The sequence below is a fragment of the Dipodomys merriami genome, unplaced genomic scaffold (genome assembly GCF_024711535.1).
Source record: "Dipodomys merriami isolate MVZ:Mamm:240054 unplaced genomic scaffold, mDipMer1.0.p SCAF_12, whole genome shotgun sequence".
Taxonomy (NCBI): Eukaryota; Metazoa; Chordata; class Mammalia; order Rodentia; family Heteromyidae; genus Dipodomys; species Dipodomys merriami.
In genome coordinates, this window is record NW_027202493.1 from 17,797,180 (window position 1) to 17,919,075 (window position 121,896).

The 121,896-nt window shown below is 35.5% G+C and overlaps 2 protein-coding genes and 1 non-coding gene across 5 annotated transcripts; 1 reads left to right on the forward strand and 2 right to left on the reverse strand.

Moving 5' to 3' along the window:
* Positions 1-3,223: 3,223 nt before the first annotated feature.
* Positions 3,224-9,790, reverse strand: Fgf20 (fibroblast growth factor 20). Its single transcript, XM_070015960.1, has 3 exons — positions 9,500-9,790; positions 4,627-4,730; positions 3,224-3,587 (listed from the first exon to the last, which is right to left on the reverse strand). Exons 1-3 carry the CDS (start codon positions 9,783-9,785, stop codon positions 3,342-3,344), a joined length of 636 nt encoding a protein of 211 aa, XP_069872061.1. The 5' UTR covers positions 9,786-9,790; the 3' UTR covers positions 3,224-3,341.
* A 19,481-nt stretch (positions 9,791-29,271) lies between these two features.
* Positions 29,272-107,912, forward strand: Micu3 (mitochondrial calcium uptake family member 3). Of its 3 annotated transcripts, XM_070016295.1 has the most exons (15): positions 29,272-29,670; positions 52,405-52,558; positions 59,607-59,638; positions 64,185-64,263; positions 69,081-69,128; positions 73,952-74,034; positions 75,827-75,898; positions 79,605-79,643; positions 86,122-86,217; positions 92,091-92,191; positions 92,711-92,882; positions 101,229-101,337; positions 104,096-104,253; positions 105,521-105,589; positions 107,153-107,912. In XM_070016295.1, the coding sequence occupies exons 1-14, from the start codon at positions 29,284-29,286 to the stop codon at positions 105,587-105,589; spliced, it is 1,599 nt and encodes a 532-aa protein (XP_069872396.1). In that variant the 5' UTR covers positions 29,272-29,283; the 3' UTR covers positions 107,153-107,912. The 3 variants fall into 3 exon arrangements, with proteins under 3 accessions (XP_069872396.1, XP_069872397.1, XP_069872398.1); XM_070016296.1 differs by lacking the exon at positions 79,605-79,643; XM_070016297.1 differs by lacking the exon at positions 69,081-69,128.
* LOC138823460 (U6 spliceosomal RNA) lies at positions 90,231-90,337 on the reverse strand. Its single transcript, XR_011370817.1, has one exon. It is a non-coding gene; the product is annotated as a U6 spliceosomal RNA (small nuclear RNA).
* Positions 107,913-121,896: the final 13,984 nt, after the last annotated feature.

The window sequence follows — 121,896 nt, forward strand, 5'->3', positions numbered from 1 at the left end:
TCATTAAGTATAATTCCTACAACACAATTGCTTTCAGTCTATGCACCGGTGAAAAGATAAAGGCAAGTCTCATAGCCACAGCACTCCCCAATAGTAGCACAGAGCTACCAACATTTCTATTCAAAAAGAAGGAAAGCAAATGGAAAACACCAAAGAGAATTTTGTCCATAGTAATCCTGTGATGTAGCCACAATGCTATTAGAATTCATTGTTGAAGTTTCAACACTGAGGCTCTTTCTTCAAGTCTCTGTCTATCATACTTTCCTTAGTCTGGGCTTCAAGTTTGACCATGATTCCCCTTTAAGTCAACACAGATAGACTTATAGCTTTAAATATACATGGTTCTCAATCTCTGTATCTTAAGAGAGATCTCTTTATTATTTTTGAGTTGCATCCAGACTAGAAATGAAGATTTTGCTTGACATACTTGAATCACATATCAATCGTTAAATACTAAGAGTAAAATAGCATACATGATAGCCATGTACTTATTGGTAGAAATTGGATTAGGGCTTGGACTAAGTGCCTGGTTGCTGTCTCTGAGCCCTTTTGTTCAAAGCTAGTGTTGTACCACTTTGACCCATAGCTCTACTTCTGGTTTTCTGATGGTTAATTGGAAATAAGAGTCTCACAGACTTTCCTGCCCAGGCAGGCTTTGAGCCATGATTCTCAGCCTCATCTGTAGCTAGGATTACAGGCATAAGCTATCAGGGCCCAGCCATGATCATCCTTAAATAAGAATAAAGTGTTAAAACTTACTGTCTATCCACTAAAATGCTTATTGGCATAATACAAAAAATGTTATGGTATGATGCAGAGATTTTCAGATTTGAGTCCAAGAAACCAAAGTCCTATTTATATGAACTGATATTCTAATTTCTTTCCCCTCCATTCCAACTTACAAGTCGTTACTGAGTTTTAATCACATTCTGCTATGTCCAGAGTTAATCTCTCCATTTTCACCAGCCCAATAGAAAGAGCAGTCAGACCAGCTCTACCTTAGTGTTGAAATTTCAACAATGAATTCTAATAGCATTGTGGCTACACCACAGGATTACTATGGACAAAATACTGTTTTGTGTTTTCCATTTGTTTTCCTTCTTTTTGAATAGAAATGTTGGTAGCTTTGTGCTACTACTGGGGGGGTGCTGTGATACGAAACTTGCCTTTATCTTTTCACAGGTCCATAGACTGAAAGCAATTGTGTTGTAGGAATTGTACTTAATGCAAGAAATTACTTTGAAAAAACAAAACTCCTACCTACACATCAAGGTACTGTTTAAATTAAACTTTAAATATTTCATGGATACCAACACAGGGCATTTACAACTTGGGCACTGGGATAAGGAAGCAACCTCTTTCTATACACAAGACACAGTAGCACGGTATTGAAGAGGACCAGCAGAGGTGAATTAAAGCAACCATAAGTCTCATGACTAGAAGAGAGACCCTTCTCTCAGCTACACTGGAAGAAAGTTAAATTATCATCAGAAACCACCATATGCTTAATAACAGTAAAGTGATGTGTGCCCCCAGTAAAAATATGAATATTTCTCCCGCCAGAGCTTTTAGTTTTATTATTCCCAAATTTTTGTAGCAAGTCCCCAAAGACTACTCATTTGGTATTATTGTCAAGACTCTGATGCCAAGGTAAGAAAAATTAGTTTCCTCCCTTTAGAAAGCTATCTAAAAAAATCTTTATTTGAGAGTAAAGATATTACATATTTTGTGTAGGCACTAACAACACCAAGATTAAGTTGTTTAGGGAAAAGTCCATCTGGTAATTACCTGACTAGCAGTATCTTTGAAGGCATCAATGAGATATAATCAAAATGTCTGAAAGTTTCTTAAAGGGAGAACTGATATTCATTGTTTATAATATCACACACTTTTCACTTTGGTTTGTTCCTTCTCTCCTTCAGAGTCTATCAGAAATGTCATCTCTTCATGAATGCCTTCTCTAAATCATCTTATCTATTATTCTTTTCTTCTAGGTCTAAAACTTGGTTTCCTGATATAACACATCATAGTTCAAAGTATTATAAATGCTAGTTTACTCAAGTACTGTTTCTCCAATCAGACAGTAAGCTCTGTGAAGCAGGATCCACCCCTGACTTAACCATCACATTCCCCCGGGTGCCTCACAGAGTGTCTGGTGTCTAGTAGCCTTTAGTGAATAGTTGGTAAATAAATGGAAAGGATACTAGCCACAGGTAGATGGGGCCTTACCACTGTTAATGGAGGTGCCACAAAGATTAATGCCACTACCACACAGATCTTGGCTACAATAAATCAAGAAAATAAGTAACTGTAAGTTGACTACAATGTTTAATAGTTTCAACATTAAAATTTCTCTAAATATCAAACTCTCTAGGGTGCTTAGAACATTGTCATTTTTTAAAATCCTATAAATAAAACTCACACCTGAAAAGCAATGATATCAAAACATAAAATAAAATTATTTAATTCCCTTTTGAACAGGTCTTGAATGCAATACAAATCAATGGAAGTATTTCTTCTGAGCCCAAAGGAACCAATGTCACATTTAAAAGGCAACTGATTGCATAAAAGTATATTATACATTATACTGTATTCTTTTAAAAGTGAGTTCCAGATCTTATTCTGTAGTTGATGTTCTAATGATGCTTTCTTTATAGCACAATATTTCACAACAAAGTCATGATACACTATAAGACATTTTGTGGTCTTTACTCTTTGTATTGTCTTCATATACCAGTAAAAAATAAACTCTTTAATAAATAAATATATAATAAATATTTGTAAATGGAAAATGTATAAATAGGTTCATTGTGTAAAAAAAGGAGGTCTATATTGGTATGGCATATTTTATACTCCATAGTCACTTGAGGGGTTTTTGTTTGTTCATTTTGTTTGTTTTAGCTATAATGCCACCACCTGAAAATTTCTACAGTCTTCAGAACTTAAGAGGCAATAATTATGACCAATTATGTCAATTAATTTCTTCACCATTGAAGTATCTATTTTTAAGGAAATTTTCAAAGTAAACATCACAAGAGAGGCAGAAGCACCAGCAGCAAACTAGATGATGTTCCCATTATCCACGGTGAACTGATTTTCTGCTTCAATCTACTGGTAAGGACTGAGCCAAGGTACCTAAGGAAACTTAATCCACCTGTAGATCTTCATCTACTTCAAGTCTATTTCTTTTTGTCTGTATTTTTTTTTCAAAATTTGGTTCTCCCAGCGAAAAACAAACTCTAATAGTCTGACTGTCTTCTCCAGTTGTTATTTAACCATGGGAACTGTTAGAGAAAAGAATGGATGTGATTTCATTCTTCAAACAGAGCCATTTTCATGCTTCAAGTGTACATCAGTAGGTCTTTGTACAATTCTGGAACTCTTTCTGGATCTACTGGTCTTGGTAAGAAATGAGTAAATTTTTGATGTCTTTTGGACCTGGCACCATCTCTTGCAGTCCCGTCTTTGTTGAGTGCCACAAAATACCTGCGGCCAGTGTCTCCGTGTTTATATATATTGGACGAATAAGTGTTATACCAGTTCTCTTCAAATTGCTCCCTGAAGATGCATTCAGCAGTCAGTGTCTCCTGCAAAAGAAAGAAAACCGTTAACTTTTTTTCTTTCTCTTCATTTGGGTCATATATTGCTTGGAGTTTTTTCCTCAGGTGACTGTATCTGACGGTTGAGTTCAAAGAACTTTAAAATAATGTTAATTCTCAATTTCATTTTCTTCCTTCCTTCCCTCTTTCTCTCTTCCTTTCTTCCTTTCTCTCAGCTTTACATTCTTTTTCAGATTGAGTCATATGCTTTTTGCTGGGCCAGCCTCAAACCACGTTCCTCCTAGCCACTTCCAAGTAGTTACCATTACAAGCATGTCACACCCAACCAATTTCATTTTAAAATGCTTAACAAAAATTGTGAATTTTTACTTATAGCACGTTATCACCCTTGTGCTACTATCACCACCGAGCAGGTCTCAAATCTTTCTTGTCCACTGTAGTTACCAAACTTATACATAGCAGGATATCTTACGATAGCTAAGATCTTGCTAATTGGAGGTCATACCTCCAAATCTAATATATCTTCTTTCTATGAATTTATTACTGGTGGTATGTTCCCCACAATTAGCTTCCAACTGATTGTGTTACTATTGAAGTATATGTAGCAAAATCCCAATCATTCCTTGTCTTTTTAAGATGGACTGTATGTTGTCCTAAAGGATAGACCACAGTTTCTTATTTAATCCCACACGTGTATGAAGACTGTCTACATAGGTTTTCAATCTTTCTCTTACAATCCTTTACAACTACATTATTTGTGTCTTTGTCTAAACTGACTCCCATTGTTCTCTGTCACTGGTGGAAATGACCAAACTCTGAAGGCAACTGAAAAGATTTGGGATAAAGAATAGGATTGAGTAGAAAGGCTGATTAAGGATTTAAAAAGTATAACTGAATTGTTCTACTGTTGCCTAGGTACATGGAAATTGGCTAGGATAGAGACTTCTAATGTTTATGGATTTTATAAACTGCTTCAGGAACATATTATTGGGGAACATTTTAATTACAAAATGAGTAACAATTATTTCAAGAATTATAATAGTCATTTAAAAACACTAATACATACTGAGCCATAGAGTTCTCCTTTGTCATTCATTCCCAGGTAAAGACCACTGTCCACGCCTCTGATACTGACCAGTCCCACTGCCACACTGATGAATTCCAGAATTCCTGAATTTATAAAGAAAACAATGATTTGTATTGATTAGTGTACATATATCTAAAGCAAATGATAAGACTGATGCATGTTGACATTCAACAAATAGAAGCTATTATTATTATCATAAGTAAGTGTATAATAGAGGTATTCGTGGCCCTCCTGTTTCTACTGGTTTTAATTGCAGCCATTTTCAATTAACTGGGGGTGGGGGAGGTTGCTGCTATTGATGTTCCTTTTTCTGGAACAGCATAACTTACAGGAGAATGAAAGTATATTTTTTGTAATAAAAAAGGTTTTATACCTTCTTATATTCTTTTCATAGAGTCTTAAAAACAATCTCTTAAGTCTGTTATTATCGTAAAGCTGTTATTATCATCCTCATGTGGAATATAGAGAAACTGAGGATCAAGGATGTTTATTGATCTTGTAATTGGTAAAACTAACATTTGAACCAAGTTACTTTTTCTGAACCCTCATCCAGTGTTTTTGTACTCCAGATCACTGTTTCATTGGGATAGTACAGTAGTTTCAAGACTAACAACTACAAAATATGTTGTTTCTGTCACATGATTTTTTAACAAATTGTATCTTTTGAAAAGTAAAAGGACATCATATTTCATTATATCTGATAGCCACATACCAAAAGCTCAATAGGAAAATGGACTTTGTTATCAATAATTTTCTAGTTACTATAATTCATCAATGGATGACTCATTTCAAAAACATTCCACTTGACACGGTAATACACCACACTTCAAAAAAGTACAATGTACTGCCTCACTCTACATTATCCTGTTTTTCTACACACACTAACCTTTGGACTAATGCTTTTGTCTTCTTCTTCCCCTTAGGCAGGTAAGAATGTATCACCATACTTTTTATGCTTGGTTCTGCTTCTTCAATAGCTTTGTATTTTACCCCACCTTAAGCTCTACAAACAGTATAAATGTGTACCATTTAGCCTGACTCTTGCTCTTAAGTCATTTCTTGATTTATTGTACCAGTTCCTGTTTGGACACGTGATACTCCCAAAGCCAAGAGAAAGTACAGAATCTGACTATTTGCTGATATGGAGGGCTCTATTCTACCCAGAGCTTAATTCACTCTTTGGCAGAAACATAGATTCTTAGCAAGACAAATGAGCTCTTTCAACCTATTAGGAGATCATGTAGAACACTAGAGCTATCAAAGATCTTACAGCAACAATACACTACTAAAAGTTCCTAAGTGGCTTGAAAGAGCCAGTGTCCTTAACTGAGAGCCTAAGGCAAAGAAAAGATAAAGAAGACCTAGACTCCAAAAGATAGTCATCATAATGACAACTATAGAGTGAGGGAATAAAGGGGAAAAAAGACTCACTGCTAAGCTTATCTGTGAAAGATTCCTATTAAAACAAAATTGGAATAAAAATATACCAATTATAACAACTATGCTAAATATTCATTAAAATTAAAGAGTATATACTGTGGCTGAGATGCATTGCATCTTAAATCCCTTTAGGTATTAAATAATTTTTAATTTGCAATAAACTACTCTTGTCTTTCACAGGAAAGGAATTGATAACCTAAGTAGAATGAAGAATAGAACCAGGTGTCAAGTATAGTAGACTGTAACTTTGATTTCCATCTATACTATTTATATAAAAATATTCATTCTTTCTGGAAATCTCAATGAGCCCTGATTCAGTGTTTCTATTACACGACACACTCTACTTACTCTTTTATTCTTATCTTAACATAATTCTGTTATGTAATTGTATGAAGGAAAAATGATCACATGTGTCCTTAGAGTAATTATATTCAATAGTTTCAAATTTATTAAATAACATTCAAAACCTCATGCATAACCAGGCATAGATTACTTTTACAATGGTTAGTAGAACTGATGGGAAAGTGCCTTTATGTTTTCTTGTGTTCCTCTTAAGGATTTTAGCCACACTTTTTAATTCTGATCCTTTTTTCTCCTCAAGGAAATAGTATACTGCGTAGTAATTTGTAATCGTTTGATTCTTAAATGAGATTTGACAAGTCTTTCTTATTCATAATGTGAGGTGGCAACTACACTAATTCCTTTACAAAGAGTAGACATGAAAAACTTTCCTTAAGAGGTAATCACAGATTTTAGATAGATTTTCTAATGCCCAGTGTCCCAGAAAAAGACTTGGAGGTACTTTGTCTTTCTGGTATCATTTTCAAAGCCAGCCTTTAAAAAAAAATCATAATAAACAGGTGAGTCAACCCACCAATGCAACCACATCAGACAAATCTATGGAGAATAGAGGAGAATAAAAGAAGGAGCTTTAAAGGACTATGTTTGATCTCAGGTTAAACTTTTTTTTTTAAGAAATGATTCCATGTTTACTTATTAAATCTTTCTACTATACTACTGTGCACAAAGGATCCCGTTATAAATATAAAGCTAACACAGAATTATTTTAGCCTCACCGAGACCTTTCTTACTATGTCCTAGCATATGGTTTTGAAAATTAAAAATATAGAATTCTCAGCAACTTAGGATAACATTTCAAAAATGGTATTTGGTATCTTAAATAATCATTCTTCAGAGTTTTCAAAATTTGTACTTTGATGATGCTGAAATGAATCTAAAAGAAAAACTAGAAAATAACTTAATAGCAATTGAAGCACTAGCAAAGGAAGTCAAATATAGAGAGATGCATCCACCGTTGTACATATTAAATATAACTTCCTCGTTACCTATATACCCTGACAGTAAAATATGATGCATACGCTCTTGAAGGCCACTAGGATGCACTGTAACGTATCAAAAGGAGTTGCTTATTCCTTTAGCTACCAGATTAATCTGGGTTATCTTTCTATTACGTAACAATGAATAGTTTGTTTCTATCTATAGTCTCTTACCACAGTGTGACTTAAACTAGCACATAATCAGTCTAAGTCCTATTTGTGAATTACTAAATAATCACACAAAAGCTTAATAATAGCAGACAGTAATTCTGAAATGCAACATCTATTTAAAACCCAAGCTTGACTTCTACCCTGTCTGCCTATAAGTATCACATTTGTGTCTGTTTCTAAATCTTCCTAAGAACTGGATAACTCTTCTGTAATGAGTGGAATCTTCATTCTTGAAGAGAACTGAACCACCTGGTGTCCACAAAGTTCTTTAGCATCTCCTCCTCCTCAATTTAAAAACACTTTCCAAAAGTGACCTCAGATTGGTCACTAGGTCATGACACTCTTGACTCATAGTCAGTGGGAATTTGAAAGAGATCAGTGGAAGCTGCAAACACATGGGTTTTAAAAAGTTAATTTTCTAAGCCTTTAAGTGCTACCAAATCACCACCACATGCTTATTTTTACATCTAAAGTTATAAATGCCCTTTAAATGGAGATTTACACTTCTCCAATTTTAATGGTTTGCAAGTCAAAAACAGAAATGTAGGTATGAGAGGAATAAGGAGATAAGGATAAAATAAGAGGATCACAAAGAAAGGAGATTCTCAAAAAGAAGTCTATGGTGCAAAGGAAAACGAGAACTAGAGAACTCTTGTACTTTCAAATCACTTCCAACAAATAAATGATACTTTAATATATATTCATATATATACATATATACACACATATATGCATTTATACACACACATATATGTGTGTGTATATATGCATATATGTGTGTGTATAAATGCATATATATAAAGAATTTCTCAAATGATGTCACCAGTTAGGGTATCCAAATCGCTTCAGAGTGTTGGCAGGTTAACTCTAACATAAAGAAAGCTTCATCTTTTGGGAAAGGATCCTGAGATGTTAGAACCCTTAAAGGGATCACCTAACTTATCTAGTCTTTGTGCACACCACGAAAGTTAGGACTCATACTGCAGAAGGCACTTACTTGCCAGTTACCAAGTTAGTAAGTAATTAACAGTAGAGGCTTTCTGATTTCCCAATCGATGACATTTACCAGGCTTGTTTGTTTTTGTTTAACCCCTTCTGCTCCCTGGCATTGTGGCAGTGTTTTTTTTTCTTTGAAACGCCTTTCTGTTCCCACCTATATCTTCTTTCCTTTTCCTCTTACCTACAGTGTGCACACCAAGATCCTTACTTTCCAGTTTCGCAATTTCTAAAGAACAGCTTAGCTGAAGCACTGGGCATGCTCAGTGCCTTCCCTGCCACCCCCACCCCACCCCCTTCTCACCCAAATAGAACTGTAAAGCTCTGAGAACTGCAGCCAGGTGACCCTTTAACAGTAGCCACAGTCCCCAGGAAAAAGTTAATCTGCTCGCTCCCCAGGTGGACATTTACAGTTCTCTAAGTAGACATGCAAATGCTTTGCATCCGGTGCCAGAGCTAGGTCACCGGTGGAGAGCCAGCTGCGTAACTGTGCGCGTTTAAAGTAGAGAGTGCATCGATACTAGTTTTCAAACGGGGGGGAGAGATAAACGCAAGTTGGAGAAAGACATCCTAAGATTTTTAACAGCACAACGAACCTCCTGCTAGGTCAAGAGTGCAAGAAGAGGGGAAAATACGATGGCGAAGTCAGGTCTTTGTGTCTCAGGAGGGCACGACCACTAGGATTAGCCCGGGCTCCTACCCACCCCTTTCCTCCCCACTCCTGGCAGCCTCTCGAGCATCGGTGCATCACGCACTGGCCTCGAGCGTGGCCCGACTTCCAGCCCCTGGGGCCTCTGGCTCCGAATGAGTGCAGGGACGGTGGGGAGGGAGCGAGGGGTCGGCAGACACCGTCGGCAAGTGCGGCGGCAGAGCCGAGCTGGAGCCCCGAGCCGGGTGCCGGTACCTACCGAAGAGGCTGTGGTCCTGCCGGGTGCCCTGCACGCTGCCGTCGGGCAGGATCTGCAGGTGGAAGCCGGTGCGGCAGTAGAGCTGCCGGCGGCGCAGGATGCCGTGCAGGTGCGCCAGCTCCGCAGACCCCGGCCCGCCGCGGGCGCCCCGCTCCGCCGCGCCCCGCCGCTCGCCCAGCAGCGGCGGCCGCTCCCCGGCCGGAGGCAACAGGAAGTGCGAGCCCACCTGCTGACCCAAACCCTCCAGGCCGCCCAGGAAGCCCCCCACTTCGGCTAAGGGAGCCATGAAGGGGCCGGGAGGAAAGGGGGGAAATCCGAAAAGCGGAGCGGAGGTGAAGAGTTGGATGGAGGGAAATTCTAGCCGTCCCCCACAACAAAAGTTAAGCCAGGTTACTCCTGTGAGGTCGCTGGTAGGGACTGTGCACTGGGCTAGCCGGGCAGATGGCACTGTCTGGAAGTGATCTTCTCTCCTGGGCTAGGTAGAGCCGCTGCTGGCTGTGTAGAAACATCTAGAGCTGCCGCGGCTAGCAGTACTGGGCTGGGACAGAGGGGCTGGGGCTCCAACTCGGCAAACTGATCAGATCCGAGTCCTGTGTACATACACTGCGTCTATATATGCGGGTCCTCTTGACATATGCTAATCAAGTCCTTTCATGCGCCCTGGGGAGGTTGGTTCTGTTTGAAATCTTAAACCAGCCTCCTCTCAACACGTTTTTGCTCTTCCCAAGTGACCCAAAAGGGGCCCTGGGCGGTTCTCGAGCCATGCATTCGCAAAAATCATTCCTGCACTGGGCCTGCAAAATTCAGGGAGGCTCAGGGGGTGTCCCCTCTTTGGGACAACGGTGATGGTGTTTGGTGACGCTTGGCAAACGCCTTTGATGTGAGCTCTTCTACAGCGATAGATCACTGCCTAGCTTGGCAGTATAGGGAAGAAGGCGGGAGGGAGGGGAGAGACAGAACAGAAGGGGATGGGTGGGAGGAGAAAAGGGGAGAAGAGGAGGAGAATTGGACTCCTTGGGAACGCCTGGGAACTTGCCCTGGACAGGTGCAGAGGAAGGTAAGAGAGAGAGAAGGAAAAAGGGCGTTACCCCAGGCTTAGACCTGCCCAGACACACATGAAAGGAAAATCAAAGCCTTGACAGTTTAACTCACTAATTTTAAAACACTAATAAAATGTACCAGTATCACTCTTTTCTTTTATCATTTAGATGGGGGATTTTTCTTTACATAATCAAGGTATAGTTAGAAACACCTATTTTCCCCCCTCCCTTGCTTAAGTTCTCTTTAATCTTTATTTTTACTCAGATAACATATGATATGACCAGGATTGCCTTCCATCTACATGGAGGTTTAAAAATTGTATGCTAAAGTCCTGGACTTTTAAGTTGCATAATATAGCAATGTAGGGTAATCATGCATCAGTGGATTGAGACTGATCTACATTCTTATCTTTTGTCATAAATAGACAGTAAGTATGTGCAAGAGCATCATAAATGATGAACAGCCTAAAAAAACAAGATTTTTTTGTTCATATTTCAATTATAAAACCTAAAGTCAAATGGAAATAGTGTTGGTGCTTGGTGAGTTTTAGACTTCGAACATTATTGGGAAAAAATTTAAGCTCCTTACATTTTTCTAAAACCGGAAAGCCACTAAAGTGAGAGATTGAGATGCATTTAAATGTTAAAAACTTTGGTTTTGTATCACAAGTTAAAGATATTTCCAGAAGAGCTAAGAATTATTCTTGATTTAGGTTTCCTTTGAACCAAGAATTTTGGAGACCATTCAAGATCAGTTTTTCAATGTTATCTCATTATTTTTCAGTAAAAGCCTAAACTTAAGATTTCAGTAGAATTTGACTGATTTATTTTATCTGAAGATTTGGTTTGGGTTTGTTGTTATCTAATTAATTCTCAGATGCTTTAAATAGGTAAGGTTGCACATTTTCATCACTATACACTTATCTACAGACCCCTGTACAGCCAAGTTATAAAAGAAGCTCTAAAACAGTAATAGATATTAAATAAAACAAAAACACTGGCTAAGAGCAATAAACAGATAAGTTACTTTCGAAGTGTGACTTAGGTCTGTTTTAAAAGCTGTACCAGGTAAGTGTATCATTTCACATTTCAAACAACAGCACTCTGTGGTGGGACCCCCAAATCCACCATAATCAAGATTTCAAAGCACATCTGTGTAAACACTATCACATCAGTGTAAAACATCAACCAATGAGCTTTTACTTTGAACCAAATCTTCTTAATTGCAGTGTTAAATCAAAGAAAGATCAAAGTTGTGTGCATCTTATAGCGGGATAACTCAAGTAGCCAGAACATACATTGATTACTTTTAAAGAGGTGATACTTAAAGGTTTTAAAATTAGATCAAGTGATGTTTAATGAGGTTTGTTTCAAGGTCTAAGTTCTATACACCATATAAAGACTGTTAATTATTCCATAATGAATATGTGTTATCATCAGCTGCTCATTTAGGTATTAAAGTCTATAACAGTATTTTCTCATATGAACACTTGAATAATCTATAGTTTTTACACTGCTTAAATATACTCAATTAGACAAATACATAGATACAAACATAGACATATGCTATTTTAATATGGGAAATATTCACATGTTCAAATATATTTATAATACCTAACTTGTCTTTGTACATCTCAGCATTTTATATGCATCCTTTCATTTGATTACTACAATAACTCTAGAAGATTGACATACTCACTTTACAGAGACAAAATACTGTCTTGAATTCTATCTGGTCTTTTTAGTCCGAAGTCCAATGTCCCAAGACAATTTCTATTTTATAAAATAAGGGCAATGTAACACCTGCATAGTTCACTATGCCTAAGGTTGCTGTGAAACTCAAATGTAAAAACATCTTTAGAAAAGAGATCTTAAGGCTATGAGGTTTTCTAGGCATAGAGTTCTGGACAGCCTCAATTACTGTGAAAAATTTTCCCTTTATGTTATAATTAACAAGTGCAATTTGTTGGAAATGTAAAGCAAATCTTTCTCTTTTCTCAAACCAAACCTTTAATGTGTAAGTTCTGAATGGTGCTTAATGCCATTTTATAAAGGACCAGGATAGAAACAAAAAGATAAGGATTTCTTTTGTTTGTTCTTGTCACGTGACAGGAAAAGATAACACTAAAGATTTTTTTTTTGCACACGCTGTGATGATATCATGGGAAGTTAAATAATTTTGAAGTGTTTTACATTATTCAACTTTTAAGCATACACTGCAATCTAATCAACTTTACCTGTACTTCCTAGAGACCACACTTGCCTTGCTGTTATACAAATATGTGGTACAATTTCTGCTTCCACAAGACATATTCACAGTTTTCGAGACCTTACATAGTTTTTTATGCTGCTTTTAGCCAGTTTATTGTCACGAACCTTAGTTTATACATGGTGAAAAAAGTTAAAGCAGTTGATAGAGCTAAATATATTTTACTTTTGAGAAAGATTTTGAGAAAGATAAGTTATGATTTATACCTCCCAGTAAAATAAGAGTACATCTTATTTATGCTTTATAATTACAAAACATTGTCAACAGCAGGGTGTGGATGGTTTATGACTATAATCCTGGCTACTTAGGAAGCCAAGATTTGAGGGTCATGATATGAAGCCATCTTGGGTAGGACAATAGGTGAGATTCTTATCTCCAATTAACCACCATAAAGCTGTATGTGAAGCTGTGGCTCCAGTAGCAGAGCACTAGTTTTGAGCAAAAAAAAAAAAACAAAAGTTCAGGGACCTGGCCCAATTCCTGAGTTCAAGCCCCAGTACTGGCACACACACAAAAAAAGTTAACAACACAAATATGGATATACAAGAAACTGTTTGAATAAATTATGATACAACAAAGCATTATAAAATAAAGAACTGGATGAACTGATAGTGTGTTAAGTGAAGAATATAAAATATGAACAAGTTCACCTAAGTGCTATCTTTCCTGTAAGACAGAAGGAAAACAAAAAATTTCTTTTTTTTTTTCTGTCATGGGGCTTGAATTTAGAGCACTGTTTTTGAGCTCTTTTGCTCTACCACTTTGAGCCACAGCTACATTTTCAGGGTTTTTGGTGGTTAATTGGAGATAAGAGTCTCACAGGCTTTCCTGTTCTGGCTGACCTTGAACCATGATCCTCAGATCTCAGCCTCCTGAGTAGCTAGGCGTGAGCTACTGGTGCCTAACTAAGAAATTTCTACATGCATATAGTTACCTTGAAAAATGAGGGAGGGAGTAACAGTTTGACAAGAAATGTACTCACTACCTTACGTGTGTCACTGTAACCCTTCTGCACATCACCTTGACAATATTTTTTTTAAAAACAGAAAGATAAATTGAAAAAAAAAAAAGAAAAAACAAGCCTGGTGAAAATAGTTATATAGCACTGGCTAAAGACCCTGGGGTTTATCTTTAATACTATAAATAAATAAGTAAATAAATACAGACAGAATACAATGCATAAATGAAATCTCATGAAACTCTTTGCCCAGTGGATAAAAAGGAGAAAGGAGGGAGTAATATATCTTTGCAAAATTTTTTGTGAAGTTTCGCCTTTCAACAAAATGTTTAATGTTTTAAGTAAAATGAAATAACCAAGGATTGTGGAGAAAACAATGAAATAAGGTAGAAATAAATGAACCTAGCTGTGTAGATTCAAGTGAATGTGTTACACAACCAAGTATATAATATAACTGCACAGAAGGTCACCTCATTTTTTAATTAGCAATTTTCAAGTGCAGTTCTTCGATCATATAATGAATTTTTAAAGACTAAAATAACTAAAAAGTAAAGATATATTAAATTTCAGTGAGAAGGATAGTTTGACTCAGTGGTAAGAGTTATAGTATTAAGCAAAGAAGAAAATATATTAAGGAAAATGTCTCTGAAGGTTGAGAAATGCATGCATGTGTGTGTACGTGTGTGTGTGTGTGTGTGTGTGTGTGTGTGTGTGTGTGCTCTATCCATTAAAAGGGTTAAGAAGCATGCACATGCAAAGGCAAGGGGCACAAATGATGTCTAAACTCTGGTTTCCCAATACATCTGGGCACTAAGATATCTCAGGAAACTTAGGGAAATAGCATCCTAGGATTGGACATCTTTATGTATAGAAGGCAAGGAAGTACTCAAAAAATGATGAAAAGTTAAAAATAAAAAGGATCATAAACCAAATCTAGAGTAACTTGAACATTGAAATAAATTATAACAGTATCAAAATAGGATAAAATAATCTTTGAATACAATTGTTTAAATAAGCAATCAAACTAATCAATAAGGGAAAGATTTTTCTTGTGGTAAAAACACTAAAAAAAACCCACTAAAATAGTACAAGAATGACACAGATAAAAATGGACCAATTTCTACCCAGCATAGGAACATTGCTGGTCCAAATAAAACAACCTATAGATGCTAAAACTAGTGAGAAATATTTGATGAAACCAAAAGATATAGAAATTATTTACTATAAGAAAGAACATCTTAATTCAACCTCTCATGTAAGATGTGTCCAAGATTGTTTGATTTATCACAGATGGAACAGATTTCTTGATCTTCATAGAAGAGGCCTAGTCTACATAAAACCTCATACTAAACCAGACTGGGTTTGACCTTTTTCCTATTGAATATAGGTGAAAAAAATTAATTGATGATGAAGTCACATAATATGGAAGACTATATTTATGCAGATTGCATAATTGACATCTTAGTTCTTATTTGCTCTTTCAGGAATGTCAGCTACCATCACTATCCATCACTACTCCTTAATTTACCCATCAAAAAGATAAACAAGAGTAATAAAAAAAAGAATATGATTTCAATCTCGCATTGTTTTCTTTTCATTATTTTGCTAGATATAAGAAGACTGTTGCCTGCTTATGGAGCCTTGGGAAGTCAATGTTTTTGTCTATAAAATTGGAATAATAAAGTGTGATCTCTCCAATTGTAGAAATGTGGTATTAATCATATGAATATACATGAGTGAAAATACATTTTAATTAATTAAATACTACAGTATCTAAGTGTTGGTGTGTTGATTTTGATTACCAATTTTTCCTGAATATTTGATCACTAAAATTTTTGTGCTCTTCCAAGATGAAAGAAGATAAAGATGGTTTGTAGACTAACAGTGCTCTCTATTTGGAGCTTGGAAAAAAATAATTTTATGTTTCCTGAAATAAAAATTGTAGTAGCATTTGGGTGTGTGCAGGCACACATACACCAGTTATAGGGCTTGAATTCAGGGGCTGGGCTCTGTCCCTGAGTTTCTTTTGCTCAAGCCTAGAGCTCTACCAGAGTTCCTCTTCCAGCTTTTTGGGGGATAGTTTATTGGAGATAAGAGTCTCACCGATTTTCCTGCCTGAGCTGTCTTTGAACCACAGTCCTCAGTTAGGAACCCCTTAAGTAACTAGGATTACAGGCACGAACCAGCGGCATCTGGCTTCATAGCATTTTTAAGATAGGGTCACACTATGTTTCCCATGCTGGCCTTGAAATTCTGTGACCAAGTACCTTTCTCACCTCAGTCTACTAAATAGTTGGAACTACTAATCAAGAATAATTCCTTGAGATAGGCCTGGAAAATTGAATAAGTACTTTTAGAAGGAGCCTAACAGCATCTGACTAAAATTTATATCATCATTAGTGTTTCACATGATCTATCATTATCAATTGAGCAAATCATAAAAATATACTGTGAGGGGGCCGGGAATGTGGTTTAGTTGTAGAGTGCTTGCCTAGCATGCACAAAGCCCTGGGTTCGATTCCTCAGCACCACATAAACAGAAAAAGCTGGAAGTGGTGCTGTGGCTCAAGTGGTAGAGTACTAGCCTTGAGCAAAAGACTCTCAGACACAGTGCCTGAATTCAAACCCCAGGACTGACAAATTTATATAATATATAGATATGTATATATATAAATGATTTCACATTTGTTATTTTATGGGAAGTACTTGCCAGAACAGCTAGATAGCTTCATTTAACAGATGAGAAAGGTGATAGTCTGATTCATCCAATGAACGACAATCATTTAAATCAAAATATTTCAAGTCTAATTCCAGTACTATTTCCACTGAATAATGTTGCAAGTACCTGTAAAGTAATAAATGACAATTCTCTTGATCAACTGAAATACATATGAAAAATATTGTGGTTCAAATTGACAACATTGTATATATAAATTACTTTATTTGGTTGTTCTCAGAATCAGTAACTGAACAACACATTTATAAAAAATAATTTAGAGCACCTGCATAGGCCCTAATAAAAATCCTGGGACTTTGGGGGTGTGGAGGTACTTTATATACGTATGTACTCTGAGAGACAGAGAGAAGAAAATAGTGATTATAGCTTATAGATTTTTATTCTTTTTATTGTTGTCATAAAGGTGATGTACAGAGGGGTTACAGTCACATAAGTCAGGTAGGGTACATTTCTTTTTGTCACCCTTTTCCCCTTTCTCTTCCAGATTTTCCCTCCCATCCCACCCCATCCCATCCCATCCCCGCAAGTTGGGTAGTCCATATTCTAGGGTTTAAGGAGTACCACTACTTGTGTTAATTCTTAATGAGATTGTGAGTGTATCCAGATGACACTAGGCTTCTTTGTTTTAATTTTCCCACATTCAAGATACAGCAAATATGCCCCTATCTTCTCAGGGATAATGCCAAGTAAACATTAAATAGATGTTTTATTACCATAATTAGAAAGTTAAAATAATATCCAAGTAAATTTTACTTGCCAAACACATGAAATTGCCATCAAAATTCTGCTTTTTAAATAGTAATTTTCCGAATAGGGAATTTACTCATAAAGTTTATCATGTCTATAATTATTTCTTAACTCAGGGTCTGAGTGAAGCTCTGTCCTTGAGCCCTTTAGTTCAAGGCGAGGGCTCTACTACTTTGAGCCACAGCTCCACTTCCAGTTAGTTAAGAGTCCCAATGGACTTTCCTGCCTGATCTGGTTTTGAACCTTGATCCTCAGATCTTAGCCTCCTCAGTAGCCAAAATTACAGGCACGAGCCCCCAGCGCTCAGCAAGCCAATAGATTTTTAACAATTAATAAAAGTATTGCCTTTCTTTAAATTAGGTAAAAATAAAAACTTCAGTTACAGAATTGTAGGTACAAATGTTCAATCTTTGATAACATTCAATAATATGGATGTTATGTTTTCTTTCTTTTTTGCTATTTTTATTGTGATTAAGTAATTACATAAATTTCACAAATTTCTCAGTAATGTGAGATAGTGATACTTAGTTAAAGTCACAAACACATTCTAACCTTCATGGGGCAAATTGTCTCTATCATGGTCTATAAAGTTTATGAGTTCTATGAGCTTTGACAATACAGTTATTTCTTCCATATAGGGTGATATGTACATTTCTTTCCTTTTGCTTAGTGTCTGCTGTTCCCTCTTTCTCATTCATTCCCTCCCTCCCATCACTGCCCTTGAGTTGCTTAGTTCGTTTTCATCAATGTCCAGTGTAGCTGATGGGTCCCACTGTTGTATGTTTTCCCCTGTTTCCCTCTGGTTCTGTGTCCTCCTCCTACTTTCCTAGTATGCCATATATGTGGTCAGCAACATGGGGTCATTTAGTAATGATTCGACCTTTTTTTTAAAGGTCAGAAAAGAGAATGATTTATAAAACCAACTTGAAATTTTGAAGCTTGCAAGAAAAGCAAAATGAGTTAACTAAAGCCTTTTTACCTACTTATCTCCCCCAATTAGAGACCTGAGAGGACAAGTACTGTTTATTTAGTACTGGAGCATAGCCCTAGGCAAAAAAAAAAATCTCTGAAGGAGTTCAGCCCAATTAGAGGAGGCATAGGGAGGAATCTCCATCCCTGAGAAAAGGTATAGCAAGAACACTGGAAGAATATTTCTTCAAATTTAGCACACACTTTAGGAGGGCATAAATAGCTTCCTATAATGGTTCACTCTGGAGTGAGAAGCAATAACACAGGAAGTCTTAGTAATGCCTCAGTGACAAATTATGAATGCTGACTTATTAAGTGGTCTGTTGCCGGTCACCTCTGATTTGCCTGGAAGGCAAGTAAGGGGAGAACATGCAAAACGAATTCCATTCGTTGAGTATTAAGAATGCAGTTCAAGAACCTGGAGCTGGCTTGGATGGCACAAGCCTGAGATCTCAGCATTAGGGAGGCGGGAAGAGGAGGCCAGAGAATAATAATCTGGTTTCAGGCCAGTCTGGGTGATAGGTCAAACCCATATCTCAAAAGAAGGAAGAAGATGAGGAGTGGGGAGGCAGAAAAGGAGGAATTGGGGGGGAGGGGAAAGGCGGGATGGGGGAGGGGGAGAAAGATAGAGAGAGGGGGAGGGGAAGAGAAAATGAAAGGGAAGAAGAAAGGAAGGTAGGAAGGGGTGAGAGAGGAAGGGAAGGGAAATGGGAAGGGAAAAGGGAGGGAGAAAGATCGAAAGTTCATAATGCTATGGTTGTCCTGGTATGACACTGGCAGGGCATTTTACTAGAATGCAAGCCCCATGCAGGCAGAAATCTTCGTCTATTATATTCATTAATATATAGCAAGCATTTGCCACAGTGCCTGGCCTACATTACATATCCAATAAATACCTCTTGTTTGATTAAGCTGCACCGTTAGACTTTTCCAGAAACCTATTTGCTTTGATTTCTGGAATTTATTTTAATATTTCCCCCAATGAAGAATGAGGCTAATAACTCACATATAAAACTTAATACATATAAAACTTAGACTGTTAGAAAACATGTGCTGGGGAAAAATATCTCTCATCTTAAAAAAAAATAATTGTTCCTGGGCATAAAGCCATGCACTGACAGCAATGGTCATTGTCACATGGACGAAGAGGCTGCTGGCCTCTCCTGGGGTCAGCCACTAGAGGGCGGTGTTGATCATCTATGTGGCCAGATCCTTCTAAGGCCAAAAGGGACTTTGGTAGTCAAGATAAATGCTGCCAAGTTTCATTTCTCTAGTCATACTGTTGGCAAATTCCCCCGTGTAATTCTCATTTCCAAAAGTGGGGGGAAGGGAAAAGAAAGGAAAAAGCAACACGATTCTAGCAAGTAGGGCCTGGGCAAAGATTCTTTTAAACAATCAGTGAAAACTGTTCAATGTCAATATCTTGATGAGGAATCAAATGCAATTCAGCACATTGTACACAGCTGTCAGGACAGGATGGAAGTGCTGAGTCTGAAAATATTTGACTCGAGCTACTCCTGTGAACAAGGCTATAACGTTCTAGCTGGCAATAAAATTGTGAAATGAGCTCAAGGACAAGCCACTGGGTCAAGCAAATGAAAGGGCAAGGAACTAGATTTGGAGTCGTTTGCTGTAATAAAAGACAAATAAATAAAAGGTCTTTGAGAATTGTATACCCTTAAGCTGTATTTACCAGACTCTACAACAAAATGAAAAAAAAACACATTCTGATAGCAACCTTTTATGATTGTTTTCAGATAAACTCAGATTCACTAGTATTTCGTCAGATATATCAAGATTATAAGCTATAATTATTTCTAACAAGCTGTTGTCATAAGAGTTTGTTTTGCAGAACAATGTTGTTCTCTTCTAAAATATTATTGACCTGGTTTTCTGAAGTTTGAGCAATAGTTCAACTCATACACCTTTATTATCCTGGAAAAAAAACATTAAATTTACATGGATTCTCAATGATTTTATAAAAAAAAATATTTTTCATGAATTCAAAAATATTTAAGCTCATGTTGCAAAATAGGTAATGTCTACATTTGCTATTGGGTAAAATAGAGGTCTCTATGCTCCTGAATATAAATAGATAAAGAAGAAACAATAGGTAGTATCATAAAGGCAGAGTTCAAGCTACTTCATTAAAAGTTTAAGGTCAGAATGCACTAGATCAGCCTTAGGTAAAGGAAGGCATTCTGGATTAGAATAATATGCAAGTGGAGTTATATAGGGAATGCCAGAGAAAGGAGAAGAAAAGAAAGGAATATGATCATGAAAGTTCTCTTGGAAAACCATGATCTATTCTCCTCTCCAAAATTTAGCCCTTAAATTAAATTACTTCTTTAATATCTTTCAACCTAATATTTTGTGCTTTTTCTAACCAAATTTCAGGATAAAATTCAGTGGAATTCAGTGATTTGGTTTTATACACTATACACTTTATATAATTTATCACTTGAAATTACTCAACTTTTCCCTTAAAATCAGAGCATTAAGTAAGATAAGGAAGTTCTAACTGTTGGGACTCAAATATTGGTACCGTTGAAAACAAATCTGTAGACATGTTTTGGACAGAACACAGAGCTTATAGGATGTTAAATTTTGCCCAGGTCATCCTGGACCATGAGCTTTCTGTTTATGTTTCCCAAAGCAGCTGGTATGACAGAAATGACCCATCATGCCCAGCTTTTTCTGTTAAGTTGGGGCTGGGAGAGTTCTCAGAAATTTCCAGCTTAAAAAGGAGGACTAATAAACTTTTTTGCTAGGGCTGGAAATGCTCATTTGTTATTATATGTTAAATAACATATGTTTTTACTCTAATACAATCATTTAGAACATATATGAACTTCACAGTACAATTTTTGTTTCACAAACATCATTTTAAAAGCTCTGCTCAATTTTGACGTGGAATTATGATGTGCTCAGTTGCCACTTTGAAGATCTCTCTCCCCAGGTTCTTGAATTCTAATCTCAACTGTGGATGTTTCTCTTCTAGTTTGATGTCAGTCCTGGGTAATTATCAGAGGAAAGTTGGAAGAAAATTTAATATACAGACTGGAAATAAGAACAAAGGAACACTCACAGCATTTCTGAAATTTGTCTTTTCATGTTTCCACTTTTATAAAACTTATACCAATAAATTCTTTTAGTAATACAACTTTCAGTTCTTCCTTCTTTGGCTCATTTTCAGTTTGAGAGAATTCCTGATTCAGGTAATAACCTTGAATTTTGTATATTGGTTCCATAATTGTTGGTGGTCTTTGATATTTAAAATATATTTTTGGGAAAAGCTCTGCATAAGCACATTAATAAGCAAGTTAGTGTAACACTTGTATTTAATGATAGCCAAGAAAAAAATTTGGTGATTAATTTTATATATCAATAGTATAGGTCTCCATTACATAGCTTTTGATCAAAGTGTATTTGAAACAAATTCTGCATAGAATAAAATTCTGATCAAACATGGTTTCCTTGTAGAACACTGTAAGGATAGAGGAACTGACCTTATTCCAGAATAATTTGCTGCAGAATACCCATACACCTGCATGATGATGGTAGAGTGGCTCATTCAGTGGTTTTCTATAATGTTTTATCCGCAAGTGAAAGGCTCACTTTATTTTCCTTGATGTGGTTGTCTGAGGTTTGCAGATTCCTGAACACAAGATGTGAGACTGTCTTGAAAAAAAAAATCGGGATCATTTTTGAACTGTGAAAGTTTTGATATGCTTCAGTGGCCAAGGAATGTATGGACACGCATCGTCTCCAGCTTCATCTTTAGATCATTCTCCAGCCTTGAAGCAAGCTAATTCATTTTAAGAGAAAAGAAAGATACTCCATTGCAATCTAAATCATCCCATCATTCCTCTGGTCTAGGCATGAATACTTTCATGTGAACAATATACAAACTTTAAGTATAAGTTTTAAGTATGAGTTAGATGTACTGTATCATTGAAGTATAAATTTGCAACATATTTTAATCAAATATGAAAATTATCATTGAAATGACACAAGCCCCAGCTAGCCTATACAATTAAATAAGCAGGTTTTTTTTAAAACGGAATCCTTGCAGACTCAATTCAAAAAGAGCCTCCATCTTGTCTGAGTAATCCAGTGTTTATAGACCTAAAATGACTCTTTAATTCAGTCTTTGGAACAACAAATATAATTAGAAAGAACAAAAATAATTCCATACTTTAGAGTTAACAAAACAATTAAAAACGTTGGAGAGATGAGATCAATTGTAACTCTCTTCTTGATTAAAAGATGGGTAAGTTCATTTTGCCATTTGTAGCTGAAGGCAATTTTTCTTCCTTTTTTATTTTCTCAATAACACTTTCACCTGGGATGACCTCAAACCTCAGTCCTCCCAATCTCTGCCTTCCTAGTAGCTGGGTTACAACTAATCTAATGGCATATTTTTAGCCCTGATCTTTTTGGGTTAGCTTTATGTCTCACTTTCTGTGTCCAATGTTACATTTTCAGATAATTTTCAAGCCAGTTTTTAAACAAAGACATTATCAAAAACATATAAACTTCTCATTAGACTTCATATTTAAATTAATACAATTTACTCTTGTTAGGTGAATTAAATATAATAGTTAATAAGACTTACATCTCCCCAACTATTACATGTTCCATTGCATAATAATGTTATATTAAATGTAGCTTTTGTATGTGGATAGTGGAAATTTTAGATAATGGTATACTACCATGAATTTCTTTGCAAGTCTGTAATCACTAACATGGTATTAGTAGTTTGAAATCACCAGGGTGGGAGCACTTACATCATGGAAATCTGAACTGTTATAAATCAGGGCTAGAAATAGTCCTTAAATGTGTGCCGATACACTCTGCTATCTGCCTATAGGGTCTTTTAAGGAATTCTGTTCTCCCTTTCTCAGAAATAGCAACTCAATATACTCCACACTTTTCCTCTCAGATACAGCTGATGGTCCTACATGAAAAATGAAAAAAAAAAAGGTTAAAAATACACGGAGACAAAGCAACTTAATGCTTTCTCTTTAGACTTTCACTATGATTCACAGACTAACAGACAAGTAGCCAAGTCAGGCTCACAGTTATGGTGTTCTTAGAACTGACTTGTTTCCCGCACTTTTCAGTAACTCACAATATCTGTGATTTACTGTTGTAATCACTATTTTATTCCAGGCAAATTAATGTGCCTTAATGTTCTCTTAATTTCTAATGATTTCAAAATTAAGAACCATCTAAAGACAAATAAAGATATCTAGGCTCAAGTGTTGGTTGTAGAATCCAGAAAACTTCTTTAGCCTGAGAACTTCTTCGTTTCTTCATCAGTGAGTATATATTTTAGTGGCACAAGATTCCAGCAAGGTATTCAATATCCTACACTGAGAGTTGAAAAACGAGGTTGTAAATGAATAGGGCCTAGATTCCTCTCCTCTCAAATTAGAGATAGTCTGTTATCTATTCCTTATTTTGGGTCATCAGATGAAATTTCTTCTGACAATTTCCATTAGGTATTCTCTATTATCTCTGCTCAAAAAAATTTTAAGACTAAAATGTTTCCATCTCTAAATTATTGCCAGTATTCCATTCCATAACTTTATAAGGTAAATGCAAAATATCCATGTAGATATTATAGAAATATTTTAAATGTTTCTTTTTTGTTCTTGCTGTAATCTGCATCATCTTAACGAAGAATTTCAAAGATATCATGGTGACCCTACAATGGAATATGGTCTTCAGTGCTGGTTCCTCTTTAATAGACATTCCTCCACTGTGAATTCTTGGCTTGGCCTGAAAATTTTTCTTTGCTCAGTATTTTTGCTAACCAATTCCAAATAACAGTTGGCAAGAGACAAACGTGTTTTGTCATCCTGCTAAGTTTTCTCATGTATGTACACCTTATGCTATTTTCGATGTTTCTGATGGTTCCTTCTTTATGCTGAGCTTTCCATCTGTTCTAAAGGCTGCCCTTCTGTTTGTTTATTTGGCCTTGAAACAATTTCTCATCTAACACCTGACAAACTGGGGTCATAGCCAGAGACAAGAATATGTACTAGTTGTACTAGGCCTTAGGACCCAGATACCTACTGGGTCAGTCCATATGGGCATTTCACAAGAATGCTCTAAGTCAAAGAAGGTAAAGTGCTGACCCATTTATTTAGAACAATAAACTCCTTGAGGCCTTTCTATAATAATTAAAAATAGCTGATAAGCATTTTTAGGAGTTTTCAAGCAAGAAAGACCATTTATTAATATATTCTTTGGTTAAACCTCTTTAGACTATATCTAGGTAATCTAATAAGCTCAGTTGATTTCAAGCTCTATATATTCCTTTTGAAAAGTAGAATTCATAACTGTGCAAAGTCCTTTCATCAACAATATGTAAATAAGAGGATCCAGAAGTAAATATATTTTTATTCTCATATAAACTTTGTTACTGCATAAATATATAAAAAGTGCAGATAAGCTGTAAAAAGACAGACATGAATTTTCAAAGAATGAATGCCCTTGTGTCACTATGTTCTATAACAAGAAATAGAACACTCACAAAATGTCTTTGCATCCAGTTACTAACATCAGAAAAATCTACTAGCTTTAGTTCTAACATATACATATATACAGAAATGAATATATATATGTATATATAACATTACTATGTGACATACGTTATATATATTTGTTGTTCTTGTTGCACTTGAACTTTACAAATACAATAATATAGTTGCATCTTCTATGTTTGATCTCTGACTCAACTTTATTCTATGGAACCTATCCATATGATTATATGTAGACTCAGATAAGCAATGATTAGTGCTTTAGAGCATTCAATTACATGACAATACAATTTTTTTAATTGTGGTTGCTACTGATGGATATGTAAACAGTTCTATTTTTTGCCAGTTATAATAATGCTGCTATGAATGCTCTTCTGTATATCTTCTGGTGAACATAAATCCTCACTTTTGTTGAGAATTTCATCTTTGAGTAAAGTTAATGGGCCACAGTAGATGCCTTAAGCTCTAGTAGATATTACCAACAGTTTTAGAAAGATTACATTATTTATGTTTCTATCTTAGTGTCATGCTAATATAATGGATACTATTAACTTGCTCTGAAACTGATTTGCTCCAGAATATACCCTTCAGAGTAACAGAAACTCTAGTCCCTGCCAGGCATGAGAACAGCATATGAAACGAGAAGGGCTCACTTTTTTGCACGCAGGAAGCCTTGCTGGTAACAAGTCTGAACTGCCACTCCTACCAGCATGGTTCTCACCACCAGTGAGATACATCAGAACAGAACAGGAAGGTGTGACCAGTCAGGTCAGTGGCTGGTCATGATGGACTTGCTCTGAAGACTGAACGAAATTGAAAATTTTAAGGTTCTAGTCCAACAAGGTTCTGCCAATGAATAAAGAGGATAGACTCAGTACTAAAACCTCAAAATCACACAACCTGTTTCAGCTCTTCTCCATGATCACATTCTGTCTCTGCTCCATCCTTGCCAACCCCTGGATTTCTCTCTTTGGCTTCCCATTTGAGTTGATCTATTTCAAGAGATTATCTCAATGTTTGGCAAGTCACTCTATGTCAGTATCTTCTGATCTGCTTTCTCATTTTGGTCTAAATTTCCTCTCCTTATCCACCTCACAAAAATAATTAATTTCCTTTGTTTTAATCAGCATTATTGAGGTTCTAGTATGTGCCAGACGCTGGACTAGATAAATTATCTGGTGTCTTGTTGCTCAGATGTAGTTTAGCTTAGGGTAAAGAAAAGGGTAGGGTATAAGTCATTGTCTTTGGGAGGAGTTAGTCAAAATAGAAAGATCATTAGTGATTTGGATACTTCGGTTTCCTTTTAGTCCTGGCTTCTGGGGCATGGAGTTCAAGATTTCTGATTATTAGTATGCTGAAGAAGAAAGGGCTATGATTCCACAGAGCCTACCTTATCTATATTTTCTTAAATTTCACCACTGCAACCTTTTATGCCTTAATAAGGGGATGTGATGTTTATGACATCTTTCCCAGGAGATTGCAGCATCCTTCTTTGTTTGCTCTCTGGTTGATAGATTCCCTCTGAGAATTGAGCGGAGCTGGAGCTGGTGGTTCACATGCCTCCTGCAGCTTCTCAGCTGTACCTGCTTCCCTTTTAACTACTCAAGTTTTGGGAGCCCAGACTGAACAAAATAAGGGCAACAGCATGTTTTAATAATTTTGTTAAGCTATTTCTGCTGATGTACTGAAAATTCACACTTTCCAAATTTAAAAGTCATTCATTTATTGGCAACTTAAAAAAAAACCAGCAAAAAGGCTAAATTAGATTTGGGGATGGAATTTTAGGTTGAAAGAAGGGCACATTTAACTGTAGATCGTGAGAAATGAGTGTTGGTTTTGCTATCTCTTGGTGCTAGCTATCAAATTTGGGGCCTTGATCATTCTAGGCACGTGGTCTACCACAGCTGCATCTCCAGTTCAAATAAAATATGAAAAATCTTATGAACTCTAGCACCACAAAAAAGTATGCTATGGAAAAAATATGCTGTAGAAACATGGCTGATAATGGAATCTTTTGAATTGGAAACACAGATTCAGAAGGTGAACATCTAATTACTATCTAATATCATTATTTTAGAGGAAAATGGCCTCCAAGGCACTACAATTAAGATTTAACAAACTCAAGGATAGATCCTAGATCTCTTGATTTCCACCATAACCTATTCACTTTCCTGAAAAAACAAAAACCGTTATGTTTTGATTTCAGCATTTTTCTTCTCACATAAACCATTGTTACTCTATGTGAATATTTGAAGGTTTGGGCTCTTACTGCATAGTATATTTTTTAAAAGAAGTTTCTCTGTAGAATTGACATGAAAGTATCTAAATTTCAAAAACATTGCCAAAGTCCTACTCATGCTTGCTTTATTACGTTTCTCCTGGGAATTAAACTCTGAATTACAATTTAGTCTCTTGACAAAGAAAGTATTTGTAAGAAGTAGATCCTCATTTTCCTCATCTGTAATATATGACTATCTCATCCCCATTTCTTTGTGGCTTTTTAATGTTGTTGTTTTATTTAACTCAGGGCTTCGTGTTCACTAGGTAGGTGAACAATCCTGCTTGACCAGACCACCAACCCTTTTTCCTCTCGTAATTTCTGAGATAGGGTCTCTTATTTTTGCCCAGGTAGACCTATACCCAGGTCCTCATATTTATCCTTTCATGGCTGGGATGAAATTTTTCTCTTCAGATTGATTCTCTGGACTTTTTGCCTGGACTTGTCTCCAACTCCAATCTCACTCTCCCAAGTGACTATGAGAGTAGCTAGGATTATGGACAAAGTGCTAAGTCGAAGCTACTTACTTTTCAGTCATGAAACTTCATTAGTCTGTCCAAGAATTCTTGGATTAGCTACATTAGAAATCTGAGAAAAATCAGGAAATTATGCTCAATGTAAACTGTAGAACAGTGTGTGTGTGAGAGAGAAGAGACAGAGACAGAGAGAGAGATGGTAGATATAAATAATACTTAAGAGAAAACTAAACTTTTCACAATTCAGAAAAGGCAGAAATTGAAGAAACTTGGTAAAGCAAGCTCTCAATGACACTTCCTTGTGGCATTGATCACATAAAACCAACACACAAGTAAGCCTGTTGAAAAACAGAGAGGGCAGCTAAAGTAAATATTTTGTTTATATATTATAAAGTTTCTTTTTAAAAAATCACTTAAGTAGCTTTAAGTAAGCAAAATCCACTCGCCTATATTAAAACAAGATGTGACATATCGGACAGGTTACTTATTGGCAAGAGGTGAGTGAAGGATAGAAATGGAAAGTTCGAGGGCAGTGCCTGTCACTTTGATTGCCTCTAAAAGTAGTTTTCCCACGGATTGTGATAATCAGCTGATGCTTTCTCCATGTTATTCCAGCCCATGTGAAACTACCGGCCTAGAGCTAAAATATTTTAGGAGCTCCTGGTTCCATTCCATCCAATGGAAACCAAAGCTAATAAAACTCAAGTCCCCCAGACTGGTGCCAGGTATGGAAAACTGAGGTCATGTGTAGTTTCTCATTCAAACAGGAAGCATAGCCAATAAAAAATAATAATAAAGAGGAAACAATTCGCTCATTTTATTTTATATTCGTATCAACAGCCTTCGGAGGAAGTGCGGGCATATTCAGAACCTTTATTCAGAATCTTAAAAATATTTTTTTCATATACAGAAGGCAGCTGTAATTTGTTGAACTGAGTGATCCCAGGTATGCTAATGTGTCCAAAGGTATTCATGGTGAACGAGAAAACAAAACCAAACAACTACCATCAAAGAAACAGCCTTCGCCTTTTGCCATTACTTTTTTTTCGTGTGTGTGTGTTAATCCTGGGGCTTGATCTCAGGACGCTGAGCCCTCGTGCTCAAGGCTAGTACTTTGAGCTCCACTTTGGACCTTTTGCTGGTTAATAGGAGATCAGAGTCGCATGGACTTTCGTGCCCGGGGTGGATTTGAACCTCCGACGCGCTCCGACCTCAGCCTCCTGAGTAGCTAGGATGCCCAGCCGGCGTGGGCCGCCGGCGCCCGGCCACCCCGTTACTATGGGGGCAGTCACAGTTCCTGACTTCACGCTTGGACGCTGGGCGGACGGGAACCCGGTGTTTTACACCTTACTCGTGTGGTCTGGAGCGACGATCGCACATTTGTCGCAGCCGGGGGTCAGCACCCCCCCCCCTCCCGCTCGGCGAAGCGACTCCGATCGCAGCGGGGCGAGGGCCGGGGCCGCGCTGGGCAGAGCCGAGGCGGGGGCCGCGGCCGGCCCGCGGAGCCGGGCGCCCCCGGCGGGGTCGCGTTCTCACGCGCCCTCCGGAGCGCGCGGTTCTGCCGGCACACAGGGCCCCGGAGCGGTGGGGGTGGGGGGGTCCCCGGCGTCCCTCGGGGCTCTTCCCGGGATAAGCATCCGGCGGGGTCCCCGCGCCGACCACCGCCAACTTCGCGGTCCCGAAATCTCGCGAGGCTTCGCTCCCCGCTCCCCCCCCCCCCGCCCCGCCCGCCGGGGTTCTGGTACCAGCGGCTCCCGCTATGGCTGCACTGCGGAGGCTCCTGTGGCCGCCGCCTCGGCTGCCGCCGGCGCTCACTCCTCACCAGCCCTGGCCGGGGCCCTGCGGGCGGCCAGCGGGGCCGCCCCTGGCGCTGCCGGGCCGGCGGCTGTGCGGCCGGGAGGATGAGGAGGGGGCTGCGGCGTGGCGGCGGCGGCGGCGGCGGCGGCGCTGGGGGGAGCTGGGCGTCGCGGCGCTGGCGGGCGGGGGTCTGGTCGGCCTCGTGTGCTACCGTCTGTACGGGGACCCCCGGGCCGACCCAGCGTGGGCTCCCGCGCGTGCCTCCCAGAGCGCGGCCGCCGAGCCCGAGGACCCGCCCCGAGGAGGCCGGGGGCTGCTGCCCATCCCGGTGGCCGCTGCCAAGGAGACGGTAGGTGCGAGTGCGCGTGCGCGCGCGGGCCCGGGCCCGCAGGTGACTCCCGGGGTGGGGGGGTGGGCTGCGCTGCCCCACCTGCGCGCGGGGTCCCGGGAGGGCGGGGGAGGGGAGGGTGCCCGAGACGAGAGGTCACCGTGACACCTGACACTGGGAGTTCTGGAGGCTTCCTGAGCCCCAAGGCCGTGCCTGGGGAACCTCCAGGGCCAGGCAGGCCGCCCAGGCACCTTTCACGTGTGAGTGTCGGGAGGCGGATGATGCTGCCCTTTGCTGCTTCTGTACCTCAAAGTTGTTGCATGCTCCCGACCGACCGACAGACCGTTGACCACAATCCAAACCAAACCACCACCCCTACCCTCACCCCCCACCCGGTGGGGGACAGCAGCAACAAAAACTCTAAGAATGAAAGGGCAAAACAGGACAACAAACAAAAAAGACACAAATGTGGAAGAAGAGAGGAGCTGGGACAAGGCAAGATTGGACCAGGCAAGAGAAAATGACCCAGGAAAACTGGGTGCAAAATGAGTTTTGAAACAGTGACCTGAAGTCTCAGAAGCCACTGCATTAGTGTATGGAAAGAATTAAACCTGCGTAGTCTCCTTACTAAAAAAAGAAAGGTGTTACCAGATTTACTCTTTTTCTAAAGAGTATATGCCTGTCTTTTTCTCTCATGCAAACCAGAATTCCTAAGGTAGGTGTAGTAAGTTAGAAGATGATCCAGACAGCAAAAGGAAGAGACAGTGAATGAAGCCAGTTGCTACATCACACAAAACTCTTCAGCCGTAGACCAAGCGTAAGACATGAATGAGAAAGCATGATTTGTGTGTGTGGCATCAATATATTTACAAGTCATGCAAATGACAAGTAAAATTGTCTAGGGGCATTTTCCTTGCCATGCTGGAAGAGTGAAAGATTTAGGTGACAATAATTGAGAAAAGAAGCAACTAGATTGCTTTTGTGAGTTTTTTTTAAAGTTAATGCAGTTTTATACTCTTTATATACAGCAGTGATCTAAGTACATCCATGTAAATTTTGGGTGCATTTAGGTGAAGGGATTTACTTTGTGGATCAGCTTCTAGCAATAAATCTTAAGCATGCAACAAAGTACAAAGAATACACAAAATACTAACAGCTTTGTCCTTTACCCTCCTCTAAATATACACCTTATTTTTGTGGCTTAAGAAGGAGAATAGTATTAAACTAGCATTGAATGATTGACTAAGTCAGATCTCAGTGTGTGTGTGTTGTGTGTTGTGTGTGTGTGGTACCAGGGCTTCCATTTAGGGGACTTGCCCTTCTTGTTCAGCTTTTTCTCTCAAGGCTGGTGCTCTACCACTGAGCTACTGAAGTCCCTTTGGTGGCAGATTAACAAGGTAGCAAAAATGCAAATCGTACTTTTTGTTTTTCTTTTTAAAAAATTAACTTTAAAATTGAGAGACCTTATTTTGCCCTTTTTGAAAGACTGCCTTCAAAGGGGTAGGACCCAGTTGCTCCAACACTTAACTGGTTACATCATTTTGGATACATTAACCTCTCTCTCCCTATATCCTTATGTGTAAAAGAAGTAATGGTTTCATACAGTATTAAAGAGCCAAATTAATTAATACATTTGGAACAGAATGGTATACCTGGCATAAAGTGAATATTCAATACATTTGTTTTATTCATTTATTACCTTTTTCCCCCTCACAATGCTAGTCAAGCTCTGTATCACTGAGCTAACCCCCCAACCTCTTTATTGTCTGTTTTTATTTACTTAATTATTATTGGTTAGTGTGTTCAAAATTTTCTGTATATTTAGAAGTTAAATGACACTGGAGTCCATTCCAAACCTTTCATCCTAAATTTTGATTAGCTTGCTTTTTTATATAACCTCTGCAATTCAGACTTTGGAGCAGCATCTACATTTCAGTGTTTTATAGTACCTTTTCTTTGGTATCATGAACTTCTCCTAAGAAAAGGAGAGTTTGGAGGGCACACTTACACAAATGTGTAAGAGCATGTGTGTTGGGGAGTATTTAATGCTAAATTTACATATTGTTTTATATTCCTGTATTTTCAGTCCTGCCACTTACAGTGCTTTTGTTGCACTGTAAGGAAAGACCTGGTCTTTTCTAGGAGCTTATACAGCAAATACTTTGCTTTAATTAGATCTTAGCCACAGTACCCAAGTTTTGCCTCTATTCCCTCAAGTCAATTATCATTTCCTCCACCTCTTCAGTTTTACTACAGTATGGAGAATTCCCTTAATTGTTTGTCTTTCTTTTTCTTAGACTTAATATATTTATACATTTTATATTCCTCTACTGTGATTTTAGTGTGGATATGAAGGGAATATTTGAAACTCAGATTTATAAGCCTGGAATAGAATTAACTGATAGGAATGAACAACTATAACCTGCTGAAATGTAGTTCCATTACCAGAGCTTTGAAGATTTTTGTTTTAACCTCAGCTGTAAAGTTCTACCAGAAAGTCTTTTCTGATGCTATAGGTTTCATAAAATACCCCTGCTTATCATATACTCAAAAAAATTGGCAATTATCTCTTAATTTTTTTCTTCTCTTTGTCTCAGTTCTTTAATGAGAAGCACTGAAACAGTCTTGGTTATCTTTATATATTCAGTAGTTATATTTATATATTCATTTGGTAAATGTAATTCCTTTGTTTAATTGAATAAATACTAAAAGGACATACACATTAAAAGGAGCATCTAACAAGGTGCTGGTGGCTCACGCCTGCAATCCCGGCTACTCAGGAGGCTCAGATTGAGGATCACAGTTCAAAGCCATCCTGGGCAGGAAAGTCTGTGAGACTCTTATCTCCAATTAACCACCAGAAAACTGAAAGTGGACCTGTGCCTCAAAGTAGTGGAACCCTAGACCATAAGCAAAAGAGTTCAGGAACACATCCAGCCCCTTAGTTCAAGCTCCGTGGGGAAAAAAAAAGATACATTCACATTCTGTAGGAATTAATATTTTAATATTTTTTCAGCCAAACTAGTTATAGAATTAAATTGGGAAGATTGCAGTCAATGTCATAATTCTAGTCTTTGGTAGACTCAGTCATATGATATAGAATTTAATGTGCAAGTTTGATTTGTGAAGAATTTTCAGCAAAACATTGCATTGAACTATACCAATATTATGAGGAGATAATATTTTCCGGATCTGCAGGTGACATAATTTCATTCTTCTTGATGGATGAATAAAATTCCTCTTTGTATAGACATACACGAGTGTATATATATATATATATATATATATATATATATATATTTGTATCACATTTTGTTGATCCATTAAACAATTGTATGATATTCAGGCTGTTTCCATAACTTGACCATTGTGAATTGTGCTGCAATGAACATAGGTGTAACAAGTGCTTTTATTATATCCTGTCTTGTAGACTTTTGGATAAATGCCCCAAGAATGGTTATCACAAGATAGGGTAGTTCTATTTTTAGTTTTTTAAAGAATCTCCATAGTGATTTCCTTAATGGTTGCACTAGTTTGCAACAGTGTATTAGGTTGCCCCCCCCCGCCCACCCCCACCCCCCCCAAACCCCCCCCAACCCCTGCATCCTCACCAGTATTTATTGTAGGTGATGGCTATTCTGATTGGAGTGAGATGGAATCTCAGTGTTGTTTTGATTTGCATTTCCTTTATGTCTAGAAATGTTGATCATTAAAAGAAATTTTATTGTCAAGGTGATATACAGAGGGATTACAGTTATATAATCAAGATAGTGATTACGTTTCTAGTTTAACTTGTTACCCCTTCCCTGATTTTTCTCCTTCTTTCCCTCCCCACATAACATATTGTCTTGTATCGCTGTTGCATAGGTTCCCCCTTTGTCCTTTGTCTCACCATTGTGTTGTTCCCTTCCCTTCCATAGTTCAGATAAATGTATATACACTACCCAGGGTACCAGAATCAAATACAGTGACAACAGGGGATAAGCCATAGGGGGGAAAGCAAAAAAGAAAAAATAAACCACATAGTAGATTGAGAGCAACAACAACAAAGAAAAATCTCTTTATGTTCATATCTTAGAGTTCATTTCGCTTAGCATCATCTTATATGGTCATATGTACATAGCTATAGAGCTGTTCTGTTCATCTACTAAGATTATCCTAGACATACACTAATTATTACAAATAAGGAAGAACATTGGCCATTTTTTCATACATTTATTGGTCATATGAACTTCTTTTGAGATATGTCTAGCTCCTTTGCCCATTTGTTGACTAGATTATTGAATCTTTGGTGCTTTAGATTTCTAAGCTCCTTCTATATTGTAGTTATTAGACCCTTGTTAGATGTACTGCTGGTAAAGATATCCATAAAAGTCCCTTAAATAGCCGGGCCCTGGTGGCCCACATCTGTAATCCTAGCTACTTAGGAGGCTGAGATCTGAGGATCATGGTTCAAAGCCAGCCCAGGCAGAAAAGTCTGTGAGACTCTTATCTCCAATAAACTACCAGAAAACCTGAAGAAGCGCTGTAGCTCAGGTCGGTCGTGGGGCCTGAACTCTGGGCCTGGGTGCTGTCTCTCAGCTCCTCAGCTCAAGGCTAACGCTCTACCACTTGAGCCACAGCGCCACTTCCGCCTTTTTCTGCTTATGTGGTGCTGAGGAATGGAATCCAGTGCCTCATGCATGCGAGGCAAGTGCTCTACCAGTGAGCCCAGCCCCCCCAAAATAAACTTTTAAATATTACAATGTACTTAGATGAAATTTCAGGAAATTGCTGCTGGCAGGACGGTGGAACAGTGTGTGAGTTGTGGCTTACTCAGAAGAGGCAATGAAGTTATTCACTGAATTCTAGGGACTTGGATTTTAGTTCTCATGTAGGGATGAGAGACAAGACATACCTTGTCCAAGCAAGTTGGGTCTGAGATACCACCTACCTAAAGTCAGAATTCTTATAAAAAGGATAAATTAAAAATAGATCTTCCCCCAGTATAGGTTGATGACAAAAAATACCCTGATGATCTCTTCTTGGGCTCTGGGTTGAAAAGTCTGTCCTGTGAATGTATAAACATGTTTTTGCCTCACCTCATGTTTTTCAGAGTTAAAATTTATATTTCTTAAGCAGAGAAATAGCAGATGTAGCTGATGGGAAGAAATTCACAGATTCTTTTTGGAGAAAATACCCTAGATACTGGCTATATGATGCGATCTAGATGAAGATAAGCACATAATCCCACAGTACAATGTACATGAAGTTCTGTGAATAGAGTCAATAACTTGCATGATTAGTTTGCTAAAAATTTAATAATAGAGTAATTTGGTTAAGTTTTTATGCTAAGTATATTAAAATGGTTAAAAGGATAATGACATTTACTACGAAAAAGAATAGATTCCAATAGAGTCTAACAGAACTTGCAAGAACTATTGAAGCAATTAGTAACCTAGAACATAGTTGAAGAAGCTAGCCAATATAAAACAAAACACAAACAAAGGAGGAGGCTGCAATGCTTGGCAAGAAATGTACGCATTATCCTGCCCATGTAATTGTAACTCCTCTGTACAGTATGTTCACAAATAAAATAAAATTAAATTAAAAAAAAACAAAACACAAAGATATAGAAATAACAAATTTAACAGAGTTTAAGAGTTTAAAATTCATCTTTCAAAGGATACAGACTGGATGACAGAGACATTCATTTAGGTTATAATGTCTGAAAAGTTCCCAGAGAGGAGCAAAGACATTAATCCTCAGTTTCAGGGAGCATGGTTCCAAGGTGACTAAATAAAAAAATAAATATATATTTTGTCACATTGTAGTAAAATTATAAATTCAAAAAGGACAAACAATAGTTTTATCTGTAAAGGAACTACAGTTTGTTTGATCATGATAACAAATAGAAACAGAGAACAGGGGATGCATATTCAAAGTGCTGGGAGAAAATGACTGCCAGTTTGGATTTCTGTATCTAGGTAAATTTCTATATAAGAATGATAGTAAATTCATTTTAATAAAATTCTGCAGTTATTTATTAGTGCCAGACCATCATAGCATCAAAGAAGGGCTGAAATGCAAAAAACCGTGGTGAACAAAACCATTAGTTAAATTAGAGTAAAATTCACTAATACTATTTTTTAAAGTAATTATACTATCTTGTTCAGTGTTAAATAATAATATAGAAGATAATGGGGTACAATTAAAGTAATCTGTAGGAAAAAATAAAATTATTTCCTATTTCATGACATAATCATAATTTAGTTATAGACTGGGGCACAGCAGGGTCACAAGTTCAAGGACATTCTGAGAAATTTAGCAAAAGTATCAATATAAAATTTAAAAATGGCTGGGACTATAGCTTAATAGTAAAGGATTTAACTAACATGCATGAAGTTTTTTTTTTTGGGGGGGGGGTCTGGTCATGGGGCCTGAACTCTGGGCCTGGGCGCTGTCCCTCAGCTCTTCAGCTCAAGGCTAGCACTCTACCACTTGAGCCACAGCACACTTCCGGTTTTTTTCTTTTTGCTTATGTGGTGCTGAGGAATCGAACCCCAGGCCTTGAGCATGCAAGACGAGTGCTCTACCACTGAGCCACCTTCCCAGCCCACATGCATGAAGTTCTACGTTCAACCCAGGGTGTTGTCAAAAAGCAAAGCTTTTTTATTCTTTTTCAATAATTGCTATAATGAAAAAATAATACTTTTATACCATTTAATGTTGTGTACTTTTTGTATTCTTTCATGTAACTTTTTTTGTCCAAATTTAAAGTATGAATTGTATATTCTACCATTTGGATTTTAAAATGAATGTTTTGGCATATTTGTTTCTAGGTATTTTCATAGATACATACTTAGCCAAAATTGCTTTATTTTTAAGAAATCACATCGAGGAAAACAGTTTAGAAGATTATTAAGTAAACAGAAAAACTGAGCAGAAAGCTACAAGTTTCCCAGATGCTGCAATCTTACACACTATCAATGGCACATTTGTTACAATTAACTAACTTAACACATCATTATTATATAGCTTTCATACACACACACACACACACACACACACACACACACACACACAAACACACACACACACACACACACACACACACACACAAACACTGCTTCGCTTGCCTTTTGGTATTCCACATCCTGTGGTTTTTTTACAAGTGAATAGTAGGTGTATCTATTATCATAGTATTAAATAGTATTATTTACTGTTTACAAGGAATTAGCTACAAAGAAGGGATCAGCATTCTGAAGAATGTGCTGGGGTTGAGGTAGAGTACTCTAGAAAGAAACAAATTTGGAAGGGAAGCTCCCTAAATTGGAATTTGGGTCTAGTTATCAACAAGAGCTTTTCCACAGTTGCCTCACCAAGGCTGGCAGACCTGGAGACAAAGGCTTGGACTGACAACCTGGAATTTTCGGATGGGGAACCATTGGGTAGGCAGGGGATCCCCCACTGGCATGCAAGTGCTTCAGGAGTGGTTGATAACAGGCAGCCTCTTCCACACAAGCAAGCAGAGAACTCTATTCCTGTTTCCAGTAGGGTACTAGTGGGCCAAGGATTGTAAGACTGATCCTTTTGTTTTGTTTTGATGATTTTTCAATTTTAATTCTTTAAAAAATTGTTACAAAGGTGATATACACAGGGTTAAGAATGGTCTTGGTTACTACTTTATAAATGTTCCAAAAGAAGGGTCTGTAGTAAAATCTAAAAACAATCAAATTGTTCTAGAGAGTAAAATATTAAAAAGAGAGAGAGAGAGAAAAGTCTGCACAAGTAGGGACAAGGATTAGATAAATTGCTATTTGGTAATAGAATAGATACGGTGATGGATGGTAGTATAGATTGTATGTTTGTGTCTTTCCCAAATTAACTGTTGAAGCTCTAATACTTAATGTAGTAGTATTTGGAGACTGGCCTCTAAGGAATTAAGGTGAGTTGAAGACATGGAACTTGCTCCTTCACTTTTTCTCACTTTCCACATACTCTGAGGAAAGACTTTGGAAGAACATAGCAGGAGGTGGCCATTTACAAGCCAGAAGGGGAATCTTCACCTTGATCTCAGATTCTCTGCCTCTAGAATTATAAGAAAATGGATTTCTATTCTTTAAGCCATATAAGATATTTTCTTAGAGAAGCCTAAGCTGATTACGCTATTTGGGTAAATTCATTATGATGTAGGAAAAAGTCTACATATCAATGGTGTATTGTGGTCCTTTTCTCGAGTTGCAGTCTAGAAAGATTTGGAGTCTGTATTTGCATAGCTGTAAATTGTTTTCTTAGATATTTCATCACAGCTATGCATTTTCAGAGGTTTCAATCCATCACAACTGTTTCTGGGCCTGTGGTTAGGCAAAACATCATGGAGCTTATGGAGGAGGAGGCTAGGAGGTTATCACTTCATGTAAGATAGGAAGCAGAGTAGCCAGAGAGGAACCCTAGACAATACACAACTCCCAAGGAAATGCCTCCAGTGGCTTACTTTCTCCATCTAGTCCTTACATCCTAATGTTTCCAGCACTTCCTAAACTAGTACCACAAGCTAATGACCAGCAAGCACTCAACACATGAGCCTGTGGATGATATTTTATATTTAAACTAACATTCTTTGGTTCCCAAAAACTCATGGCCATCTCATAGTGCAAAATGCATTAGTCATCTGTATGAGTCTTCAAAGTCTTAACTGCTTAAGATTGTTCAGCAGTCTAAATTTAAAAATTTCTTCTTACATTTCAGGCAAACTGAACAATGAATCAAAAAGTCATATACTTTCAAGATATAATGAAACAGAGTAAACATTTCCATTCCAATAGGGAGGAGTAGAAGAATGGAAGCATCAGACCAAAGCAAGACCAAAACCCAGTAGGAAAAACTATATACCCTGTGGCCTCATGTCTGGCCTGCATAGCAAGTGGTAGCATGCTGTGAGCCCCCAAGGGTTAGAACCTGGTTCCTAAGCCTTGCCATTAGTAATGTACATGGATTTTTTTTTCTACTTTTTGCAGCTTTCCTTTGCAGATATCCCTTATTCCTGGTATGGTTAATTTACTGGCATCTCTTTTGAAACCTTTGCTTTACCTTCATAGTTTGATGCAGCATCTTCTCAGGGGTCCTCTGCATACATTCTAACCCTGCTACCTAGTGCCTGGCCAACCAGGTGTTTATTGGAAATCTCTTTGAAAGCCTCTGTAACATTGCTGCTCTTCAAGTCTGTAGGCCTGCAGAATCATCATAGTGATGACAGCAAGACCTGCTTCCAGTTTGAATGGTGGCTAGATTCCTTTGGGCTTGCACTCAGGAGCCCCGTGTCTGCGGGGCATCCTGGAGGTCTCTTCTCAAAGCAAAAATCTTTCAATTAAGTGAAAAACCTTCAAAGTCTTTATTCTGGGTTAGATGAAAAATGGCCAACGACTCAGTGCCATCAAGGCATCTTTCCTAGCCTCGTAATCGATTTCTTCTTATTACAATAATTTTTATTATCTTTTTTATATTGTTATCTTTAAGTAGTTATACACAGGGTTCCAGGAGGAGGAAGCTTCTATGTCATGGAGGACAGGAAGCAGAGTTAAGTGAGAAGGAGGAGCCCAAGATAGTACAGTTCCCAAGGACATACTGCAATGATCTACTTACTACACGTACCTCTTAAAATAGCTATGCTAGTTGGGAATCAAGCATTCAATATATGAGCCTGTGGGAAATATTTCATATCAAAGTTATAACAGAATTATTGTATAGTCAGGCCCAGACAACAGTGGATCCATGGATACTTAGAGATTTGGTTATTAAGAATCAGCTGTCACCCTAAAGAAATAGTATAGTATAATCCAAATATTTGGGGCAGAAAGATTAACAGAAAGGTGAAACATAAAGTAGAAGGGGGGAATCACAAGGAAATGTGAAATGATTGAAATGGTTCTATCACCATGGACATGTTTAGTGAACATTGAACTTACCATGTCACAAAGTTACTTGATACTTTAAACTTTGAGCATGGAACTAAATAGTTGAGACTATTTCAAGATCTAGCTAATTAATAGGATTTTCTTAATCAAATGATTGTTGGGCAAGGGAGAAGGAAATTTCCTCATTAATTTTTCACTCTTTATAATTTATAAGTCTAGTATTTATCCATTCTAAAGTTAAAAATTGTAAAGTTTAGGGAGATTAAATATTTTTCCCAAGATTACCTAACTAGAAAGTGGTAAAGCTGACATCTGAATGTAGGACTAAAAGATTGCAAAGCCTGTGTACTTTTGTACCAATATACCATGTTGTGTAATATGAAAAAGAACACTGGATTGGGTGCTATACACCTGAATTTTAGTCCTAGGCTCCTTCGTTGGTGTGGCCATGATGAAAGTCTTTCTATAGACATGGGTTCTGCTATTCACCTTTCCTTTAATATGATTTAATTTGATAGTTTTCCAATTTGAGTGTGAACTGATATATCATTGTTTTTAATTTCCATTTCCCTGATTACTATAAGTGGTAGAAAAAAACTTTATTTTTTCAAGTACTGAGGTTAAAACTTAAGGCCTTGTACTTGATGATACTGTACTACTTGAACCATATCTGCAGCTGTTTTGCTTTTTATTTTTCAAATTGGGTCTTATTTTTTTTTACCTAGCATGGCCTGGAGTATGATCCTTCTAATTAACATTACCCCATAGCTGAAATGAGAATTTGTGGAGTGATTTTTGCTGCTACTAGTGTTTCAATTCAGGGCCTCACACTTCCTTGATTTTCTGCTTTGTTGGCACTCTACCACTTAGATCATACAACTAGCCATTACTTTCGCTAGTTAATTGAAGATTGAATCTTGCAGACTTTATTACCTAGGGCAGTGGCTTTGACCTCAGTTCTCTGGGTTTCAGGCTCCTAAGTAGCTAGGATTATAGATTTGAGCCATTAGTGCTAAACTTGGCTAAGATTTTTTGGGTAATAATTTATTTCCTAGAAATTGCCTGTTTGTGTCTTTGGTTAGTTTAAATTCGATTTTATCATTTTTATGCAGATTTTCTTTTTTTTTTTTTTTTTTTTTTTGGGTCCAGTCATGGGGCCTGAACTCTGGGCCTGGGCGCTGTCCCTCAGCTCTTCAGCTCAAGGCTAGTGCTCCACCACTTGAGCCACAGCGCCACTTCCGGCTTTTTCTTTTTGCTTATGTGGTGCTGAGGAATCGAACCCAGGGCCTCAGGCATGCAAGGCAAGTGCTCTACCACTGAGCCACCTTCCCAGCCCTTTGTGCAGATTTTCTAATCGAATTACAAATTATGTATGTATCTCTAAACAAAACACAATTTCATCATTTCTTATTTTTATTAAGTTGACTCTTGTGAAGACTAATAAATGGTCAAAATACGTAGTCTATTAAGAAGTGTCAGTAAGCACACCCTTCTGTTATTGAGGTCTTTTTTTCTTTTTTTATATATACCACGGTTTGAACCCAGAGCCTTACACTTACTAGGCAGGTGCTCTACCAAAAAAAGAAATAACAGAAATACACTTGTGTTCAATGTACATTATGTAAAAAGTGAACTAAATGCTGGGCGCTGGTGGCGCATGCCTGTAATCCTAGCTACTCAGGAGGCTGAGATCTGAGAATTAATGGCTCAAAGCCAGCCCAGGCAGGAAAGTCTGTGAGACTCTTATCTCCAATAAACCACTAGAAAACCAGAAGTGGCGCTGTGGCTCAAGCGGTAGAGCGCTTGCCTTGAGCTGAAGAGTCCAGGGACAGTGCCCAAGCCCAGAATTCAAGCCTCATGACTGACCAAAAACAAACAAACAAACAAACAAAACAAAAAACTACATAACTTGAGGTTAGGAATGGGAAAGGTGAAAAAGAGGGAGAGTGATGTCATTGATCAAGTACTCGTAACCTGACTTATGGAATTGTAATCTTTTTGTGCAATGATTTAATAAGAAAATATTTTAATATCATTAAGGAATGGTCAGAGTAATAGGAAAATCAGGACAGCAAGTCTAGGAATCTGAGAAAATAAATTATTTCAAGGAAAAATAGGGTTATCAACTGTGTCAAATTCTGTAAGATGAAAATTGACCTTTGGATTAAGCAACATGGATGACTTTGACAAGCAGTTTTAGTGGAGGTAGAGGGTAAAACCTAATGAACTAATTTCAAAAGAGACTGAGGAAATCTGAGACAAGAAATGAAGACTCTACTCCCTGATGTTCTTTGGTAGAGGGTAGGAAAGAAATGGCAGGAAGGCAGGGAAGTATAACTAAATGGAGAAGTAGGACAGCTTTGTTTCTAAGATGGGAGAAACAGCAACAAGTATATGAAGGGAAGTAGTCAGGAGAGGGGAAATAACATGAGGGCTGCAGGGCAAGGGAGTTATTACTGCAACAGTCTTGAATATACAAGGAAAGAAGAGCTCTAGGCAATAAATCATTGAACCATGCTCCTTTCTAAAAAAATACCTTCACTTGTCAGATGTTAAGATGATATATGAGAAAGTACTTGATAGTCTTGTAAAGAACTCTACATAAACATAAGCTATAAGAATACAAATAGAGTCTTTAACACTCATAAATGGTCAGTTGCTTTATCTCTAGTAGCTTTTGTTTATTTGATCTCAGCCAGGAATATATTACTGGCTTGTCTTCAGCTGTAAATATTTCTACACAGATGAATTTGCTAAGCATCAACACATCTCACCCAGAGTACTTTGGGATTTTCCCATACTGGGAATTTGATATTTAACCTTTCGACCACCCAACAAGCTAACAAACATTACCTCTTTTATCTTCTTAGACTCCTTTAAAGAAGCCTGAAGCCATAGGTGAAAGCCAAATGTAATATTTCTATGAACAACTTTTTAGTTACTTGAATAGAAGCTAATGTATGTCCCATAAGATTCTTGCCTATAATAGTCTTATATGTAAATTGAGGAGATTATTTGTTCTTTAATGTTTCATAAAATGTTCATATAATTGCCATTTCCAGGTAGGAGCTAATACCAGATGTTCAACTGCCTACATGAAATGAAATTAAATATATCTTAGAATATTTTTTAAGATTTAGTATTAACTTGATTTAATTAAAACAATGTGTCTTAAGGAAACTAATAATGATAAGTACTCTGAATAATTTGGTTAGTACAAGTGATTTTTGTTTTTCTTCCATTTTTCATTTTCATTTCTGTTTCTTGGTTGCTAAAAAGTAATGCATTATACAGTGTTCAGAGAATTGTTTCAGGTTACCTCTCTTTGTTATTATCAGCTTGTAGGCATCTGTTTCTCTAATTGTCTAGTAGTGAATCCTTTATCTGGCATTTAATCTTGCCTCCCTGGGAAAACCAGACCTTACCACAGAATAAATTTTCGCCTCCCTGACCTGAAGTAACATGAGCTTATGTTTTGGCAGTGAACCTTTGCTCTGTTATTCATAGGTAGGATAATGATGTACTCTGTTGCCTGAAGGTCCTAGTTTCAGTACCTTAAGAAGAAACATCTAAATACTGGTTGCAAATGTCTGCAATTGGAAATTCCAGGCAGGTAATTTCACTGACAACATTTTTTTTTCTTTTGAAAAGGTGAGGTAATTTTTAAAAATCAACTTTTATCATTTTTACCACTTCTTAAGCTTTTCATCTTCCGTCTGTCAGCAGGACCAATAGGATCTACAGCTACATAAAAGTCGTAATTTTTAATAAGTAATGTGTACTATTTCACAGATTGATTTGGAATTTTTACTACCATGTAAATTCTCCATTGTTATAAATAACAGAAGGTATGCAACACTTTTTGATAGGAATAATTCCAGTCGTTAGCAAAGTTTACTACTTCTAAAACATAATGTAATCATATTTTATCTTAAACTTAACAATATCTGTGTTTTCCTGTTCTGCAAAAAATTAGCGCTATAAAATTCTTAAGCTTTCTAGTTATAATCGTTGAATTACTTTTAGTTTTTGCTACAAACTGTGTAGTTTCATTATCTTGAAGTTTAATGCTATTTTACTTTTAGAGTAATCTTATAACTTTAACCAAAGAAATGTAGCTAGAATGTAAAATGTAAGGCTATATACATTATGTGTTTTTTTTTCCAAAAAAAATACTGTATGTTGCTTCTTTTAGAGTTTATTGGATACTTTCAGAGTAGCAATCTATCATAAAATTTAGTAATATTGTGGTTTTATCAAGAAGTTGAGCTCTTATATCTTTAATTGAATGAATCTGGTTTTTGTAAATTAAGCTATAGGCAATAATGGTAATTATTGTTCAGGTTCCCCTGCGTATGTGGAAAGGTCTGTGGTGAAGGAGCAAAAGACATCTGTTTATGATGTCTTTAACCATTCAAAGATAGAGAACTACACATAACTATTTTCTCTTCCTTCCTTCCTTCCTTTATTCTTCTTCCTTTCTTTTTTTCTTTCTGTTTTTGTTGTTGTTGTTGTTGTTGTTTTGTTTTTGGTGCTAGTCTTGGGCTTGAACTCAGAACCTGGGCTCTCTCCTTGAGCTTTCTTTCTCAAGGCTAGCACTTACTATTACTAACTAGAGCCACAGTTCCACTTCCTGTTTTTTTGGTGATTAATTGGAGTTAAGAGTCTCAGGGACTTTACTGCCTGAGCTAGCTTTGAGTGGGGATCCTCAGTTCTCAACCTCCTGAGTAGCTAGACCTGAGCCACTGGCACCTGGCCCATAAATGTTTTTCTTAATGTTAAGGCAATGTTTTGTGGAAAAAGTAGGAATCAGAGGTACTTCATCAGCATTGGCAAAACAAACCGTTAGAGAGCATAAGTGTGGCCAGCATTAACTTTTAAGCCAATACTGGCTGCATTTCAGAAATCAGAAGAAAGGTACAGTTTTCTATGACTAAAATGTCTGGAATTCTCAGCCAAAGTTAGAATTACAGTGTTCACAAACTGATGTGTTTTGAAGTTAATTCATGCGACTTTTAATATAGGTTTTTCTTTTGGAAGTTAGTCTAAGTCCCACAACATACATGCATATATCTCTAATGCTTTGCTCCCTTATCCTTTGTATTATGTATGTCCTTGATGTTATCACCAAAGTTACTGTAATAGAGACTACAAACTGTTAAACACAATCTTTGCCCTTCCTCATTAGGATAGGGATGTTCATTTCTTTATTTTCCAGCATCCTTGCATTAAATGTGATCAAAATGTCTTATGTTCTCTTCAACTAAATGTGAACAAAAGTGATTTACACCACTTCTAGTCCTGGGCTACAAGTATTTCTCATAATCTTCCATACCTCTCTCTCTTTCCTCAGTTAATAATGTCAGAGTCATCTTTATACCCCTGGTCTCCGAATGACTGCATAAAGCAGAGCCCCTCCATCCAAACCTAGTACTAGTATGTTCTTTCTGGATCCTTATCTAAGAAAGAAATGAACTCGGTTCTCTTATGTTTGAGCCACTACATTTGAGGAATTAAGACTATTATATTAATATAATAAAGAGACTGAATAAAAAAGACCTTTATCTTTGGGAAGGAAGGTGGTTGGTTTTTGATAAAAATGAATGTCAGTTGAACTAGTATGTATTTTCCTAGTATGAAAGTTGACCTGACTGTCTACTTGTAGACATTTATCACAAACCCTCAGACCAATAGGAGTTTCAAGTTATCATCTAGTTGTTCACTTTGACATTGACATTGTTGATTTAACTGATACCTATGATTTAGCTCCAGTCATTTATATATATAATTTATAACATGTAATATTATTATAATGTTATATATTATGTGTTATAAATTATATATATAAACATATAAAATTTCCTGTTCTTAGCTTCCTATCTTTTCTCCCCATGATCTTATGCTAATTTTTCAGGGACTAAATTTCTTCCTCCTGAACCCAGGTTTCTTTTGACTTGATCTACTGTCTCTTCTTGGATAGTGGACTTCAACCAATTTTCATGCTACTTGAACCTTTATTCATGGATGAGATCCAGAGTCTGGATCTTGTACTTGTCTGAGGACCATGCCAGGTAAATCGTGTTATATCTCTCTTACTTTTCCTATTCTGGCTTTTCATTCCCTTCACTGTTGCCTCTATCCTCCGAGAAGCTCCTCCTGCATTTGTACTAAATTTGAGCCTGTTTCAAATTATGTTTGTCTTTTTGTCAAGTAACAACTAACTGCTTTCTCCTAGATTAGAATGCTCAATGTTCATTCAAATTTGAAAACTATATGCTCTTTCTTCCTTCCCTAATGTATTAGCTATAAAATTCTAACCAAATATTCTGTCTATTTGTTCTTGTTATTTATGAATTTCAATTTCATTAACCTTTTCTGTAAGGATATTATTGATGCAAATGTTATTTCTTTGCTATAGAAATGAGTTAATAATGTATAACTGAAAGAATCCAACTGAAGTATTATTTAGGAAGTAACATTGTACTTATTTTATAATCCTCTTTTACAGGCTGTAGAATTTTTTATATGTTCTGATCACTTAGGAAGTGGTGCCTAAGGGTTGAATGTTTCAAACCTAAAGACTTAAGTCAAAATTGTTTACCTGCATCCTTGTTAAAGAGATTTTCCACAATTTTTATTCTAGTAAAATAATAATAGAATGAAAAAATAAATCCCACAAGCCTCCTTATTACAACAGCTAAATGTAAATTATAAACAGCATCAATTTTAAAGATAACATGTTTTAACAACTTTTTTTTTTTTTTGTGGCTGTGGAGCCTGAATTCTGAACTCTGGGCCCGGGCGCTGTCCCTCAGCTCTTCAGGTCAAGGCTAATACTCTACCACTTGAGCCACAGCACCACTTCTTGCTTTTTCTGCTTATGTGGTGCTGAGGAATCGAACCCAGAGCCTCATGCATGCAAGGCAGGCACTCTACCACTGAGCCACCTTCCCAGCCCATTTTAACAACTTTTTGAAAGTGCAGCTTGGGCCACAGTGGCATGGCTTGACTTAAGGAAGCAGTTAGGCAGCACATTATTAGGAGATTCACCCACTGAGGCCCTGGGAAGCAACAGTTTTACTTACCAACTCACCATTGGATCCAGAAAGAAGCTAGGCACCCTTGCTCTGTGAGGTTAGCCCTCCAAAATCACCTGCACAGTTCTCAAACACTGACAAGAACCCCATTTGTCCCCATCCGTGTGTGGCTTTACAGGCACATAGGCTTCTAGCTTGTATGTTGCGTAATACCTATTGTACACACTGAGGCAGCCTGGCCCCAGTGTGATCCACAGAAATAGATGGATACCTCACACCAGGATCTAGGCACGCTGTCACTCAGAGATAACAGAAAACCCACCCCACTTTAGCACAGCTGGAAGAGTAGTCCCATATCCTCTAACTGCAACCTGAGCTACTGAAATGCCCCTAACATAACTGATTTTGATTATTTTTGAAGAAACTCCATATTGCACTAGTTTCCACGTAGAGCCAGTCATTGAAGCCTATCTAAACAACACTTTAGGAGAAATCACCAGGAGAAAGTCTTTTATTTGAAAACCACTCTATAAAAATACTTGAGGTGACTGTTCCACCAAATACATAAAGATCAACAAGAAGCATGAGAAGACAAGGTAGTGTAATGATTTCAAAGGAACTGAACATGACCACCCCCCCCAGAAGAAATCAACCAGCTATCATTATTCAGAATAGCTAAGAAGTAGAAGTACTCGTGTCAAGCAACAAATAAGTGGGTAAAAAATGTTATATATATACACAAAACAATACTATTTAATCATAAAGAATGAAATGTTGTATTTTGTGACAACATGGATGGAACATGGATCATTGTTTTAAGTGAAGAAACACACACACACATACACACCAACAAATATTACATGATATCACTAATGGAATCTGTAAAAGTCAGATAGTTAGAGGCAGAAAATTAAATAGTGGTTACCAAAACCTGGAAAGGGTTTTGGGGAATGAAAGATAGAAAGTGGATGTTTCACAATTACACCGGTTTAGTTGGATAGCTCAATAAATATTTTATGTTCTTTAACATAAGGATTTTTAATATTTCTGTCAGAAAGAAGAGCTAAATGTCTTCAATGATAAGTATGCCAGTAATCCATATCTTAACTTTACAAATCTTATATAAATGTATTTGAATGTCATATTTATCTAGAAAATATGTGTAAAACCAATTATGTCATTAGAAGTATATTTTAAAAAGATACCTGTTATTATGTTGTACCTTTCTCACTAAAGCTTTGAATTTTCTTTTGGTAACTCAATATTTAGTTTGGAAAGAGAAATCTCAGTTCTGCCTATCTTAAAAGAAACTCTGACCATTCTTTTGTCTGTGTATTTGACCCAGACTCAATATTCTTTTGGGTACTTATTACATAGTGACCAATTATCTTTTCATTCTCAACCCATTCATCTTTTCATGTACCAAGTAGTCGCTGGCACTATAAAAATTAAGAATTTATTGATCTCCTCAAGGAATTCACAATTCAGTGACAGATATAGTAAGAATGTATAAAGGAAATACTATTTATCCAAGGGTTCAGGAAACTATTGTCAAAGTGTAAGATGTTATTACAGTAAATGTGGTTCATAAGGGTAATTTAGATCTTTATTTACAGAAGGTATGACAGTACAAGTTTCCTGGCAAATGGCTTTCATGGAGAAAATGTATAAGCAATAACTTCAGAGAAATGGCAAAGCTAAGCATCTAAACTAAACATCTAAAACATTACTGAAGTTGGCCCTGGCTGATTAAATACAGTATTACAGTTTCTACAACTCATCCCAGGCACAGATGAAAATTTGATTAATTCTTGTTTTTAACAAGTTAAGCTTAGACTTTCATTAATTATAACTTAATTATTTTTATAAATTAATTGGGAGCCATTGCTCATGTTGATAATTAGCAGTCTTTAAACAAAAGCATTACAGAGACATAATAAGAAGCAACCTAACATTAAGTGGGTAAGAAAGCATGTATCTTAATTCCAAGGGAAACTAAAGAAATATCAGGAAACCATGTTTGATGCATACTAACAAGGAGTTCAGGCACTGAAAATGGGAAATAAGGAATCCAGGTTGATATCAGGAAATCAGAAGCTCATTTCCTGATAGGATAGGCAACATCCAAAACCCTGGCCTGAGAGTATTTGGTTACTAACAACCTGAGATAGTATTGGTTGCAGACACTGATTAAAAAAAATAAGAACTCAAGGTAGCAGCAATATTAAGTAAATCAATCTGTAAGAACTTTCAATCATAACAAATTTAAATTGATAAGCTTTAGGTAACCTTTGTAAGATTAACCTCAACAAAAACTTGTCATCAACCAAGAATGTCTTACTGCATTCAAGAGCTTCATCAGTAGACCTGTTAGTAAGATCAAAACCATGCAAACAAAGGCAGGAATGTATGGACAGAAAATATTTCACATTATAATAATCATTTTAACAAAGCACCTCCAAGAAAGATGCCATGTAGAAACTGTGTTGGATTAACTTTGACATAAATGCCTCTCCTGTCTTCCAGCTTTATAAGCTGTATTTTTCTTGGTTGCCAGTATTAACTTTAAGGGTTTCCTCTTTAGTATTTCTTAACAGTTTGAAAGCTGCCACTTCTTTGACTTTGAAATATGTGATTTTTTTTTTAGTTTGACCACCAATCTATAGAAAATAAGAATTTTGCTTAAATAATGGTAGCTTCTGTAACCCCCTCTCCATCTCTATCTCTTCAGTTCACAGTTATATTACCACTTTTGAAAGGTTTGTTTAGTTCTTTTTTATTGTTACTGTAGTTTATGCAGCTAAATGGATGTAATTCAGGCTTTTTGGTTTCTGGATTATCTTTCTCCATTGGCTTTTATGAATTTTGATGAATTTTTACTGTGTAATTTTGATGCAAATAGTATAATTTACTAAATATTACTGAAAGATGTTTAACTTTAAACATTTGAAATTTTTAAATTGCTTTCTGTCTCTCATTGAAGAATGATTTTTGATGGTATTTTTTATGGGTTTTACACTGAATTTGTAGATTGTTTTGGTGCAGTATTGCCATTTTCCCAATGTTAGTTCTTCCAATCCAGGAACATGGAAGATCTTTCCATTTTCCTAAGTCGTCTTTGATTTCCTTCTTTAAAATTTTAAACTTTTCACTATAGAGGTCTTTCACATCTTTGGTTGGCTTTTTTTTTTCCTTGAGGTAGTTATAAATGGAGTTGCTTATCTGATTTCATTCTCTAACTTCTCATTGTTTGCGTACATTAAAGCCACTTTTACTTTACACTCTGCTAATTTACCAATTTTGAATCAGCTTTAGTAGCTTGGCAAAAGAGTCCATAGGGTGCTTTATGTACAGGATCTGTAATCTGCAAAAAGAGATAGTTTTACTTCTTCCTTCCCTTTTTGGATCCCCTTTATGTTGTTCTCTTGCCTTTTCAGCACTTTATTGAACAGGAATGGAGTGAGTGGGTATCTTTCTCTCATTTCTGATTTTAGAGGGACTGGTTTATTTTCTACCAATGCTTAACAAGAAATTTACTCATTACCTTACTGATGTAACTGATGTAATTTACAGGAAAATAAAGTTTGAAAAACAAAACAAAAACAAGAATAATGTTGGTTGTAGGTTTGTCACACACAGCCTTTATTATGTTGAAGAATGTTCTGTGTATTTCTAGCTTATTCAGAGCTTTTATCATAAAGTGGTGTTAGAGTTTGTCAGAAGCTTTTTCTGCATATGTTAAGATGATCATGTTTTTGTTTTTATATCATGTTGATGTGTTTTTTTTATTATACTTACCGATTTACATATGTTGAACCAGCTTTACATCTCTGGGTTGAATCCTGTTTGATCATAGTGTGTAATTTTTTTTTGTTGGTTGTTAAATACAGTTGTCCAGAATTTTATTGGGAAGTCTTACGTCTATGCTCACCAAAGAGATAGGTCTATAGTTCTTTTTCTTTGATGGATCCCTGTCTGGTTTTGGGATAAGTGTAATGATAGCTTCATAGAAAGAAGTTTAGTAGTGATAGTCTGAGGAGTATTGGTATTAGTTCTCTTTTGAAGGCCTTATCAAATTTGGCTACAAATTCAACAACTTCTGAGTGTTTCTTGATTGTGAGGTCTTTTATTGCCATTTCAGTCTCATTTCTTGTTATGGGTCTAGCTCAGTTTAAGTATTTTGGTGTTCTCTAGGAATCCATTCATTTCTGCCAGATTCTCCAATTTATTGGCATAAAGGTTTGCAAAATATTCCCTTATAATATTCAGAATTTTTGCTTGTTTCTGTTGTGAGAGTCCATTTTTCATCTCTTAATTTCATTTATTTGGGTGATTTCACTTAGTTTTACTGAAGGTTTTGTTAATTTTATCCAAGAAACATTTTTTATTTTGTTGATTCTTCGTAAGTTTTTTTTAAAAAGTCTCTAATTTGTTTCCATTCTAATTTTTATTATTTTTTTCCATCTACCAGTTTGGGTTTGGCTTGCTCCTGTATTTTTAGGAATTTGAGGTTCATCATTTGGATATTGTTTTGAGATTTCTCTAACTTGTTGATGTAGGCACTCATAAACTTTCCTCTGAGTCTTGCTTTGTGCTGTGTCCTAGAGGAGATAGTATTGCATGTTTTTATTTTATGTTGAATTCCAGAAACTTTTGAATTTCCATTGTTATCTCTTCAGTGACCCACAATCATTCAGCAATGTTCAGTTTCCATGAGTTTGAATATTTTCTGTAATGACTATGGAATATCATACAGTTTCCAAAAATGTTTTTCTATTGTAACACTGATACAGGAAAATGTCCCTGATATGAGCTCAAAAGATCAGATTTTTTTCTTTTTTTAAAACACAAGCAATACAGAATTATATTTATAAATTTTAAAAACATCTTCTAGTTTGCCTACAAAGTCTATGCATTAGTTTTATAACCAGGAAAAATCTTTTATTAAATAAATTTAGTGCAAGAGAAAAGTAGCAATGGGAAATTATTTGTCTACCAGTTAAAGTCTTGAAATGAAAGAAAACTGTATGAGTCTTTACTTAAGCCAAGATTTTCAGAATGAGCATTTGTGACTGACTATATATTGACTTTGAATTAGTAATTTTGGCCCTAATCTAAACAGGACCTCCATATGGTTTCCAAATAAATAGTCATGAGCAGCCTACCAGAGTTTTAGTTCCTCCTTTTAGAATGTTCATGTTCTTTTAGAATATATTTAAAATCAAGTAAATAAAACTGTACACAGTGCCTAAGTATGCATTTCAGTATTCCATCTAAAGTTTACCACTAGTCTGTAATTTAATGTTATTGCAACTGAAAGAAATAGCCATCCCCAAGCAAATCACAACTAACATTTATGAACTAACTGTTCATACATCAATGGATCTTTCAACATTAATTTGTTTTATTCAGATGAAAAATTTATAAAAATGATTATGGTTCTCCAAAGATGGACTGTTTTAACACTTTTTCATATACCTGATTAAATCACTTTTAATATAATAAAAAAAACTTTTATCCTATAAGGAGGCTCATGTCTATAATCCTAGGTACTCAGGAAGCTGAGATCTGAGGATCAAGGATTGAAGTGAGCCAAGGGCAGGAAAGTTTGTGAGAATCCTATCTCCAATAAAGTACCACAAAAGCCCAAAAGTGGTCCTGTGGCTCAGATTGTAGAATACTAGCCTTGAACACAAAAGCTCAGGGACAGCATCCAGGACCTGAGATCAAGCCCCATGACTGGCACAAATAAAGCTTTTTCCTTATAAAAGATGGTGTTGTTTACGCAGTCCAAGTTTTTTTTCCCCCTTTCTTAATTGTAGGTTGCCATTAGCAGAACAGATATCGAAGACTTGGACCTGTATGCTACATCAAGGGAGAGAAGATTTCGTTTATTTGCTTCTATAGAGTGTGAAGGGCAGTTATTCATGACTCCGTATGATTTTATTTTGGCTGTTACCACAGATGAGCCCAAATGTGAGTAAATTTTAAAAGTTACCTTAATAATTGTGTACCTGTATTAATTATTTTCAAAAGCCTTCAAAGCTGATAATAGCAGAATAATAATGAATAGTAGGGGTTTCTGGTCAGATTAACTAGGTAAGATGTCAGTAAAAATGCAGTTTAAAAAAGAAAAACAAAAAACAAAACAGTTCTGTGTTCTGTAAAAGTATGGAAAGGAAATATATTTTAGAATAATTAACATAACGTCTTGTACATCTCATTGTTGCAATGGGTGGTTGTCAGGGGGGAAGAGAGGTCGGGGGGGGATGGGAAAGGGATGGTAAGGGGAAACAAAGGAGATAACAATGCTTAATAAGGAATGTACTCATTACCTTGCTCATGTAATTGTAACTCCTCGGTACAGTATTATCACAATAAAAAAAAAAAGAATAATTAACCAAAGTAACTTTTTTCAAAAGTCTGTTCTATGGTGTTACCAGGTATTTCTTACAAACCCTTACTGCCTTCTTTTCAGAAAATTCCCCTTTCCCAAACTTCAACCTCATCTTATTTTCAATATTATATAACACACATACACATACATACACACATACATACATACACACACACACAATTCATGCCAGGTGCCAGTGGCTCATGCCTATAATCCTAGCTATTCAGTAGACTGAATTCTGAGGATCATAGTTTAAAGCCAGCCTGGGTAGAAAAAAGTCCATGAGATTCTTATCTCCCATTAAAAACCAAAAAATCTGAAGTGGAGCTGTAGCTCAAGTGGTAGAGTGCGAGCCTTGAGCAAAAACACTCAGAGACAGTACACAGGATCTGAATTTAAGCCCCAGGATTGGCACAAAATAAATAAAAAAGATTCATTCTGCCTATTACTTCTTTCTTGATTCCCCCACTTTTTTGGGAGGATAGAGCAGTAGTGAGAATTAAACTCATCGCCTCATGCTTGCTAGGCAGGGTGGTCTCTACTATTTGAATCCTGCCTCCAACTCCTGTTTTCTTTTGGTTATTTTCAAGATCGGGTCTTACTTCATGCCCAGGCCAAGTTGAGTTGCAGTCCTCCTTTCTGTGTGTTTCTGTCTCACTGGGGATGGCAAGCGTGAACTACTGTACCCAGTCATTGTTCATACCCATAGCTGGCTTAACATTCCAGCCATTGATACTTTTTTGCCTGTGCTGCCCTCAAACCTTGATCTTCCATGTCTGCCTCATAAGTAGCTAGGATAATGGGCATAAGCCACTGAGCATGTCCTGTCTATTAATTCTAACTGATCCAATCTGACCAGGATGATTAAGAGGACTAGTCAAGAATTTTATTTCTATCTTGCATTTGTTCTAGCTGTTCCACATAGCAGCTTATCTTTTAGATAGGTTGTTTCTTACTTTCCCTTACGACAGTAATTCTCAAACATTTTGGCATTATGTACACTAATGCTGACCTCCCTTAATAAGCAGCTGGACTCTTATATGTGCTTTTGTATTGAACATGTTAGAATATGTTGTTTTCCAGGAAAGATGTGAAGAAAACTCAACCTTACTGATACAAGTGATAGAAAAGGGAAGAATTTTGACAGCCTTTTTTTTGTTGTTGTTGTGCATTATTGTGGATGTTAAAAACGTGCCCATGGGGCTGGGAAGGTGGCTCAGTGGTAGAGGTCTTGTCTTGCATGCATGAGGCCCTGGGTTTGATTCCTCAACACCACATAAGCAGAAAAAAAAAAAAAAGCTGGAAGTGACACTGTGGCTCAAGTGGTAGGGTGCTAGCCTTGAACTGAAGAGCTATGGGACAGCGCCCAGGCCCAGAGTTCAGGCCCCACGACAGACCAAAAAAAAAAAAAAAGTGCCCACTCCACCAAGTACATCCTTTACACATTTACACAACAGCCTTTTCTGATGACAAATACTCTTCTTTGATCTTATACCACAACTTACTTAGTGGTAGTTGGGCTTGAAAGCATCCAAAGATGGTGATGAAAGTGTAGTACTAAGAGTTTCTGGCCCAATTACCTGGATTGGTGGCAGTAAGAATGGAGTTTGAGGGCAATAATCACTTTATCAATTTGTAATGATATGTTTGAGATGAATTGTGTATGGACAAGATGAAGTAGATTGCTCTATCTCAACTCATTTCAGCTCACTACATGGTAACTCACTAAAATCAGTATACCGAATATTAGACTAGAACAGTTGAAGTCATGTTTTCTTTTCTTTTGAGACAAGAATACAGAAAACCTTAATTTCTTTTTTTTTTTTTTAATTTTTTTTATTGTAGAGATACTATACAGAGGGTTACAGTTACATGAGTGAGGTAATGAGTACACTTCCACTTTCTCTTGAACATTGTTACCCCCTCCATTGGAAAACCTTAATTTCAAATAAGACCTATTAGCTGTGTGTGGTGGTGCATGCCTATAATCCCAGCTATGTTGGAGGTAGAGATGGGAAAAAAAAATGATTTGAGGCCAGCCCAAACAATGAAAAACAAACCATACATGGTAGTGCATGCCTATGGTCCTAGCAATTTGGGAGGTAGAGGGTAGAAGGATCATAGTTTGAGTGATCACTTAGGTGTGTGATTCCAGTCCCTCACAAGCCAAAGTCTTGAATTCAAACTTCGGTACTGCCAAAGGGCAGAGAATCCTCAGTAATTAGAAACATTAACTCTTTTGCAAACTAGTTTTTGTTTGTCTGTTTGATGCTGGTTCTGGGACTTGGACTCAGGGCCTGGGTGCTGTCCTTGAGCTTCTCAAAGCTAGTGCTCTATCACTTGAACCACAGCACCACTTCTGGCTTTTTCCTAGTAGTTTACTGTAAGTAAGAGTCTCATGAACTTTCCTGCCTGAACAGGCTTTGAACTGCAATCCTTAGATCACAGACTCCTGAGAGGCTAGGATTACAGGTGTGAGCCACCAGTGTCTGTGTCAGACTAGCTTTTAATGAATTGATTTTTGTTGTTTTTGATTATTTCTACTGGAGAGCAGGAGAGAAGTCTGTACAGACTTCTTCAGATGTGCATGGTAGGTAATTAATGCAATGTGTATGAATAACACTGTCTAGGGAGCTAGAATATTACAGTATAGCTTAGCTGACAAGAACTGGTCCTTTAGAAATTTTTACTTTAAAAGTTAAACACACACACACACACACACACACGCACGCATGCACGCACGCGTGCGCGCTAGAAAAGGGTGAGCCTCAAAGGGAATGGGCCTGAGGGACAGAGGAAAAAGTCTGAAGAATGAAGAATCATAGAGCTGAAAGAAAATGGCCAAATTGGTCAAAAGAGTAGGATGCCACTGAGTAGTCAAGTTAGAGGAGGAAAGAAAAATGTCCAGTAGGTTTAGGAATATGAAGGCTATTGATGGTTTTTAAAATGCTGTTTCAGGGGAGTGATTAAGGCAAAGACCAGATTGCAGAGCTGAGAAGCAGGTGAAGACATGAAAACAGTGGATATTAAGGACTCTTTGGAGACATTTGACTACCAGAAAGAAAAGAAATGCAGCTGTAGTGAAATTTGTAGTAGAGGTTTAATCGTGAAGATCTTTACCCATAATAATTTTTAAAAAGAAGACTTTGACCAAAGATTGTAAAGGTAGTATCTAGAGGAGTAGAAACTATATGATCAAAACCATACAATTTAAAAGTATTGGTATGTTCTTGCACTGTTTTGGAAATGTGTAGGGCAGGAGAGATTGAGAAGGCTAAGAAGTAGATAGGGCTCTTTACAATAATAATTCAAAGGTCCTGATAAGAATATAGCCTCTGGTCTGGGAAGGTGGCTCAGTGGTAGAGTGCTTGCCTTGCCTGTATGAGGCCCTGGGTTCCATTCCTCAGCACCACATAAGTGGCCAGAAGTGGCGCTGTGTCTCAATGGTCTTGAGCTGAAGAACTGAGGGACAGTGCCTAGGCCCAGAGTTCAGGCCCCACAACTGACAAAAAAAAAAAAAGAATATGGCCCCTTTTGGCACAATGTGGAATTTTAAATATTATTGAATGATCTTTTACAACTTTATTAATAAAGTTGATTAACTTATTTATGAAATAATAATAGATTCATAATGAATTTTGGAGAATTGAATAATGGTGATTCATATAGTACCTGTACATGAGTATTGATATCTGTTTTCATCATCATCCTCATGTTAATTCATAACCATGACCTAAAAATTTATGATATAATGTTGTGATGACATTCATGAGAAAAAAGATGTAGTATATAAATACTTCCTTAAGATTTCTGAAATATTTATACCTCAAATAAATGATAATTAGAAATACATCTATTGATTTTAATTTTGTTTTTGAAAACTAGTTATCTTGTTTTCCTTTTCAAGTAAAATCTAAAAGGTAAATTCCCTCCTTGCACTACCCAATGCTTGATAAGAAATGTACTCATTATCTTACCCATGTAATTGTAACCCCTTTGTACAGTATTTTCACAATAAAAAATAAACAACAAAAATAATTGATTAGTTTTGCATAGCAACAAGAAATTTTCAATTTAGATTTTTGAAAATACGTTATTTTAAAATATTTTAGATATTGAAAGTGTCACAAATACAATGAACATATAAAACATAGTTTAAGAAATAAAATATTTTAATAGAATTAAAGTCTTTCTCACTTGTGATAGTTATATGTATAGTAACTTCATGTGAAATGAGGAAATTAGGAACAGAAAACTCTTTGAAGAACAACCTCAATGGCTCTCCAGTCTTTATTTTAAAAAGCTAATAATATTGAACATGGTACAGTTCCGGCAGAATGAATATATCTTTTGTGAATAATTTACAATAAACTCTACCAAAGTCAAGAGTATGTCTAACTTCCTCCTCTGATAAATAACTTGTGAACATTGCATAAGAGCATGAGCATATACTTTTATGTCATTTACTTTTCTGTAGTCTTGCTACTATATTTCAGGTGCAACAGAATCAAACATATTATTCAAACTGTTCTGTTTATTTTGAAAGTGTCACTGTGAAATGAATGTATGCAGTATCATGGGGTTACATGCTATATTCTAACTTACAGAGCTGTGAATTTAGTCACTTGATTATATGTTTGTACAAACTATCGGAGTAAATCTAAGATATTGTTATGACATACTGATGGAATAAGATGTTGTTATGACATACATAGTTTTGTGAAAATCTGTTTACCAAACTTTTGGAAAATTATTTTAAAGTAAGTTTATCTTAAAGTAAGTTACAATATTATCTTAAGGCTCATACCTGCAATCCTATCTACTAGGAGGCTGAGATCCTGGTTCAAAGCCAACCCAGGCAGGAAAGCGTTTGAGACTCTTATCTCCAATAAACTCAGAAAAAGCTGGAAGTGACACTGTGGCTCAAGTGGTAGAGTGCTAGCCTTGAGTATAAAGAGGCTCAGGGACAGAGCCCAAACCGTGAGTTAAAGCCCAGGACTGACAAAAAGAAAAAAATGAGAGATGTCAACTGGGTGTTAGTAACTCATGCCTGTAATCATAGCTACTCAGGAAGCTGAAATCTGAGAATTGCTGTTCAGAGCCAGCCTGGACAGAAAAATCCTTGAGACTCTCATCTCCAGCTATCCACCAGAAATGGAACAGTGGCTCAAAGGGATAGATTAACTAGCCTTGAGCAAAAAGAGCTTAGGGACAGTGCCCAGGCCCTGAGTTCAAGCCCCACCAACCAACAACAAGAGAGAGAGGTGTCTTTTCTTAGAATTTTGAAATTTGATACCTTGTTAATTATATTTAAATAGCCATCATTGAGATATTGTTAATTATGAAGAAGTAGACATCTAGAAATAATTATTATTATTTTAGTGTAGCTGAAATAATTTTTGCCAGTTTTCCTAATACAGTTATGTTATAGGATATATAAGCCTGGAGATAATTCTTAGGCATTAGGAATTTGCAATGTTTAAATCTGAGCAAAAGAAACAGCAATACTGAATACAAATTTTCCCTAACATAGTGTGATTTGTGGCATATAAGATCTTTGAGGAACAGAAAGATCAGATAAAGAAATTGGTCCCATATAGTATATTCAATTACAACACTCAAGACACATCTACAACAGTTGTAGGAGAAATGGATGATAAATAGGATGGAAATTTCCCTTTCACTTTGCCAGCTCTCCCTGTTATCTCTTTTCCTCTTATTCTTCTTCATTCTTGGTTTTATCTTTCTTCATTCTAGACAGACCTCAGCTATGAATTATTTTCAGGGATATTAATATATCCTAAAGGATTAATATTTTATAAACATCAGAATTTGTACTTTTAATCCTTGAAGATGTTTAATTTGAAAAAAATATTATAAATCCAGAAAGCCATAACATAATATGATTATGGACTAAGTGGTAGCTCACACCTGTAATCTAGGTGTTCAATATGTAAAGATCAAGAGTATCAAGATTCAAGGCCAGCCTGACACAAATTTAGCAAGACCTCATCTCAACAATGGTGTCTATAATGCCAGCTACACTGAAGGCATAGGTAGGCGGTAGATGGTCTGCAGCTGGCTCCAGGCAAAAAAAACTCTGAAAAATAAACCTAAGGCAAAATGAATTGGAGGCATCTTACAAGTGTTAGCATGCCTGCTAACACATGCAAAACTCCAGTACAACAATAACAACACCAAAAAAGATAATTGGGTCCATTGCCCATGGCTCATGCCTGTAATCCTAGTTACTCAGGAGGCTGAGATCTGAGAATCACAGTTCAAAGCCAGCCTGGGCAGGAAAGTCCGTGAGACTCTTATCTCCAGTAAACCACTGGAAAACCAGAAGTGGTGTTGTAGCTCAAGTGGTAGAGCCCTGGCCTTGAGCTGAGGAGCTGAGGGACAGCGTCCAGAACCGACCAAAAAAAATAAAAAGGAAAATGTTTATGGTCTATGAAGTAAATAGATAATATAAAATCATTATGTTTTGGATTTAAATCTTAAGGTTAAAAAAACCTCCGCCTTTTGGACATAAATCCTTGATTTTGAGTTATAGTGGCTTATTACTGAATATAGATACATTTCATATGCATTATTTATTATCTAATTATTTTATATTTATTGTAGTTGCCAAAACATGGAAGTCTCTTTCTAAGCAGGTAAGTTAAAGCTTTTCAAATATGTATGTGTACATATACATATGCACACTTGAACTCATATACATGATACAAATTACTGACAAATTCTGTTAAATCAAATATTTTAAACATTGGCACTCAAAAACTATCAACAGTGTTAAAAGGTCTACAATGTGTGAGAGGATATATTTGCAACTTGGCTAAAAAATAAAAAGAATATCTTGAGTCAGTTGCTGGGTATCACACCTATAATCCTACCTACTCAGGGGGCTGAATACTGAGCTATGAGGATCACAGTTTGAAGCCTGCCTGGACAGGAAAGTCCAATTAAGCACCCAAAAAAAGCTGGAAATGGAGCTCTGGATCAAATGGTAAAGCACTAACCTTGCATAAAAGCTCAAGAACAGCAACTGACCTTAAGTTCAAGCATGAAGACCAGCACCAAAAAAACCCAAAAAACAAAACAAGTATCAGTTGTCACATAGAACTCATGTAATCCAAATAAAAAGATAATTAGCTCAATAAGAAATAAATGGAGAAGCAAGTATTGGTAGAATAGCCAATAAATACCTATAAAGAAAAGTTCAACTTCATTGGTACCTAGGGACATGCAAATTAAACCAATGATGTTAGATTATTTGATATGTTATTTGGCACCATCAAGAAGTCTGATAATGTCAGTAATTAGCAAGGAACTAGTAAGAACATAAATTAGCATATTTAGAAGGGAAGTTAGTCATGGTTAATAAAATTAAATATATATATTGGAAATCCTACTTCCAGGTATGTATGTTTTCTAGAGAAATATCAGCATATTTTGCACCAGCAATTCTATTCATGTTTCTTAAAGCTTTAGTTAAACTAGCAAAAAAAATAGTAACAATATAAATAGAAACAATATAAATAGAAACAATATAAATAGAAACAATATAAATGTCATTCATTAAGGAAATAGATAATATAATTATAAAATATGCATACCAAGGACAAACATAGTAATAGTTGAAATGGATAAATATGTTCTGGCTAAAAGGTTGAGCAAACAGTAAGTTGCAGGAAAAGTAGATTGGCAATTTTTATAATAATGAAAAGATGTTTCCAAGGATGTATGTCAGATCTGTCTTTCTCATAACATGGAGAAGTACTTGCTTTTTTCACTCTGATTCTCCCACAGTAGTTATTGAGAGGCTACATAATGAGTTATGTCATTGCTTTGAAAGTAGATTATCTGTATTTAAATTTTTTCTTGTTTTTTGCTTTCAGATAAATTATCTTTCAAAATAAATTGTTGTACTAAAATATTTTATATTAAAAATATAAGCATTTCAGGAAGTGGCGCTGTAGCTCAAGTGGTAGAGCGTTTGCCTTGAGCTGAAGAGCTGAGGGACAGCGCCAGGCCCAGAGTTGAAGCCCCACAACCGACAAAAAAAAAAAAAATTCATTTGATTTCGGGGCTGGGAAGGTGGCTCAGTGGTAGAGCGCTTGCCTTGCATGCCTGAGGCCCTGGGTTCGATTCCTCAGCACCACATAAGAAAAAAGCCGGAAGTGGCGCTGTGGCTCAAGTGGTAGAGTGCTAGCCTTGAGCTGAAGAGCTGAGGGACAGCGCCCAGGCCCAGAGTTCAGGCCCCACAACTGGACCAAAAAAAAAAAAAAAATATATATATATATATATAAGCATTTCAGAATTTTTTTTTAATTGTATTTTATTTTATTTGAGAACATACTGTACAGAGGGGCTACAATTACATGGGCAGGATAAAAGCATTTCAGAATTTTATGTTAACTACTGTGTTAGTGATAAAAACAAAAGTGAAGAGTATTTCATAGGAAAATGTACCCATGAGATATGAAGTACAAAGGGGATATTATAAAACAGTACCTAGAATGATTTAATATTTGCAGTTTTCTAACTAGCGAATTAAAATGAAAGAAGGCTAAGTAAAGCTGAAGTTTGGTTTGTCTTTGGATTGTTTATCCGTTTTCTTTTCTTTTTCTGTATACATCCTTCCAATAGTATGTATAACTTTAAGAAATTAAATTAAGTTCAGTTTATTTGGTACCTCCTTGCAATTCTGCAGTGTAATCCTGCCAGCAATCACCCAGAGTTAGGGTAAACTCCACTAATATGAAAGAATAGGGCCCAACAAGTTCCCCTACTTTCAATGCTTAGCACATATTCAGTGGTCTCCCATCAGGTTTCGTAATTTATTAGAATGACTTGTAGAACTCAGGAAAATGTTATATTTACAGTTTTATTATAAAGGATACAAATTTAGACACAGAAGCTCTGTGTCCTCACTACACAGAATCAGGGTGTGTCATCTTCCCAGCACAAGTGCTTAAAACAGAAGCTCCATTAAGCTGGATTTATGAGTATAATATAAACCTAAGTATCCCTCTTCTCTCTTAAGAAGTAGAGCTGTTCAGTGTTCTTCCTAGTAACTTCCTTGGGATAATAAATGCAAGTGTAGTTTCCCTCTCAGGAACCCTGGACAGGGACCAATGACATTCTTTTTATAGTGCATTACTGTATTTGAGTCCAAGATAGATAATAAGAGTAAGATTCCTGTGTGACTGAAAAATACAAAGATTTTAATAAATTTTAAAAGTTATTAGTGTTAGCAGAAAAGAAAACGTCACAATGTCAACCTAAGTTCTATCCAGGAAACAGGGATTATAAACTAAAATAATTGCTTAGACTAAACACAGATCTTTGTCATTTACTAATTGTCTATCTAATTTGGCTTAGTTGCTTATCAGTAAAATATACGTATTAAGGATTGTCTTTTTTAAAAATTAAATAAGCTATTGTATGAGTCTATTGCTAATCACAGAAAGTCTTCAATAAAAGGTAGCTGTGGCTTTTCAATCTGAAACTAAAAATTTAAGGTAGAATAGATATTAGAAGACATGGAGGGTTCAAATGGAGAAAGATATATACATGCACTATAAATTAAACTATATAAAGTATACTCAATGATTTTTCTTAACACCTCTCACTCTAACAAACATATTTGAGTTTCTTTTGTCTCAACAGCAATTTTCCCAGCTAGTCATTACTATCACCTGAAAACTTAATTTCCATGCCATTGCTATCAAAATAGACACTTGCTATCACCTTTTGACATCTCTTACCTGAAATGAACATATAACACCATCAAGGAAATGATTATATGAATCCACATGTGGGCTTCAAGAAGTTCACAAATCACCTAAAAAACATTGTTCTTGCCTTTGGCCTTCCAGATATTTTCTTACTTTTTCTGAATAGATCATCATTGCAATTAAGAAAAGGTAGTATATGAATGCACAAAGATTTTTAGTTACTACTGCTTTAGGAGGCATTAGAAGTATTCTCAAATTTGGATGTGTGCAAAAATCACCTGTAGATCTTACAAGACATGCAGATTTTGTTCATGAGTTCTGGAATTGGGACTGACATTCTAAATTTCTACAAGCTCTCAGATGACACCAGATTTTTGGGAGCTACAAAACAGAAGCATCAGATTAACAAATAAACATGGTCTCTCCATTTGGATTTTTAATTGCACTAATGAGGATAAGTTTTAAATTTCAAAATATTTTAAGTTGTTTTTCAAAATCTCTTAAACAAATTTCTTCATAATTAAGTAGCCCAGTTTTAGCTCTGAGCTACAATAAATTTTTAAAAATGCAAAATGAACTTAAGACATTAATATTATAATATTAATATGTGAGTATGAGTAATGATTCAAATGCTTAATTTTTCCAAAAATTTCCCTGCATCAGTGATACTTTGATTTTTAAAGATGAAATTTTAAGATTAGGAGACAAATTTAAACTGGTAACTACAATTCAGTAGATTACTGTTCTCCAACTTTATCAGATGTCAAAATTCTTTGAATCACCATTAAAATTCTCTATATGTCCTTTTATCATATTCCTTTTGTTGTTGTGGGGTCTGAACTCTGGGCCTGGGCGCTGTCCCTCAGCTCTTCAGCTCAAGGCTAGCACTCTACCACTTAAGCCACAGTGCTACTCCTCGCTTTTTCTGCTTATGTGGTGCTGAGGAATCGAACCCAGGGCCTCATGGATGCAAGGCAAGCACTCTACCACTGAGCCACCTTCCCAGACCTATCATATTCCTTTAAAAAAATTATTTTTTTACTGACCCCCCCCCCAATCTTACAGTGCAACAAAGAAGAGTGTGGAGCCAGATGATCACCTCTGACCTTGATTTTAAAAATCCATATAGCTTTTCTAAAACTATCCCTTTGTAACTGGCTCCAGAATATAAAATTCATATTTTGTCTTAATTTGGTTGTCTTATTCTTTCCAGTTATTAAAGTTATCTGATATCTTAGGTCTAATCAAACTTAATGTTGCGTATTTCTCATATATTGTATTTTCATTGTGGACTGATATTGGGTATTGTGGTTGCATGAGCCACAGCCAGAGAATAGGACAGGTAATATACATTGTAGGTCCTTGAAATGAATAATTTTTTCTGGGGTGGACATTTAATTTTTATAATTAATGTTAAAAAATGACTGCCTACTGATTGGTATTATGATGCTTCCTGTTACAGGAATTGAATCAAATGCTTTCAGAAACACCACCAGTTTGGAAGGGGTCATCAAAACTATTCCGAAATCTTAGAGAAAGAGGTAAGCTAACATGAGTACCTATGCATTTTATTCATATACTCATGTTCTTTCCATATCTAATGTAATTATATTTTATGTATGTATGCACAGAGAAAATAAACTAGAATAAAAAATGGTTGTGAGAGGAGTTATGAGCATTTCCAGGTAGCAATGTGACTGGCACTTCAACTTGGTACCTGATGCTTTTGTTCATTGGCTAGTGCTGTACTGAGTCAGGCCTCCAACTCCGGTTTTATGTTACTTGTATGTGTGTGTGCGTATGTATATGTGTATATATATTTCTTTTTTTTCTTTCTTTTTCTTTTTTTCTTTTTTTTTTTTTGTCAGTTGTGGATCTTGATCTCTGGCCCTGGGTGACGTCCCTGAGCTCTTCAGCTCGAGGCTGGCACTCTACCACTTTAGCCACAGAGCCACTTCTGGCTTTTGCCATTTATATGGAGCTCAGGAATCGAACCTAGGGCCTCATGCATTCAAGGCAAGCACTCTACCACTGAGCCACCTTCCCAGCCCAATATTTCATTTTTTTAATGTAGTGTTTCTAAAGATACTATACAGAGGGGTTACAGTTACATGAACAAGGTAATGAGTCCATTTCCTATTGAGCATTTTTACTCCCTCCTTTGTTTTTCCCCTACTATCCCTTAGTTGTAAAGTTTGTTTTCAACATAGTGTCTTGTACATCTCGTTGTTACAATGGGTCATTCTATATCTTTATTTTAGCATTTTGTTACCCTCCACCACCACCAAATTAGAAAAAATGTATATACAGGATGCAGGGCAATGGAATCAAATACAGTGAAAACAGGAGTTATACCTGGGGGAAGAACATACAAAAAGAAACAAAAAAAATCACATAGTACATGATAAGTACATTAAAAACAACAGCAAGAAAGATTTTTTAAAAAACGGACTATAAACTTTTTAAAAACATTTTCAACTGTATTAAAAAGCATAGATTATATATACCCATAAAAATCATTTTTCCAAAATACTCGGTCTTCAACTATTTCTTTTTCTTTCTTTTGCTTCTACGAAAGTATAGACAGTCTTAAATTTAGTCAATATGAAGAAATACTGACTGTAGTTTAGTAGCCAAATTTGAACACATTCTATAGACAACAACTGCAAAGTCCACCTATTTCAGCTTAACTCTGGTACTGTTAATCCATGTATCTAAGTTTATTAATTCGTACATTCACTTGCAATCAAATTATAGGCTTTTAGTTTTCTTTCACAATATATTTTCTGTACATATTTATACAAAAAAATCTTCATTCTTAAAAAGTAAAATTTCTTAGAAATGTACTTGCTTATATTTTCAAATATAGCAATATGTAAAATTTAAATAATGAAGAAATTATATAAACAGTCATATTTTCCTTTTTTATATATCTCAAGTACTGGTTTGAAAATATTATAATTACTCTAGCATGAAACAAATACTTAAAGGCACAGCTATAATTTCTAAACTGAGTAAATAGAATTACAAATTCACATTGCTTCCAACTGGTTCAAATGGAATCTGAAAGAAAAGAGATCCCTTATCTTTTTTACATTTTCTAACTAGAGCTTTGAGTCTTTAAGGAATATAGACCCTTTAAACACTCATAAAGAGTTAGACATGGTGGAATATGCCTATAATCTCAATTACTCATGAGACTGAGGCAGAAGAACCATGAATTTCAGGCCATTCTGGACTAGAAAACCTCTTCTCAGAACAGAAAAGTCTTTTAGAAATATTTTTCTGGAATCTGTCTTAATGATTATCATTCAGAGGCCAGGTGTGGTGGCTCACACCTAGAATATCACCCAGGAGGCAGTAATCAGAAGGATTATGATTTGAGGCCAGCCTGGGTAAAAATAAACTAAAAGCAAAAGTACTTAATTGGTACTGTACTTGCCTAGCAAGTGTGTATAAAGCCTTGAATTCAATCTCTACCACTATTGTGATTTTAGAGTGAGATGGAAGAATCAGGAATATTTGAAACTCTAAAGAAATAGATAAGTATGATAAATTTCAAAAACTTTCCTTAATGCATGTCATGGGAAAATACAAATTGGATTAAATATCATCCTAGAACAATGAATACATGGGAGAAGAATGTTCTTTTCAGTCAAAGAAGAAGTTGAATCTAGAAGCCCTGAGTTTAGGCTGATCCCCATGTTTTACATGCATTTGCATTTTTCCATGGAAAAGAATGCACTTAACATTCCCTGTCTGCAGGGATGGAAATGTTAAGTTTCTCTGTTGCCTCATTGCTAACCACTAGCTTTATTGTGGTAGTGGGCACTTCAGAGATGGCTAGTGTAACTCAAGAACTGCATTTTTTATATCAATTAATTTAAATTTAAATAACTACACTTGGCCAGTGGCTATTCTGTAGAATAATTTGTATCTATATCATATTGATACATAATGTCAAGATTTTCAAATCATGATCCCAGAACATTTTCAAACTTAGGTTAAGTGAGGTAGAATAACATGGAAATACTTGATTTAAAAACAATTAATAGGGCTGGGAAGGTGGCTCAGTGGTAGAGCGCTTGCCTTGCATGCCAGAGGCCCTGGGTTCGATTCCTGAGCACCACATAAGCAAAAAGAAAAAAGCCGGAAGTGGTGCTGTGGCTCAAGTGGTAGAGCACTAGCCTTGAGCTGAAGAGCTAAGGGACAGCGCCCAGGCCCAGAGTTCAGGCCCCAGAACTGGACCCCCCCCAAAAAAAAAACAGTTAATAAAAATTAGGTGGCAGGGAAAATTAAAACTAAAGCTTTAAAGTTGTTGTAGATTAATTTTAAAATAAAATTTATGAGCTTAAAGTACTAGTAAGAAAAGTCATAGTTAAAAACTGACATGCAACATTTATGAAAATGGGTATTACATAGTGAACTTTAATGCTAGATATGAATGGTGATAATGATACAGAAATATCAAAATGCAGTGCTTTTAAGGAGGCATATCCTTTACTATTTTTCATTGAATTTTTCAAAAAAAATATAGCCCAGACTTTCTTGAATTTGCAGTCCTCCTGTTTCAGCTTCCCAAGTGCTAGATTTTAGTTGATATCTTTTTAAAAAAATTTTTTTGCTGTTCTTATGATTGTACTCTATGCTTAGCATTTGTTTTTATTATTTGATATTGGGTATTCTAAATAAATTGAAGGGTTATCTTCCATTTTTTATCTCTGAAAATGATACAAATCAACAATCCATTTTCAGCAATATTTTTCATTTTCCTTAACCATTTTTATTAAATTACATTAACTGTTTGTTCTTCCTTTCTATGAATTAAGCCACCTCAGTAACCCTAAGCAAAGTGCCTGCATAGTTATCAGCAGGACTTTCATTGTTACATATTCCTCTATGAGGGAAATCTTGAATTAACTATCAAATGAAAGTTGTGCAGTAGTTCTTGGAGTTCTTTATGCCAACTTGTAACTCTTTTGTACTGTTCCAAGTAAGTTAGCAAGTCTTTTACCCAATCCCCTTTTTCCTCTTGCATTTATTCTTTCTTTTTTTTTTTTTTGAGGGATCTCTTTGAACTCTGAGTATTGTATCTTTATATACATTGACCATTTCAGAACCTTTCTCCCATAACATCCATAGCAGTCAACCAGAACTATCTGTCTATAGGTCACACTAGAATAGTATAAACAAAGCCTCCTGGGTATTTCAAACTGCCTGACAGTGACTCTTCTCTTTGTTCTGTGACAAAGATGGTAGCCTCAAAGAATATCACATAAAATACAGATATAGAGTCCACATTTGATTATTGAAGGTTCTTTCATACTCTTTTACTGAACATAAAAACTATTCTATACACAAATATTGTAGTCTTATTCCTGATTTTAAATTTCTCTACCTAGGTGGTATTAAGCCATTAATTTTTGTTTGAAGTACTATGGTCCAAAAGAAAAAGAAACAAGATATATATTTTGACAGTAAAAAAATTTGTAACTATAAAGTTGTTTTCTTTATTTTTGTTATTGTTGTTTTTCTACCAGTCATGGGGCTTGAATTCAGGGTCTAAGCGTTGTTCGTGAGCTTTTTTACTAAAGGCTTGCACTTTACCACTTGGATCATAGTTACACTTCTGGTCTTTTTGATGGTTTATTAGAGATAAGAATCTCATAGGCTTTCCTACCTGGTCTGGCTTAGAACCAGGATCCTCAGATCTCAGTCTCCTGAGTAGCTAGGATTATAGTTGTGAGCCACCGGTGTCCCACTAAAGTTCTATTTATTTATTTTTTATTTACTTACTTATTTACTTATCTACTTATTGTCTGTTGTGAGGCTTGATTTCTGGGCCTGGGTGCTATCCCTCAGCTCTTCAGCTCAAGGCTAGTGCTCTACCACTTGAGCCACAGCATCACTTCCAAAAGCTTTATTTTTAATGCAATACAAAAATCACATATTGAAAATGGAATGTGTAAATGTTTTGTTACTAAAAAGCAATTAAGATCTTACAGTATTAACCATTTCTGATCTTTTTATGTTCGATTTAACAATTAACAAATTTAAAAGTTACAACTCTTAAGTAAGCACTACAATTTTTCTACTTTGCCAATATACTTGAGAACATTAATTGGTGCTTTATGTTGATTCTGTAGTGGTATGTGGAACAATTAAAATTATTGCTGCTTTTGTAATGATTTTATAATTATGTAGTCTCATTTAAAACTATTTAGCATCTGCTTTAAAGCTAAAACTCATTACAGCATCTAACAAACAGAATATTTTACTATTACATATATGAAGATAGAGTAATATTTTATAATTGGTATAGAATAGTAGTTTATAATTGGTATTATTTTTCTTCTAGGTGTGATTTCTTACACAGAATATCTTTTTCTTTTATGTATTTTAACAAGTAAGTATACTCATTAAATCTTATTTCTAGATGTACTTTTTATTTTTTTTTAAATCTTAATCTTGGCAAAGAGATCTTTCTTAGCTTTTCTTACTGTTGAAAAATCACTTTGGAAGTATGTATACTGTTCTGTAAAATTCATGTCCTAATGCTATATAAAATGTTAAATTTATCACTATCACATAAATACTTTTATTTATGGTATGGTAATAGGTGTTCATAATAAGATGTTGGATTATCTATCAACCTTTTCAGTTTCAATTTACATGAAACTCCAAAGGTCAAGATATACATAATTTGTAAAGTTCCCAGTAAACTCATTTGCATCAGATTTTCTACAAGGCTACTGTGAGAGAATGAGGCTTGACTCCCTAGCTGGTGACTGTCAGAATGCCCATCTTCTCACTCGTAGAGTACTTTTGCTCTTCTCTTTCTCTCATATGTAGCATTTCTTAGAAAGTAGGTGAAGAATTTACTAAAGCTTTCAGTTCAGTTTCTTTGCATTTAATGGAGGAATTGTCTGCCGTATTTGTTGTGCTCCAGCCATCTGGCCTTTCCATTTCTTGAATTTCCACCTCAGGGATTTGTTATTTGTGCCTTCAGTTGCCTTACTCAAGATTCTTGTGAGAATAAACATTCAGGTTTCTTGAAAAACATGGAAACTTAGAAATCTTTACTTGAGGGGCTGGAAAGTGGCTCAGTGGTAGAGCACTTGCCTTGAATGCTTGAGGCCCTGGGTTCAATTCCTCAGCACCACATAAGCAGAAACAAAAAAGCTGGAAGTGGCACTGTGGCTCAAGTGGTAGAGTGCTAGCCTTGAGCTGAAGAGCTGAGGGACAGCGCCCTGGCCCAGAGTTCAGGCCCCACGACGATCCAAAAAAAAAAAAAAGAAATCTTTACTTGATCATCCTCTCAAACAGTTCCCTTCCTCGTGACTCTAGTCCATTTTCAATGTTTTATTTTCTTCATAACACAATTTATTTAAATGTATTATTGGTTTTGCATAGTGTTACATTGAGTTGTAAGATCTGTGTTAGCAAAATGTTACATTTTTTCTCCTTTTGTATCAGCACCAATGAACCCTCTCAGAAAACAGTTGGTGATCATAACACAATTTATTTAAATGTATTATTGGTTTTGCATAGTGTTACATTGAGTTGTAAGATCTGTGTTAGCAAAATGTTACATTTTTTCTCCTTTTGTATCAGCACCAATGAACCCTCTCAGAAAACAGTTGGTGAATAAAGAAGGAAATGAAGGAATATTACTCTTGGAATCTCCAATGTGGGGAATACATCTAGAACATGTATTCAAACAAGCATCAATAAAATTCTCTCAGTAGAAGTAGTTTTAAAATACCTAGTACTTCTATGATTAGAAAATTCACTCTATGCCATTCTTAATGGTGTTATCTTCAGTTTTGTTGTAGGAAGTTTTGTAGAGGAGAAAAGGGAATATGCACACATGTATGTTTCAAAAATTATTTTGTACCGGTGGACTCACACCTGTAATCTTAGCTACTCAAGAGGCTGAGATCTGAGGATCCCAGCTCGAAGCCAACCTGGACAGAAAAGTCCATGAGACTTTTATCACTAATAAACTACTCAGAAAAGGCCAAAAGTAGAGCTGTCACTCAGTGGTAGAGCACTAGCCTTGAACAAAAAGAAGCTCAGGGATAGTGCTCAGGCCCTAGGTTCAGGCCCTAGGACTGGCGCGCGCGCATGCACGCACACACGCGCACACACACACACACACACACACACACACACTTATCTTGTTTTTATTTTTTTGTTCTTTTTCTTTTATTCTTTTTCTTCTAAAAACACAATGAGAATAAAATATTACTGCTGAGTAGTAAAAATTGTGCATTGGGTGATACCTGTGTTGATAGCATGTAGAAGTCAGATTACAAGTCCAATTGATGAAGTATGCTAATGTGGAATTAGTGTTCGTGTCCGGAAGTATCTCAAGGATGTAAAGGAAAGTCATTCTGTCAGCTACAATAGCTTTCGATGTAAAATTATAAGTTGTGAAGACCTGAACAAGCAGAGTTAATAAAAATAGGAACATTGCTGGTTAGGAAAGCCATTAGTAGAGATGGGAGAGGGAGTAATTGAAGGGTACATGAACAAGCAGTTTTGTTTTCTTACTTCAGAAAGGGTAGGTAGGATCTTTCAGTGCTGTGAAACTTCCTTTGAGGTTTCCAAGAAAATTCTAGGTAGAGACAGAAAAATCTGTGGTGTTTAGAATAGAATTCAAAAAACCATGTGAGACTACATAATCTGTGATGGCTGTCTGTGTTTTTCCTCTCTACCTTTGATTCCTTTTCTTTTCACTTTATACAATGCTTACAAAAGTCTGTATTTTTTTTACAAGAGCTTTTTAAAATCTTAAAAACTTATCATAGTGTAATTTTTCCCCTTCTTGGTGAATGGTAACAAAAATAAGCCTAAATTCCTAAAAACACATTCAAGAAATGAGCTACCATAAGAGTGTGGTTCTGTTTGTTTAAGAGACACCATGACTGGTTAACAGAGTGGGGCTATATGCTTCTTTTTTGCCAAGAGGATTTCACATCAGCAAGTGCGTCTGGGGATGGCTAGTGTGGAGTCCCCTGTAAAGCATTTTGCTAGGCATCAGAAAAGAAAAGTCACATCTTCAGATAAAGGTGTATCTACTGAGCTCTTCTTTGAAGGAGGAGGGCATTTTTTTGTTCACGTTTTCTTCTTTATGCTCTGCAAATGAAAAGTGGAAAGAGCAAGCTCATTGTAAGGTTTGGTTAAATGAGTTCAGAGTAAGTGAAAGACTGTCTCAGAAAAGCGCTTGTTACTTGCTTTTTCTAGGCATTGGAAATTATTATTATTAATTGGAAATTATTCAGTCCACCTTGACATTCCCTTTTAAGCCTCTAGAAGTTTAAACCCCAATCTATGCTCTATTCCTATAGGGCATTTCAGTTGTAATTTTTCTGAAGAATTGAAACTGGCTCACCATGTCATATTTTTATTTTTTTGCAACTTCAAGTAGTTGCATTTATTGAAAAGCTTTCAAATATAATGATAGTTTCCTTTTTTAGCAAGTAAACTTTGGATGTTTCTTTATTTTGTGTGCCATTCCTGAGGCTTAAACTTAGGGCCTGGGTGCTATCCCTGAGCTTTTGTGCTCAAGGATAGGACTCGACAGCTTCATTTCCAGCTTTCTGGTAGTTAATTGGAGATAAAGACTCTCATGGACTTTCCTGCCCCAGCTGGCTTTAAAATGTGATCCTTAGAGCTCAGCTTCCTGAACGGCTAAGATTACAGACAAGGGCTAGCTGGATATTTACTTTTAGAGAAAAAGCAATCAAGTGTCTCTTTTAATACGCTGCAATAAGTATCACATAAGTTCTTTAAATGTATCTTGTCAGTTCTGTTATTAAGTCTGTTAACATATGAAGCAGACATAGGTGTACTCCTATGCAGCTTTCATTACACTTAATTAATAGTAATACACTACTTTTAATTTCTTGGTTTAAAAATATTTCTTGTGGAGTCTATACTGCTTGCCAAAGTGGTTGAACAAATTTACACTCCCATCAGCAATACAGTAGGGTTCCTTTCTGGCCACATCCCCTCCAGCATCTGTTGTTATTAGAGTTCTTGATTATAGCCATTCTAATTGGGGTGAGGTGGAATCTCAATATTGTTTTGATTTGCATTTCTTTTACCGATAAAGAAGTTGAGCATTTCTTCATGTGTCTATTGGCCGTTCTTATTTCCACTTCAGAGAAGTTTTTCTTTAAGTCTTTAGCCCGCTTATTTATTTATTTATTTATTTATTTTTAAAGCATCATTTCTTCCTTTTTTTATTTTTTTATTGTGGAAATACTGTACAGAGGGGTTACAATTACATAGCCCACTTATTTATTAGGCAGTTGTTTCTTTGTATAGAGCTCCCCTATGACCCAGCAATTCCACTTTTAGGCATTTACCCAAAAAATCACAAACAAGGCCATACCAAAGCTACCAGCACAACTATGTTTATCGCAGCATTATTTACCATAGCTAAGATATGGAACTAACCTAGATGCCACTCAGTAGATGAATGAATCAAGAAGATGTGGTATGTATATACAATGGAATTCTATGTCTCCATCAGAAAGAATGACATTGCCTCATTTGTTAGGAAATGGAAAGACTTGGAAAAAATTATATTAAGTGAAGTAAGCCAGGCCCAAAGAAATATAGGTCCCATGGTTTCCCTTATTTGCAATGACTAGTACATGTGTAGGATAAGCAGAAAAGGCCAAAAGCTATGTACATATGACCATATAAGATTATGTTAAGCGAAATGAACCCTAAGATAGGGACACAATATCTTTTTTTCTTTCTAGCTATTGTTTCTAACATTTATAATGTACCATGTGATTTTTTTTGTTGCTTTGTATATTTCTCCCCCACAATATTACCCCTGTTTTCACTGTATTTGATGTCCTTGCCCTGCTTCTTGTATATACAATTCTCTAATTGGGAAGGTAAGGGAAAAAACCAAAATGCTTAAAAAAGGATACAGGTTGACCCATTGTAACAATGAGATGTACATAACACTGTGTTGAAAACGAACTTCACAACTTCGGTGTGGGGGGGAGGGTAGTTGTAGAGGTGGGAGGGAAGGGATGGTGGGGGAAAACAAAGGAGGAGGCAATCATCCTCAATAGGACTGTAACTCCTCTGTACAACATTTTTACAACAAAAACGTACAAAAAAGTGCATCTATATAGCATATGTATAACTTTACAACTAATAGAGATTTTGTGATTGAACATTTTTTCTTTTTTATGGCAGAGCCACATGCGGGTTTTAGGATAGCTTTCAACATGTTTGACACTGATGGCAATGAGATGGTGGACAAGAAGGAGTTTTTAGTGGTATGTATATTATAAGCATTTTCTCAATCATTAAGTATTACCTTATATTTTTATGCTTTTGAATTATTTGGAGTACTGCTGTTGAGAGAAAGTGAAAAAAATTAGATTTTTATCTTAATTTAATAAACAAGCATATCTTTAGAATAATATTTAGATTGTGAAGATATGAATTATTATATTCTACTGGGAAGTTTGAATGTGTCAGGTATGTTTTACTGGATGGATAAAGGAGATTCTAATTTCCCAGTTAATATTCACTCTCCATCGTATCAGCCACCTCTCGCCATAGCTCTTTGCCATAGGATCTTTCTTTTCTTATCATAGTAAGTCTCATGTCTTCCTCTTTCCTTTTTTCTTCCGTTGTCTTAGTGACTAACAGCTGACAGCTTTTAGGTGTTTATCCCTTGGTATTTCTGATCTTACTGGTGGTGCAGCATCGGTCCTGGTCTGACAATGTCACGTCTTCAGTTGTGCTCACTTGTCCTACCTCTCAGAATTTTTCTTTCTTCTTACTTGTGTTTTCCTCTTTATTTTATTTTATTTTATTGTAAAGATGATGTACAGAGGGGTTACAGTTACATAAATAAGGTAATAAATATGTTTCTTTCCATACAGTGTTACCCCTCCCTCATTTTTTCCTCCCTCACCACTTCCCCTCCCCCCCCCAAAGTTGTAAAGTTCATTTCCAACGTAGTGTCTAGTGAGAATTGCTTTTACATTGGTTTATCCTTTCTACCACCATTTCGGTGATCTGTTTTTGTATCGATTCTGCTTTTGTTCTTAAATAAAAATGAATGTTAATTTATTCTTTAGATTATTTATTCTACTTTAATATTACAAAAACTTGCTTTTCTTTAAAGTTGTAATTGATCTTTTTAGTTGCCTCATATTTGATATATGATTGCTTGCTTGCAAAGAACTCCTAAGAGCAGGAGACAAAGTTGGACTAAGTTATTTAAAATCTAAAATTTTATCAAGCAATATTTTTTATTTTCAACAATTATCAAAGGTGAAATAAAACTGAGATTGTTGTTCAGATTATGCAGACCAGAACAATGAACTCTGATGAAACAGGATTCCACTTCTTTAAGTTACAGAATTTTAAAGATGAAATAATACCATTTATAATAATATTAGTTAACATTTACTGAGAAGCTTCTATGGAAAAATTAGTAAGTAATCAATTACTTGTAACATTTATTTGAAACAAAATTCTATAAAGTAAGGAATTTTCTCTGTGTTATAGATATGGAAAACAAGCCTTAGGTATTTAAAGTAACTTTCCCAAGAAATTATGCCTAGAGAGCCTATTCTCAGTCACCTGAAAGACATTACAGAGGCTAGTCATGATGTTACCTACTGTTTTCACATAAGAGCATACTGGAGCTCCATGAATGTTGAGTGCTCTAAGTAATAAAATTAATATGTGTCAGAAGCTAGACTCCAACCCAGAGTTGTTGAGTACTATTCCAATATCGTTTATATCCTAGTAGACTTCATTTTTTTTTTCTGTGTATATTTCAGACTGCATATCTCTGTGTCTGGGTGAGAAAATATAACTAACATTAAGCACATTTAACTTAACAGTGTTTTTCAGTACCAAATAATATAATTTTCTTTACATAGGAAAATATTAAAATCATACATACACACACATATAAAGCAGAGTAGTTTAAAAGAACTTGGCTAATGAACTTATTTTCATTGTTTCTTAGGGTCTACTTAGCACAGAGTGGTAAGTAGATGCCTCAAAACCTTTGATGAATTTTGATTCTTAATTTTTTTCTTTCAGCTTCAGGAGATATTCAGGAAAAAAAATGAAAAGAGAGAAACTAAAGGAGATGAAGAAAAACGTGCTATGCTGGTAAGACATACTTTACATAATTTCCAGTGATTTTTCAGGTGAAAGTTTACTCATGTTGAAAACCAGTAAACTAATACTTTGGAGCCTGTTTCTTTCTTGAAAACTTTCTTATGCACTTAGGTAGAAAAATTGCTTCAGTATTTATATACATCAATATCAATATTTGCTTCAAATATTGATATTAAGCATCTGTACCCATAGTCATGGTCATTAAATCATTTTTCATCTGTATTGTTGTTATCTGTGAGATTTGAAGGGTATATTATATAGTGGATTAATACAGATCATTATGCATGTAAAAATTTAAAGGTGAATTGCAAAGATTTAATTATAATGTGAATGAATTTAATGATAAGTAAACAATATGAATGTTGAAGCAAATAAAAAGAAAAATGTTTTCTATTACTAGAAACAATTACTATAAATTATTTTTATATTATGCATAATATTATTGTCTATCCTAAAGTTAGAATTAAAGGACATTTCCTTCAATCTTCCTAACAGGTTTCTGTTATCACAAATATCCTATATATAGGCCAGTTCACTTAGTACAAATAACAAGCAGATGTAGAGACCTGATTATCAGGCATATGCTAAGTACTTTGCATGCATTTACTTCATTTAATCTGTCCAACTATTCTCTTATTGTCCATAATGAAATCTGAAAAACTGATCATTTAAAAAGCTATCTTCACTGGGAGAGAGCGAGGGAAGGGGTGACATTGCCCAAAAAGAAATTTGCTCTTTACTTAGGTAATAACTGTAACCCCACTGTACATCACCTTTATTATATAGGTATTAAACAAGATTTGAATTTATAACTATTTCCAAAACCTGCACTTTAGCCATTGTGCATATTTCTTCACTACTACTTAGACACTAGAAATAGTGAATTTTGTTGGTATGCAATTAATTGTTAATTAATTTGCAATAAATGGTTCTGTGCAGTAACTTTACTAGTCTACATTAAGTTAAAATTATTACCTATTTCTATTACTATATATATTTCTTAGTTCTATGTATTAGTTTTTTAATACCTTGAACTGCTATAGCAGATGGGTACCATATTCAATCCCAATATATTTAAACACATATTACTTCATAGGTATTGGCTGTGGCATTATTATCAATAGTTGATAAACCTTCACTAATATACTATTGAAAAATGTTGAAGACGGTCTTTAAAAATTAAATAGCTAATTGTAATGTTAGTAAAGCAGTAAAAGGGATATTAGTAGTAACCTAAATCAGGTCTCTCAAATAGTAATTAATAAATCCTATAGCAATAACCCCATCAAGTGTATTAAAGAAGATTAAATTAATTAAATTTTATTTCTTATGTATAATACACTGAAAGAATAAAGTTATTCTAATTTTGGTAGATTATTTTTACCAATCATACTATTGGCAAGTTGTTAATAAAATATTTAAGGAGTTTGAATTATGATAATAAATCTGTTAGTAACAAAGTAGTATTTCAATGGACAGGAAGGAATTTAATTGTTTTATTTGTTTGTAGTATTTCAGAGAGGATTTGTGGATCTTCAAATAAAAATATAATATGATTTTCATCACTAACATTTATTACTCAAGTATATATACCTGGTAACAAAGGTGGAGAGGAAAGAGAAAAGCACTAATACATAATAGGAAAATATTAGTGCAAAACTCGGTTCTGAGCTGCACTGAAATCAAGAGAATTTAACATAAATATTTTATAATAGTGATCTAAAATAAAATCTTAACTTGGATTAGTTAGGGCACTAACTAATCTGTTGGAATTATGAAATGTATATACCGGCTTGCCCTGGGTTATATTGTTTTATATGCATATAGTTGAATGAAGCCTTCCCTAGTAAATATATCAGGATGAAGACTTAGTTAAAGAACAGATCAAACTAGCATGTAAGTAAAATAAGCACTAAAGTAAGGACTGCAGTAAGCACTAAAGACATTGGTCTTTTCAGAAGTGTTTGTCTTATATAATTTAAATAATACTCTTAAAATCTCATTTATATAATTTAACTACCAGATTCATTTTTAAAACAATTCAGGTATAGTACTTAGTTTAGCCTCTGATTAACATCATTATTTGGTAATATAGCTGTCTATAAATACTCATTACTATGCTTCATATTCGTGATGATAATTGTAACTTAATTTCAATAATGCTAATCTGAACTGACTTTTTGAGTACTAGGGATTGCTAGGTCATTACCCTACTACTGTAACCATGCTCCCATGCTTAGTTTGCAGTTCAAATAGTGTCTCACACTTTTTCTCAGGCCAGCCTCAGAATATGATCTTCCTACCTCTACCTCCCAAACAGCTGGGATTATAGACATGTACCACTGTGCCCAATATATAATTTTCTTTTAGTTACTTTGTAGAGGATCCTTTTGAATGTAGTGTTGTGTTTGTCAAGGTGATAGAAATGAAAATACAATTCCAAATCTTCTTTTCTTTCTTCTTTTTTTTCTGTACTGGGGATTGAGAATCTAGCCTTGTGCTTGCCTAGCAAGCTATGCCTTAGCTATGCCCCAGTCCTTTTGCTTTTGAGGCTTATGCTTTTGTCCACATTGGCCTTGGACTGTAATTCACCTACCTCTGACTCCCAAATAACTAGGACTACAGGCATGCACCAACACTCCTGACCTTGTATATATTATTAAAACATTTTTCTTGATTTTTAAAGGTCTAAAACTTAGCTTTTTAAAAATATGGTTTGCATCAAAGAGACATTGTAACCAGAGACTTAAATCCAGAATGAATATATATATTTATATATATATATTATATTAGTATTACCTCTGCTTCTGCCACTCATTGCTTATGTGATCTTGAACAAGATTCTTTACCCCTTTGCCTCTGTTATTTTTATAGTTGGGGGTAATAGAAATAATGACCACACTGATTTTTTATGGGGATTAAATGAATTAAAATATATCGCTATTAAACAGTATATGAAACATATAAACTCCTAAGAGTAGCTAATGAAAGACTGCATAGAACCACATAACCAGTTACTTTAAACTGAAATTTAACATACCCAAATAAAATTAAACCCAAACTAAATTTTAAAATCTTTTTATATTAAAACATAAAACTGCTGCAGAAGGAATGAAATGAATAGAGCCCTCAGTAAGACACTGACATGCTAAACTCTGTGCTACATCCATAATAATTGTTATTCCCATTTAGTCCTCGTTATAGTTTTCACAGGTAAGTTCTGTACCTGTTTTATGGAAGAGAAACCATCTTGAGTTAATTAATTTGTTTAGTGTCATAGCATTGATAGAAGCAGAGCAGGATTCCAGAGCAGATCTCTCATACCATTTCCACTTTCATGCTGCTACATCTAGAGTTTTCCCATCCCATGTAAAATTTCTGAAACTTGTCTAAATAAAAGTGCATATGTAAAAGGAACATGTTTTATTCAGTGCAATAGTGCTTCTAGGTTACAATGAAGATGTTTGAAATGAGCACAAGCTCATTTACCGTTTAATTACATTAGTCTTAAAACCTTTGCTACTCATCTTTAACATTTACCCCACTTGTATCATGTGCGTGCTCTATATATAGAATGTAGCATAATGATTTGCCCTTCCTAATTGATTATTTTGTCGCCTTTTTCTTTTTTCTTTTGCTATACTTGGGTTCATTCTGAAATGTGACACTTCATTTGGCCCTTTGTGCTCTATGTCAGCGTCTTCAACTTTATGGATACCATTCTCCTACTAATAGTGTATGTACAACACTTTAAATGTTCCTTATGTATATAGTCTTCACCTGTTATACTTGAAAATGCTATTACTTTATATCTATTATCACTAGAATGTTTTGGAATTATTGAATAAATAAGCTACAATCAAGTCAAATTTCTACATTTCTTTCCTAGATTTATGAGAAGATAAAAATATACAGAGCAATTATGTATCTTTATTAATTGCTTATATTTAGATTAAAATAAAGGAAAGATGAGTGGACAACCACCACCACGAGCTCTGGTAGAGTAATTGAAATTTTATATTTTTCAGTACTATATGAAGAATTATTTGTAAATAATAGAACAAATGGTCTATGCTTTCGCAGAACACAGGAATTTTTAAAACTAAATATATCCATCTGATATATAGTCTTTGATCATTCCTAATATGATATATTAATGGATAGATATTTTTAGTTTTCAGTGTTTCTCACTTTTTTTCCTAAAAGTTTTATTGCATACATCTTTTTTGTTCTGGTCTATAAAAATATGATATAAGATGTTACTTGGTATATTTAATATATGAGTATATTATGTTATATTCCAAAGAATGTTGTGAGTTTTTTAGACTTTTCTCTTGAAAACTTGGGAATCCTTATGAATGAGCTCCCAAATGTATTCTTATGCCAAGTTACCATCTTTTTTTTTCTTGAGCAAGTTAGAGTTTACTAGTTAACCCAGCTAGTAACTAACCTACTAAGCACAAGCTGTGGACCTTTTTTACTGTAAACCTGCACAGTTTATTTCATTTCCCCAGTAATCCTTCAGCAGTTTAAAAAGATCTCTCAAATTGGAAATTCTGAGAAGCCCTTGAGTTCAAGATAACTGTGTCAGTATTATGCTAATTAAAGAGTTGTAGCTGTCATTCACAACTCTAAAAGCAGTCATATTGACTCTTAACTAGATAGATGTCAAAACTGCAACTGTAAAAACTAACTTTTGTTTAGATTTAAACATACAATGGAGGAAACTTACCATAAAGTAAACATGATAGTTTTCATAGTCACTAGGAATGTACCTAGAACGAATGAGAAACAAGCTTAGGGGAATAATGTGACTAGTGTTTTAATCCTTATAAGAAACTATAATGTTTTCTACTACTTTGCTGTTGTTTTCCATTAAATAAAGTCTATGTTTTTTTAAAGAAATTAACAGTTGTCTCTGTTAATTATATATAAAATGAAAATTTCAAAAATTATAATTCCATAGACCCTATGAAATATATTAATACTTATTATTTTATGATTTATTTTTCAAATCTACCATCATTGTATAAGACTTTTTCTGTGAAAGCTTTAATTGTTCTTTTAACTTCATAAGTATTTTACATGTAGGATGATTTTTATTAATTATTAGTAGTTAACTGAATTTCAGAATATAGTTAAAAGGAAATGATCCTAGTGTACCTTATCTAAACTGCATATACAAATTGCAATCACTCAGACATGGAGAAGAGTATTAAAATGACTCAAATTGCATGTTTTGTTTATATCATGCTCATTTATTTAATAAGAAAATATTTTTTATTTTTAATTATTTTACCAAAGATGGCTTCCATATGCAAAATGAATATATTAAAGGTAGATAACGATGTTATTTTTATTCAGTCTTAATGGATTACATTTTTTTTCAACTCCCTTGGGAGTTCCTAGCTGGCTTTATAACCTTTTTTCCTATTTTAGAATAATTTTTGCTCACAAAGAAATGTTATTTTCAAAACCTGTAAGGTAACAGGAAAATTAATTTAGGATTAGAAAAATTCAGTTTGAAAATGTATTCAAAATACTGTGGATGAAAGTATTGCACAAATATATTAGTGTAATTTTATAATTCCACTGAAAATTATTTTCTAGTTTCTAGAATTGTAAATCAACTCAAGTGATAATCTAATCTGAGTGTTGGTCATGGAGCTGCATATTAGAGATTTCTAAGAACCAGTTTTACCTTTAATAGAAAGCTTTTTCAGGAAAAGCAGTGGTCACCTTGTCTTATAGACCACTCTCTGGCCCCTGTAGTCTATTTAATCACACTTAAAATAGACTGCCAATTTAGTCAAATTGTTTCCTGCTACAGAGAAAATTTGGGACTATTCCCTTGTATCTATGAAGTGTTTTTGTTGTTGTTGTTTTGTTTTTAACCTTATCTAGCTTTTTTGTTCCAAATAACTCAGATCCTTTTCATTTTTCTCATACCATCACGCTCTCAATTATCTTCCTAAAGTGATGGAAATAGATATAAGAATATAAAAGAATAAATCATTTAAAAAATCAAGTATGTTTACTTTAGCCTTCCTCTTGGGGTATTTTTAAAGATCATTCTAAATTACCTTAATTACATTGCTACTAGAAAATACATCTACATTTATACCATTTTTAACATGTTTTGAGAAGTGTTTTAAGGTTAGAATAATGCCAGTATTTATAAGTAGTCTTTATTTTAAAAGAATATATTCTTTGATTTATAGTACTGCCGTGATACATATGCATATAGATGCATATATTTTACCATGCTTGTTAGTTATATGTTTTAATTCTGTCATTCCTGGTATCTTTGTCTGCTTGATCCATCAACTAGTATATTAAATTACATATTACAATGGTAGACTTATTTTTACTAATAATCTTCTTAATTTTTGTTTTGAAGAATTACTCTTACCTGTGTTAGAATATAGATGAGTTCTATCTTTTAATGAATTGACTTTTCTGCGCTGTACTATACTGGAGTGTATTTTTGCCTGAAAATCTGTTTCAGTTATCAAATATACTATATTACCTTTATACATACATACATACATACACATATATTTTGGTGGTACTAGGGTTTACAACTCAGAGCCTTGTGCTTTCTGGGCAGGTACATTACAATCACCACACGTCACTTTCCATTGGTTGAACTTGGGTTTCACCAACATTTTACACTGGCTGTCTGCCCAACTCCAGCCCTATTTTTTGCTTGTTATTTTGGATATGAAGTTTATGGGCTTTTCTGCCCAAGCTGGATATGAACTAGTCTTCTTGGTCTCCTCCTGAATAGCTAGGATTAATGGGCATGAGCTAGTAGTGCCTATCTTAGTTTATTGATTTTTATTTCTATAAGCAGTGGTTTTCAAAGACTTGGTTCTTGTGACTTCACATTGTTCAAAAGAGATTTTGTTTCTGTAGATTATATCTACCTATATTTATCATATTCAACATTAAAATTAGAATTTGAAAATTTGTATTAGTTTATTTTAAAATATCAGTGAAGCTGGGTGCTGGTGTCTTATGCTTGTAATATTAGCTACTCAGATGGCTGAGATCTGAAAATCCCAGTTCAAAGCCTAACAGCAAGAAAGTCCTTGAGACTCTTAGTTCTGATTAACCACCAAAAAGCTGAAAGTGGAATTGGAAAAAGTGTTAGCCTTGAGTTCAAGCCCCAGGACTTTTGTACGTACACACACACACACACACACACACACACACACACACACACACACACACACACACACACACACACACACACACACACACACACACACACACACACACACACACACACACACACACACACACACACACACACACACACACACACACACACACACACACACACACACCAATTAAAATCTTACTTTTACACCATCAGTGCAAATGTCAACAGGGTCAAAGGCAATTAAAATCTTTAAGAGTTTTAAAGATCTTAACTGTTTTAAATTTTATTCAGCTTTTTCATTTTGTCTAAGAAAGTTGTACATGTCTGTCTTTTATAGCCTGTAATACCCTTTTCAGGTACACTTTTCTTATAGATTTGAAACTTTTTTTTTCTTTTTTATTATCCCTTCCCACCCTCCCCCCACTCCCCCACCCAATCCTCCCCCCCACATAGATTTGAAACTTTTAAGTCATATATTTTGTGAATTGTACTGGTTTCTCTTATTCTAGATTTAAATCCATGATTTTTAATTGGAGGATGTATTGATTGACATTATTGTGATTACTTTCTGATTTGAATTTTTCTAACTTTATTCTTTATACTATTTTTGTTCTGCCTTCTTTCAGAGTCACTGAAAATAATTGTCTTTTCTATTCTTATGTTAGTATTCTTAACATTTTACTAAATATACTTAAAAGAATAAAAATCATAGGTTAGGCAATATCTATACATTGCCACATCGTAGAACTTTAAAACACTTTAATATCTTTGATTTAATTGCTTTCATGGGCACTGGAAATTTTTTTTTTTTTTTTTTTTGTTGGTCGTGAGGCCTGAACTCTGGGCCTGGGCACTGTCCCTTGGCTCTTCAGCTCAAGGCTAGCGCTCTACCACTTGAGTCACAGCTCCACTTCCGGCTTTTTCTGCTTATGTGGTGCTGAGGAATCGAACCCAGGGCCTCATGCATGCAAGGCAAGCACTCTACCACTGAGACACCTTCCCAGCCCCAGCACTGGAAATTTTTGTATTGTGTTTGCCTCATGTTTTTCTAACATCACCAATTAGATTTTTAAAATATATATCATCAATGTTAATATCACATACATATGTGATTAACTCATTAATTTCTTCTTTAATCTTGCCTTTTATCTTTTTTTGGTGGGTGGCAGGGCTTGAACTCTGGGTCTGGGCACTGTCCCTCAGCTCTTCAGCTCAAGGCTAGAGCTCTACCATTGAACCACAGTACCACTTCCAGTTTTATCTCTTTTAATGAAAATATACACTTAGCGTATGCATCTGATAAACAGGCCTGAAACTCAGATCACGAATACTGATAAGCCATCAGGATGTCCTTGCAAATTGCCCATCCTAATTACTTGTTTCATATTCAAAAATGTTATCAGTTATGTTTAGGCATTTCTCTTCTGACTTCTCTTAGCTTATATACAGATACTTAGCTTTTTAAACTGAATATCCTGAAAAATACACATTATAATTTTTTTAACTGGGAAAGCAATAAAAAGAACTTATCCTAACCATTCAGAGGTAATCAATCTATTTCTATATATTTGCTTCCTTCCTATGATTATAAAACACAGGTTATTAAACCATATCTCATCATATGTTGTAAATATTTTTATAGTGTTAGGAGGAGCTAACCATTGTTTGACAGTAGGCAAAAGACACAGTTTGTAGTTTTGACAATACTTTTCAAAATCATCTTTTCAAATACAACTTAAAATGAATCTGTGTTCAAAATATGAAGAAATTTGAGATTAAGAAGCTAATCTAGCATCTAGACCTACCTTATAGTGCTTAGGTAAAACTTATTTAAAGGTGTAGTGATGAGTAAGTTCCCTGTCAGCACTACATTGATACTTACAGTGCTACTTACTTCTGTTTTCTAAGTGAGGTTTCTGCTAAATTTTTTATTGTTAACATTTATTAAACTTTGAGCATGGGCAGTGTTTTCTAGACAATAGTATATTTAAAATTAGACATCTTTTGTGATAACTCTTAGCTATGCAATAACTATTAATGGCACTAGATATGCGTTTGTTTGTTTACTCAGTCAAGGTCTTGCTATATTGTCAAGCTTTGAATTTTGGATTTAAGCAATTTTCTGTTATTCTCCAAAGTAACTGGTACTACAGGCACATGCCACTGTACCTCACTGATACTCAACTCTTAAAAATTAGGATGAAAAGGAGTAAAGAGAGAAAAGCTCTCATGACAGTGACTACTTTTGGCTATTTTTGTTCATACCTTGAAATTAGGCTTAGAGTTAAAGATTTTCACAGGAAGATTAGATTATCTCATAATTTTGACATCTTCAGACTAGTCAATACTGAGAATAAAAATGTATATTCAACAAAATTAAGAAATTTGAGAGGAGGGGGAGGGTTGGAGTGGGGGGAAGAATGATAAAGATGCATTATATTCATAAACTAATTTGTTGAATGATAATTTCTTGGCACGGCTACTTAAAAATAATAAAATAAATGTTTTAAATGCTAGTGTTCATAAAGACTTGACAGAAGGCACATTTACCAAATTCCTTTTCCATAGGCTTTGAATTAATTTATGATGTGTGTCACTAAAGTCTGGATAAGCTTGCTTTGATTTTAGCGCACTAACAAGATAGATGATAGCAGAAATAACTAAAGTATGATTTTAATTGGTTTACAAAATCTTCAACATATGAATTTACTTCACACAAAGTGTGAATAGAATTTCTATTTCAAACTTTCTAAGAAGCTATATACATCTCAGTAGAAGGGCAGAGGGAGGGATGGGAGAATTTGATTCCACCTGACAAAGCCACATTGTACTTAGCAATAGTGGTTCTATACCATTACACCCTTGAAAGCACCCACGGTTACCCGTGGTGTAATAGAATACTGTTGTATGCCGCAGAAGACAAAAGAGGTAAGCTAATGTGTTTTCTTTTCTTTTAAGGTTTGTTAGAAGAGGTTTAAAGTGTATAAATTGTCATTCTTTGTGACTATTCTTTAGATTTCAGTTGTTCTTCCTAACACTTCCACAGGTACTTAAAACAGATGCTGAGGAACTTGTCTCCAGAAGCTATTGGGACACACTGAGACGTAACACAAGCCAAGCACTCTTTTCAGACCTCGCAGAGGTATAATTAAACCTCAACAAAGGTTCTTGTATCATTTGCCATTTTGCTAATCCAGTCCTTGTTTTCAGAGTCACCAGATAAAACCAAAACTATATTGTTTTCTATATTCTTCAGTAAAGTCATAATTATTATAAACTAAAAATTGCTATATGGTATATATAAATATATACATATGATTTATATAGTATATTTGAATATGTGAGCTCTGTTGATGGGGCTACAAGGCTATATACAATAACCTGAGTTAAATGAGTTTACTTACTGTGTAAGACACAGCTGCTAATCTAATTAAAAGGAAATAACATTAAATTTTAATTAAGGAGCACTTCCTAGAAATTTAGGAATAACAATATAGCCTTAGAGTTTCACTCAATATTTTAACCCTTCAATTTATAATGGTATATGAAATGCTAAAACATTTTCATCTAGTAAAAGATAATTGAATCTTAGGCTAGGTTAAACAACTAAATTTTCCTACATTAATAGTGAGTGGTTTGCCAAGAACCAGGGGTATGGAAGAAGAGTATTTCACCTTGACGTCATTTAGATTGCCAGTGTCTGGTAAAATGAAAGCAGGATGGCACTATTGTCGTGATTTAGAGCTAATGTACCTCCTTGTTGTATTCAGTAGACTGCCTCTGTCATCCCATTCCTGTTATGTCACTGTCAATATTGATTAGAAAATTACATTTATTTAGAAAAGTTTACCTTATCTAAAATTGCACATGGAAAAAGAGAGGTAAACTACAATGAGTTCTTGACTTCTTTCCTTCTGATTTCCCTTTTCTTTTTCTTTTTTGAGATGAGGACTTGCTCTGTTGTGCCAAGCTCAAGTGATCTTCACACCTTAGCCTACCAAGTAGCTGGGACTATAGATCTGTGTTCCTGTGCTTAGCTTGGTTGTAACTTTACCTAGTTATACAAAATTTACTCACTTGGCTTTCCTAGTCTAGGCAAATACTTAAAAACTGTTAGTTTTGTTGCTTATGCTCAATTTTAGTGTCCAAACCAAATAGGTAATGCATTTTGCCGATTTTTATTCTGTCTGATGAATAAATATGATATAATCATGACCAGCTATATTACCTTTTAAAATCAACTGTTAGCTTTGAATAAGGAAAGAAGTGACAAATGTTCCATTCAAATATCTTAGAAATGCTTATTTTGTAATCAGTTATGTAGGCACACAGTAGTCTGTACATAAAAATAATAGTAATTAGAAACAGTATTACTGCTAATGTCTACAGCCAGATGTGGCCTAGCTTCAAATTAACACATGGGTCACATGGTATATCCTTGTGCTGATAGAAAGTGAAGAAAAAAAAAAAAAGAAAAAGAAAAAAACCTTTTATTTCCACATAAAGTAATTGTTTGGGGATTATACTATTACAACTCTTCTGCATTAGAGAATAATAATGATACTTAACTATAATTAAGTTAGAACTGTAATCCTTTATAATACTATTATAACAAACTTTAGTATACTATACATAGTATATTATAGTATTAGTATATTATAGTATAGTATATTATAGTATTAGTATTTTAGGATTCAAATTGGCTTAGAAAACTTTGAAATGTATTTGTATTTCTTTGTTGTATATCTAATATTTAATTATTAAGGTAAAGTAGTTCTCTTTCATTATTACAGGTAACTTGTTTATCAGCCTCTCATTTTTTTATCCCAGAGTAGTTTCTAACTATAAATATTTTCGATTTAGTAAAATATTTTTGCACTTAGTTTAAAATGGTATAATACAAATTTGCAAATATCAGGGCTATTACCATTCACTAACCAAAAGCATATGATAAATTCAGAATATAAGTTCATTTGAGTATAGTTGATCAGTACCAGAATTATAAATAGTACTTTGAACATCACAAATGCATTTTTTACATTTGCTTTAAATTCTACTTATCCTTAATAGTTTTTGATAGGTTATTGAAAAACTTTCATTGTATCATGAATTTAAAGATTTTCTTCATCACTTGTATAGAGCTTAAAATTATTTTAAAATTACAATCAGTGAAAATATGTTGAAAAACTCCCATAAAATTTTTTCTATATAATGAAGAATTTGTATGCAACTTTACTTCATTTTTTAAAATGAAACCATTTAAAGTAGATACTGATTGATTGACTCATTGATTTATTTATTTTTATTTTTTTGTGGGTCATGGGGCTTGAACTCTGTACCTGGGTGCTGTCCCTCAGCTCTTCAGCACAAGGCTAGCACTCTACCACTTGAGCTACAGCACCACTTCCAGTTTTCTGGTGGCTTATTGGAGATGAGCATTTCACGGACTTTCCTGTCTGGGCTGGCTTTGAACCACAATCCTCAGATCTCAGCCTCTTGAGTAGCTAGGATTATAATAAGCATGAGCCACCAGCACCCGGCTACTTGTTTATTTTTGATGCTGTGGATTGAACCCCAGGTCTGATGCATGTTAAAACCAGGCTACTGTCCCACCACTAAGCTCCCTGCCTCCAGCCTAAAGTAATTCTTAATCAAAACAAAATTAGATAATAGACTTTTCTGTAAATGGTCCGTGTGTTCTTTTGTGGCTTCTCTTGCTTTGTTATGAAAACACCTGAATTTATTTTATTTTAACAATGAGCATAGAATCAGAGGGATAAAGTCTCTATTTTTGTCCCAAACTTCTTGTGATGTAAGTTACATAACACGGTTACGGTACCTAGGACATTGGTATTGCTTTCAGTGACTCTAAGCAGTACTGAGTTTCACTGAGTGGGAGGGGATTCTCCATTTCCATTTTTAAGTTTTTTTTCTCCAGTGTCAAACTGTTACTTCTGCATCTGTGGCTCTGGATTATCTGGGTAGGTGCAACCTGAATCTAATAAGATTTAACACTGAGACTTGTAAGTAAAGATCTGCTGTGCTCAGTGAGCATAAGAAGATCTGGCCTGCTGAGGTCATTATTAAAAACCTGTATGTAACAAAGGCATCTCAGTTATAGTACACTGTGTCTTGAGACATGATGACATCACAACACTGAAGAAAGATATTCCTAAATTATATCATTGTAGTTATCTAACAGGTGGTGATCTGGGAACTTCTCATTTTAAGACTCTTTTTGAAAGTTATACAGCATTTATTTTCAATAATAAGACAAGTATAGCATCTAAAAATATTTTCCATGACATTTTAATAGTGCCATCATTTTTGTCATGTCCAATCCTTTAACTAATTTGGCAAAAATAAATAGTAATAAATAGTATTTCTTGAATATGGTACGCAGAGTGCTAAAAATTTACATGTTGTCATTATAACTACATTTTAGGATGCATTCTATCATTCCCAAAGTTATGCTCAGAGATCTTAGCTTCTCCAAGTTACATAAATACTATTAGTCTTCACTGCCAGGCACCTGAATCCTAAGCTCATCCTTAAGTTTGCTCATACTACTGCTTTTTTGTGAAGGAAGCAGATTTTTTCAAAAACATCTTCCTAGCAATTTCCCACTATGTCACATTGTCCCTTTTTCTCCTGCCCAACTCTCTAGCTTCCAGAGAGACAAACTCTGTTTTTTCATGCAGATAGACTAGGGCCTCTTTCTTTTTAAAAAATACATTTTTATTGTTATCGTAAAGGTGATGCACAGAGGGGGTTACTGTTACAGAAGTCAGATAAATGAGTACATTTCTTTGTGAATAGTGTCAACTCTTCCCTTGTTTTCTCCCTGTTAATCCTCCCAACCCACCTGGACCCCCAAGTTGTATAGTTCATTTTCAACAGAGTGCCTAGTGAGTCTCACTGCTACATTTGTTCACCCTTTGTCCCACTATTTCTGTGTCCCCCTTACCCTCCCCCAAACAGATAAACCTAAATACAAGACAAAAGGTAAGAAATCAAAAACAGCAATAGAGGAGAAAAGAGAAAATAAAACACAAAATAACAAAAAAAACCTCATTTTCATTTCTTGGAATTCACTTTGATAAACATCATTTTATATGATCATATGCACATAGCTATTGAGCCTTTGTGATCCTCAAAAAAATGGAACGCTTCACAAATTTGTTTGTTGTCCTTATACAAGGGCCATGCTGATCTTGTCTGTATCATTCCAGTTTTAGTATATGTGCAGCCAAAGCGAGCACGAGCCTGTATTCTTACACTTAGTTTAAGACATGATTCTGAGGTGTTTCCTCCCCTTTTTAATTTAAGCTGTTCCAAGGATAGTAAACTGGTCATACTATATTAAATCATATCTGGCTCCTTTTCCCTAAATGGTGTTTCTAACTTTTGACTGCCAGTAACATTTGTATGCTCTATTTGAAATTACATCTTAACTATCCACCCAATTGTTATCCATAAAATGATTTCCATTTTACAGCTTATAAAACAAAAGTCAAGAAAGTCAGTGAACCCTGGACTATTTAACAGCTTATTCTCTTCTTATTAGAGAGGCGTAGCTCATCAACTTAAAGCTACTGGTGAAATACTACCTTTCAGCATTAGTTCAAATTGTGTTGTCTCATCTCACGTATGGAGCAATGTGCTACTACCACCCTTATTCCTCAACAGTTATGAGCTGTTTTCAAGTAGATAGATTTAAAAATAGTGCATGACACTTGGCCACCTGGCTATATTTTCTTTTAGCAATTAGCTCAAAGTACTATCAGATCTTCACAGACACTGGGCGTGTCATAGGGAATTTCTTATATATTCCAGCTGCTGAGAATACTATGGACTTCTCAGCAAATGAATATAGAATGAGTAGTAGAGGTCTTCTGAACCAATTCTAAGGAGGTTATGTGCTGGAGATGGACTAAGAAAATATAAATTTGCTTACTTCAATATATATAGAACATTTAGATGATTACTAAAAAATTTCAACAGTTTTAGATAATTTGAAATGTGGATTCCCTCCATGCTAGAATTTTTAAGAGAGATACAAGTAATTAAGGCAGTAGAGTATCCTTTAGGAAACATTTAAGGGACTAATGGGACAAGTTAGAGGCAAAATCAGAAGGGGTAATCTCCACTATATTATACTAATCAATGGAAGAGAAGAAGAATATTTGGTCCGGCACTACCATCCCTTTTTGCTTTGATTATTCCAAGATAGAGTTTCAATTTTTAGTTGAGGCCAACCTGGAAATGATCTTTGTATTTATGTTTCCTGATGTAGCTCCTATGACTGATACATCCCACCCTGCCCAGCCTTTCTGTTGAGTTGGAGCTTTATAAACTTTTTGCTTGAGCTGGGCTACAGAGGTTACAGGCTTCATGCCTGTAGTAGTTCATCTACTACACTCAATTCTGAAATTAATTTCCCACCCAGGTCAAAGAATTATATAGCACTTTTCTTTGAAAAATTATAATGAACTCCAAGTTAAGTTTCTGCTGTAGTTTCTCTTTCAAAATACATTGTAATCTATCCAGAATATTGTAATTATATAACAATTGAAAAGTGTCCTGGTTAGAGGAAGCTGTTTCATGGAGATATTCTTACATCAGCTTCATATACTCAATATAAGAAATTGCCTCTTGTATTTTTCAGATTGACTAAAATAATCAAACAAATTACTTAAAAGAATATTTAAATCTTTTCTAAAGGATTTAAACTATCATATAAAATGAAGATATCCTGTGGACATAATTTGAGGTCAAAAACTTCTCAAACTATAATAATGTCTGACATTTTTTGAAGATAAGGATCAATTTTGTTCCAATTTCTGTTATCAAAATTCAAGCTTCATTTTAACTATAATTACATCGATTATTATACCATGAAGTTTTCATTCTAATGTTAATATCTTTTCATTCTTGATAGTACTATGTTGATAAAAATTCGTTAAATTGTCTATTTTTCTATTGCAACTGACTTTTAAATTGTTTTTTTCTAAGCGTGCTGATGACATCACAAGTTTAGTTGCAGATACTACACTTCTTGTACATTTTTTTGGAAAGAAAGGAAAAGCTGAGCTCAACTTTGAAGATTTTTATAGGTAAGTTTAAAAAATTTTAACTGGAAATTGTTGGAATTGCTGAAGTTGAAAGGGGCTTTGCAAGTCATCTAGTATAGTGGCACCACCTCGTTACTTTTATCTTAATTGGAGATGTTGTGTAACAAATATCCATTTCCTATAGTATTTGTGAACCAGTGGTTAAACTTAGAATTATGACAAGTTACTGAATGACAAAAATCTTCGTATATTCTCATTGTGACACCCTGTATATTAAGAAGAAACTATGTTACCAGTGCCGTAGTCTCAAGTAATATTGATAAGCAATGTGTCATCTCTACATTGGAAGGTACTTTATCACTCCCACTTAACAGATGGGGGAACTCAAGCCCTCTGTTATTGGTGGTAAAAGTTCTTATAGTTTGTGCTTGCTTTCCCATTTACAGAGAGGCAGCTAATGAAACTGTGTATCATCATATAATTAATTTTTTCCTCATAACCTTCTCTAGAAGAATAAATATTTGATCATTTATCTTGCTTATTCTTGTACTTTGATCACAGGTTCATGGATAATCTCCAAACAGAAGTTCTAGAAATAGAATTCCTTTCCTATTCTAATGGGATGAATACTATCAGTGAAGAAGATTTTGCTCATATTCTTTTACGTTATACAAATGTGGAAAATACATCAGTGTTTTTGGAAAATGTGCGTTATAGTATACCTGAAGAAAAGGTATCTAATTCCTTTTATTTATTTTGTTATTATATACATTATCTTTGCTATTTTGGATAAGTCTACAAAATGTCTGGCCCTTTTATTAGGTCTCTTGCTTCTCTGTAAATTAAAAATACTTTTTTCCTTTGTTTCCTAAGTGCTGTTTAAATTTTAAAAACAATTTTAAATTCTGGCTAAATGTTCATATATTCTTGCAGAAAATCCTTACAGCTAAGAATACGATTTTTCAAGAGAATCCTGCTGAGTTATATACTTTGTCTAGAACACAAACATCACTTCATATAAAGCAGTTTGTATTGGCATTATTTCTGTCACCCTCTGTTCATTTCTATAACACCCTAATGAAAAGTCATTTAAAGAGCTCTATTGTTGAGTGAGTGATCTTATCAGCAGTTGAAGTGAGGCTTTTCATGGAGTTTGGATGGTATGAATGGCTAAGAACCCGGGACAACTGGTTATCTATTTGTTTGGTGACAAATGTGTTGTCAGCACTTCTGAGCAGTTGCATTATCTAGTGGTATTTGAATGCATCATTGCAACCAAATAGAACTGCTGCCACAAGAACCCCTTCAAGCATGGGATGTTTTGGATATACTGCCTTCTATTTGTTTATAGAAGGATCAAGTTAGTCTACCCAAGGAAAACTTGCAAATAGTTTAACTTTGTGTAGAATGGATACACTGTGACAATGTTAACAGTTCTCAAGACCCCCCCTAAGGAATGAGAAGAAAAGGAATTGAAGCATTTGGCTATTAGCTTACATTATCTTTTAATCTGAGGGCTTTTATCTGTTTTCCTAGTTAAACTGGGCTTTTCCAACCTATAGGTAAGTCTCTTAAAAAAATAAAATAAGATATTGGAAACTGTACTACTCTAGCTATTAGGGCCTTTGGTGGTTTTCTTTATTTTTTTTTCTATTAGATGAAAACATCAAAATGTAACTCACAATGTTAAGTTCTAGGAGCAATGATGATATGCAAACTCTATCTAGTGTTTTTACAATTGAATTGTTTGTTTTTGAAAGGTGTATGTAACACAGGCTGGTCTCAAACTTACAATCCTACCTTAGCTATCCAAGAATTTAGGATTATAAGCATGTACCACTATACCCAACTGTAGTTGATTATTATATCTTGTTTGTAAATAAAAAAATTGTTAAATTCAGCTTATGAAAATGTTTAATTGATAGAAGTTTTAAGCACTAAAAGTGATTGGAATAGAAATGGAAAATTTCGTACCAACATAGTGACTCAATTTATTTTTCTGAATTACCTCATCAATTCTTTAAACAATCTTGCAATTTTAACATCTTTCTTTTCCCAAAAAGGAAGCCAGAGCTTCTAAATACTTAGCCTTGTCCAAGGATTCAAACCCAGGACTTTCTAAGCTAACAATTACTTCATCACACATTATTTATTTGCCTTTCTTCTACCTCTCATCCTTTTCTTTCCAACAGAAAAAGAAAACTTCTGCTATTTCAGTGACACTTAACATTTTAAAAATATTTTGATTTTCATTCAGTTTTTCAAGCAGGTATTAAGTGCTTAGTATTTATGATGCCTTATTCTAGCTGCTAACAACAAAGTAGAAAGATTAATACATCCTTATGTAATAGAAACAAGATTTTAATAAAGAGGCAAATTAAGTAAGGACAGAATATAAATAAATAGTATGCTTTCAGACAATGTAAAATACTTAGAAGGAGACCATGAATCATGATGGCTGGTAAAACTGATGGACTGTTAGGGAGAGTGCTTCTGAAAAGGAGCTTTTGAGAGAGCCTCTGGGGAGTGAACTCTGCGAAGGTATGGATGAATCAGGCAGAGGTGACAGCACATACCAACGGCCTGTGAGGGAAACAAAACCTGAGTTTATTTGAGAAGTAGCCAGAAGGAATTGTTCTGAACTAGGAGAGACTGATAATTAGGATGCTGCTGCTGCTGCTGCTGCTGCTGCTGCTGCTGCTGCTGATGATGATGATGATGATGATGATGATGATGGAGACTGACTAACAGACATTGTAGACCAAAGAGAAGAAAATTAGATTTAATTTTAATAGTGACTCTTAAGAGTATTGTTTTTGATTGCTTTTGTACCATAAGGTTAAAGAAGTTGCAGCATAGACCATCTGGACAGCACAAACGAATATATTGGCCCTTTATAAAGAAAGCTTGCTAACCTTCTCTTAGACCTCATGAATGACATCTGTTGATTCAAGCATTGACCATCTACTATGACACTCATTTGATCTGCTTCATGCACCTTATATAATGTGATTGATGTTTCAATTTATGTCTCAAAAGATCATTTGGCTACTATGTAACAAAACAGACTTTAGTATGCCCAACCTTGAAGGAAAGACAAGATTCCATTTGAAGAATTTAGATAAAAGATAAGCATTGCCTAGACTAGGACAAAAACAGGGAAAAGAAGTCATATATTGGATCATTTAAAACATAGGGCTGATGAAACTTATATGTAGCTTGTATTGCATTTTGAGAGAGAAAGATGAATCAAGGAGAATTAGGTGTTTGGCCTGAACCACAAGTTGAAATGACGTTTAATATTCCTACAGGCTATTCAAGTGAGGGTTTTACACAAGAAGTTGGGTATATAATCTAGCATTTAAGGATAAAATTAAACCTACTGAATATTAGTCCCTGGTATTTGGACTTTCAGATTATGTCTCCAGTTAAACCTCTCCCACTGAATTTAGCTTTTTATAATGTACTGCCTACTCAACATAAGGATCTGATGGATATCTTAATGGTTGTAAAACTTGTTTCACATCTCATCACCCATTCCAGTTCACAGAAGCTTCATCCTTCCTACTCTACTTCTTAAACATTTTCACTACACCAAAAATAAAACCTATAAATATTAAGTCATTTGTCCCCATTTCCATTTCCTTTTATCCTGCAAACATTGTAGTTTGTATCTCTGTGAACTTACCTATTCAAGATATTCCATGTAGTCTTTACATTTCTAATCAATTGAATCATGTAAGATGGAACCTTTCATTGTTTTTATATACTACAAGTTATTTATCATCCATGAACATTTGTTCTGGACTAGGGTTGCTAAGGATATATGTGTACTTGAGTACTACTTACCAATTTTTCATGTATATACCTAGAAGAATTCAAAGTGGCATATTTCATTTTAGGCTTTTTTGTTGTTATAATTATGTATTCTACTCTATTTTTCCATACGGCTGTATGTTACTGTCTAGTTTTCTTTTTATCCTGAAGTACTTTCTTTAGCATTTTATTTTATTTTTGATAGGGAAGGTCTGCTAGTAATAAAAATCTTCAGCTTTTGTTTATCTAAAATTCTCTTAATTTCTTCTTTTTTGAAGGTGTTTGCCCACAATCCAAATTCTTGGCTGGCCTTCTCTCTCTCTCTCTCTCTCTCTCTCTCTCTCTCTCTCTCTCTCTCTCTCTCTCTCTCTCTCTCTCTCTCTCTCTCTCTCTCTCTCTCTCTCTCTCTCTCTCTCTCTCTCTCTCTTCTCTCTTTTAGCACTTGAAATATATTATCCCTTTTCCTCTGGTCTCCATGATTTGGCTAGAAATCAGAGGTTGGGCTTACTGAAGACTCATCTTCTTGTACCTCCTTACATGATTATTTCTCTCTTTTCTAGAAGTATGACCGTGTGTTTTGGAACAAGTCTCTTAAGTTTATCCTACTCAGAGTTTATTCCACATTTTAAATATGTAGACTCATATCATCCATCAAATTTAAGAAGTTTTCACCCATTATTTCTTCAGATATTTCTTTGGCTCATCTCCTTTTCTGTCTATCTTCTTTCTGTCCCATAAAACATATGTTATCACACTTGATGATGTCCCAGGCCTCTGTCTTTATGGATTGATCTAATAGTGTTATTTCATACAGGTAGACTCATACATATATGGTTCTTTGTGTCTGACTTCCTTTACTTAGCATAACTTCTTATGGTAGTATCCGCACTGTGGTCCGTTTTATTGCCAAGTAATACTCTAGCATGTAGATATGCTAGATTTTGCTATCTGTTTCTCAGTTGTTGAGTATCTGAGTTGTTTCTAGTTTTGGCACCCAGAAATACATGTAAATATGTACTATTTCCAAGAGAATTTGCATGTATTTTGGGATAAATGACTAGGTCACATTACCAACCCTGTGTTTAAAATTTTGAAGAACTGCCAAACTGTTTTCCAAGGTAACTTTACCAATTCTACAACCCCACTGGCAATACATGGGGCTTATCATTTCCCCCATCTTTGTTAACATTTATTATTGTCTGCCTTTTCTATATAGTCATTCTAGTGATTGTGAAGTGATACCTCACTGATTTTGATTTGCATTTCCACAGTGACTGATTATTTCAGCAGTTTTTATGTATGATAGCCTTGTATAGACCTACCTCAAAGAAACTTCTATTCAAGTCTTTGGCCTATTTTTAAATTAATTTGTTTGTCTTTTTGTTACTGATTTTTGAGACTCCTTTAGACCTTCTTTATATATTATTCCTTTTTATTGCAACATTTTCTTTTTTAAAAATTTTATTGTAAATGTTGTGTATAGGAGGGTTACTGTTACATAAGTCAGGTAATTGAGTACATTTCTTTTTGACCGTTACCCCCCTCCCTCATTTTCCCACATTTTTCTCATTTCCCCCTCCTACCCCCACCAAGTTGTGTAGTTCATTTCCCATGTAGTGTCCAGTGAGTATCACTGCTGAATTGCTTCACCCTTTGTCCCACCATTTCTGTGCTTCCACTTCCCTCCCCAAGCCAGATAAACATATACAAGGCAAGGGACACAAAAATCAAAAGCAGTGACAAGAGGGAATACGCCAAATGGAGGGGGGGAAAAAAGATCCACGAACAGTACAGTTTAAAAAAGAAAACAAAAACCTCTTGTTTCCATTTCTTGGAGTTCATTTTAATAAACATCATTTTATATTGACCGCTGTGGTCCTCTCCTAATAATATCCTCCTTGGTTCTCGTGTGAATATTTAGAGTGTTGTTTAATTAATCATGTCCAAGTGTAATTATTTGTCTATCCATTGGGTTTCTGTGTAGATTTATAGGCACATTCTAATTATTACAAATGAAAGAAACCATATAGCCTGTTTCTTTGGTTCTGGCTTACTTTGCTTAATATAATTTTTGCAAGCCTTCCCTTTCCTTATAAATGGGGCAATGTCATTCTTTCTGATGGAAATATAGAATTCCATTATATATATATATTATATGTATATTACATATTATATATATAATGTTTTCTTGAGCCATTTGATTACTGTTTATATATTAGGCCCTTATAAGACGTAGATTTGCAAGCCTTGTCTCCCAATCTGCGATTTTTAATGTCTACAAGTTTATAGTTTTGATCTAATTTATCAATTTTTTTTGTTTGTTGTGCTTTTGGTTTCATGTGTTAAGAAGCCACTGCCAATTCATTGACCGTAGGATTTTATCTCTGGCTTTTTCTAAGGGTTTTATACTTTTAGTTTTAAATTTTAGATCTTTGATTAATTTTGAGTTAATTTATGGACAGTGTGTAAAGGTTTGCTCCCCTTTTTTTGAATATGTATATTTAGTTGCCCAGACCATTTGTTAAAGAGCCTATTCTTTCCTCAATAAATGGTAATGGTACTCTTGTTAAAAAGCAATTGACCAAATATAGGTTTATTTCTGTGCTTTCAGTGTTATATATTTTAGATGCTTTGTTTTACATTTTCCAGTCATTATTGCTTTATCTTTGTTAGCAAATAGGCTACTTCTTTCCTCTTACCTTTATTGAATGTGTACCATCCAAATCCCAGTAGTTCATTATAGTGGTAATTCTAGGAGACAGCGTAGGGAGGTAGGAAAAAGAAATGGCCGTGTTTATTTCTTCTCCCCTCTACTGTGTCTCATGTTCTGGATGATTGCTTGATTATCTCCTTCAAAATAAAGATACCACTTATTGTTTCATATGTTTAAGCACAAGATGTTTAACTTATACAAAGGTATTATTGATGCAAGTATCTCATGAATATAATCAGGAGGCTGATCTAAATGATTATGCTTCCAAGCAAGCCCAGGCACAAAAAACTTTTGAGACTATCTCCAAAATAATTAGCAAAAACTTGGCTGAAGATGAGGCTGAAGTGATAGAGCAACAGCAGTGAGGAAGAAAGCCAAGTGAATGCAAAAGACCCTGAGTTCAAATCCCAATACTGGCAAAAACAAGACAAAATAAAAAAGGATTGTTTTATGTTTTTGAATTTGATCTGTATTACCATTATATTAAAAATTAAGCCAAAGGTATCTGCCCTCTGTTCTTCTCAGTGTACCTATTCAGTTGTGTTAATTGTGTTGAAAATACACATACTAAATGTAGTTTCTCAAGTTCAGATTTGTATTCTCAAAGATAGCACACTTACATTTCAAATAACTTTCTTCTCTAATTCAAGCTGAATCAGTGGTAGCATTTGTACTCTATGCATGTGACATTCCAGAGGCGGCTGCTCAGGCTCTGGTGTTGGGCTTGGTGCTGGATCTGCACAGTCAGTACTTCTTCCTGCTGTCTTGGCAGCAAGTTCAAATAAACTATTTATGCTTAGTAAACATTTTGAGTTTGCTCTGTCAGTCCGAAGATGTGATCTAATGCTGAATCATATTTAAGGAGTACCTATGAAAGACAAACTTGTTTATGGATTTCATTTCTTTATCATTATATTTACACTGTTAAAAATATTGGGCCTTAACATTTTTATTGACTTGACAGTAGGGAAAAAAATCACTTATTATGTTGACAGTAACACTAGTCATTGGAAATAAATCTGAGTGAATCATATATTCCTTTTGGAGACAAATTTCTAAAATGTGTCCTAAAATAGTTACAAGATATACTGCAAATGTTTAATCACTTTTCTTCTATTTTTTAGTTTATAATACTTATTTTATTCTTTTTTTTAAATTTTATTTTATTTTATTTTTTTGTGAACATACAGTACACAGGGGTTACAATTACATGGGCAGGATAATGCGTACATTTCTTATCTAGCATTGCAGCCTCCTCCTCTGTTTACCCTTCACATCCCTTCCCAGCCTCCCCTCCCAATCCCCTCCCTGCCCCCCCACCCCCCCCCCCCCCGCTCCAACGTTGTAAAGCTCGTTTTCGACATGACAACTTGTACTTCTCATTGTTGCAACAGGTCCACCTGTATCCTTAAACGACTTGTTTTTCCCCATCTCCTCCACAGGTTATACTGACATCATATATAGTGAAAGCAGAGGTTATACTGTGGGGGAGGGGCATACAAAGCAACAAAGAGATAATCTTATAAATGCGTTAGAAACAAATGCATGAAAGAAAAAAAAACATTAAAATACATGTCTAAGGGTTCATTTTCCTAACATCACATTATCTGACCTTTTCCGCTTGACTCATACATATACTAGATATTGCAAATAAGGGAAACCATGGGACCTATGCTTCTTTGGGCCTGGCTTACTTCACTTAATATAATTTTTTCCAAGCCTTTCCATTTCCTAACAAATGGGGCAATGTCATTCTTTCTGATGGAGGCATAGAATGCCATTGTGTATATATACCACATTTTCTTGATCCATTCATCTACTGAGGGGCATCTGGGTTGGTTCCATATGTTAGCTATGGTAAATAATGCTGCAATAAACATACTTGTGCTGGTAGCTTTAGTGTGCTCTTGTTTGTAAACATTTGGGTAAATGCCCCAAAGTGGGATTGCTGGGTCATAGGGGAGCTCTATGTGGAGTATTTTGAGGAACCTCCATACTGCTTTCCAAAGTGGTTGAACAAGTTTACACTCCCACCAACAATGAAGTAAGGTTCCTTTCTGTCCACATCCCCTCCAGCATCTGTTGTTGTTAGAGTTCTTGATTTTTGCCATTCTAACTGGAGTGAGGTGGTATCTCAATGTTGTTTTGATTTGCATTTCTTTCATGGCTAGGGATGTTGAGCATTTCTTCATGTGTCTATTAGCCATCCTTCTTTCTTCTTCAGAGAAGTTTCTCTTTAAGTCTTTACTTATTTATTGGGCAGTTGTTTCTTGAGGATTTGTTGTTGGGGGGTTTGATTTTTTGAGTTCCAAGTATATTTTAGATATGAGACCCTTGTCTGTTGTGTGGCTAGTTAAGATCTTCTCCCAATCCGTGGACTTTCTATTGATCTTGCTAGCTATGTCCTTTGCCATGCAGAAGCTCTGCAACTTCATGCAATCCCATTTGTCCAACCTTTCTTTGATTTGTTGTGTTTCCGGGTCTCTTACAATACTTATTTTAATAAATTTGGATGTACTAATTACATTTCTATTTATTTTCCAAAATTAGGGCATCACATTTGATGAATTCAGGTCATTTTTCCAGTTTTTGAATAACTTAGAAGACTTTGCGATAGCCCTCAACATGTATAACTTTGCAAGTCGCTCTATAGGACAAGGTAAGTAATCATTCTTCAAGACTTAAAAGCAGAGCCAGGCATGTTGGGACATATCTATAATCCCAGCTACTCGGGAGACAGAGATTGAGAGGATTGTGGTTCAAGGCCAGCCAAGGCAAAAACTTTGAAGACTATGGTCTCAACCAAGAAACAAGGGTTGGTTGGTGGTTTGCATCCGTAATCCCAGCTATTAGGAGGCCTAGAGAGGAGGATCACAGACTTAGATTAGCCTTGGGCAAAATATGAGACTCTATTCACAAAATAACTAAAACAAAAAAGGGCTAGGATGTGGCTCAAGTGATAATACACTTGCCTAGTCACAACAAAAAAAAGGTTAAGAGCAAAAAAAATAATAATAATACTCCATATTTTTTTAGAGATTTTTTCTAACAGGTTAATTAAATATGCTGTGATTTCTTGCTTTCAGTGTGAAATAGGTTCTGACACTAAGAAAAATTTAAAGAAAATATTCTAAATATTTCACTGAACATATTTTACTCTCTTTCATAATAAAGAAAAGCTAGTCATGTTGGTTTACAGTGTTTTAAAAGTTCAAGGAAGAAGGAACCTCGTGGACTCAGTAACATAGAGGGACACGTGGCCAGCTAGCCGTGCCTCAGAAATTCCTACAGGACGCTGTTTATCCTACTGATTACCCCTGCTAGCTCAAACACCTGAAATTTCTCATCAGAGCCACCTCTTTACCATGAACTTAGGATAACTGACATAAACAACTGAAGGGAGGAAGGGTTGATTTTGGCTTCTAACTTCAGAGGTTTCAGTTCCTGCTGGTGGAGAAGGCGTGGTAGAATAGAACAGATCTGATCATTGAGGCCTGAAAGCAGAGAGAAGCAGGCCTCCTCTTTCATCTCCCTTTATTCCATGAGGATCCCTGCTGTTCAGGGAAGGTCTTCCCTCTCAGTTCTGTTGGGAAACACTATTACAGACACACCCAAAGATGTGCTTTCCTAATCTCTGAGCTTCTTAATCCAATCAAAGTGACAACCAAAGTTAACCATCACACTGACTTTTCAGAATGATGTATAAGATCAAATTGGTTTAACTTACATAGAAATACAGCTTAGATAGAAATACATACAATGCTACCACTTCAGAACTAGCTCACTCTTACCCTGTAGACTGATTAACAAGCTAGAATTGTTCTAGGATTCTATGGTTAACAGTCATCTTCTGTATCCTTGTGGCCTTATCCTTGACATAGCAAGACTTTCTGTTTGTTTTTTTAACATGAATTTATTTGTTCCTGACATAAGTTAATATCTTGGCTCAAATCTTAGAAGACAGTCTTGGGTTTTTATTACCATATTTCAGGCAGGAAGGAATAGCCATAGCCATTAATCAAGATATATTGTACTCATAAGCTGCTTTGTTAAATGGCAGCTCCTTTGTATAATTACTTAAAGATAATTTTTTTAAGATAGTAATTAGAAAAACCACAGGAAGAACAACAGTATGTGTCAGTAAGGATCTAAATTCAAATCCCAGCCAAACACACACACGCACGCACGCACGCACGCACGCACGCACACACACACACACACACACACACACACACACGATAATCTATTTTATAGCTGCATTTATTTATCTACTGAGTAAGAGAAACCTGAAATAGTTCGCATTTTTTCTCTAGATGGGTGTTCAAACACATCTTCCCAATCCATTTTAGTGTTTTCAAACCAAAACTTTTGGAAGCCATACCTTCATTAATAAGCCCCTTAACTAGTATTATAAACCTTTATAAATAAGATAAGCCGGGCACCCAGTTTCTCACTCCTGTAATCCTAGCCTCAGGATGCTAAGATCTGAGGGCTGTGGTTGGAAGCCAGCCTGGGCAGAAAAGTCCCCATCAGACTCTTACCTCAAAAATTGGGAGTGGCACTGTAACTCAAATGGTAGAGCTCTAGCCTTGAGCATGAAGAGGCTCAGGCACTGTATTGAAGCCCCACAACTGACAAAAAAAAAAAATAATAATCAATATAGGTTTACTTAGTTTAGAATAGACCATTGCTCTTTTTGAAACCAGGAAATGTAAGAAATAAAGTGTCATTATTCCAAGTGTTGCTACCACTAGCATCCTAGCCTGTCACACTGTCTGTTTTCCTTCCTGATGTTTCTCAGTTAACTCTCAGCTGAAGCCTTCTAAAGCACAAGTTAACCTTTTCTTTGATACATCTCCTATGTATAGGTTTCAGTTTCCCAGTTGCCCATTAGAGTTACACGTTCTTCACCTCATAGTCTGTAGAGCTTCTCCTGATCCCTCATGTCCTCTGTGCTCTACTCAGACCAGACTAAGCACTGTTCTTTCATTGCCCATCTCTTCCCTCTCCTACTCCCTACTGCACAAGGAATATCACTCATCTCTACGGGTCCTGGTTCTTGGTTGGTAATTTTTCTGTGGCTACATGTAGTGGTTATTTGGACTTGTCTGCCATCTGAACTGTTTGTTGAAACTTATTTATCTTAACCTCTAAAAATCTGTTACTGATAGTGGATGCCCTTTAAACATTCATTGATTGTGAATGTAGTATTAACCTGAAATACAGCTGCTTATTGCTTTCCTTATTAAGACTACAGAATGTCTTTTTATTAAAAACATGATGATTAATGAAGTCGTGTTATATAATTTTATAATCCATATTAGCAAACAACTTCTTTTGCAACCATTCTAGTAATTAACGTATACTAAAATGATGTTAATGGTCTACTTTTTTCTTTTTATGCAACATATGTCTAGATGAATTTAAACGTGCCGTCTACGTAGCTACTGGACTCAAACTTTCACCACATTTAGTGAATACTGTCTTCAAGATTTTTGATGTTGACAAAGATGATCAATTAAGTTATAAAGAATTTATTGGAATTATGAAAGACAGACTCCATAGAGGATTCCGGGTAAACCTACAAATTTCCTGTCTTTTGATATTCTTTTTGAAATCTAAGGGAAAAACATCTAAAAAGCAGTTTGTGTAAATTTTAAGAATATCATCATCAAATGCTTGATTTGGGGAAAAAAACCGTGGGTCTCATATTCTTTGAAGGCGAATTGAAATGATAGAATGTAGTACTTGTTCAAAACTATAAATTCAGTTTGACTTTTAGTAATTTATTTTCATATTCTGTTAGCTTAATTAATGTCTTTGTCCCAGTTTTGGTAAAAAAGTGTTGCCAAGTATTTTTGAAAAATCTTGTCTGCACCTTGGGTGTTCAGACTTGAGACACATTTCTTTTAGTCCATCCAAGGCTCTTAAGTTGCTTATTCACTAGTGTTTATATGGAAAATATTTTTTTCTTGTTAACATACTAAAAAATGCCTACTAGAAATTTAGTGATTGTTTTTTAAAAGCATGCTTTAAAGTTTGAAATATAGTGTGATATATCTAATACAATTCTGGATGTGCCATGAATAGAAAAAGAAAAGAGGAAATCTTATAACAGCTAGTAAGTAATTCAGTCTAATCTACACTGCAGATGTATCCCTAGGAATGATGCAAGACAAAAATCTATATAGAAAAGAACATTAAGATAAACAATAGGTTTAAGATTATGAGGACTTTAATCCAAGCTGCCTTAATAAGATACTATGTACTTGACTGCCACCTTCTAGTTAGTTGTTAACATTTCATGTGGTACCACAAACATCCGAAAAGAAACACTGAAAATCATGTATTTTCCTCAATAATTTTATCATTGCATGATCAAATTGAATATAAACTATGCTCTAAACCTTTGACACTGTATTTCTCGCTTAGATGTTATATTTTTTAAAAATGTACATGCTTATTGCATATCTTTGTTCATATAGCTATCTATGCACACCAAACTGTTTTATTTTTCAGCTGGCAGATATTAACTGTATATCTTTATGTCGTGGATAATTATATAAGCTAACTAGTGTCCATTTCTCACTTTTATAGTGAGAACCTTTTAAACCTATTTTATGAACAGTTTTGAAATATATGTGACTATTAACCATGGCCACTTTTCTGTGGAATTGATTTTTCCTTACTGGCACTTCTGTAGCTTTTGGTCAGCTTCTTCCAGTCTGATAACCAATCTTCTACTCGTAAGTTTGACTGCTTTAGATTTCCATGTATATGTGACATCATGTTGTTTTATTTTCTTTCTCTACATTTGAACATTTTTATCCTCTGTTTTGCAGGGTTATAAAACAGTCCAAAAGTATACTACTTTCAAATCATGCCTGAAAAAAGAACTTCACAGCAGATAAGTATGTTAACTTCTTTCTGCCCACTTGTCCAATAACAGTGTCCAATTTTTCTGTCATAACATTTTTCTGTCATAACATTTCGAAAATAGATGAAAGGGCTAGGGGTATAGTTTAGTGGTAGAGCCTTGCATTGAATCCCCAGGATGCACATGTGCCTGTGCATGCACATGCACACACACACACACACACACACACACACACACACACATGCACACGCACACATACATGTACAATACACACAAAATAGCCAAAAGATAATTCAGTTCTGATCTGTGGTTTAATTTTAACTTATTAGAATGTCTTGATTCAAAAATTTCTATGTTAAACTTTGAATTTGATCCTGAGCAGATTCAGTATAATGAATCCTATAATATAATCAATTGTACTTTTATAATCTAGCATCATTAACACCTAAGGAGTTTTTGCTACTAATTGGAGGATCATTATTCTGAGTTTCTTCCAAGTTTTTGAAGTATTACTTAAGGTGCTTGACACTGTAAATCTTCTTCTGGTACTTCATTTATTTCCTATTTGACCACAGAGAAAATCAAGGGTTGGCAAGTATTCCTCAAGATTAGATGCTAGTAAGTGACAGGCCATTGTTTCTGGTGGCAAAACTGTCTTATTTAATGTTTGCTACACTGTCACCATAAATAACGATAATTAAAGAAGATTCAGAGGATCTATTCCAATTGTACTCACCCAAAGAATTATCTCAAACTTACTAATCTTTTTTTTTTTTTTAAGTCAACTGTAGCTATCTGATTTTGGTCAGTTGTGTGTTCTGATTAGTTAGATTTCCACATGTAGGTTTCATTGTTTAAAATCAATCAAGAGCAATGAGCAATTACATTTCACATAGGTAGTTTTTACTATTTACTCACGCTGGAAGCATCTTACATCTTTTACACATCAATGCATATTTTTCTATATAAGCAAAAATGTTGCTCAGTCAAGTTTGGGAACTATAATAAAATTGGCTAAATAATTTCCTTTTCTACAGGATTTATCAGATTTTAATATTTGAGTATTTGTTTTGCCTTCCTAAAAGAAACTATAGTGATGATTTTTTGCAAAGTAGTTGGGAGATCTAGTGATTTATGGAACCACTTCAGAAAATGGCCTGTCTCAAATGTTTAGAGATAAAGATAATTACTGTGATTGAACTAACAAGAGAAGTTAGGTCTTCCTAATCTCTGTTTTAAAGAATTTTATACTTCTCTGTGAAATCTTAAATGGTAATACATTTAGAAAGTAGGACCATTCCCTTTATACATCCATCTTAGTAGAGTGGTCCCAAAGTATCACACTTTGGATTTTGTGCCTAGAATAACAGCTAGAGATTGCAGTCTCTTTCTAGGGCTTTCTAAGACTTCACATAAGAGAAGTTTCTAAATAGAACACTGAACTTTTCAAGGAAATATTTTGTACTATTTGCTTATATTTTATGTAGGATGCTTTTATTTGGTGCCTATTGTTTCACATCTTCATAAGAATTTTGACTAATGTCATTATGTCTGAGTTGTATCCTAAGTATTGCTTGTGTATTGTGTTTTTTATTAGACACTCCTAAAACAAAGTTTAAAGGATTTCTATCGATATGAAAAATGCAAGAAGCAAAAATTTCTGAGAGTGGAAGCAGGTCTGAAGCCAGAATATGTAGAAAATGAAGGAAAGAGTGAAAAGTTTTGAAATTTATATATATTTTTTTAACTGGATTCTTAACAAAGATAAAATGCATCTTCTCACCACAATGTTAAATACGATCAAGTTGAGCCTTTACCCTGTTTCCTGAACTTTCTGCACTTTTTCATTCCCTCAAGTATACAGGTACTTCCAATGACTCATATGAGAATGTATTTTAATTTTTTTATTTATTTATTAGAGATTTATTTTATTTCAAGTATAAAGTATGACCCATAGACCACCTAACATGAGCAACACATTTTCTTTTGCTTTGGACTATAAGCTTATTTTCAGAAAATAAATACTGCTTTCAGATTTGTCTTTGGACCCTTGAAATTTTTAATAATTGCCTGTCATTTATTTGTTGAAATGATTTTGAAAACAAATAGAATTAAGCTATTAAATAATATGATGGTTTACATTGTACTTTTAACTTTAAGAGTACTGAAGTAACATTGTTTGACTGGTGTGGATTCATTTTGTTTTTGTTTTGTTTCATTTTTTGGTTTTTGTCTTGTTTTTGTGTATTTACCAAAGTCAACAGGATTTCTGGTCCTTTTTAATGTAGAAAGAAATGTGAAATGTAGGCTGGGTAAAGACATATCTTGACAGTTAGAAGGAGGGACAATTGTAACAAGACTCATTGTTACTATTTTAAATACAGTATTGTTCCTGAATGTAGTGGTATGTATTAATAGCACTAAGTAGTACCTTGAAGCTCTGTAATTTATTGCAAATTGTTAATATATATTCATAGCATCAAAGTGTGTTATAAAGACTGAAATGATTCAGAAGACTGATGTATATTTCAGCAGAAGATAATATTTTGCTTCTGGCAGAAGGACCATGTACATAAGTGACACAAATACCTAGTAATAATGGATAACTTAAATATAATGCATCATTTCAAAATAATATATCTTTAAGTGAAAATAAAACTTTGTATTGAAAAAACCCACAGTCACATTGAGAAATAATGTACAAGTACTTCATAAATTAATATAAATTTAAACTATTTAAGAACAATACAATGAATTTAAGTTAGTATATTTTATATATTGCATGTGGACTATTAGTTCATATATCTTCCTTTTTAAGACATATTTAATGTAAGTTGTATACACTCCACTTGATCTTGCTTTTGCATATGAAAATAGGAAGCACTTTGTTTTTATAAGTTATTAAATGTGAAATTGGCCTTCATCAGTTTGTTTATAAAAGTAATGTTATTTCCAAAATGCCATTACCAATGATTTGTGTTTGTTATACTTTTTCTTTTTAGTCATTCTTTTTTCGGATATTATTTATTATGTCAATATGAAAGCATAGATTCATAAGTTTAAGAATACCACATAGTATAATTTAACTTCACCTGTTTTGAATGTTGAGTCAATTGATTGTCTAAATGCAGATGCCTGTTTACTTATGTATCATATCTCAGGTCTTTGTTGTTTATACTGAATGTTGTCAATGTTTGGTTTGCCAAGTAATTGAAAAAATACATTTCAGTCTGGCTGCAAATTATATTCTCACACACACATTAATCTCACAGATTAAAAATTGAATTAGTCATTCTGAAATCCTTCAGAATGCTGTCATTCTCTCAATCCATTCTCTGCCATTATTACTTATATAATCATTCTTTATTGTATATTGAAATGAATAGGTGAATGTGTTTATAAGGCTGAAAGATAATATAAAATGAGAATGAATATCATATTCTAATTAATTAAAATATAAAAAATAGTAAAATATACTGATCCTCTTCATAATATCACTCTTCAACTTTTTCATATAAATTCAGTGGTAAAAAAATCTTAATGTTGTTTACATGAATTTAAATATGTATAAATGTTGTAGTACCTCTATGCTATTATTTTCAGTTTGCCTTCTACAGACTATAATTTGCAAAAGATAAGCTATCCATAAAATTTTAGTATTATATTTTTACAAAAATCCTGTATAATAAGCATATATGGTACTAATAAATTCATTTAACCTAAATCACAATTATTATTATAAGTTATAACTATAAAACTATATGTCTTCAAGTCTTATATTATCTTAAAATAAATAGACTTGCCTTTGAATCAAGAAACATTGTACTTTGTTTCTATTCTCCTTTTTTCTTTATTTTTTTTCTGTATGGTGTACGGAGCCAGCGTACTGGGCAAGTGGTCTACCAATGGGGCCACACTTTCAGCTCTTTTGTTTGTTTTGGTTTTTTATTTTGATTTTCAGTGAGGGTCTCATTAGCTTTTGCCTGGAATGGCCTTCAACCTACAGGTTTATTGTTCCTACCAGTAGCTGAGATTATAGGCATGTTACCACGGCTCCCATCTGTACTTTGCTGTTCAATATATCTGTGGACTAATGGCTTTCTGAAAATATCACCTTTAAACTTCGGAAATATTCATGAATTAACATTGATCTTATATACTCTTCTATGGCAGTTGCACACCAGAGAAATTTACCCCACAAACACCTTTGCAGGTAAAAAATTAGTGTCTTATAGCCTCTTGATGAACCTTAGAGGAATCCCAGTAATATAGATCTGTGCAGAAAGTTTACATGTGACTTAATGGATTATCAATTTTACTTTCCAACCCTTACTACTTAAATGGTTTATAATAATAATAATGACTTTTGGTAGCACTGAGGTTTAAAGTCTCAGGAGCTAAAAACTTGCTCAGCCTGCTTGATCAGTTGATGCCCTACTACTTGAACCATGCCTCTAGCCTTGCTTTTTGCTGATTATTTTGTATAAGAGTCTCACAGACTTTTCTGCCCTACTTGGATTCAAACTTTAATCCTCCAGATTTCAGCCTCCTAAGTAGCATGAAGCCACCAGCACCTAACTAGCCACTAGCACCTGACTAGCATTTCAACTTTCTTAGTAACTCATGAAATAGTGGTTTAATCCTACAATGTCACCCCCTGTACTATGTGAAATATATTTATAATAAATCCTCTGTATCACAATATTTTTGTAGTGCATCTTAGAAAATAGGAGTAGACCTATATTGTAACTATATGCACATAAATATACAGTGCTCCATTAAAAGTAAAAACATTGTTATATGGTTTGTTCTGGGAAGGATAAATTTTGCCAAACATTGTGAGAGAGAAGAGGGACAGGTGATAGTAAGAAATAGAATAGAAAAAAATAATATCATGGAGAAGTGATTCAAATAATACTTTTTTCCCCCACTGGGATTGAGTAGACAGGAAAATAAATGCAAATATAAATCAAAATGATAATATTTCCTTTCATATTCCATCATACAAACATAGTTTTATAGTATATAGTGTTGGAAGTACATGGGGAAATTTAGTCCTCTCAACATTGGTAAGGCTACAAGTTACAATGTGATTGAATTGAAGGGCAATACAAAACTACATCAAATCTTTAACCAAGAATTTTAATTATGGGATTATACTATCCCAATACATCTATAATTCTTCATGTTGATGAGTATTACTTCATGAAATATGCTAAAATGAAAAGGTGGGAGTTTTATTTATGGGTTGACATGATGTGATCTGCAATATATTTTTTATGAGAGCAGAATATGCTATACAAAATGTGTGTCCTGCTACTGTTTATGTTCATAGCATACCTTCACTGCATAGAACAATACTTTGATTTTGATAAAGTTCTACGGACCTATTTTTTACAAGTCAACAATCTAAAACCTTACTTTAAAATCACTATGTCTTTTCTTTTTTCCATCTCTCCCTCAACTTTGCTCCATATAAACAATGGCTTGCTTCCTGCTGACTGATTCAAAGTTTGGCTCCTATTTTTGTTCAGAAAAGAGATCTTGAATCTCCTTGTGCCAGTGCAGTCTGCTCTCTGGGAGTAGACTATCTCTTGTTCACCCTCTGAAGTGTGGGAGAGGAAAGGAGAAAGCTGCAGGGAGGTACCTGAAATGTGAGTGTGAGCTAATGAACAGAATGTCAGTACACGGGGTGTGCAGTGCAACTTTCAGCTGTTCCAGAGCTCCTCTTGAAAGCTTTTGGGAAGTCTTCAGTGGGGATTTTCTTCGTTCAGGAAATCATTCTGTTACCAGTATTTTTAAGTTCGGTTTGGTTTTGTTAAATTATCTGTTTGTAAGACATAAAAAGTTTGTCCCTATACTCATTTATTTTCTTGCCCTCAAGAAAGAAAGCTTTACCTAAAAAAAAAAAAGTCCTTTTTCTATCTTGTTAGTACTGTTTCAATGAGTAGGAAAATAAACATTTGTTCAAAACAACATACAGAATGTAGCATGTGTAGGGAAGTACCCAAAGGAATTCAATAGGGTTGCCTTGAAGGAAGGGACCCTAGTTATAGTTAATGAACTGTTACTGAAATTTTTGAATGTTTTTAGCTTGAGTTTACTTTTTTCAAGAAAAGCACATTTTTTTTAACTTGGGATTTCAGTTTAATAAAAGGGGGAATAAACATAAAGGTCGTAAGTTGGATGGATTTGTCACCAAATCTAGAGTTACTTCATATAGAAAGAGACAATTCTAAGGAAATAAAAGCGAAGTAAAATGACATATGTAATTTTATGAAACTACCACAAAGGTTAAACTTAGTAGCTCTGGAAAAGGAATGGAGTAAACATAGGTAGAAATAGTTACTGGACTGAAGGAGCGGAGGATGGCCGCCATTTTCTATGCAGAACATAGGCTGGGTCACATTTACCATGAGACAGCCAAACTTGGTTCTTAATCTAATTTAGTATGGCAGTTCCTATCTGCATACTTCAAACAAGTAGCTCAAAGCAAGCAAGTAGATGAATCAACTAGCTTAAAAGTAAGCAGATTAGTCTGGTACTAGGTTTTAAGCTGAGGTAAAATGAGAGTTTAGAACAGAATGAAGGACAATAAATTTCCATTCTATGCCATATATTGCCTTAGCAAGCTGTAGTTATTATAAGAGTTAAAAGTTCAAGCTGAAAACTCTACAGAAAGGCACCTTGAAAATCTATACTTTTTTTTTATGTCATTGCTCTTTGGTGCTAAGAGGTTCTCAAGAAAGTGAGTATCTCATGTACCATTTGTGCTATAATATTTAATTACAGTGAGTGTACAGAAGATTAGCTGTCTCAAAGATTCTTTTGAAATCAGATTGCACATCAAAACTGCATTGTGCCTGCTAAGTAAGCAAATTTAAGAAAGAAGAGAAGGTGATGTCAAGATGTATTGCAAAATGAACAAATAAAGGAATAGGATTTGCTAGGTGTTCAGCCTATTAAAGCATAGCAAATGTCAACACTCATTTTGTCAACTAAATATACTTTTTTCCTCAAATTAACAAAGATTCAGCCCATGCAAAGTATACTTTAGTTAGTGTTTCGACTAAGAACTAAATGAAGCAACAAGAAAATAATGAATTAATTATACTAACAATTTCTTATATTGATGGATATAGTACCTGCTAAATAAGTATTTTGTTTAGATAAAGATAATTATCCAGGTAGTTATTTAGATAAAGGTACTTGTTGCCCTTTATTTTTGTTACTTGATTATAAAATTAACATTTGTGCTTTTGCTCCCAGATACTTGAGGTTTTAGAAGCTGATTTTTTTTTATTGTGAAAAAACTGTACCAGAGGGATTACATTAGAAGCTGATTTTTATTTCTGCTCTATAATTAGGTCCCCAAATGTAACAGACATTGAAGCAGTTCTCCTCGCTAGAGAATTTTCCCTTCAAAAAATAAAATGGATAAGTAATTTTTTTTCTTTTTTTTTCTTTTTTTTAATTGTATTTTATTTTATTTGAGAACATACTGTACAGAGGGGCTACAATTACATGGGCAGGATAATGCATACATTTCTTACCAAGCATTGCAGCCTCCTCCTTTGTTTACCCTTCACTTCCCTTCCCCGCCTCCCCCCTCCCCCCACCCAATTTTACCCCCCTCCCCCCACCCAATTATACCCCCCCCCCCACACCGACATTGTAAAGCTGGTTTTGACATGACATTTGGATAAGTAATTTTTTAAAAAACTCAGAAACAACAAAACAAAAGCTGATCTTCAAGTGGCCAAGGATGGGAACTTGGAACTTGAGGCCAGCTATAGCCATCTATAGAGTGGGTCCTGGGGCAAAGCAATACAGTTTACAAGTAGTTGGAGTTACAATGGTAGGTAGCCTGCAGGCTGTGTTTTAAAACTAAGCATAGGGGAGAAGTTGTGCTTTAAAACCAGTAACAAGATTCATCTTCTCAGTTTTTTTGTACCAGTCCTGGGGTTTGAACCCAGGGCCTGGGCTCTGTCCCTGACCTTTTTTTTTTTCTCAAGACTAGAGTGACTTGAGTCATGCTTCACTTCCATTTTGGGGTTTTTGGTTTGGTGCTTAGGAAATGAGAGTCTAATGGATTTTGCTGCCTGGACTTCAAACCATGATCCTCAGATCTCAGCCTCCTGAATAGCTAGGATTATAGGTTTGGGCCACCGATGCCTGGCTATTGAGTTAAAACCTTTAAAGAGGTCTTAAAGAGTTCTGAAGTTCATGCGCACATGCACACACATGAACAGCAGAAATGAAATCATCTATGATTTATAGATGATAGTCAAGTATAACCTTCCCCCACCTTTTCTTTTTTGGAGTATGAGGGATCAAACCGAGGGCCTCATACATCCTAGACAACCCCTCTACCACTGAGCTATGTTCCTTGTCCCAAGCATGGCATTTTAATAACTAGAAAAAACAGAGAAGGCCAGCCATTATGAATCAGAACCAATATCTGCGATGATTTGGACCCTGAGAATGTAGATGTTGTAACTAAATATAAACCATGAACTTGCACAAATGGATGCATAACTACAGAGACTAAACAAAGTTATTAGAATTTCTGAATGTAATTTTAATTGCTAAAATTAAAATCTCACTGGAGAGTTTTGGCTTCAGATATGACTAATTGGTATTACACCTTGTACCCTTCTACCACAAACAACCAGAGCATTGTACAACACACAATTTAGGATTTTGATCTCTGTTTGTTTAAAAGAAAGGAAAACCATGTGGTTCTAACATTCTGGCTTTCTGCCTTGGATCATATTCTAAACTGTGTTACAAGGAAATAGAGCAAACAGCAAGTTTTGTGGGATGGCAGAACTGAAATCAGATTTAAGGGTAACTCAGGTGGCTACAATATATGCTAAGGTTCCAGAGAAGGGAGCTGTACCAGAAATCACCAGGGGTCTATGAATAATTCTTGCAATTCAAAACTGCTTACAAGCAGAGCAAGACTCCCTGAGGCGTGATACAAAGTACCACAATGATATAAACAGAGAAGTTTAAAATAAAAGATTATTGGAATAATGATGAACTGACACCTGAGTATTGAAGAAAAGACTAACAAGTAAAAATTACCAGTAGGACTTAGAGCTCTGAGCTAGAGCTTTCCCATACTTTGCATCTGAGATTTACATTTCTCTGGGAAAGCTACCGCTTTGATGCATTGGATAGTTGGATAATCACCGAGTGGAACTTGATGGAGGTCCATGGCATGGCAGGAAGACCATCACAGAGGCCATCAAAATCCTCAGTCTCAGAGCTCAGAGCCACCACTAGCTGCTGTCAGCTACTAGAACCGGGGTGTGGAGATGCAGCCCTGTGCAGGAGCCCAACTCAGTTTTAGGGTGGCTTTGGGATTATCAAGCTGAAACAAAGCACAAAGTCACGTGTGAAGGTCACTTCTAGCAACTTGCATATAACTTTTTGTTGAAAAAAGAAAGAAGGAAAATGTCAGCATATGTACATACACAAGCACACACCTCTGAGGGGCAGAGAACATGCACAAGAGCTACATTCTTTTTTTTCTGCCGAGATTGTTATCACTTATTTTCTTCTCATTTATCTTCTCCACATTCATCCAGAACTGCAGCTGAAGATCCTTTATCTGGTAGAGTGATTCAGATCTTCATAATTGAAATATATCGGTCTTCAACTATCCTGCCAGGTTTGGATTGTTGTAGTTTAACACTACCTTTTCCTATCCCCAGACAGCCTCCTGGATTCCATCATTCTTGTTTTTGGCGCAGTTAGGAGGGACCAGTCATTCCATACAGAAAAGAAACCTGTCTTTCTTCATGTTGTAGCACAAGGATTCCAAAATAACAAGTAGGAATACCTTTTTTTCCAATTCAAGGGAATCATTGTTCTGCCACTTAATGGAACCATGCTCCTTTTATCTCCAAACTGGCAAAGCTCAAAAATTGCCATATGGAGACGCAAATATTCTGCAAGCAGTTTATTAGGTACCGCTGTGACTGTGACTAAATTGCTGCCCCCTGCCAATCGTAGATTGAAATTTAATTGCCAATATGATCATATTGAGATATGGGGTCTTTAGGAAATGATGGAGTCATGAGCATAGAGCCTTCATGGGTGAGACTGCATTTCTTATAAAAGAGACACCAAGGAATACTCCATCTGCCATGCGAGGACCTAGCAGGAAGTCACCACTTTACAAGCAGAGAGAAGGTCTTCATCAGACACTGAACCTGTTAGCACTTTGATCTGGTATTTTCCAGCCCCTAAAATTGTGAAAAAATATATGTGAATGCACCACATATAATCATTTGTAAACCTAAAGAGAACAATAAAGCTGACCTTAAAGTGTTTAGACCCTTTGAGCAATACAATCATTTGCTTTTGTCTTCCTGCTGTGAGCTGGGGGTCCCCTGTTGGGACTTGATTTCCCAGAAAATCAGTTTCACCCAGTGGCAGCTTGGTGAATCAACCTAGCAGGTGGCAAGGGGCAGCAATCAGACCCCTGCGGGGGACGTGCATCCTGAGACGCAGGATGAACCTTGCAAAGGTCCACACTCACCTTGCAAGCATCTCTTTGTCCTAAGGGGCCATTCCCTCAGCTGCTTTGCCTTCTTCCAGCCTTCCAGAGTCAGACTTGTGGATGCCTCTCTTGGAGTACCCCTCAGTACCCTACCCATAAGAATTATTCACATTCAGACATCCCATCTAGGAGCTAAAGGTTCACGTATTTGCCTCAAAAAAATGTTAGTGTGCAACAAATATAAAAATGAACAGTAAAAGTCACAGTGGTGACTTCATTTTAAAAGGACATATAAAAGAGGAGTGTTTACGGGAACAGTGGGAGGGGAAAGTTGGGAATGTAAGGGTCATGCAGGGATGAACGTGGTCAAAATATGTACATGCATGGAAATGTCATAATGAAGCACACTAAAATTTGTAAAAAAGGAGGAGAGACGAATAGAGGGGTGGGCTTGATCGAAGTGCAATGTATGCATCTATGGGAATGAATGCCACCAAGAAATACCCTTGTACACTAATAAAAAATAAAACTATAAACTTAAAAACTATTTAAATAGCAAATACAAAACTTGCTCTTTTAAACAGCTATGCAAATTTCATTTTGCCCCCAAATTTATTCTTTTGGGGGGGTCCGGTCATGGGGCCTGAACTCTGGGCCTGGGCGCTGTCCCTCAGCTCCTCAGCTCAAGGCTAGCGCTCTACCACTGGAGCCACAGCGCCACTTCCGCCTTTTTTTCTTTTTGCTTATGTGGTGCTGAGGAATCGAACCCAGGGCCTCAGGCATGCAAGGCAAGCGCTCTACCGCTGAGCCACCTTCCCAGCCCCATTGCCCCCAAATTTGTATATGCTATTCTTTGCTGAGACAGGGAAATTCAGGCTAGGGTGCAAGTTTCTGGGTTTGGAGAAATGTGGGATGGTAAGAGGGAGAGAAAGAAATGAATATGCGGTGCTACTTGGAAGTAGATATTGGTTTGCTCAAAATTTTAATAAAAGAACCCAATAGAATGTAAATTTATAACAAATGACTAATAGCAAGATGTTATACCTTTTGTAAACTTCTGTATGTGGTAGAAACAATTTTGGTTGAAAGAGAACTTTAAATACGTTTTAGTTGTTACGGTGGAACTGTGAGCCTGGGCACACAACAGTACCAGGTCAGGTAGCATAGGCACAAGGAAGAAGCAAGTGGAGAATGACGGCTAGACAATAAAAGAAAAGCACAAACTAATACATGATGTCAACCTTGACCATATGCAATCCTGGGAAGAACAATGGCCACTTTCATTTTCCTAAGTATACACATGAGCATCTTCAATACTAGAGGAATGAGGAACAATTGTTTAAAAATCACTGACGTGATCCTAACTCCCAGTAATGTATTATTATACCATGTGTTACCAGGTATTCATTCATGACCATTAAGTCATTAATTAGCACTTTTCAAAAGCAAATTGTCTGAGGGTTTTTTTTTTAATTCCATTTCCTGGTACCAATTTCTCATTAAGATGATTCATGAAATATTTCAATTAGATTCCTATGGTAATTTCAAATACCAATTACCTTGCTAGCTTTCAGCTAAATGAATGAGTCAGTATATCATTCAGACAGGTGTAGACTTGCATAATTTTAAAGTTAAATGATCCTCAGAGAGAACTGAAAAAGTGGGCAAGGTCTCAAAGCAGCATCTGAAAAGGAATGGCAAATTGAAAGTGTGCGTGAACAGGTGAACTATAATTAGCCTCTCCATCCAACATAGCAGGATGCTTAAGTGTGTGCTCTGGAGTTCAATTCTTGCTTCAGCCTGGTAGCTAAGCAAAGTTCCTATGCTTGACAGCCTCAGCATTTTCCTGTGTAGGAGGAGATCTAACAACTGCCAGATCTAGATGGACTGAGAACCAAATGGGAAATTGCCTATTAAGCACCAAGCTTTGACTATAGTAAATACCCAATGCACAATAGTTACTACTATTCCTAAAATACTAAGCATTCATTTAGAATCAACTTACTGATAAGCAATAAGTAGTTCTATTTCTCAGCTTATATCTGAGGCTTATGGAAAATACACAATTTCCCTAAAGTCACATCCTGTTAAGTATAAAAATAGTATTCAGAATCAGATTTGTCAAACTGCTAAGCCAAGCTCTTAACTTTCATTAAGAGGTGTTAAGTTTGTTAGTTAAGTTGTTAAGAGATTTTTTAAATTTTGTTAATAAGTTGCTTACTGCATGCAAGTTCATATTGCAATGCAAGAATGCTTCCAAATAAGCATCTAGTGGCTCATGCCTGTAATCCTAGCAACTCAAGAAACTGACAGCTGAGGATCCCAGTTTGAAGCCAGCCAGGGCACACAAATCTGAGAGACTCTTCTCTCCAACAAACCTACAAAAGGCCAGAAAGTTAAGGGAAACTTAAATGCTGAATTACTAGCTTCCAGCAAAGACACTGAGCAAGAACATGAGGCCCCGAATTCAAGCTTGAGACTGGCAAACAAAAGCAAACAATAACAACAACAACAACAGAACCCCCACAAACAATCAGTTCCTGGAAGAGGAGCTGCTGAGAGGCTATGGTTTGTTGGGACATTTAGAATTTCAAGTAAATGCTGGAGAGCTGGAGTCGATAACGTAGGAGGCACTGGGGAAAGAAAGTATATCAGGACAGAATACTGGGTTGACAGCAAGTCAAGATGTTAGGCTGTCTGGGGGACATCCATTTCATCATCCTAGTGAGCTGACTTCTGAAGAGTCTCTTGTCTACAAAGATATGAGGACAATACTGCAAAGGAAGATTATCAACAGTAAATTAGCAGTGCCCACCTTTCCCTTGTTCCTCTCTTGCTAACTTCTTTTTTTTTTTTTTATTAATCCTCTGTTCCTTTTTTCCTTTCATTCTCTTCCTCTTTGTTCTCCCTATATCATGCGCTGGCTCTTTCCATGTGATGCTTTGCTGTGGTGATAATTTACTGTGATTAATTTTAAAGTTGGAGTACTTGACTAAGTGCCTCAGAGTTGAACCTCATTAGACAAATGCTACACATATAGTGAAATTGAAAATGCGAAAAAACTATTGGTGAGAATGCTAATATGAATGCTATTTCAACTGTGAAAAAGGTCACAGAAAGATCCAGTGGGAAAACAAAAAATAAAATAAGGATCATTCTAATTCTTGAAATCACGAGAGGTTTTTGTCGTTTTGTTTTCCAAATTTCAACTGTGAAAAAGGTACATAGAAAGATCCAATGGGAAAACAAAAAAATAAGGATCATTCTAATTCTTGAAATTGCGAGAGGTTTTTGTCTTTTTGTTTCCAAATTTTCAGTTATATAGAGATTAAGTATTATTCTGCTACATATAATTCTGTTATAGTTTTTTAAAATTTAAAGTAGATAATAAAAGATGATTGTGGCTTTCTAAATAAAGATTCAGTAGGCACTTGTGTATTTTTTTTCTATCAGCACAAACTAGACTGCATTCAGATTAGATAGGCTAGGAGGTTATATCTGTAATGAAAGAACCTTTGGCATACTTCAAGGTGGTAATTGAGAAGAATTTAGTTAATACCTGGGAAGTAAGGGCACAATCTTGTCCCTTCCAACTGAGGTCAAAGGGACAAAGGGAAGTAGTGGCTGTATGTTATAACAATCCCTGTGTCACTATTTTGACTACAAATCCTCTGCCTGCCTTCTATAGAGTGAACCAACCAGGGTCCAGAGTGCAAAAGAGTCCTTTGAAAGGGATTGGAAAAGATGGGCATCCCTAACCTAAAGAAAAGTAGAGGATAAATCAAGAAGAGCAAATGGAAATATTCAGTGCATGATTATTTACAATAGCTAGAGGATGTTCTGCTTTCCTAAGAAGATTCCAAAACCATTGCATATAATTTGCACCTTTATATTATAAGCAACATTTGAGGAATATATGTTGGCATTAAAATGTAGGTGAGGACTCATAACTCACTTGTGTAGCTAACCTGCTAGAGTACTAGCTTTGAACACAAAAGCTCAGAAAGAGTGCCCAGGCCCCCAGCTGAAGCCCCAAGACTGATGTATGTACACACACACACGCACACACACACACACACACACACACACACACACACACACACGGTACAATGCCCTTAAGTAATGCTTCCACTTTCTAGGCTAGATTTTTTGCCATATCATATTTCATATCCTAGATATATTTGATATGTTAAATAACATCTTTGTAACATGAAGGAGTTGGACACAGAAATGCTACAGCTCTATAATTCAGAACTCAACAAATCAACACGAAATAAAAGAGTGAGCTATTAAGCACCCGAAGGAATATCTGAAACATAAAATTACAAATGAAAACTTAGGGTATTTGTGTATAGTGATACATGCCTGTAATCCCCGCCACTCAGAAGGTATAGGTAGGAGGACAGAGGGCAGAGAAACAGCTCAAGACTTTATCGGCAGAACAGACTAAGAGCAAATTTTGTGCAAGGGCTTGAGTAATAAAAGTACTGGCCTTGAAAGTGCAAGGTCCTGAGTTCAATCTTCAATATAAAAGCAAAAGAAGAAAACATAAAGTATGACCTATGTGACATCTGAATGTGCTGGGCTGGGTGGGCTCTTGTGAAGTAGAAAGGATCAACCATCCCCACCTCTCAATTTCATGCCTCTTTTATGCACGTGACTTTGCAGTTGTATTCTCATGGAAGTTATGGTTAGAGATAGATGTGGCAGCCAGAGAGTTTTGTGTTTCCATGGTTGATGGTAAGCCCTGGGGATCATCATGGCCCATTCCCCTCCTAGGCCCTTCCCCCTGCGTTTCTTTTCTGTAGACTCCAAAACCTACAAAACAGTCTGTTCTTTCCCGCCCAGCCTTTATCCAATTGTTCCTGGGGCCTTTCCTGGCTTCTCCATCTTCTTTAACATTGGTGTCAGTTCACGACTTCATTTGTCCTTCAACTGGATGAGTGAGTGTCTTCATATTCTTTTCTTCAGTCTTTCTTCCGTGCTTTTTGGAATTCTCTTTCTTACTTGAATTTGTCATCTCATCCCCCTACTTACAGTTGTTTGAAAGCTCTAATGACTGTTGGATATAATTCAAATTCCTTTCAATAGGCACACAAGACCTTTTGTGTCTTGTTTAATCAGCAGATATCTCCTTCATTTTGTGAATGTTCTCTTTTCTAAGCTCCCTTGTGATGATCCTGCTTAGTCTTAAGTTATTTCTTATCTTCTTTTTGGTTTGCTTTATACACAGGGCACTGGCCTCCACAAACTGTTTTTTTAATAGACTCCCTTCCAGCTGGCTTCCAGGTAAACTTCTCCCCCTACTTCTCTCCCCCTCCCCCACCATCCTGTTCCATTTCTCTTTCTTGATCCTTCCTTTTCTCCTTTGTCCTCCATATTCCCCTTCTTTCCTACCTTCCTCCCTCTTCTCTCAAGCTATTCTATTCATCAGTTGCTAACCCATGGTTAGCATGGTCCCAGCATCCACAAAGTTCCTCAGTAGTTTGAGCTCATTCTGCTGCTTTTCCCTCTCTATCCACACTCAGGTGGCAGTCAGTTTCTACAGCTCTCCATCATCCTCTGTCTGCCTCATCTCGCCCTGGCTGCTCTTCCAACTGTTCCAAAAATCTTTGAATGTAATTTTCATTATTAACTTCTTCCCAGGAAAATGTCTGAGTCTTGCTCTTCTGATCAGACCTTAACTGACATGCTACCTTTTGCTCAAGGACAGAAGGAATTTTCTATGAAAGGAAACCATCCCTTCATTTCTCCATGATGCAAACGTTGACTTAACTTTTAGGCTTAATATGAACTCCACATTTCCTCGGAAGCCTTCCTGACTGCTC

What these genes read in the sequence shown, in the direction of transcription:
- Micu3 (XM_070016295.1), top strand. Translation starts at nt 29,284, where the DNA reads ATGGCTGCACTGCGGAGGCTCCTGTGGCCGCCGCCTCGGCTGCCGCCG. An exon ending in TGGCCGCTGCCAAGGAGACG is followed by an intron (nt 29,671 to 52,404) that starts GTAGGTGCGAGT and finishes TCTTAATTGTAG; the next exon opens with GTTGCCATTAGCAGAACAGA. An exon ending in ATAGTATACCTGAAGAAAAG is followed by an intron (nt 92,883 to 101,228) that starts GTATCTAATTCC and finishes TTCCAAAATTAG; the next exon opens with GGCATCACATTTGATGAATT.
- Fgf20 (XM_070015960.1), bottom strand. Translation starts at nt 9,785, where the DNA reads ATGGCTCCCTTAGCCGAAGTGGGGGGCTTCCTGGGCGGCCTGGAGGGT. An exon ending in GCAGGACCACAGCCTCTTCG is followed by an intron (nt 4,731 to 9,499) that starts GTAGGTACCGGC and finishes TTATAAATTCAG; the next exon opens with GAATTCTGGAATTCATCAGT. An exon ending in AAGGAGAACTCTATGGCTCA is followed by an intron (nt 3,588 to 4,626) that starts GTATGTATTAGT and finishes TTTCTTTTGCAG; the next exon opens with GAGACACTGACTGCTGAATG.